Source organism: Netta rufina (genome assembly GCF_964035555.1).
Source record: "Netta rufina genome assembly, chromosome: 18".
In the NCBI taxonomy this organism is placed as follows: domain Eukaryota; kingdom Metazoa; phylum Chordata; class Aves; order Anseriformes; family Anatidae; genus Netta; species Netta rufina.
In genome coordinates, this window is record NC_140142.1 from 5,083,554 (window position 1) to 5,226,120 (window position 142,567).

Sequence of the window (142,567 nt, forward strand, 5' to 3'; positions counted from 1 at the left end):
ACATCACTAGGGCAGCTGACCTAAACCAATCAAAGGGATATTCCATACCATGTGGTGTCACACTCAGCAATAAAAGGTGGAAACAGGAAGAAGAGGGGAGGGGTGGGCTCTCGTTGAGAAGATGTTGGTCCTCCTCTCGAACACCGGCTGCGTGCGTTGAGGCCTTGCTTCAAGGACGTGGTCAATCATCGCTCATTTGTGGGAAGTAGAGAGTAATTTCTTTCCTCTGCACTTCCATATAGCTTTCATTTATTTTGTTTGTTTGTTTTCCTCCCTTTTTCCCCTTTCCCTTTTATTTCCCCTTAGTTAAATTGTTTAGTTCATGGTAGTCTTTATTTAATTATTATAATTATTTCCCTTTAATTAAATTATCCTTATCTCAACCCGTGAGTTGTTCTTTGCTTTACTTCTCCCCCTCCTTATCTAAAGGAGGGGGAGTGAGAGAGCGGTTGTGGGGTTTAGCTGCCCAGCACGGTAAAACCACCACAGCTGGGCCCCGTCTTCCCCACCCAAATATGTCCCTCGGCTGTCAGTGCCCTCTCCTCTGCCATAGTGGGACATGCTTTCCAGTGGGCTGTCTACCAGACACCATAATGAATACTGTGAGCAGGACTTGAGGGGTCTTGCTTCCAGCCAGGTGGAAGCAGGGAGGAAAAGGACAGTCGGGTTTACTGGACTGGGTATATTAGATGGCCTGGCACATCAGTCCCACCAATGTATCAGGCTCTACTGGACACCGGTACACTGGGTGCCCTAATGCCATCAAGCTAGAAAGAGGTAGAACCCACCTATATTTCTCAAGTGACAGGGGGATCCCAGCAGTTAACTGTACTGGAGGTTGAACTGAGTCTAACTGGGCAGGAATGGCACAAGCACCCCAATGGGACTGGCCCAGAGACATCCTCCTGTGCATCCTCGGCATAGACTGCTTCGGGAGAGGGTACTGCAAAGTTCCAAGAGGGCACCACCAGTGGGGTTTTGGGATATCTGCCTTATGAAAAGAGTTGCCCAGTCAATAGCTATTCTATTGACTGGGCAGCTCTTTTCACATTACTTAGTTTAGTTTTCCGTGGCTGGAAGGGGACCATTTCCCCAAGCTCATATGTACAACTACAGCCACTTGAAGAAATATTTTCTTTAGTTTTCATTCTGGGTTGTCCACAGAAAACCCAAGAGAGACCATGGATGTCCAGTTTTCTAGTAAGATTCAGGCTGAATTTCTCAGGTTCCAATGGTTGTTTTGAATTTATTTTATTTCAAATTTATTTTATTTTAATTTATTTTATTTCTATTTTATTTTATTTTATTTTATTTTATTTTATTTTATTTTATTTTATTTTATTTTATTTTATTTTATATTAATTTTTTCTCAAGGAACCCATGACTTGTGTTAGAAAGTGTTTCACGTGCTGGGCTGGGCTGCACTTACAGGGACAAAGACCACTGCTGGCAGTGGAGGTGTCAGACCTCCAGACTCTGCTTTTCCTCCTGATAAAGGTCTCCAAAGAAGTCACCCTGGATGAATAGCAATAGGAGAATGATGATCAAAACTGAAATGCAACAAAATTCAGCCTTTAAAAACAAAAGATATTTTCACTAGGTGCTTTTTGAAATCTTCTTCCTTAACTACATCTTGCAAGCTCTGCAATTAGCTGTACAAGGTTGTAGAATGCAATGAGGTCTCCCCTGAGCCTCCTCTTCGCCAAAGTAAATAATCTCAGTTCTCTCAGCTGCTCCTCATATGTCCTGTGTTCTAGAACCCTCAACAGCTTGGTTGCCCTTCTCTGGACATGTTCCAGGACCTCGATGTCCTTCTTGTAATGAAGGGCCCAAACCTGAACAAAGTGCTCGAGGTGTGGCCTCACCAAAGCAGAGTACAGGCGGATGATCACCTCCCTGCTCCTGCTGGCTGCACTATTTCTAATACAGGCCAGGATGCCCTTGGCCTTCTTGGCCACCTGGGCACACGGCTGGATCGTGTTCAGCTGAGCATCCATCAACACTCCCAGGTCCTTTTCCTCTTCACAGTCTTCTAGCCATTCTGCCCCAAGCCTATAGCGTTGCATGGAGTTATTGTGGCCAAAGTGCAGGACCCTGCACTTGGCCTTGTTGAACCTCATCCCATTCACCTCAACCCAGCAATCCAGCCTATTCAGATCCCTCCGAAGGGCCACCTACAGATCCTCAGGCAGACCAACACTACCTCCCAACTGGGTGTCATTGCAAACTTAGTGAGGGTACAGTCAATCCCCTCATCTAGGTCATCAATAAAGACCTTAAACAAGATAGGTCCCAGTACCAACCCCTGGGGGACACCACTTGTAAGGATGCCAGCTGGACTAACCAAAAATCTTGGTTAAAAGCTCTGAGGAGAGCCTTTATGTATGGAAACAACGTCCAAGCAAAGTTACTGTACTGGGTCTGGCTGGGATGTTAACTTTCTCTGCAGCAGCCCATACAGTGCTGTGCTCTGCGTGTGGAGCTAGAACAGCAGTGGGATCACACCAGCGTTGTGTCTGCTGCTGAGCAGTGCTCACACAGCATCAGGACTCTCTTTAACCCTCCTAGCAGGTGGGAAAAAAAAAGTGAGAAAAGCAACCTCACAGCTGACCTAAATCAACCAAAGGGATATTCCATACCATATGATGTCACACTCAGTAATAAAAGGTGGAAACAGGAAAAAGAGGACAGGTGTGGGCTCTCGTTGGGAAAATGTCGGTCCGCCTTCTGAATACCGACTATGTGTGTTGAGGCCCTGCTTCAAGGACATGGTCAAGCATGGCACATTTGTGGGAAGTATTCTCCTCAAGAAACTGGCTGCTCTTGGCTTGGACTGGCGCACGCTTCGTTGGGTTAGAAACTGGCTGGATAGCCGGGCCCAAAGAGTCGTGGTGAATGGAGCCAAGTCCAGTTGGAGGCCAGTCACTAGTGGCGTCCCCCAGGGCTCGGTGCTGGGGCCAGTCCTCTTTAATATCTTCATCGATGATCTGGACGAGGGCATCGAGTGCACCCTCAGTAAGTTTGCAGATGACACCAAGTTAGGTGCGTGTGTCGATCTGCTTGAGGGTAGGAAAGCTCTGCAGGAGGATCTGGATAGGCTGCACCGATGGGCTGAGGTCAACTGCATGAAGTTCAACAAGGCCAAGTGCCGGGTCCTGCACCTGGGGCGCAATAACCCCAAGCAGAGCTACAGGCTGGGAGAGGAATGGTTGGAGAGCTGCCAGGCAGAGAAGGACCTGGGAGTGATGGTGGATAGTCGGCTGAATATGAGCCAGCAGTGTGCTCAGGTGGCCAAGAAGGCCAATGGCATCCTGGCTTGTATCAGAAACAGTGTGACCAGCAGGGCTAGGGAGGTGATCGTCCCCCTGTTCTCAGCTCTGGTGAGGCCGTACCTCGAGTACTGTGTTCAGTTTTGGGCCCCTCGCTACAAGAAGGACATCGAGGTGCTCGAGCGAGTCCAGAGAAGGGCGATGAAGCTGGTGAGGGGCCTGGAGAACAAGCCCTACTAGGAGCGGCTGAGGGAGCTGGGCTTGTTCAGCCTGGAGAAGAGGAGGCTCAGGGGTGACCTTATCGCTCTCTATAGGTACCTCAAGGGAGGCTGTAGCGAGGTGGGGGTTGGCCTGTTCTCCCACGTGCCTGGTGACAGGACGAGGGGGGATGGGCTTAAGTTGAGCCAGGGGAGTTTTAGGTTAGATGTTAGGAAGAACTTCTTTACTGAAAGGGTTGTGAGGCATTGGAACAGGCTGCCCAGGGAAGTGGTGGAGTCACCATCCCTGGAAGTCTTCAAAAGACATTTAGATGTAGAGCTTAGGGATATGGTTTAGTGGGGACTGTTAGTGTTAGGTCAGAGGTTGGACTCGATGATCTTGAGGTCTCTTCCAACCTAGAAATAGAAATAGAAATTCTGTAATTAAACTAGACTTCCTCTGTAAGTATAGACAATAAAGAAGACAGCATAAATCCATTGGACTCAGTATCCCTCTCTTCCCATCTCCTCTGATTCTGAGGGAGCAGCCCCAGCACGCAGGAGAGGCTCAGGGCCAAGAGACTCACTGCCCGCTGGACTCTGCCTCTCTGCTGCCTTTGGGTTGGGGCTGCTGCTTCCCTGGAGCCATGGCCATGGCCAGTAGCAGGACTTGGCCTTGTCACTGCTGCTCCCTTTGGCTACCTCATTGTTCTCTTGTGCTTTCACATTCAACTAAGTCTTGAGATCTCATGTATCTTGCTGACAATCTTGTTGTCTGTTCAGTGGTATCTCTTTCATTGCACAGCTCTTCCAAAGCTGGTGGAAGGAATATACCCAAGGAACTGCTGCATGAACGGGCCTCTTGCTTTTCGGGGCTTCACTGTGGATCAGAATCTCAGAGTGCTCAGTGTAGTGCTGGACTGGGAGCTCCCTTCTTGGCTGCACATGGCTCAGCAAACAATAACTGGCCTTGACTGGCCTGGGACTGTGTTTAGTCTGATGGCAAATGGCATGCTGGATCAGTATCTGGAGCTGCTCTGTGGCTGGGCCAGGCCTCTTGTGCTAGCCGGGGGAGTGGGGCTGGCCCTGCGGGGCACAGGCACTGTGTGCTGGGGATCTCCCAGGCAAGAGAGCAGGGCTCCTGCAGCTTCACGGACCTCCATCTCCTGAGCCGTGCCTGGCCCCAGTGCGGGGGCTGCTGGGGAGGCCCAGAGCCGCCTTTGTGCCAGAAGCTGCGGTGCCTTTGAGGGGCTGCGGCTGTGGTGGCCATGCCCAGAGCCCTGCAGCAGCCTGCAGTGGGCGCTGCCCTGGGGCCAGCTCAGCCTGGGCTGCTGTGCTGGTGTGGGGTTTAGCTGCTCAGCACGGTAAAACCACCACAGCTGGGGAGAGGGCAGGGAGCTGGGGAGAGGTGGGCAGGGGCTGGGCTGGGCTGGGCAGTGCCCGGCAGAGGGCAACAGCAGCGTCAGGGAGCAGTGGCAGCATGCAGTAGAGGGCTCCCAGCAGGGCTTGGTGCTGCAGAGCCAGGGCTGCATAAAGGGAGCCCAGAGCTGCAGGGGCAGGGGCGAGGAGGCCGCTCTGGGCCCTTGCTGGCCTGGGCAGAGCAGGAAGGGGGCCCAGGGCATTCGTCCCTTCCACGCAGCCTGCCAGGACCTACAAGGTGCTCATGGAGAATCCAGGGACAGGATCTGCACCGTGGTGAGCAGGGAGAGGGCAAAGCTTCTCTGAAAAAGAGGCTGAAACTGAAAATTGTCCCTCCCCTGTCCCATGGTGTGACAGAGCCAGTGTGGAACAGGTTTCCTTTATTTGATATAGTTCTTGTATAACTTGCATTGATGGTGGCACAGAAAGAGCGTTCCTTCATCAGTGATGCACATCCTTCCTCATGTTAGGACAAAACTCAACATCCTTCACTCTGCTTATTCTTGTGAGGAATGTTTTAACAATTCGTGTCCATAAAGAACAATTCTGTTTGAATCCTGTCTGCCTCTGGGCCCTGCACTGGCAATTTAATTCTTGAACCACAGATGCAGTGTGTCCCAATCTCCCCCTCATTCTAGTCAATTTATCAAGTCTTCAGAAAATACTCCTTAAATTTATGAACCTGTTTGCTTTTGTTATTCCAGACTTCTATTTCTAACAGTTACAGCCTTTTTTCCTGTCTTCTTCGAGATTAACTTAACACTGCTATAGATGTGTCTGTGAATGGCTGGGGAAGAATGTTTTAATTACTCGTGAAGTGTCAATAAGAAAGCTGTTTGTGTTTGATGTCTGGGGGTTTCAGAACAACTGATAACAACTAGTGACTGTTATGGGATACTATGCATACCTTTGGTATCTGGTTAGGGGGGCCGAGAGATTAAGAGGAAGGAAAAAGAAGCTGAAGGACGGCTGGGAGACAAGACCTGAAGGGAGTGTTCTATAAACTTGGTATGGTGCCAAGTGAGTACAAAGGGGAGAGGAAGACTACGAGCCTTCAGCATGAAAGACCCCTAGAGACCCCCAGAGGAGACCCCCAGAGGAGACTGCGCATGCTCCAGTAGGAGGGACTGCACCCCGGAAGCTAATTATAATAATCTATTTTTTTAAAGTAGTAATGAATATGTATTAGTCTAGGAGCATAAAAATCAGCTGCTTGATGTAACTGGTGTGCGTCCTGGTGGAGCGGAGACTCCCGGTGCACCCAGCGCTGTTTGCTTACCTCTATTCCTTTATATTCTTTCAATAAATCCTATTTTTTTAATCCTAATTTGAATCCTGAGCCATTTATAACAGTTTCATGATTATCTATTTGCTTGTCCAGTGAATCCGTCAATCTGTCTACAAACTGCATATAAGGTTCATTGACTCCTTGTCGTATGCTAGTAAAAGAAGGCTGGCTCCTTCCTGTTTCTGGCAGTTTCAGCAGGGCTTGTAATGCTAGTTGGGCTGACTGTCGCAAGATGGCATTGTTGAGCCAAGTTGTAATCGTGGGTCCATTAACGGCTCAGTTCCCATAAGCTGAGGAAGCCCCGCACCCATAAGAGGGTCGCCTAATGTTCTTTCTAAATTCTGCAGTGCCACTATCTCACACAGTTCTCTCCATTTCTGTTCCCATAACAATTTTTGAGTCGGGGTGAGGATCATAGCAGCTATTTGGCGACAATCATACGGAACCAGCAACTGACCTGTCATCACATTTTCTAATAATGATTGTGTAAAAGGTGCATGCAATCCGTAGGTCATGACTGTTTTTCTCAGTTCCTTTATTAAGTCCCACTGAAAAACATTATACTCATTTGGCCCATTATTCCGTACTGTTACTGGAAAAGCCATGCCTATCGGGTCTCCATCTTTCAATGCCTCTCGGAGTATACCGTCCCAACGCTTGCAAGGGTCAAAATCTTTACTTGATCGAGGGGCCTTGCTTTGGGAAGAGATGGGGGCCATAGAAACATCCCTTGTCAGGGGCACCGATGGTGACAAAGGTGGAGGAAATGGGCTAGGGCTTGTTTCAGCCTCCTTTTCAAAATCAATCAGGTTGATCTTTTCTGTCAGTGCACAAGCACCTTCTTGTGCTTCGCTTGCCTGTGCCACAGCAGTTTGTACCTTTTTTTTCTGCCCACTAAGCTCTTAACATTTCAGTTACTAAACGCCAAGTTGTCATTACCTCCACTACTGTGGTATTTCCCCGAGATGCAGTGTCCCAAATAGTCCCTGCATGTTCCCAAGTAGCTAAATCAAACATCGCTGATACAGTTGGCGGGGCGCCATTTTTTTGCAAAAACTTTTAACAGTAGTTTCAGTTTATATGGATCAACATTATCCCTCTTTTCTCTAAGAGTTTGCTCAACAATTTCACTATTGTCTCCTCCTTGGCCAATAGGTTCTCCCCCATACTTCTGCCTGCTGCTCACCTGGGGTTAGGTGCGGTCCCAGGGTGGAAGCTGCAGTCCTGCTGTCAGCTCAATTCATTCAGCGGGGTTCCCTTTGGTCACTATGCCTACGTTGCTCGTCCCAAATCTCCCATCACATCGAGGTCACCATTTGAAAGGAACTGATCACACAACTCAAGGCTGGTGTGCAACTGAAGCGTTTATTGACTATACATTCTTGCATTTATACCCTTAGCATCTTTGCATGTGCCGGGTATGCTACCAGGCAAGCTCGCTCATTGGTGGCTATACTACTGTTCATGCAACTATCACGCTCTTATTCTGCTCGTTGATTTGTTGTCATGCAGATCGTTCGTGCTGGTTGTTTTCTCAACTCCTCAATTGTTACTTCTTCTTTGACCTTGTGCAACTTGTCTTGTACCTTATCTTGCATTTTTCTACTAGCTACTTTATTTCTGTGTCTAGCAGATTCCACAGGCTTCCAAACTGAGCTCCCATAGGGGGTATCCAGTACCTGAGGGAATTAGTCACGTTGGAGGTGATTAGTTGCCTAAAAAACTAAGAAACTTAGGCAACTAACAGCTTTCTGAAGATCCAGGTGAAGTCAAGTGCACGTGACCCATGGGGCAGAGCTTTGTAGGGAGTGCACCGTCATTATATGCCAACTCATTGACAGTAATGACCAGGAAAGACTAAGAGGAATCCATGGTGGATGAATTTGCTAGCCAGCTATGGCATTACAAAGAAAGTCTCTCTTCTTCCCTATGAGCCTGTGTCTCGTCTATGGAGAAACTGTCTGAGTAGGTCCAACAGCTACAAGAGAATACATCTTCCTCCCCACCTCCACAACCAGTACCTCAGCTCTCAGGTGTAAGTGTCCCTGTACTCAAGAAAGGTGATATAGTGGGTACATACCACGTGGAAACCTGTGGTTTTAACTGTGTGATGACAGAGAAGCCATGAGAAAATGGGATGGAAAATCTACCTCCATCCTAGAGGCATGGATACATGAAGCACAAGGAAAAACATTCACAAAAAGTGGTTCTTCTGAGAAAATTGCTGCTCCTGTTTCTAGTGGGCAGTCCTCCAAACAGAGTAATGAATACTATGAGTGGGACTAGAGGGGCTCTACCTCCAGCCAGGGGGGAGGAAGGGGGCAACTGGGTGTATTGGACTTTGAGGATTCCATGACCTGGCACATCAGACCCACAGAAGATGCAAGGCTCTAGTGGACACCAGTGCTTAGTGTAGTGCTAAAAGGGCCAAAACCCATTTGCATTTCTTGAATGACGGGAGAATCCCAGTAGCTAACTGTATTGGAGGCTGATGTGAGTCTAATGGGAAAGAGTGGCAAAAGCAACCCCTTGAGACTGGCCCAGAAGCTCTGTGCATCCTTAGAATAGACTCCTTCAGGAAAGGGTACTTCAAAAATGCAAAGGTTTACCTTTAAACAGTTGTCTACCTTGCCCACTCTCTCACAGGGCCCTTCTGCTCTGGAGGTGCTGATGGCCAATGAGCAGCAGGTGCCAATCGCTACCACAACAGTGCACCTGAGGCAGTATTGCACTGACAGAGACTCCCTGACTCTCCTGCATGACCTGGTTCATTGACTGGAGAGCCAAGGAGCGATCAGCAAGGCTCTCTCACCCTTTAATAGTCCCGTATGGACAGTGCAAAATTCTAATGGGGAGTGGAAGATAATGGTGGACGTCTGTGGACTGAATGAAGTCCCACCACCTCTGATTTTGACATAAAACAAAGTAAGGTCAAAGGACCTACACAGGAGATCCTGAGGCAGGCTGGCCAGGTTCAGGGGGACCCCTGCTTGGGGACAGGCTGGGTATCGGTCAGTGTGTGGTGAGCAATTGCACTGTGCAACACTTGATTTACTAACCGTCCTTATCTCAAAATATTAGCATTTCAGGGGTGAGGATGAGCTATGTGGTGCTGGCTGTATGCCAGGATAAAGCACAACATGCTTGACAACCACAATCCAAAGCACAAATCACACTTTAAAAAATTAGTCTCTGGCATCTACAGAGAGAAGAGGTCAGTGATGACTTCAGTCTCCTTCAATCAGCACACCCCAGCAGAGACCCTGCTGCCTTGGGGAGCTGTCAGCCCTGAGGCCTTGGGGACACCTCGAGGGAGCCCAAGGGCACAGAGTAAGCTATGCAATGGTCGGGTGCTGTGCTGCTGAGCTGGGCCGGGCTCTTGGGCCCAAGCAGAGCTCCTGGCAAGAGGACAGTGCTGCAGAGAGACAGCTGTGCCCAGGAGCAGCTCCTCTGCACAGCGCAGCAGGGCTGGGGGCTCTGACCGCAGCTGGCACACAGAGAGGAGAGAAGGAGAGAGGGCTTGGAGGCACTGAGGAGCGCAACAACAGAGGGCAGCGTGTGGCAGGACACATCTGCAGGCTCCTGACACCGTGAGGCTCTGGCAGCAGGGCACTGCAGGTGGGGTTGCCAGAGGGGTCTTCTACAGCTGGCACATCCGATGCCTGATAGCATCTGGCAGGGTGGGTCTCTCTGTTTCTCCAGAAAGGAGTGGAAGATGCTTTAGAGAATGGCATTTATAAGGGGTCATTTTCAGAAGAAGATTGAGGCTTTGTTTATCTGAAGGAGAAGGCTTTTTTTTTTTTTTTTGGTTCAGTGCTTTCCGATTCCTGCACTGCAGAGGAGGCAAGCTTGAGGGTACTTTGTTTTCAGGATTGTACAGGAGACTGAGAATCCCAGAGTATTGCACAGAGAGATCAGAATGGAAACAATGAGATTCTGACAGGCTCTCCTGTAAAGAGAGAAGATCGCCTGGGGGGTGTGCTAAGATAGGGAATACGTTTTCTTCATTTAAGTCTGTTCTAACTTTGATCTGCATTCTCATCTTCAACAGGCAGCTGTGCTTAATGTCAGCAAATGCCCAACAGCAGCTCAGTCAGTGAGTTCCTGCTGCTGGCATTTGCGGACACGCGCGAACTGCAGCTCCTGCACTTCGCGCTCTTCCTGGGCATCTACCTGGCTGCCCTCCTGGGCAACGGCCTCATCCTCAGCGCCGTAGCCTGCCACCACTGCCTCCACACCCCCATGTACTTCTTCCTCCTCAACCTCGCCCTCCTCGAGATGGGCTGCATCTCCACCACTCTGCCCAAAGCCATGGCCAATGCCCTCTGGGACACCAGGGTCATCTCCTATCAAGGCTGTGCTGCTCAGGTCTTCTTTTTTGTCTTCTTGATTGGAGCAGAGTATTCCCTTCTCACAGTCATGGCCTACGACCGCTACGTTGCCATCTGCAAGCCCCTGCACTACGGGAGCCTCCTGAGCAGCAGAGCTTGTGCCCAGATGGCAGCAGCTGCCTGGGGCAGTGGCTTTCTCAATGCTGTCCTGCACACGGTCAACACATTTTCGCTGCCCCTCTGCTATGGCACTGTTGTGGACCAGTTCTTCTGTGAAATCCCCCACATCCTCAAGCTCTCTTGCTCAAATACCTACCTCAGGGAAGTTAGAGCACTTGTTTTTAGTGTTTTTTTGGCCTTTGGTTGTTTTATTTTCATTTTGGTGTCCTATGTGCAGATCTTCAGGGCAGTGCTGAGCATTCCCTCTGAGCAGGGCAAGCACAAAGCCTTTTCCACGTGCCTCCCTCACCTGGCCGTGGTCTCTCTGTTCGTCAGTACTGCCATATTTGCCTACCTGAAGCCTCCCTCCATTTCCTCTTCATCCCTGGACCTAGTGGTGGCATTTCTGTACTCAATGGTGCCTCCAGTAGTGAACCCCCTCATCTACAGCATGAGGAATCAGGAGCTCAAGAATGCAGTGAGGAAATTGTTTCCATACTTGCTTCTTTAGCATCTGTGATGTATTCAGAGAATGTATTCTTAATAATATGCAAATATTTTGATTCATACTATATCGTATCATTTTTATCATTATTAGTGTTATCATAACATTTTCATTAATAATAATCCTAACAGAAATAAAAGGGTATTCGGGAAAATGACACAACATTTTAAAAATTATTTTTCTCTGTTAATATTTTATTTTATTTATTTTTTTTTTTTGTAGTGTAGTTCTCAGCATTCTGAATGTTACATTTTGTCTTAGTTTTTACCATATCATTTAATGTACACAGAGATCATGTTTCCTTTGTTGTTAAAGACAATAAAGATACCAGAGGAAATTCATTAGTCTCAGTATCCTTCTCTTTCCATCTCCTCTGGAGCTGGGGGAGCATCCTCAGCATCCTGAAGGGGGTCAGGGCCAAGAGCCCAGCTGCCACGCATAGGAACAGTGTACTTGGATTCGACCTTGTGGATCTAGGTGACAGTCCTGTCGTCTCTATAGCAGGGCCAGCACAAAGCCTTTTCCACGTGCCTCCCTCACCTGGCCATGGTGTCCGTCTTCCTCAGGCCTGTCATGGTTGCCTGCCTGAAGCCCCCCCCCATCTCCTCCCCATCCCTGTACCTGGTGGTGGCAGTTCTGTACTCAGTGGTGTCTGTAGTGTAGCACGTCCTCATCTGTAGCATGAGGAGCCAGGAGCTCAAGCATGCCTTGTGGAAATAGATGGCTAGATGTGTCTTGGATGCAAATTTCTGATCTGCTTCTGCACATGACTTGTAATGTCAATAATTATATGAATAGCCAATATACCTGTGGCGTTTTGTTTTGTTTTGTTTTTCGTGGTTGTGTTTCTGTATATTCTTATTACATCAATTCAGCTAATAACACCCATTAAAATGATATGGATGTACCTGTTGAATATAGTTTATAGACTCTGTGCATGTGAAACCATGATCTCTATGAATTTAAACTTCAGGAAGTTAAAGTTCAATAGGCTTTTTTGTCTGACATCCTTCCTCTGAGACCTGTTCTGGCTCTGCAGGGGCAGTGCCCATGTGCAGGGGTGCAGAGGAAAAGAGTCCCATCCCAGCAGCACGGCCAGGGAGCACCAGCGCTTGGGACATGCAGAGCTGCTCTCTTGCCACTGCCGCCCTGTCCTGCTGAGCCCTGCTGGTAGGGTCAGGCCCGGCTGCTCCTTGGTGCCAGTGCTGTTGTGGGGCTGAGCTGGGACTGCAGGCAGGGACAGGCAGTGGGCACGGCAGTGGCACAGCTGGCCTCCACTGCAGCACTTCCCTCCTAAGGGGGGATCTCCTCCGAGGTGGACTGAGCAGAGCTCAAGTGCTCAATCTGGCGTGAGCAGGCAGAGGAGAGCTCTGCAGCCCCAGGGCACACAAAAGCCCCATCAAAGGAGCCTGGCGAGTGATTCCTTGCAGCCCTGGGGCAATGGCAGTGACCCCCTGAGCTGGGTCTGCCTCCCAGCCTGCCCAGCACAGCCCTGCAGAGTGCCCCGATGCCCCGGGCACCACAGCCCCCTCGCTCTGCAGAGCAGCACTGCCAGCTGGGGCTGGGGCTGGGGCTGGGGCACTGGGGCTTGGAGGCCACTTCTCCTGAGTGTCTTCTAAGCCAGTTACAGGCTCATGGCTTCTGGATACAAACATGATCTTCACTGTGCACAAGGAGCTGACAGACCGCCAACATGGAATGGTGCTAGAACATAGCCTGCAAGGTTCCTCCTTCCCTAGCATCTCCCGGGACTGGCACAGAACTGGCTCCTGTGTGTCAGAGAGGCTGGGAGCCCAGAAGGTGTGCCATGAGCTTGGAGGATCACAACCAGATCACTTCTACCTGGGCAGGTCCTGGCTCAAAAATGGGGTGTTTTGTAGGTCTGGTATTATTTGCTCAGTGGTGCGTCAGAAACACTAAGTCCAGCAGGAAGCAAATGGCTGTTAAATGGCCTGTGAGGTGAGCTCTTTCTGAAGTAGCTGACAGGTCACCCTTGACTCCTGGCTGGGATCTGTGCCTTTAGGCTCACATCTGCCAGTGTCCATGGTAGGGCAGCAGAAGGCACTTGCTGTGCATGTAGTTTCTGAGATCGGCTCTTTCTAAGTACCTGCTAGGCCCCATAGTGGAATAGGTCTTGGGTAGGGGTTGTCATATCAGAGGTGTCAGCTTTTGCCTGAAGTCATCCTTTAGGACTGCTTTCAGTTTTCTACACAGAGGGGGCCACTGCCTCCAAGACGCTTGGGGCAAACTGAACCATGCATGAGAGTTTGGAAAAAGATACCCTGGGTGCAAAGAATTTCCTAGTTTATTAAAGAATTTATTAGGATTTTTTTTTGTTAATTTGTTTTTACAATTAAGTTTCTTGGGTTTGATTTAAATAAATGTATTTTTAACATCTTGTAATTTTTTTTAATTTCTTTTATCCAGTCGTCTAATATAGCTAAAGAAGCAAGCTTAATGAATATGTAAAGACAATAACAAGTCCCTCAGAATATCATTCATCTCAGTTTCTCTGTCTTCCCATCTCTTCTGGAGCTGGGGGAGAAGCCCCAGCACGCAGGAGGGGCTCAGGATCAAGAGCCCAGCTACCACATGCAGGAGATGCTCCGGTGGCCCTCGGAGCTGCCCCTCACTGCCTGCTGGGCTCTGCCTCTCTGCTGCCTTCGGGTTGGGGCTGCTGCTTCCCTGGAGCCATGGCCATGGCCTGCAGCATGACGTGGCCTTTTCACTGCTGCTGTCTTTTGGCTTCCACATTGACCACTGCTGGCAGTGGAGGTGCCCTGAGAACTCCACCTGGCTCCACCTGATTTTCCCAAAGGGCTCTGGCCTTCTGCAGGTCTTTTCTGACATCTGCTGGTCCGGGGAAGTGCCTCAAACACAACAGGGCCACTGGAGGTTTTCCCTGGTTGCTTATGGTCAGACAGCAAAGCTCTGCCAGAATACCCAGTATTTTTTTCAGTACTTGAATGATAAAGCAACAACTCATCAGCTCAAAAGATTCAATCCCTTCCGTAAAATGTCTCATGTGAAGTGTAATTTCTATCATGAAGAAATGTGATTTTTCAGGATGCATATTCATCCCAGGAGAAGAAATACTGGTGTTCACCTGTAGTTGCATTGTCATCGCTTTTCTATCATGGTGTGCTCCCTCCCTCATCTTCCAGGCACAAAACTCATCCTGATTACATAGACCCTGCTGAATGTCCCCTTTCCAGCTGCCTGTCTGGACCTATGCACTTCCCATCATTCTCCTGGTTTGCCCTCCTCTTACCGTTTAATCATTCAGACCACTCTCAGTGACCCAGTTGCTGCTTGGAGTTTCAGTGAGTTCAAGGTCGCCCATCTCTCAGCAGTCTTTCTAACGGTTTCCTTAGTAAGACCCTCATCATTTATCATTGAATTAGTATGATATGGATTAATATTAACACAGATATTTAAATCACTGTAAAATACATCATATACAGTCATCCTTTTGGGAAGGTAAACATCACTGGAGGCAACAAAATAAGGAACTTGAACTTTTTTTTTTTTTTTTAAATTGCAGCATGATTTCCTGTTGTTTGTTTTGAAATAGGAAAACTCCTGTTCTTCCCACCTAAGCAGGGCTTCAAAGGAGAAACCCTAGACCAATATAACCAGGAGAATGATGCTCTAAACTGAAACACAACAAAATTCAGCCTTTAAAATGAAGAAAGATTTTTATTAGATGCTCCTTGAAATCTTCCCCCTTAACTACAACATGAAAGCTCTCCAATTAGCTGATCAAGTCTTGAAGACTTGAAGAAAATGTTGGGAGAGACATGGCTCCTTAGGAGTTTCTGTGTTTTAATGAGTTCCATGGTGTATTTTGGTGCTGAGTCAAAGAAACTTGGGTACTGAGAGGAGAATGATGCAACTGAGCGAAAAAGCAAACTCAAAAGGAAAAGCTGAAGTGACTTGGAGTATTAATGGGCCCCACTGAGGGCTGTTACTAACAAAGCCTCCCCAGGGACTGCTTAGGGCAGATAATTGGAGGCCATGATTACAGACAGGCAAAGCACTGTGATGAGAAAAGTCTTGGTTGGTTTTGGTGAAGCAAAAGGTCTAAAGCCTGACCCCAGTCACTGTGAGGTGAGATCCTGCACCCCCCTGTCTGGCTCAGGACTTTTCCTGGAGGTCTGAGGAATGTGGTGGGCAGTGTGATGCCATGAGAAGGACACTGGTATGACACTACCCTGCCTCTGCACAGGATTGCAAGGAAGCAAAGAGGCTGCACTGCAATGACTATATGTCGTCTTTTCATAAGCTCTAGCCAAAGTGACAGGGCTGTTGGGTCCTTCCTTTCTTGCCAGCACTCTGCCTTCTCCTCTGCACATTTTAATATGCTGTCCCACACTTTATCCTATTTCCTGGAAGTCTGTAGACACCCACCTCTGTTCACCACCTTGCTGTCATCCCAGCATTTCCATCATTTCACTGTCTCACTAACCCTCACCAGCTGTTCCTTGAAAAACAAAGCTAAGGTCACGTCATAGATACTCACCAGCATCTTCCAAGCCAGGGGCCTGCTGCTGGCCTTGCAGCTTCTTGTGGAGACACAGCCAAGCCTTGTGCCTCCTGCTGCCCACTCATGGACTCAAGCAGAAGGGACAGGACAACCCATGTTGGGGCCTTCTTTCTGCCTGGGTCCTCCTGGCTCTGGAGGCAGAGGGGATCCCCCAGTCAGCATGCCAAGCAGGTGCCTTCTGCTGGCCTAGCAGGGCCACTGGCAGCTGTCAGCCCAAAAGTCCAGATCCCAGGTCTATGTCAAGACACAGGACTGTCACCTGCCACGTCCAGACACAAGTGACCTCACAGTCCCTTTCCGTGACACGTTCCTGCTGCTGCCCTATCAAGTGCAGAGACAGAAGTGACCTCACAGTCACTGTCATGGTCACATTGCTCCTGCTGGGGCAGAAGATCCTGAGACAGAGCTGAGCTTTCTCTAGCCCCCTCGGTATCTCTTTTTACTTTCTGGGTTAGAGATTAAGCAAAGTTTTAGTGGGAGTGTTTGGTGTTCTGCTTGTGGTGTCACGTCTGTGGTTGAGGTATGGACAAGCTCTGTGGTTTACGGGTGTTTTACATCTGCCAAGGAGTTTAGGGTTAAATGGAGCATTTTAATGTTAGTGGTAAGTGAAGGGATTACGGTTATCAAGAGAGAAAATTGATTCCTTTCAGAGTGTTGTAGTAGCATTTAGGTTTAGGGATTAAAATCACTGTTTCCAGTAAGGTAAGGGACATACGTTACTGTTTTAAGTCAGTGTTACTGCAGCATTGGCATTGCATGAATGCTCTTACCTCTATGAAATCATTAATTTCTGCTGGCCATGTGTGGTGGTTTTACTCAGGTGTGCAGCCGAGCTCCACCACAACCGCTCTCTCACTCCCCCTCTCCTCAAAGAGGAAGGGGGAGAAAATACAACACAGAGAACTCGAGGTTAGAGATGAGAAAGGTTTAATTAAAGGGAAAAGGAATGGGGAGGAAAAACAGAGACAAAAGAAACAATCAGTCTGCACGGAAGCACAGAGAGAGAAAAAATTATTCTCTACTTCCCATCAGCGAGCGGTGTTCGGCCACGTCCTGGGAAGCAGGGCCTCAAACGCGTAGTGGTTGTTCAGGAGGAACAGCCCCCTCCCCCACGAGAGCCCCCCTTTTATTGCTGAGTGTGACATCAGGTGTTATGGAATATCCCTTTGGTTGGTTTAGGTCAGCTGCCCCGGCAATGTCCCCTCCCCATCACTTGCCCACCCCCACTGCTGGCTCTTGGGGGCTCAGAAGGAGTCCTGATGCTGTGCCAGCACTATGCAGCAAGAGACACAACACTGGAGTGATATCAGTGCTGTTCCAGCTACGAGTGCAGAGCACAGCACTGTGCGGGCTGCTGCAGGGAAAAGGTGACTCCAGCTCAGACAGACCCAACACACAGATTCTCCACTGAAATCAACAGTTGGACATAAATGTCCATTGCACCAGTTCCCACCTTAGGCTGCACGGAGGCACATAATTTTTTATTATTTTTATTATTGTTATTATTATTATTATTATTATTGTTGTTGTTGTTGTTATTTTATTTTATTTTATTTTATTTTATTTTATTTTATTTTATTTTATTTTATTTTATTTTATTTTATTTTTTTGAAACAAACAACTGTAAACCATGTTACAATTTGCTGAAAAACAGAACAAACTCCTCAGCTGTGTGCCCAGTCCAGGCTGCCTCTAGGCAACTTCACATTCCAAAAGGAAGAAGTAGAAATTAGATGGACAAGAAACTAGATTTATTTTTTGTTTTGTTTTGTTTTATTTTATTTTATTTTATTTTATTTTATTTTATTTTATTTCAAGATAAAATATTTTATACAGCTAGATTGGAAATGCTAAATAGAAAAAGAGTTGAGGAGCTGCCTAAGGACATGATTAGATAAACTTGTTAAACATGGTCAAATTTGAACTCCCTGATGGTCAGAGACTAACTGGGTAGGTTAGAGGGATCAGAATGATCAAAGGCTTGCAGTGGGCAAATCTGGAGACCAATGGGAAGTGCAGACAGAGAGCAAAGGTCCAGACAGAGAGCTGGAAAGGGAACTTCCAACACTGTCAGTTTAATCAGGACCAGTGGAAGATTATGGCCTTAAATGCACATCAGAATCAACAGAGTAGTGCAAGTGCAGGGGAAGAACGGTATTTCTTTTTCTGCAGTGAATATACATCCTGGAAATTCTCATTTTGTGACAACAGAAATTCAACTTAATGTGGGACGCTTTGTGAAAAGGATTCACCCAAATCCCTTCAAGTGATGACAATTAGGTGCTCTGTTTCTTAAATACTGAAGGAATGCACAGGATTTTGGGCAAAGCTTTGCTGTCTGACCATAAGCAACCAGTTCCACCTCTAGATACTCGGCTGCATCTGAGGAACTTCCCTGGACTGGCCGCTGTCAGAGAGGACCTGCAGGAGACCAGAGCCCCTTGGGGCTACAGATTGAGCCAGGTGGACTTGCCAGGGCACCTCTACTGCCAGTAGTAGTCTCTGTCCCTGTAACAGCAGCCCAGCCCAGCACAACAAACCCCATCAAAGACAAGTCGGGGGCTCTTGAGAAATGGTCATCCATCTGAAATGGTCATTTTGAGCATTGGTCATACATGTACAGCATTGGTATCACACCAGTGTTTTGTCCATTGCTGAGCAATACTGGCACAGCATCAGGACTCCGTAAGGCTTGGATTGCTTTGGTTTCCACCAGTCACTGCACAGGAGATGGAGGTCCATGAAGCTTCAGGACCTCATCTAATTCCTGGGAGATCCCCAGCACACAGTGCCTGTGCCCCACAGGGCCAGCCCCACTCCCCAGGCCAGCACAAGAAGCCCGGCCCAGCCACAGAGCAGCTCCAGATTCCTCTCCAGGATGCCATTTGCCATCAGACCCAGCACCAGTGGGACAGTCCCAGGACAGTCAAAGGCCAGTTACTGTTTGCTGGGCAATGTGGAATCAGGAAGGGAGCTCCCAGTGCAGTCCTCGGTCTTTCACTGGTCACTTTGGGACTCTGATCTGCGGTGAAGCCGAGAAAAGCAAGAGGCCTTCCCCGGGAGCAGCTCCTTGGGTGTATACCTCACACCACGTTTGGAAGACAGACATGGAAGGGAACAAGTGGAGAGTGTGGAAGTGAAATGAGTAGCATGAAAAAGCCACATCCTGCTGCTGGCCATGGCCATGGCTCCAGGGAAGCAGCAGCCCCGACCCGAAGGCAGCAGAGAGGCAGAGCCCAGCGGGCAGTGAGGGGCAGCTCCAAGGGCCACTGGGGCTGCTCCTGCATGTGTCAGCTGGGCTCTTGGCCCTGAGCCCCTCCTGCGTGCTGGGGCTGCTCTCCCAGCTCCAGAGGTGGGAAGAGACGGCAGCTGAAAGTAGTTAATTTATGCTGGATTCTTTATTTTTTTTAGTTACATGGCAAAGCCAAGTTCTATAGTTACATGACAAAGCATTTGGACAAAAATAAAAAGAAATAATTAACAGATAGGAAACATAGAATATCATTAATATATGATAATCACAAATTTCAGAGAATGGTATAAAAGGAAAATAATAAGAAAAGACTGTTCTAACATATTGTCAGAAAAACTTTGAGTCCGGTTAGGACTTTGGGTTCGTTATTTAAATGAAAAAGCATGTATCCAAAGAGTTTCTGCAAGGCATTCTTGAGCTCCTGGTTCCTCATGCTATAGATGAGGGGGTTCATGCCTGCAGGAACCACAGAGTATAGGACTGCAACCACGAGGTCCAGGGATTGGGAGGAGATGGAGGGGGGTTTCAGGTAGGCAAACATGGCAGTACTGACAAACAGAGAGACCACGGTCAGGTGAGGGAGGCACTTGGAAAAGGCTTTGTGCTGGCCCTGCTCAGAGGGCATCCTCAGCACTACCCTGAAGATCTGCACATAGGAGAAAACAATGAAAAGGAAACAACCGAATGCTAGACAGACACTAAGTAAAATAAGCCCAAACTCCCTGAGGAACAACTTTGAACAGGACAGCTGGAGGATTTGAGGAAGTTCACAGAAAAACTGATTAAGCTCATTGCTTTGGCAGAGGGGCAGGGAAAATGTAGTGGCTGTGTGCAGGACAGCATTGAGAAAGCCACTTCCCCAGGCAGCTGCTGCCATCTGGGCACAAGCTCTGCTGCCCAGGAGGCTCCCGTAGTGCAGGGGCTTGCAGATGGCAACGTAGCGGTCGTAGGCCATGATAGTAAGGCTATAATATTCTGCTGATATGAAGAAGAGAAAGAAAAAGACCTGAGCAGCACAGCCTTGATAGGAGATGGCCCTGGTGTTCCAGAGGGCATTGGCCATGGCTTTGGGCAGAGTGGTGGAGATGCAGCCCAGGTCAAGGAGGGCCAGGTTGAGGAGGAAGAAGTACATGGGGGTGTGGAGGCGGTGGTGGCAGGCTACGGCGCTGAGGATGAGGCCGTTGCCCAGGAGGGCAGCCAGGTAGATGCCCAGGAAGAGCGCGAAGTGCAGGAGCTGCAGCTCGCGCGTGTCTGCGAATGGCAGCAGCAGGAGGAACTCGCTCACAGAGCTGATGTTGGGCATTTCCTTCCTTTGGACACTGTCGTCTATTGAAGAGAAGGAAGAAAAATGTTGGAACAGACTTCTCTGAGCACTCTGAGCACACAGATTTCTCTCAGGGAAACCTATTGCATCTCATAGAATTCCCCCCAGCCCGAGTCTCTCTCTGTGCAGGAGAACCTTTCTGCATATCTCCTGCTTGAGCTGTGGCTGGTGCTGGCTGAGAGCGGCACTGGGAGCAGGGGCACCTGTGAGCTCCAGAGGAGTTGTTCAGGGAGTGCAGCAAGAGGGAAGCACGAACATGAGGGAAAGTCAAGTTCAGTCGACGTGTGGTATCACTGAGCTTTGCAGTCATTTTGCAAAATCTCATCCACCACAGTGTAGAGCAAGGTAGGATTTGCTTTCTTTTCCTTTCTAATCCTTAGGACAACAAACAAGCTTAGGGGTTTCTCTGAGAAGAAAGTAGAGACAGTTGAGAGCACAGAAGCCGCAGTCCAAGTGAAGCTGGTCAGAATCCTCACCTTTTATCCTGGTGTCTGATCAGGATCTCAGCCCTTCCCTCTTTTCCCATGGGTGCAGAGACCTCAATCCAGCAGCCCACTGACAGTCACCCAGCAGCACGGACATGGCCTTAGCATGGAAGTGTCCTCTCCTTGAGGTAACTGGATAAAAGAAGGATTCCACAAGAGAGCTGCATCCTGCTGGAGAACAGTCTAGAGCACAGGAGGATGCCCCATAGACTTCAGATGTTTATCTGAAAGTTGGGGTGCATCCCCTGCAGTGTCTGGGGAAGGCTTGATCACTCTGCTCTTGGTTTACCAGGAGCAGCCATGCTATGGAAATCCAAGGGGATTCTGCCAGGCTTCCTCAACTCACACTGCAACCCAGCAAGACTCTCAAAGCCTACTGCTTTTGAGAGCCCACTACCCTCCCAGAAACAACACCCAGCAGGAGACCCTTCCAGGAGCTGCAGCTGCATGGCCCTGCAGCCAGACCCTTACCTTGTCAGGGGCTGTGCAGGTTTCTCCTGCAGGCAGCTCTCAGCATCCTCCCACTGCCAAGTGCCTCCGAGCCCTCTCTCCTTTTCTTCTCCCTGTGTCTGCCTCTGTGTCTCTTTCCTACTGCGCTGTGCAGAGGAGCTGCTCCTGGGCACAGCTGTCTCTCTGCTTCATGGGACTTTCTGAAATGTGTTTTCTCTGTCCCACGAGCCTGCCCCAGCTCAACAGCACAGCACCAGACCAAGGCACTGCAATCACCCCTCTGGGGGCTTTGCTTATGAGCCCACAAACCTCAGGCACTCAGAGACAATTGAAGACAGCTCTCCAGAAGTCCAAGTCAGAGGCAAGTTTCCTGCAGTGTCCTCCTGAGGGCCAGCACTGACACAGCCTCCCTTGGAGCTCGTTAGAGCAGAACCCTGGAGGCAGTGAGGACAAGGAGACAAAAGCAGTGTGAAGGTGACACTGATGTGTAGACAAAATGGATGTGTGTTTCCAAGCACAAGGTCTAGGCCTTGACACCCATACTGTGGGAAGGGAGATCCTTTCCCTTGACAGGTTGCTCAGGGCTCTTTGTAGTGCAGTAGGAGAGGGGGATGTGCATGGCCAAGTGCAGGAGAATGGTACGACCCCTGCCTGGTTCTTAGGTGAGGGCAAGGAGGCAATGAGGCCCTGGTGCTTTAACGATCAGCTGTCTCCTCCTAGGTCTCAGTGACAGAGACAACAGCCATAGCCATGGACACAAAGTCCTGGTCCTCTTGGGACTTTCAGCCTTGTCAGAGCCCTCTACCCTGCCTCTACATGGCTCTCCTAGGGACTCCGAGACCTCCACATCTTTCCTTTTTGGCTGCAGACCCTTATCTCTTACTGTCACAGCAGATTTGAGCCGAGTGTGATAACTCAGATCTTCTTGGTGGCCATGCTCCTCATAAAGCAGCTCTGTAGGAAGCTGGCCTGGTCCCTCGTGAGGAGCCACCACTGCTCCTATGGCATCCCTCATGGTGCCCAGGGCCTCCTCCTCATGGCCACTACTCACTCAGCAGGGTCCCAGTCTGCCCTGATGTGTGGGGTTCCTCTTCCTCTGGTACAGGACTGGGCTCTTCTCCATGTGAAAGTCAAGAGTTTTCTGAAGTCAAAATCCTGCAGTTTCTCAAGGTTCACCCACAATGATGCTCCATTCTATCAGCTGTTAATGTCAGCAGGCAGATGGTTCAACCTTCACGTGACTGTGCTATCTCTGACCAGACATCAGCACAGCAAGAGTTCCTGGGAAACTTGGATAATTCAGGAGAAACCTGTTGAATGGAATTGCAGCACAATCACCGAAGGGTAGGGGACGGAAGGCTGTCAGGTTCCACATTTGCTGCGCTTTCTTCTCATGCATGCTGTCAGTTTTTCTGGAATCGTGTCCTGAATGTTATAGGGCTGTGCAGGTCAAAATTAGAAGGGCCAAAGCCCAGCTGGAGCTCAATCCATCTATTACTGTCAAAGACAATAAAATAAATAAATAAATAAATAAAAATATTTTGAATGAAGAAGGATTAGGGAGAATCATAATGCCTTATTGGAATTTATGGGAAAAACCTGGTGACAAGGGATGAGGCACTTAATGCATTCTTTGCCTCTGTTTCTAGCAGCAAGACCAGTTGTTCCCCTGGACATTTCTTCCTCCTCATGGCCAGTGCCATCCTTCCATTACACACTTTCTGGCATTTTTTTCTCTACTGCTCTTTCCTACAACCAAAGAAAGCTCTACCAGGGTGGAAACCACTCCTGAAGTAGGCATCCCAACCCAGCAGGCTCCTTGTGGCCTCTCAGCCAAGCAGACACAAGTCACCTCAGCAGCAGCTTCCAAGCCAGGGGCCTGCTGCTGGCCTTGCAGCTTCTTGGCTAGACACAGCCAAGCCTTGTGCCTGCTGCTGCCCACTCATGGACTCAAGCAGAAGGGACAGGACAACCCATCTGGGGGCCTTCTTTCTGCCTGGGTCCTCCTGGCTCTGGAGGCAGAGGGGATCCCCCAGTCAGCATGCCAGGCAGGTGCCTTCTGCTGGCCTAGCAGGGCCACTGCCAGATGTCAGCCCAAAAGTGCAGCTCCCAGGGAGAAGCCAAGGGTGACCTGCCACCTCCAGACACAAGTGACCTCCCAGTCCCTTTGCGTGACACATTCCTGCTGCTGCCCTATCAAGTGCAGAGACAGAAGTGACCTCACAGTCCCTGCCACAGTTACATTCCTGCTGCTGGGCCATGAGATCCTGAGGTAGAGATGAGCTTTCTCTAGCCCCTTCGGTATCTCTTTTTCACTTTCTGGTTTAGAGATTATGCAAAGTTTTAGTGGGATTGTTTGGTGTTCTGTTTGTGGTGTCAGGTCTGTGGTTAAGGTATGGACAAGCTCTGTGGTTTACAAGTGTTTTTTGTCTACGAAGGAATCTAGGGTTAAATAAGGCATTTTAATGTATGTGTTAAGTGAAAAGATTATGGTTATCAAGAGAGAAAATTGATTCCTTTCAGTTTGTTGTAGTAGCATTTAGGTTTATTTAGCATTAAAATTACTAGCTCAAGTAAGGTAAGGGCCATATATGACTGTTTTAAGTCAGTTTTACTGCACTACCAGCATTGCATGAATGCTCTTACCTCTATGAAATCATTAATTTCTGCTGTCATGCTCCTCTTACCACCCCAAAATCTCACATCTCTATTGTTCAGGCTGCTCCTGACCTTCCCATATCTTACTGGGATCAGCTTTCTGATGACATTTACCATCTCAGTGTATCTGTCTCACCTCTGTTGGCTCCTCCATTCCTGAGAAGGAAGTGGCATTGTAGTCAGGAGGGAAAAGGACACAAAGGTCTTTAGGAGCATCCTGCACAATGTGCCCATCAGCTCTGCACCTCCACAAAATCACACTTCCTACCTACAAGTTTTGTTTCCCAAATGGCTTCTGTGGATCCAGGGTTACTTTTCCCAGGCCCTCTCACATGTTTCAGTTTTGGATGTGCAGGGATGGGATAAGGAAAGCCAAGGCATGGATGGAACTCAGCTTATCTGGGGATGAAAAGCATAACAGGAAGAGACCCTATAGGTACTTTGCTCATAAAAGAAAGGCCAAGGAGATTGTACCCCCTCTGATGGATGAGAAGGGTGAACTGGTAATGACAGACATGGAGAAGCCTGAGGGACTCAACAACTTCTTTGCCTCAGTCTTCCCTGCCAGTCAGGCTTCCCAAGACTTTCATTCTCTGAACCCATAGGTAGAGGCTGGGGGTGCAAATTCCCACCTGTTGTAAGTGAAGAGAAGATTTGATGCCACCTGAAGAAGCTCAAGAAGTACAAGTCTATGGGGCTTGATGACTTGCCTTCCAGGGAGTGGAATGCTGTGGCTGAGGCTGTGGATATTCCATCCCTGGGGGTGTTCAAGGCCACGTTAGATGAGCCCCTGAGCAACCTGATCTAGGGGGTGGTGTCCCTGCCTGTGGGGGGTTGGAACTAGATGATCATCGAGGTGCTTTCCAACTCAACTGTTGTATGATTCTCCGATTCTGTGCTTCAGAGGCAAAGTAATAATAACAGTAATGATATTAATCATCATCATCATCATCATCATCATCATCATCACAACAACAGTAGCATGGTATTGGGCTTCAGAATACTCAGTGATCCTTTGTGATATGGTTTACTGGAGGACTTGTTAGTGGTAGGTCAGAGGTTGGACTATGTGATCTTGGAGGTCTCTTCCAGCCTAGATGATTCTGGGATTCTGTGATCCAGTTCATCCATGAGACAAAACCCTGTAAGCAGCATGAAGGACACTGAAATGTGGCCTAACATGAAGGAGGCTCCAGAACGTTGGTGTAGAAACAGCATTTTTGTGCCATGACCAATGTGGTATATGCTGCAGGAAAAGGCCTACGTCTGAAGTAAAAGGCCTAGGCCAGCAGCAGTGTGGCACAGGCTTGAGATTTGGGTGTATGTGAAACTTGTGGAACCACAGGATCCAAGCCCTCTCTCCTTCTCTGCTCTCCCCATGCCAGCTGCGGTCATAGCCCCCAGCCTTGCTGCACTGTGCAGAGGAGCTGCTCCTGGCCACAGCTGTCTCTCTGCACCACGGCCCTCTTGCCACGAGCTCTCTCTGTCCCACGAGCCCTGCCCAGCTCAGCAGCACAGCACCAGCCCAAGGCACTGCAATCACCCCTCTGGGGGCTTTGCTGATGAGCCCACGAACCTCAGGCACTCAGAGACAATTGAAGACAGCTCTCCAGAAGTCCAAGTCAGAGGCAAGTTTCCTGCAGTGTCCTCCTGAGGGCCAGCACTGACACAGCCTCCCTTGGAGCTCATTAGAGCAGAACAGTGGAGGCAGTGAGGACAAGGAGACAAAAGCTGTGTGAAGGTGACACTAATGTGTGGACAAACCGGATGTTTGTCACCAATCACAAGGGCCTGGCCTTGACTCCCAACTCAAGGAAGGGAGATCTTTCCATTGACAGGTTGCTCAGGGCTCTTTGTGGGGCCGTAGGAGATGGGGATGTGCATGGCCAAGTGCAGGAGAATGGTACAACCCCTGCCTGCTTCATGGTGTGGGCGAGGAGGCAATGAGGCCCTGGTGCATTAAGAATAAGCTGTCTCCTCATAGGCCTCAGTGACAGTGACAACAGCCATAGCCATGGACACAAAGACCTCAGTCCTGTTGGGACTTTGAGTCTTGCCATTCTCATTGCTCCTCTCCACATGAGGATGTCCTAGTGACTCCCAGACCTGCACCTCTTTACAGGCTAGTTGTTTTCACTGTTTGTGTGGTGTCTCAGGGGATCTGAGCTGAGTCTGGTAATTCAGATCTTCTTGGTGGCCATGCTCCTCGTAAGGCAGCTCTGTAGGAAGCTGGCCTGGTTCCTCGTGAGGAGGCACTACTGCTCGTATGGCATCCCTCGTGGTGCCCAGGCCCTCTCCTCCTGGGCACTGCTCACTCAGCAGGGTCCCAGTCTGCCCTAATGCATGGGGTTACTCTTCCTCTGGTGCAGGACTGGGTCCTTCTCCTTGTAAACATCAAGAAGTTACTTTAGGCAAAATCCTGCAGTTTCTCAACATTCCCCCACACTGATGCTCCTTTCTGTCAGCCGTTCATATCTGCAGGCAGATGCTTCAACCTTTGTGTGACTGTGCTATCTCTGACAAGATAGTAGCACTACGAGCATTATGAACATTTGGATAATACAGGAGTAACCAGTTGAATGGAACTGCAACAGAGAGTCACAGAAAAACAGTGGGTGGAAGGCTGCCAGATTCTACTTTTTCTGTTCTTCATTCTCATGCATGCTGTCAGTTTCTCGGGAGCTGTGTCCTGAATGCTATGGGGCTGTGCAGGTCAAAGTTGAAAGGCCAAAGCCCAGCTGGAGCTCCATCTGTCTATTACTGTCAAAGACAATAAAGACTGCTTATAGAAATACTTTAAATAAAAGAGGATTAAGGAGAATCATCATCCTTCATTGGACATGGGGGAAATCTGGTAATGATCTCGAGATAAGTTAAAGGCTGCGGTACTTAATGCCTTCTTTGCCTCAGACTCTAGCAGCAAGACCACTTCTTCCCCTGGATATTTCTTCTTCCTTGTGGCCAGTGCCAACCATCCATGGTGCACTTTGTGGAAGTTTTTTCTTTCCTGCTCTTTCCTACTACCAAAGTAAACTCCATCAGGGAGGAAACCACTCCTGAAGTAGGCATCCCAACCCAGCAGGCTCCTTGCGGCCTCTCAGCCAACCAGACACAAGTCACCTCAGCAGCATCTCCCAAGCCAGGGGCCTGCTGCTGGCCTTGCAGCTTCTTGTGGAGACACAGCCAAGCCTTGTGCCTGCTGCTGCCCACTCATGGACTCAAGCAGAAGGGACAGGACAACCCATGTTGGGGCCTTCTTTCTGCCTGGGTCCTCCTGGCTCTGGAGGCAGAGGGGATCCCCCAGTCAGCATGCCAAGCAGGTGCCTTCTGCAGGGCCACTGCCAGATGTCAGCCCAAAAGTGCAGATCCCAGGGAGAAGTCAAGGCTGACCTGCCACCTCCAGACACAAGTGACCTCACAGTCCCTTTGCGTGACAAGTTCCTGCTGCTGGCCTATCAAGTGCAGAGACAGAAGTGACCTCACAGTCCCTGCCACAGTCACATTCCTGCTGCTGGGGCATGAGATCCTGAGGTAGGGTTCATAGGATTCCCACCCATCTCCTCCTTGTGGCCCACAAGCTGATCAGACCCATGGCCCCTCACATTCATCTTTGAATGCCAAGTGACTGCACAGCAGCCTCACAGTTCTTCTCCTGCAACAAGGGGCCAAGCACGTGAAGTTAAGGTTGTGGACAGGGGCTGAAGGTGGTGAGGTTAATGCACAGGAACAGGGGCTTTGGCTGTTAGGTGTTCATGTATGGCATTAGGGAACAAGGCTCACCTTTCCGAGTTAGAGTTTAGGCAAAATTTTAGTTGAAGACTTTTGTGTGCTGCCTGGGGTGTCAAGCCTGTGGTTAAATTGTTGGCAAGCTTTGCAATTTACGATTTTGTTCAGGTCTGCCTAGAAGTCCAGGGTTAAAGAGAGCCTTTTAATGCTCATGTTAAGGACAGGGATCAGGGTGAGCAATAGAGGAAAGTGAAGGGAAAGAGGCTATGGGCTGAGTTTTGACTTCAAGGGAATCTTTGAGTTCAGACATTGGAGTAGTGGATTCCTGTCAGGGTGTGGAGCAGCATTTAGATTTGTGACTTAACGTCACTGATTGAAAGTGGGGAAGGGCCGCATGTGATTGTTTTAGGTCACAGTTACAGCAGCATTAGCATAACCTGAACCAATTTACCTCTACAAAATCCTTCATTTCTGCTGTCCAAGCCCCTATTCCCTCCCCCAGATCTCACATCTCTCCCATCCAGCCTTCTCCTGACCTCCCCGTATCAGACATCCCATTGGGATCAGCTTTCTGATGGATTTCATGATCTCAGAGTACCCATGACACCTCTGTTGGCTGCTCTATTTCAGAGAAAAGCACCACTTAATATACGATAGTAAAGGACACAAAAGTCCATCAGAGCACCCTGCACAATGTGCCCAGCAGCTCTGCACCATCACAAAAATGCGGTTCCTGCCATCAAGTTTCCATTCCAGAATGGCTCCTATGGCTCCAGGGTAACTTTTCCCAGGCACTCACTTCCCCAGGCCACACCACTCTTGCCCACAGGCCCCACGTGTCTCTCGAAGCCTCCCCTCTGCCCCTGCAGTAGTGGCACCTCAGCGCAGCAGGTTGGTGCATCTCCAGGCTCAGGGGTGTTTCCTGAGGGCCTGCCCCGTGTGGGGAGTGGTGTGGAGGAAGAGAGCAAGGTCATCTCCTGGGGCATGGCTGAGCACAGCCCAGCCATCCTCCACCATGGGCAGGCCCCTGCTCCCAGGCTGAGGCACACATGCAAGGTGGACACTTCTCCATCAGCCCAGCTTCACGCAGGGACCTTCAGCCCTGTCCCAGTCCCAAGATTTGGCTACTTCTCCACCCACAGACATACCCTGCTTTCCATCTGGGGACTCAGGCAGGACTTTAAGGATCTGCTAAAGCCATGGATTTCCTTGTTTCTCACAGCCTTATCACAAGTCTTTCTCCTGGCCCTCCTCACTGCCCAGCACTGCCTCTCAGGGGGCACTCAGTGACCCTTCAGAAGGGCCTTTGGGCTTCCTCAATTCTCCTGGTGCTTATTAGCACCTTCCTGGCTCCTTCCCGAGCTTAGAGGGAGTCTTCTTGTCCATCAGGGGCCCTGTACTGGCTGTTGGTGGGACGGAGTTACTCTCTGCAAAGCAGCCGCTTGTGGTACTGTGTTTTAGTTGTGTGACCAGTGATGGTCACCCACAGTTGTGGTTGCTGTTTTTGAGCATTTCTTGCACAGCATCAGGGCCTTCTGTGGCTCACAATTTCTGAGTTTTACTTGGTTTTGCTATTCTGTTCCCAGTTCCTCTAGAAGAAGAGAAAGCAGGTGGCTGATAGGTGTTTATCTGCTGGATGCATGGAGCAAGGAGGTGTCCGTGGTGCCAGGAGATGGAGGTCCGTGAAGCTGCAGGAGCCCTGCTCTCTTGCCTGGCAGATCCCCAGCACACAGTGCCTGTGCCCCGCAGGGCCAGCCCCGCTCCCCAGGCCAGCACAAGAGGCCTGGCCCTGCCACAGAGCAGCCTGCCCCGAGCAGGGGCCTGCACAAAGAGCTTTCCCTTTGCCCTTTCCCCATCAGTGCAGGCCCAGCAATGCTGCCCTGCTCTTCCCCAGGGCCATCCCTGCTCCCAGGTGTTATAAATTAGACCACACAATTTACTGGTCTATTGAAATTATTTTATTAATCAAGTAAGCAGACACAAGCAAAACAGCGCTGGGCGGCTGGGGAGTCTCCGCTCCGCAACAGCACGCAACTTCCCTTTCCAGTGTTGCTGTTTTATAGCAGTTGAATTCCGGCTTATCAGGACTTGTTGAACTGGCTGAGGCTGCGCAGTCTATTGTTGAGAGGGGGGTCGTTGTTCCTCTGCTTCGTGTTCAGGTGGGGGAAGTGAAGCGGCAAAAAGGATGTCTTGTGGTAAGGAATTTCACAGAGTCTGGTTTCACTCAAGGATGTTTACCCAACACCCCCTCCTGGTATCTGCTTAATCCTCCCCCTTTATCAAGGCCATTAAATTGTACAACCTTATCTCCTCAGCAGATTCTTTAAATTCTCAAGGACAATGAACAAACCCCTACTAATTTATCACAATCCCTCCTTTTTCTTTTTCTAACATATTTTGTTCATTGAATTTTTGCAATATCTGCTTACTGAGCATCAAAGTTTCTGCGTTGTCCTCCTCCTGCTCAAGAGATTCATACTTAGCACGCACAAGCATAAGATGAGCAGCTTCTAATCGACTTTTCACAATTGCGATTACTTGATTGAATATACATGGTCCAAAAGTCAGTGCTATTATTATTAGTAATAAAGGTCCCGCTATAGTTGACAATAGTGTGGTAAGCCAAGGTGAATAATTAAACCAGGATTCATGCCAATTCTGATGAGCCTCATTTTCCCTTTTGCATTTTTCTAATCCTTCCCGCAATTTAGTCATTGTATCCCTTACCACCCCAGTATGATCTTTACCAGATGGTATTCAGCCACTGTGTGATGGGTATACATATACTCTTCAGTGTGGTATAGAATCCTTGGTATAATGACCGCCTGTACACAAAAATCATGAGATGTGTTAAACAATTTTAAAGATAGGCAAGGAGTGTCTCCCAACAACGAACATACCCACCTAATGTTATTTGCAGGAATTAACCATTTGTGTGTTTGGTACACATTTTTTTTTTTTTTTTTTTTTCCAGTGGCATGGCACAGATCATTTTATCTCTTGGAACTGTGCCGATACATCTACCTTTTCCCGTAACTTGGGTCAAAGTTATCCTGATTTCCTGACCCCAATTGCACTTGGAAGAATTTGAATATGGGGGCTTAACACTTACACATAGCCAGTACCCTTCAGTTATCTCCTCGGGTACAACCCCTTTCTTTTTTTCACAATGCTTGGAAGCAGTGTGGGAAAGGATAACTGTCAACTTATTAGAAAACACTGTAGTAGGTTGGGCAGTCCCAGGTATATTTACAGTCTGAACAACCAAACCTTCCCCTAGTAACTCTTTATTAGGCCCGACTACCTTGGAAGTCTCGGGTTTTCCCTTCTTTATTAGGATGAGTCCTCCCCTATCTGTTCCGTGTTCGTAAAATCTGACATTTTTCCTAGTACCCAGCTAGTATCGTCCGAGTTTGTTATATTTATATATAGAACCTTGCAAATTTCTTTATTTCCGTGGAAGGTTCCTGTATACCCTATACCATGCCCTCACCACCTGTAACGGGGATCCAATTGTCGGTTACAACTTTGCAGCCCATATCCCACTTGTAAGAATTTATCCCGACCAGCCCCGAGTGTCCAGTCTGTAGCAATGGTTTCACACCCCCGGTATGTAAAATAATACACGTTCAGGCATTTACAGTACCCCCTTCCCAGGTTAGAACTTGGGCAGAAATAAAATCCCACATATTCCCAGCATCGGGGCCTCGAGATCAGCTGACATAGTGTAGAAGTAAAGCTTGCCCCCCCCCCCCCGATGTTATCTGGGTTGCAATAACCTGTTGATCTTCGAATCGACTTAAAGTCCATTTAAAAAGGTTGGTGGGGGTGGTGTTGAGTCGCTATGCAGGATGAAATCACTGCGAGAACCCCCAAATACCGATAGGAATGGCTGAGGCCCATGTCTTTCCCCACTTATTCACTCCTCTGCCTCACTCGTCAGTTGGGTTGCAGCCAACTACGAGGTTTTAGTTCTTCTCGGCAGCAGTAGTGTTCTTCAGGGGAGAGCCTCTACCTTAACCCACGGTACCTATCGAGTTCGTCGCAATGTGAGCTTCAGGTCTTTGTTTCCTGGAGCGATCTCCCACATCTTGTCACAGGTGGGTCCTTTAACACGGCTGGCATGTGTCCATCCTTTCTCCGCAGTCCAAACGGCTGTTTCTGTAGTAAGCAAAACAACATAGGGGCCTTCCCCATCGTGGTGTTAAAAAGAGTCTCTTTCAAAGTCTTCATTAGAATTGAGGGTGATCAAGTGGCAATTCCAAGTCATAGGGCATACCATTTCAAAAGGAGAAATTCCTACATCAGTTCTGGGCTGCATCCATATGTTTAACAGTGCAAGGGGTAAGCATTTTACCCAAGAAGCCTTAGTTTCCAGCATAAGTTTTGTTAGTTGTTTCTTAATTTCACCATTCATTCGCTCTACCTTTCCAGAAGAGGAGGGGTGCCAGGGGCTGTGAAAATCCCACTCAATCTCTAAGGCCTGCTTTAACCCTTGCAGTAAAGCTTTACACTCATTCAGTCACATGGTCAATTAGGACAAACAAGTAACTCAGTAAAGTCTACCTGTATACTTTGGAAAGGTCAAAGCCCTGGCTCCCGTCCCCCTCTAGATAGGTTACAGAAGACCTTTTTTATTTACCTTTTGACATATGGTACATCCTCTGCATGTGTGCTTCCCTAAAGTATATATTTCTACACAGACATGCTTTCTTAGAACAACATCACACATTGCTTGCACCTCCCAATGACTCTTCTGATGTAAAACAGTTAATATTTGCCTCATTATCACTTTATTCAGCATTTCTCTCCCATTGGGAAGTATCCATTTTCCTTAAAATGATCCACATATTTGTAACATTAATACCTCCTTGGGAGGTTGTAATTGCTCCAAAACCTTTTTAGAATTTACCCAAATAGATAGGTGGCCCTGTAAACCCCTGAGGTAAAATTGTCCACCTATATTGTTGCTTCCACCCCCATTTCAGAGTCTTTCCAGTCAGAGGTGAATATACGTTTGCTCTCAGGGCCTGAGAGCACTCCATTAATAACACTGTTATTCCAGTCTAACAATTTACTATTTGAATGCCCAATTTAATCATCAAATCCCTTCCCAACAAGTTAGTTTCCGCCTTGGATACATACAATAATTGCCCAGTGATCATTTTATCCCCTGGTCTCAGCTTAGTATTCCCCAAAAGTGGCACTGTTATCCCAGTACCTTCTACCCCCATCACATTTAGGGTTTCATTAGTTAATTTAATCCCTGAAGCTTTACAAGTCAGTAATGACTTAGCTGCCCCAGTGTATTGGGTTTGCTGGCAAGGTTCGGGGGGGGGGGGGGGGGGGGGGGGAGTGGGAAACTGCAGTGGCAGCCCCCGTGAGAAAAACCCAGAAACCTCCCCGTGGTAGGTAAGGGACAATTTCATCTGGCCCCAAAGGGGCCCACTGCTGCCCAGAGCCAAGCCATGAGCAACACAGTCCGTGCCTCTGAGAGCACATCCACGAAAACAAACAGACAAACAAACGAACAAAACCCTGCTGCTCAACAGCAGTTGGGAGAGCGAGAAACCCCCCCGCAGACACCAAAGTCAGTGCAGAAGGAGGGGGAGGAGGCGCTCCAGGCGCTGGAGCTGAAGCCCCCCTGCTGCTGCTGGAGAGGCCCCTGGTGGAGTAGGCTGTTCCCCCCCCTCCAAAATTCACAATATATAGATACACAAATAAAATCAAACCACTGTAAATTAACTGCCTGTTGACAATTACACTGAGGACATTTAAACCTGATGAGCCGATAATATGCCTGGGCAAATTTTGTTCCCTTAGACATACACCTCAATGGCAGTTCTTATATTTACATATTTACATATTAACATATGAATAAAAGAATACTTCAACAAAAATGCCCGGGCTTTTATATATACAATATACAATGTACAGTTATTATTCCAGTTAGAATTATTCCTCAGCAGCTGCAAACACTATGCCAGTTGCCATTAAAGCTTGCTTACCGTCCTCCTGTTCTTTTCTTAAAATCTCGGACATCCCCAGAGTTAATGGGGATGGCCACATATTCCATTCCTGGCTGGGGTCCGCCCAATTGCTATTTCTCGTAGGGGATATAATCCCTCCCTTAAAGCAGATTTCTGATTTCTTGCCCTGCTTCTGGTTACCGGCCCCTGTGTTTCATGATCCGATTCCGATTCTCCTGGATTAGCTAATTCGGGGAGTCCATTAAGGACGGGAGCCGTTGGTGCGGGCGGTGGAATATAGGGCGGGGGTGGTGTCGGGACTTCTAAGTCCTTTCTCTTTTTATCCCGCCCTCCTTTTTCTTTTAGAGGATATAGATGCATCCTCGTATCTGAATTTATCCAGAGGTGCACATACTCACTTTCTTCTAGACTAAAGGGTTCCTTTGAGTTTACATAAATATTTAGGCCTGACAAACCCAATCTTCAAAAGACCCAAATACAGGCCAGTAAAGGTGGTCTCCTCGAATCTGTTTACCACCCCAAACTTCAACACAATAATGTATCATTTTTACTTTATTCCTTCCCCGCCTAAAAGGGGAATCCTGCCAATTTTTAATCATTAATCCCGGGGTAACCTAACATCAGATGTTACCCCATCCATGGGACCAGAAGGCTTACTCTTCTTCTGTCCCATCTTCCAGAGTGCCCTCACACACACACACACGCTCCCCCTTTTCGTGGCTCAGTCCCTCGCGGGATGTGGGAACCGCACTACCGAGGGGTCCGCTCTCGCTTCGTCCGCAATTGGACGTCTCAGTTGTCACACTCTGGGAAACCCAACCCCAACCGAACGGAACACCGGCCTATACTTACCCACCCCGTGGGTCTTCGTTCGGGCTTCGTGCACAAAGGTTGCTTGGGGTTTACCGGTTTTATTTGCTTGTGTCTAATTTTGGGTTCGTCGGTGAAGGGTTTGAATGAAAGTAGTCCTAGCGAAGGCCGCTGAAATCAGCGGGGCGCCCCCTCCGAAGGTCTTTCAATCAGATTTGCCTTCATCCGAGTCACGGCACCAAATTGTTATAAATTAGACCACACAATTTACTGGTCTATTGAAATTATTTTATTAATCAAGTAAGCAGACACAAGCAAAACAGCGCTGGGCGGCTGGGGAGTCTCCGCTCCGCAACAGCACGCAACTTCCCCTTTCCAGTGTCGCTGTTTTATAGCATTGAAGTTCCGGCTTGTCGAGACTTGTCGAGACCTGTCGAGACCTGTCGAGACCTGTTGACTTGTCGACTTGTGGAGACCTGTCCTGAGACTGCGCAGTCTGTTGTTGGGGGTCGTTATTCTTCCTCCAGTGATCATGCGTTGTGCTTGTGTTCAGGTGGGGGCAAAACAGGATGTCTTGCTTTGTCCCCTTGTTACAATGCCGTGAGTTGTGAAACCTTATCTCCTCAGTAGATTCTTTAAATTCTCAAGGACAATGAACAAACCCCTACTAATTTATCACACCGACCTCGGGCTTCTCCTCGACGGCCCCTGCAGCACCCAGGCAGGCACAGAGACCTCTGCAGGCACCTGCTCCAGCTTCAGCCACGCTCCTCAGCCCTTGCCCCTCTCGCTTGCCCTCTCCCCTCTCTCGTGCTGGAGCTAGGGGATGGGCTTGCCACTCACAGGGATGGCAACAGCGCCAATGGCAAATGCGCGCGCGCCTCACCCAGGAAGGTGGCAATGGCAAGCTGGGGAGATGCTGGCAGCAGCTGGGCTGGGAAAGCTTGGCCATGGCAACTGCTGCTTGGGACACCAAAGGGCTGAGAGACAAGACTTGGTTCTTCTTTCGGGGCATTGCTCTTCTTTCCTGCCTTCTGGATTAAATTCCTCTCCTTAGGTGGTCACTCAGCAAGGCCTCTGCCTGCAGCTCTTCTTGCACTGGCATGCCAAGGGGATAAGAACTGGGAGGTCTTTGGGATAGCAAATGATCAGTGGGATGGGAAGTGATGATGGGGATAGCAATTCACTGGAATGGGACAAATGGGTTTTATTTGTATTAAATTTAATTTTTTTAATTTTCATTTAATTTATTGGTTTTCTTATTTATTTAATTAAATCCACTTTATTGACTGTGTTGTACAGTATGGCATTGTTTTATTTTTATAAAATTATAAGTAATAGTATTAAATATTTTTATATATTAATATATTATAAACTATAAGTATCATTATTTATTATTTTGATGGTTTTTATTCTTTTTCTACCCTATTAAACTCTCTTTATCACAACGCACTGGTTTGGACTTTATTTTTCCTTCCGAGTCATTCTGGATTCACTCCGGATGGGGGGACACTAGCGAACGCCTGTGTGCTTCAGATCCAAGGTCACCTTTGCCCTCATTCAAGATACATATTTGCATCTGTTGTTGTGAAACAAAATTAACAACAGGAACAATAAAGTTACCTACTTGCTAGCAGCAGCTCTACATTTGCTGGGGTCTGCTCTATGCATTTTGAAGACCATTCCATGCTCTTCAGCCCCTCCAGGAGGAAATGTATGGTTCTAGGAAAATGCGTCTTGACCTGATGCAAAGCTGTGACGCAGCCTGCAGCCCCTGCAAGCCCTGGCATTTTACCTGCAACCCCTCCAACAACTCTGATGTTCCCTGCATCGACTTCAACCACTGCAGCGGGACCTGAGGCCCCTCAAAGCCTTGTCACACACCCTGCAGCCCCTCGAGCCCCTGGCATGTTCCCTGCAGCCCCTCGAGCCCCTGGCATATTCCCTGCAGCCACTCCAAGCCTTGCACAGGCCCTACAGCTGGCTGCGGGGACGACCCCGTTGCTGTCTCAGGCGCCAATACACACAAGGGGAAGGAATGCATGCAGAAGTCATCTCGTTTCGGAAGGGCAGAATGTCCTCCCAAGAAGGGGAAGGAGCAAGAGGAAGGCGAGGCAGCCTACCCCAAGGTAGGGCCATCCCAGGGCACAGGAGGCTGTTGGAAAGGAGAGCAGAGAGAAAAGCAGCAGGAAGCAGGTGATCCCCATCCCTGGGCGAGCTGCGAGCCATGGGACAAGATTGCAGCTGTCCTCCAGGCGAGCACATTGTCAGCTGGCTGCTGCGCTGCTGGGATAGCAGCTGCGGGAGCCTGGCAGCAGAGGGCAGGGAAGCCAAGCAGCTGGGATCCTTCTCTGGGGAAGGGGGCACTGAGAAAGCGCTTGCAAACGGGGCACAAGCCCTCAGCCTCTGGAGGCGGCGCCTGTCAGGAGTGAAGGAAAGGGATCCCTTCTGGGAAGATGCTGTGGGCTTGCTGAGGCTCGAAGAACAGACGGTGCTGGCTGCTACCAGCGTGCTGCAGCAGCGGCAAGACAGAGCCGTGGTGGTTTTCCTCAGCTGGGCAGCTGAGCTCCAGCACAAGCGCTCTCTCCCTGCCCCTCCTCCAACGCCAAGGGGAGAAAAGAGGCTGGCAAGGGCTCAAGGGCTGCCAGAAGGACAGGGAGATCACTCCACAAGGAGCGTCACGGGCAAAGCAGGCTCAGCACAGCCTGTTCCAGTCCAGCCCGGGGCCTGCTCCTGCGGGGGCTCTCCACAGGCCGCGGCCTCCTCCAGGCCACAGCCACCTGCTCCACCGGGGGCTCCTCCACCCACATGGGGGCTGCAGCGTGGAGATCTGCTCCACGGGGGACCCATGGGCTGCAGGGGGACAGCCTGCTCCACCAGGGGCCTCTCCCTGCACAGGCCGCAGGGGAACTGCTGCTGTGAGCCTGGAGCACCTCCTGCCTCCTGCTGCACGGACCTTGGGGGCTGCACAGAGCTTTCTCACTCCTCCCTGAGCCAGACGCTGCTGGGCAGCAGCTTTTGTTCCCTTTCTTAGATGGGCTCTCCCCCAGGCGCAAACATCATCCTTTTGCTCTGCGTTCTGGGCAGCAGCGGGTGGGTCCCTCCTGGAAGGAGCCTCCTGGCAGCGGCCCTGAGCTCCCATGGGGCAGCTGCTGCATTCTCCTCACAGAGGACACCCCTGCAGCCCCCCGCTCCCACAGCCTGGCCACACAAACCCAAGCCAAGACACCGAGCGAGCCTCCCTGATTGCCAGCCAGCAGCTGGCTCAGCCTGGGACCCCAGGCCAGTGCCCACAAGACTCTCCTGGGCCTTGAAAAGCAAGCCTTGTGGGGACGGAGCACCCGCAAAGAACAGACTCACACAACAGGACTCCTTGCCAACACTGCCTCACAGACACCTGGGCCTTGAGCGGGTAGCTCACCTTGAGCGAGCTCATTTCCTTCCCAGTAGCTGAAATGTGCCCTTTCGGGGGCATTTGGGGGCTACAGCGTGCTGCTGAGAGGGATGTTGGAGCTCCTGCAGGGCAGTGCTTCCACTAAGGCAAGGCCTTTTCTGCATCTTCTACTGCCCTGCAAGCGAGGATGCTTGGGGCACACAAGGAGCTGGCAGGGGACACAGCTGCAGGGATTGCAGGGATTCCTAAAGTCATAGCCAAATACAAGAAAGACAGGAGGACGTGATGCTTTTGATAGAAAGGAGCTGGGTTTTGGGTCAAAATCCATCCCTTTTTCTATCCTGGAGACCCCCAAGGGCGTAGGACAGCAGCACTGCAGGGCAGCAAGAGATGCTGTGCATTTCTCTCATCCCCCTGAGACAGCCACTGGGTGACGATGGTGCCAAGTGTCTGGAAAGAGACCTTGCTTTCTCAGGCCCAGGTGTCCAGCTGCACACCAAGGCCGTCCCTGGCTTCCAGGCGCAGTTGCCAGGCCCAAGGCCGAGCTCCCCTGCGAACCCCCAGCCCAGCAGACCTTGCTCCTGGCATTGTGGAGCAGCCATTTCACGGCAGCCTTTTCTCCTGGCAGTCAGCTTAGCGCCGAAAGCTCTGTCACCGGGACAGCCGAGAGCCGTGGTAGCTCAGCAGAGAGTCACTGTCAGCCTTGGAGCTCACAAAGGTGGGTGGCCACAAGTGCCCTGAGCGTCCAGCTCGCAATGAGGACTGCTGTGGCACTCAAATTGTCACCTGTTTGCTGCGATGCTGGGATACCTGCTCTGGTAGCCTGGCATCAGAGGCCAGGGAAGCCAAGCAGCTGGGATCCTTCTCTGAGGCAGGGGACACTGAGAGTGGAAATGGAAATGGGGCACAAGCCCTCCGCCTCTCAAAGGAACCCCTCAGATGTTTAGGTATAGTAAACTTATGTATATCTGTGTGACTCTAGACCACAACATGTTAGTGTTCTGGTTTGTCCACTGCTTTGTTGTGGGGGCTTTGAGTTGGCCTCTACTCTTTAGGTGAATGCTGACTTCATATCTATGGTGCACTTTATTCTTAAAATGGGAAGTTTCTACCAATTTCCTGTCCAAAGTTCCTCATAAGCCAACTGCAATCATCATTTCAGATGTATCTCCCAACTTACACATTTCCTAATTCTCCTTGATATTTACTCAAGAAATGCATTTTCACAGAGACATCATATTTTTCTCTCAGCTGGCATCTGGCTGAGCAGAATGATGTCCTTTAATTCCCTTCCACACAATAGGCAACTTGTTCCTTCTGTCTTGTGAACACTTCCTCCTAAGTTCAATGTGAATACAAGTGGCAGAATTTTGCCTCATGTCTTAAATGTGTGGCAGGGCTGCCCTGTCAGGTATATTTATACTGGAGAAAAAAAAAAAAAAAAAAAAAGAATAGCCATACATACCATATAACCACTTAACTTTTTCAGTTCTTCTGTTAACAGTGCATGAACATGGGGTTTTGTTGTTTTATTGTTTGTTTTAAACTCCTGACTGCCATATAGCAAACATGACAAAAAAAAAAAAAAAAAAAAAAAAAACAAAAACACCCTTTGTTGAGAATCTCTGAGCCTGGCTCTGCTTTGTATTATCAAATGTCACTTCACCTGAACCATTTCAATCACAAGGGATATCCTTCTGTCAGGCTCAGTAGTACTTCCCAACTTTATGTCACCTGGAAATCTCAAAGCTCATATGTAATTTTTAGTCTTCGGCCACCACGTCCATACTGAACATACCTAAATTTGAAGTCATCTCTGCTCTGAATAGGAGGTTGGGTTTTCAGAGCTCCCTTCCAGCCTACATTTCTCCATGAGTCTTTGCCTCCTTAGCAGCTGCAGTTTCAGAACTGTCTCTGAGAATCACTACAGGGAACCTCTCCTTTGCCGGTAATTCCCTCTTCGAACAATGTGAACAATTGCAAACTCCCTTGATTCACTTGCAGCCCCAAAGCCCAAATCCATAGCTAAGGTATCAGAAGCTCACAGAAAGTGAAATAGATGTAGTTCATCCCCTGTGTAGGGGAGCACTGGTCCTACAAAGGCAAGCTACTAAATTCTCTGGAAACAAATTAGCTTTAATAAATTATCTTGTAAATTCCACATTACCCGCTACTTCCCTAGTCTTATCTCTTCTTGCTACAAAACTTTGCCCAGCGTTGATGTCAAACTAACAGGCCTGTACTTGTCTGGATCACTCTTTACATTCTCCTGGACAGAAGTATATTTGTTACTCTCCCATTCTGGGGACTAGCCCTGATTTGCACAATTGTGATGTATTTTTCCTACTTGAGTTGTTGTTCTGTGTGCCAATGCTGTTAATAGGCTAGGTAGATATCAGCTTGTCATTTTTCACTTGAATCACTGTAGATTTTTATTTCACCTCAGATGATGTTGTGCCTAGTGCCCTACCCTCATTTGCAATGGGAATCCTGTCACTGCCCTTAATATCACATTGTTGTTGCTGTTAGATGCAGGAAATAAGATTTGCAGCATTTGAGACATCATTAACTTTTGATCTATTTTTGCCTCGAGTATGCAACTGTCCTAATTTGTTCTCTTTGTTCCCCCTGGCTTCTGTGGCTTAAGTATCATTTACTATTATTGTTTAATTTCCTATGTGAAGGAGGTTTTGGGTCATTCATACTTTATTTTTGCAGTTTTTAACCTCTGAAATGTACCTTTTCTCATTGCTTTTTTCCCATCTGAATTTTGAATTTTAACTCTGCCTTCTCTGCACTCCAGTCCCAGAGATGCTTAGTCAGACTCAATTATTCATTTCCTTAGATTTCAAAGTTTGCATTTGTAAGCCTCAAAAATTTCATTCTAAGCCTGGTTTTGTTTTATGTTTTGTTTTATCAGTTTTATGGTATGATAAGCTTTTGCTTCCACTGAAGGGTAGAAGTCATTATGAATAGTGCCAACAAAACAGAAACATAACAATGAAAATGATATTTGAATTCAGAATAGGTATTTTAAAAGTTCACCTTCTCCAGCACAAATGGGGAAAGTAAAATAAATAAATAAATAAATAGAGCAGTCCTAAATCATCAAAACTGGCCAAAGAATTAGAAGAAGCACTATTTTTCCAAGGCTGCAATGTTTTCCATTCATCTCACTGGGCCAGCAGAGCACTAGAGAGCTGGATGCACTGAACTCCTGGCTGATACCCTAAATGACCTGCAGGAAGATCTTCTTATCTCTGTCCCCCCGTTTCTCCTTTCAATCTCTGTTCTGTCTGTTTGTATCACTAGCTATCAAAGCGCTACTGAGATATGCACGTGCAGCACCCAGCACAACCTTGTTTCAGGCTCCAGTGGGACCTTTAGGCATTACCATCCTATAAACAAGTCACAGTGATAGTGAGTGTAATTACAGTCGTCAAACTATTCCAGCTCCACATCATTAGCCATGCCCTGAGCTAAATAACATTTTAATCAGTTTGATATGTCATCTGTGGCTTTCTTCACTGTCACTTGCAATCCAGCAAACTCCTTCCTTCATGTTTCTAGATTAGACAGAGGGTTCTTAACTGCAGACATCCACTTCCCTGTTCAGGAAGCAGTGAGACCTTTCATCTTCACCCAGAATTAAGATGATATCCAAGCATCATGAGACACAGCGCGTATGTCTCCCAGGCCCATCCCATAAGAGCAGGACATTTACCTCACATGAGAAGAAGACTTAATGCAGAGGCAAAGCAAGATACTCGGCGTCAAAGCCATGTCTGGATGATCATTAAAGACAGATCAAAATTACCCAGTACAGGAGGAAAATCTATCATTCGAAGAAGATTATGGTCTCTGATTATTAGTTTCAAAATTAGTTTTTTCTTTGGATTTCCTCTGAACTTAAACTTAGTTTGGAATGCCTTTGGTTTTGAATAGTTCTGAAATTGTATTACTTCTCCTAAGTAAGTTGATAGTCTGTTCTATTTACGTGAAATTCAAATAATATAGTGAAGGATCTGCCATCAGTTTTACTGTGTGCCAGGCTGAGAGCCTTCCTGTACTTAAAGGCAACCTATAGGAAAGCTGGGGAGGGGGTCTTTATGAGGGCCTGGAGTGACAGGACATGGACTAATAGCTTTACACTGAAAAGTTAGATTTCTGATATATGTTAGGAAGAAATTCTTTACTGATTTCGGCAGGGCAGAAAGTCCTCCCAAGAAGGGGAAGGACTGCTGTGGGCTTGCTGAGGCTCGAAGAACAGACGGTGCTGGCTGCTACCAGCGTGCTGCAGCAGCGGCAAGACAGAGCCGTGGTGGTTTTCCTCAGCTGGGCAGCTGAGCTCCAGCACAAGCGCTCTCTCCCTGCCCCTCCTCCAACGCCAAGGGGAGAAAAGAGGCTGGCAAGGGCTCAAGGGCTGCCAGAAGGACAGGGAGATCACTCCACAAGGAGCGTCACGGGCAAAGCAGGCTCAGCACAGCCTGTTCCAGTCCAGCCCGGGGCCTGCTCCTGCGGGGGCTCTCCACAGGCCGCGGCCTCCTCCAGGCCACAGCCACCTGCTCCACCGGGGGCTCCTCCAGCCACAGGGGGGCTGCAGCGTGGAGATCTGCTCCACGGGGGACCCATGGGCTGCAGGGGGACAGCCTGCTCCACCAGGGGCCTCTCCCTGCACAGGCCGCAGGGGAACTGCTGCTGTGAGCCTGGAGCACCTCCTGCCTCCTGCTGCACGGACCTTGGGGGCTGCACAGAGCTTTCTCACTCCTCCCTGAGCCAGACGCTGCTGGGCAGCAGCTTTTGTTCCCTTTCTTAGATGCAAGATCTTAAATTCAGTCCAGCTAAGTAGGAAAAGTAAATGTGGACAGCTGTATCTTGGCAAAGAAGATAGTAGGGAGCAAGGAGGTTCAGCAGTCAAGATGGAATGTGATGCCATGAGGCTTACAGGCTAGTAATGTTCTAGTGAAACCCAGCCTGAAGAAGAAGAAACCTGCCTGACTACTTGATGTGAATAACAGACTCTGTTCAGCTCTTTCCTAACATAGAAACGGTGCTGACTGCTTCTTCAGAGTAACAGAAGTTCGTGATACTACTGAAATAGTTGTGGTTCAGATGTAGATCTGATTTCTCCTAAGCACACTGAATTCACAACTGTTGATCCTCCAGAGGAGGCTTTGCAATTGAACACCTGGAGAATAGGTAAATTTCCCGCTGTTGTTCTCCTCTCCTCTTGTTTTGTTTTGTTTTGTTTTGTTCCTAGTAGCATAGGCTTAAGACTCTGAAGAAACAGGCTGCTTTTTTTCATTTCCAGCACTGGCTGTTCCTCCTGAGCCCCGCCTTCTATTTTTGCAGTCATAGGATATGTGACTGTAAATTCGTGGAGAGAGGTAGAAAACTCTTTCAACTGGTGTTTTTTCGGCTATGTGGGGAGAACAAATAGAGTGGCTTTGAATATTCTGGCTCTTATTCAGAGCAGCAGGTGGAGGGAGACAGATGCGTTTGCTTTTTTAGTGCAATGGCTTCAGAAGCAAGAGGGGAAAAAGCACTTTCTCTGGGAGCTGAAGAAGGTGTCCTAATCACAGGAGAGGTTTCTAAATGGCATATCTTTGCGAGGGTTCCTGTAGTCCAGAGGTTTTTGTTTGTTTGACGTTGGAAGGTTTTACTCTTAATATTCACGTCCTTCAGCAGAAGTGAGAAATGTGATTTTATTTTGTGCAGTGTCGTGGACCCTCCGAAATCTCCTGGGAATGATGAATACCTCGCAGAGTACCAATGTGATGACGGTGGAGACAAGGAGAAAGCAAGAAGATCAAAAGAACGTGACCTCATTTCAAAAGAAACCATTTTGTACGGCAAAGAGTCTTGTGAGCCTGGTGAGAAATTGCGGCATACTTCCTCTCTCGAGTCTGACACTGAATGTAGCTCTAAAAACCTTTCCTCCTCAGCTGTTACAGAGAGATGCCAAGATACAAAGGACAAGACTAAAACCACTGACAAAGAGCATTACCAAAGCAAGAGGGAACATGCTCCTAGTGAAGAGAAGGAGACTCAAAAAGCAGGTCCTTCCAGCAAGAGAAGGATAAAGTTGAATACAAAGAATACAAACTTGAGCTCCTGATTGGCTTCATGCTGAACTCTGTGCTGTTCTTGTCCTAATCTTGGTCTCTCCATAGATAATATGGTTTAAATCCAAATAGAATCGTGCGATGAGGAAGATCTCACTGCAACAAATTCAACATCTAAAATCAAAGTTGACATTTTCCGTGATTTTCTTCCTGAGCAGAAGATTGCAGTACTCCTTTTATATTAACGTAGAGATTATTTCAAACAATCTTGAAGTGCTTGATGACTTAACAGTCTGCAGATTTATTATCAAATCAAAAAAACCCCGACTTGGTAGACTATTTTTTTCCCAGTTTTGAATGACCACTAGGAAGAAGGTTATTCCGGCATCAAGAAAGTCATGTGGAATGTAACAAAATTTACTGAACCAGTAAGTAAAACTTATATTTTTCTATTAGTTCCATTGTTTCAACTCTTCAGACACTTATGGATGGCATAGATAACAGAGGGGAGATCGTGGTAATCGGAGCTACCAACAGACTGGATTCTATAGATCCTGCTTTACGAAGACCAGGACGCTTTGGCAGAGAGTTCCTCTTCAACTTGCCAAATAAAGAGGTGAGAACTTAAATTCAACGTTAGTGCTACCATGGCAAAGTCCAACTTTATAGGAAAAAAAAATAATTGACAACTTGAACAAAAGAGTGATACGTGGAGACACTGCGTTGTTCCATGGAGGGCAAATCTGGTACTGGATATATATGGTCAGGATGATACCACCAAGTAGTTAGTTCTATAATCAAACCTTTCATTCCCAAAGTTGTACCTGTTTGCTTAATTATTTAGTCCACTTGGGTGTTTTCATCATGAAGTTGTGTTTTTGGTCTCAATCCTTCACTTATGAATGAATAGGGGACGTGTTTGCATTTGATTGTGCCCCTGCTCAGTGGTAGTAGTTTGAGTCATAATTCTTTTCTTCTTTATAGTAATTGTAGCAATTGGAAGCATTGTGCCAGAAGTGCTTTCTGTGAATTTACTGACTGGAAAGCAAATGTGATGAAGTAATGAGACTGTCCCAATGAAAGCTTGCTAAGCTTTAGAGAAGTTTTTTGGACAGCAAAGAAATGTTTCTGGATAAATTTTTCATTACAGTATTTTCCTCTGGGTCCTTAGGTCTCGTAGTTTGGAAACTTGTTATTGAAGCTATAAATGCCTTTTCTTTTACTGTAGGTTCCTAGAAAAAGTTCAGTATAACAAATAAGAAATATTCAATTTCCTGGTTGACAATGCAGAGTGTATATTAAATAACTGTAAAATACTTGAAAGTTGAGCAAGTAAGAAAAGTGTATTAGTAGATGAGGGGTTTTGAGGGAGGACTGTTTTGGTTTTTTGTTGTTTGTTTGTTTGCCTTTTGGTTTGTTTGTTTCTTGCTGGTATTTTTAAGGAAAACTTGGGACAAGCTAAAATGCAATGATTTTGCCTCCAGGCTAGAAAAGAAATTTTCAAGATTCATACTCGTGACTGGACCCCTCAGCCACCGGACATGTTGCTTGATGAACTAGCTGAGAAATGCATTGGTAAGACTGAAACAGAAACGGATTCTTGCTTGTGACCAAGTTGTAAAGAACCTTAGCTTGTACCAGGCAGTACCCATGCTCTTGTGCCTTGTTGCACAACTAGTCAACGAGGCAGCTGGCACGCCTTCATAGCAATCTGAGTGAGATGCTTTCATCTATTTACTCTTTGTTGTCGTTCCTCTTGTTGTCTGAGAACATTAAATGGTTCTGGGGCATCTTCCTCAAGAGTATAGTTTTTGATGAGGAGTCTGCTTCAGCTGCATAAGCGCAGGATATCAGGCAGTGAGCAACATGAAACTTCCCTGCAGAGCGGTAGCACTTTGAATTCCCTGTTAAGCTGTTTGGTTTTGGCATTACAAATTCCTTAAATGTTGCATGTTGTAAACCTGGGCCTTGACTGATGTAACGTTTGATTTTTGTTTGTTAGGATACTGTGGTGCAGATATCAAATCCCTCTGTACTGAAGCTGCGCTGTGCTCTCTACGCCGATGCTATCCTCAGATTTATGCAAGTAGGGAGAAGTTGCTACTAGACGTTAATTCTATTAAAATAAAAGCAAAGGACTTTTTCATGGCTATGAAGAAGGTTGTTCCAGCTTCAAACCGGATGAAGAAGGTTGTTCCAGCTTCAAACCGGATCAAGGCTTCACCCGTACAAGCACTATCACCCATTTTCAAGCCACTTTTTCAAAGATCAGTAGAGAATATTTTACAAGTTGTGCAGAAGATCTTCCCGCATGCACAGCTTGCACTAAAGGAGGACCGACAGCAAGGTATAACCACAGCATCCACTTCTTTATAATTCTGCTAAAGCAAAAACTTGTGGTTTGTGCAATCAACTTAAACCTTTCAGACGTAATGGTGGTAGAATTTTATTATTTGCATGTGCATGTCTTTCTTTTGGGCAAGTCTGGAATACAACACATAGGTTTTATTGTGGATTCGAAACTGAAATGCCAAATGGAAGTTCTGAATGACTCAATACACAGTAAAGGACGATGCGTTCTCTACTGAAGCATCCTGCTTCTGACGGCAGCTAAGATAATTAGCATTTGTAGAGGTTGACTTGAGGTTTGAAGTATAAGGCACCTATTTTTGTTTAAAAAATCAAAACTCAGATCTTTGGAGGGGAAGCATTTCTAGGTCAATGTTTCTAATTCCTTTCTGAAGAATGTCAGGACCAGGATACAAGTATACCTGGTCTAAGCTAAATATTGTTTTAGCTATCGTCATTTTTAACCAGTCTCCTAATTTAAATGTTTGTGGATCGTACTATACATGTGAGATCAATTAGCATTGATACTTACTAGATGAATGGAATTCTGTGGCCATCACATCCTTTATCCCCGTGCTTTCATTGTGGGAACCTCCTCCAGAAAGAAATGGTCTTGTTTGTTTTTGTTTTTTTTTAGCTATTTAGCAACTGCAGAAATTGTTCGTAATCTCCTTTATTCTAAGGGGGAGAAAAAAATCACCAAGAGTAGCGTACCTTGTACGTACACATCAGTGGGACTTAGTACAGCTTTGTAGGGCCTTGTGCCATCTCCTTAGATCTGTGGTGGGCTGAACTCTAGGAAATAGCTTTCAGTGTGTGCTCTCAAATGAAGAAAGGGTTTTGGCACTGATTTAGAAGCTGTATTAATGGAAGAGAAAGAGACAAAGGCTATTCAGGAAAGTTAACAAACCTCTTTTGCCTTTCAGAGCATTTCAATCCTATTTTACAAGATGATATGTTTGACAGTGATGACGATGCATCCTTGGTTTCTGGAGATGAATTAAAAGATGGAATGCCTAACGGACCAGAGAAAAAATGCCTCTGTTTCAGCAGGTAAAGAAAGATAGATCCCTGTTATGTTTAAATTCTCAGGTCTGCTGAGTCTTTGTAAACAGTTCCAGCTGTTGAAAGTGCGAGGGGTGGTAGACGAAGGGGCAACATCAAGTTTGTGTGTTGAAGGGGTGCTTGGTATTCACAAGAAGAAAGGGTGGAGGGACTAAAGTTGTAATGAAGTTGCTCTGAATGACCAAATTGAAAAGCCCAGGCTTCTCTTCGTAAGCCAAAGTGATCCGTAGACTACCAGAACACGTTGACTTAATCCATGGCATTCTTTGAAAGACTCAAGACCACATAAATGTGCTGTCTGTCCTTTTAGCTAAAAATACCCAACTTCATGGGTTTGTGTTGCCACCTTTTGCCCTTCTGTTTTCCAGGATTGTTAAACCAGTAGTGAATTATGTAGCAGAAAGAAAACTGAGAAAGGGCTTGTTAAAACACCTTGAGAAAAAATTGAATGGTGTCTTTATTTGTTAAGCCACCAAGTTGTGTTAATCTTGTGATATTTTAGTATGGAAGTCATGCAAGCCCACAGTTGGAAAGTTAGATCATGTTGTCACAGCTGGATCAGTTATTTTTCTCAGTTTCTATTGCTGTGCTGTCCAGAAGATTTTCTGTCCTCTAGAGCAAGGCTAAGTCTCTAGCATCTTTGATTTAAGCCAGCAGAGGTACAGCCTGATTGTAGTGGGGAAACAAATGCTCCTCACCAATTTATTTCCTAGTAGTAAAGCAAGATTGCAGGGATATTAATTTGCAGTCTTGGTTTAGTAAAGAATAGGAAACACAAGGGAAGAAGATGAAACAAAGGGAAGACGGTGAAACAGTTGGAATGACTGAATAACTTAACTGGAAATCTTACATGTATTTAATGTACCGCTGCCATTTGGAGTATTTGGGGAGGGAAAAGAAAGTCTATAGGAAAATTACTTGGAACATCTGTGTGTCTATTCAGCACCTCATTTATAAGCTTGTTTTCTTAACTCTTGTTCTAGGAGTGCTTTCTGTGAACCAACATCATGCCAGCCCCATCTGCTAATAGTAGGAAAAGAAGGGTACGGCCAGGTTTCTTACGTGGCACCCGTGGTGTTGCACGCTTTGGAGAAGTTTCCTGTTCACACCCTGGACCTTTCTGTTCTGCTTACAAACGTTGCACCGCCAGAAGAAATCTGCGGACAGGTACCTTTTTTCTTTTTCTTCTCATCGGATTCACTGACTGTATGTAAAGGATCAATCGAGTTGCAAGTAAGGTGAGCAAAATTAATTGGTAATGGAGGTGGCCTTGTTTTAATGTGCCCGGATGTTTGCTTCTGTCTGAAAATCCCCTTTTCTTTTAGACAGCACCACAACAATCTGGATGTTGTACATGTCGACATTTTCCACACCCAGTTTTACAGTGAGGCTGTTGCTAGCAGCTCAGGAAGCTGGGCGGTGTTGCTAATAAACATCTCTTTGTGGAAAGAAATGCTGCTCATGTCACTGGGATCCAGAAAGTAGTTCTCATTGCCTCCTAAGACTGTGTGCTCCCAGTAGATGGCTCTGTATCAGACTGCATGTCGGCTACTTTTTGTAGCCGCCTTCTAAATTATATTAGTAAGGCAACCAAGGTTTGGGGCTTCTGTTTCTTTTGTTTTCACATGGACATACACAACTTGTGCTGTTGCAGTATGTGCAATAAAAGCATTAACATTCAGAAAACACTTCATTTGCACGGTGATGTGGTTTTAACTAGAAAAAATGAACAGATTTGGTGTTTTTACTTTTAGGCAGGAAATCCATTTTCTTGTTTGGCATCACTACCTTAAAATATTTTTACCTTTAGTGGAAACGTTTGAGAGCCATACAAGTAAGGACAGACATGTTACACGACTGAATACTGATGTGTCCCTTAAGAGGGACTTTTCCTTTCTTTGTTATGCGATGATTGTGGCTGTGGCCATATAGCTACGGTGTCTAGCCACTGCCTGAATATATCCTTCCCATCTTCTGACTAGAGTTCTCCGAATACTGATAATCTGAAAGGGTGCACAGAGAAATTCCTTATGTGAAAGGATGCTTGCCACTCTGTTCACGCAGTTTCATTTCATGGGGCAGTCAGATGGCTATGTAGCTATGTATTAAGAGGTTATTGTACGTGTTTTAGTTTTCTTACCCAAGCTTTCCTTTTCACTAGCTGATCCGAAATGCTCAGAAGACAGCACCAAGCACAATTTATGTCCCAGATATCCATTTATGGTGGGACAACGCTGGACCTGCCTTGAAACTTACTTTTCTAACTCTACTACGTAACATTCCAGCATTTTCGCCAGTTTTGCTGCTTGCTCCATCTGATGTACGTCACTCAGATCTCCCAGAAGAGGTATTTGTCAATACTTTCCTTACTATTTCTTCAGTGTCTTGTAATTTATGAATGCTTTCAGCATCAAAATGCTGTGCTTTCTTAAATGCATGCTGTTATTACTCAGGCACCCTAACAAATCACTTAAAATTTGCTTAGAGAAAAAGATACTGTGAAAGCATCTGCTTAAGGTTTTTTCTGAGTCAAGCAGGTGACTTTCACCCCCCTTCTCACACATGCAAATAATAAATTAATACAATAATTCTGGTGGCTACAAAGTGGTTCAGTCAAGAATATGCAGTGCTTGAAATGACAAGAGGATGTTTTTACTGAAGAGATTTCTTCTGACAGTCTGCCATTCCATGCTATGTTGGGTAAACTGCTAATAATGCAATTTAGTAGAGAATTGAAACACTTTGATTAAAAAAAAATAAGTAAATCAGTTTCTTTCTTCATATAGGCCAAAGCTTTCCAAGCTGGAAAGCTGAGTTCCAATTTCTGCTAAAGTAACTTTGGAATCAAATTCTAGTTGTATTCCTAAATAAACTGTAGTAAAAGTAGGTGCAGAACTTCATTGACTTCTGAGAGTTTACATTAAGGGAAGGTGCCCAAAACAGGACCACGCTGTTCTCATTCTGATGATTTGGTCTCAGTCACTGGGGGAAGAGAACGGGTCTTACCTAGACGTGTTTATTATCAACTGCTTTGAAAGTGCTTGAGTTCCCACAGAAGTTTTTGTACAGGCTGTAAATTCCTTCTAAAATAAGTAGTGAAATTCCTCACCTACCTTTTAATACTAGAACTTGAAAATGGAGGAAGACGTAGAGGTACTAGCTACTTCAGACACCTTTTGGTAGAGAAATAAAAACTCAGCAAAAAGCCCTCACTTGTCTGCTGAAGCCTTTCTCTTCCCTCGATAGCCATAAAGGTTCTAAGTAAAGGATGCAGCAAGGCAAGTAAATACAAAGGAGGCGCTGTTGGATGTGGTGAAAGCCATTACTTTACCAGTGTAGCGTACAATCCCTTCAGTGAGCTTTAATTCTACAGGTGATTCTTAAAGGTGATATTTGAATTTGCCGTGCCAGCCTGTGAAAATGTAGCCTTTTAAGGCCAGGAAGATAACTTTTTTCAGTTTGTGTTCTTCAGGTTATTCTTAATTTGAAAAGGTACTCGTCTTTTTGGAATAGAAGATGAGTTTTTTGTGGCCTTATATCTGAAATGTCTCTCCTCCTTCTGCTTTAGATCCAAAAATTATTTAATAAGGAATTTGGAGAAGTGTGCAATATTGAGTTGCCTGGTAGGGCAGAGAGAGCATCTTTTTTTGAGGACCTAATTCTAAATGAAGTGGCTAAGCCTCCTGTAAAGAAAAGAGGTGAGGAGGATAGGAGAAGTACATCTAAAACTTTCCTATCGAAGTTACTAGCTCTTTGGGCTTTGCTTTGGTGGTCATTTTCTGTCAGTAATTTGTCGTATGCTTGTATTTGAGTACTGTAAATTGGCTAATTCTTCCTGATGAATTGAAGTTGATTGGACATTGGAAGTCGTGCCTGTAGCACCACCAGCTGAGCCTCAGAAGCCACAAGAGGAAGAAGTAGGGATGCTGGAGGAGGAAGAGGAGGATACCTTGCGTGACCTTAGAATTTTCTTGAGGGACGTTACTCACAGACTTGCCACTGACAGACGTTTCAGGGAATTTGCAAAGCCCTTTGACCCACAGAAGGTAAAGTAGTGCTGATCTGTGTGTGTCTGTAACTTCTCAGTGTTCGTACTTCTCAGCGTTTTGGGGAAGGTTCAACTTTGTTTTTAGGGCTGCACTGTTAGGATTTTGCAAGAAGCAGAGGCAGTGCTTTTACTTCTGCTGACTCTCAAATGTGTCTTATGGGATTATTCGCTGAAAGCCCTGGTTTCATTCTAAAAAGCCAGTCCAAATGCCAACACAGTTTGCTCGTGAAAAAGCTTTGATATGTAGGCGTGTCACAGCACTGAAAAGCACAGAGATCTTTCCTTATAATTACAAACAGTATTTACAGGACTACTTGAGTGAAGTCTGAAGCCCTTTCTTGGACTGTCAGTTCCTGTGGGAACAGGAATGGGAGCAGCAGTTTGTAAAAATAAGTTTTGAGATCCTGTTCTCTGTTTCATCTGGAACTCCTCAATAGGAATCAACCATAAGTGCAGTGTGTTTTCTTTTTCCTCCAATTGGCTGCTTAGATGCCTTTTTCTTCTTAATTGATGAGATAAGCCTAAACTAGGGGCGTATATTTCAAAGACAGATGTAACTTGAATATACCTGCGGATCAGCAAAGTCGTCTTCATGTGGGCCTCCACTGGCTTTTCTTCCCCTTTTTTCCTAGGTTCTTGAGCTGTGAAAAATCTAGACAGATACATATGTCCTCATCTGAACTGGTCATTAGTCTCCTCTTCTGGTCTGAGGGAAGAAATGAGCACCTCAGGGCCCAGTTATCTCATTCTAAAGTAGATGCCTGCAATAGGTACTTCACAGGTGCAATTCATGCACCTTTTCCTCAATGTCGACAACAAAGAGAATGCCGGATGGCTTGCTCAGCTTGCACTGTTGTGATTTTCTGAAGCAAAGTGAAATGAATCTCCCACCCTCAGTGTTTCTTCTCTACCATGCACGTGCTTCTGACCTCCCTACTTCTTGTTGTCCTCTCGTGGCCGCGCTAATGAAAAATGAAAGAGCCCTTCCATTTCTGAGAAGCAAACTGGTAAATTTCAGCATCTTCTGATGCATCGCAAATGTTCAGAGTTTTTAGGAAGTCGTTTATTTAAAGTCTTCAGAATAATTTTGGTAGACAGTGTGCAAGGTTAAGAAAACCTCTGAATGCTTGTATTTGATCTGCAGGTACCTGACTATGCCACAAGGATTAAAGAGCCGATGGATCTTTCAACAGTTCTGACTCAAATTGACTCGCGCCAGTACCTCGCTGCCGGAGACTAGCTGAAGGACATCGATCTAATCTGTAACAATGCCTTAGAGTACTACCCGGATCAAAGATCTACAGGTGAGGATGTGCTTTTTAGCCCTAGTTTAAAAAATCTGTCGAACGTATAGATGGATAAATGCTGTGTGCGGACAATAGACTTCGGATGGATTAGATGATTTTGGACGTCCACAGAGTACATCTCTTACCACATTGTAAATATTTTATCATTTTGCTACTTGGGCATGGAATTGTGATATAAGTGTTCCCCAGGAACTTGTGTTTTTGTTTTAATTAACTTCGATGTTGTTATGCTGAAAATATTCACTGAGAGAACCTTTCGGAACCAAGCTATGAAGAAAGCAATTTTCTTCTGTGATCAAAACAGTTTCATTGGTTGGTAGACAACATTCAGTTAAAGTGTGTAAAATTTCAGATCGTCACAGCGCCTATGTTTTGCAAGACACTGCATATTCAATGGTGAGGAACGAAATGGATACAGAGTTTAGACGACTTTGTGAACAAATTAAAGAATCTCGTGAGAAAAGAGGTACGTGCTTTAACGCTAAGGATTTGAAGACTTGTCTCTGCATTTGTAACTGAAAATGCACGACGAAGATCTTTGGTATCTATTCTTTCTTGCAAGGTCGCACCTCTGCAGCGCGTGCTCCATGCGACAACTCCAAGTCACCACAGCAGAACCCTGCTACTGAAGACGAGAAACCAGATGAAGAGAGTAATGAAAATGAGGAGATGCCAGCGGCACCTGTAGATGCCAGTACACCCATTTCTAATGGCAAGTTGCATTTTATTCAGCTGCTCTTGTCATTCATACCTTCTCCGTTCTTGAGGCGCAACAGGTGTCTCTGATGCCTGGCTCTTTATGGCAGAGGTAGTTTGTTTTCAAATCGACTTCCAAATGGGAGAGAGAAATCCAGAGGTCATTCATTCAATATAGTGATGAATTAAAGTTCAAAGAAAGTTGGTTCATTTGATGTACTCTTACTGGAACTTCATTTTGTAAACAGAACGACCCCCCACTCAAGGATATCACAGCTTCCCTCCCGTACTAAAAATGATAGTACTCACCCTTGTAGGAGCAGCAATGTGAAGAAGGTCAAGGGCAGTAAGAAGGGTTCGAAGCTTTGATATAACAAGCCTTACACTTTTTTTGACAGAGCTCCTAATAAGCATCTTTAGCAAGGTCTGGAGATGGGAGAAAAACTCAAACTAGATTTTAATTCTAGGATGTATAATGTCAAGCTTGACTGTTCCTCTGAACAGTCAATTGAATTTAATTTTTTTTAATTTAAATTAATTAGTTTAGTTTTTTTAATTTAAATTCAACTGAATTTAAAGTTTTGAATTTAAATTCCAATTGAATTTATTGAAAAAATTCCAATTGAATTTAATGTTTTGTTGTTGTAGTTTTTCACGAAACACTAAGTTTATGTGAAAGGTTTTGCTGCAATATCTTTTTGCCAAGGATATTAAGCTTAAGTTATCCACAAGAAAACGGTGGGGAGAGGGAAGCTTTAGTTTTGAAAGCTTTTTTTTTTTTTTTTTTTTTTTTTTTTTCTCTCCAGGTTTTTCTTGAGCACAGCAGCGTTTCAGTGTCTGCCTGCCATTAGTTGCCCCACTACCAAGTCAGGAGGGTCAATTAAACTTGCGTGAGGCAGAATTTCTTTATCTGAATCTACGTGGTTCACATAAATATATTCTTGTTTCCTTCTTTCCCTAGGATTATTCTTCTCCCAGTATTGAATGTTTCAACGGACACTGTTTAAGATCAATGAGCAAAAGCATCCTGCGGTGTTCAGTCTCCAGCTTTGAAGAAAGTATGGCGATACTGAGGGGAAATGTCAAGAGAAGACGCTTTTCAAGGTACTGTATTTCTATATGTTCAATCTCTGTTCGATTTGTAGATTGAAAAGCAAGAGAGAAAGCATGTGCAGTGAGTTGTGGCCTGATAAACCTCCGGCTAAAATCAGCAGAGGCCTAAGAGCATGCTGATGGTGTACCAGTACCTTAAAACTAGAATCCCTCTTCTCAGTGAAAGTCTTCCGCTTTTCTAAAAAAAACATGTTTTTTTCCCCAACCCCTTTGAGGTGTTGTTGTGGTTTAACCCGGCCGGCAGCTAAACACCACACAGCCCTTCTGCAACCCTCCCACCTCCCTCTCTGGGATGGGGGAGAGAAACGGGAAAGTGAAGCCTGCGAGTTGAGATAAAGGCAGTTTATTAAGACAGGAAAATAATAATGGTGATGATGATGATGATAGTACTGCTACTAGTAATGTGTACAAAACAAGTGATGTACAATGCAGTTGCTCACTACCCGCTGACCAGTGCCCAGCGTAACCCCTAGCAGCCCGGCTGCCCCGCCCTATCCATGGTGCAGCGTGTTGCCATAAGGCATAGAATTCTTTGGCCAGTTGGGGTCGGCCATCCTGAGTCTGTCCCCTCGCAGCTGTTGCTGTGCGCCAATTCTGATCGCTAGTAGGACAGTGAGACACCGAAAGGTCCTTGGCTTGTTGTAAGTACTGCTCTGCAGCAATCGAAACATCAGGGTGGTATCAGCACTCTTCTAAACATCCTTTCACACATTCTAAGCCAAAACATAGCAACCTACCCGCTACTAGGAGGAGAACTAACTCTGTCCTAACTGAAACCAGGACATGTATCTTTTCCACTTGGGTGCTATTGCTCATAATTTTGAGAATTCAACATGAGCAAGCTAGGAAATGTGGGTACATACAGAACCGCGTGTATATGGTACGCAACAGACTTGGGATGTGGATTCTGCGTGAGGCCTACAGGCTTCTCTTTGTATACCATGGAGCATTGGCTTGTAAACATGGTGAAATTTCCCATCCTTGATGGGTCTAATACAACAAGTCTTTTCTCCCTTCTCTGCCCGGTCCTCTTTCTTAATGTAGGCAGTTGAGAAAGCCAAAATTGGAACGAAAAAAAGAATATAACACAGGTAAGTGGCTGTAAGTCCCCGGGATACCTATTTGCGCTGGTTACTGAAGAGGATGGCACTTGGTCACTCCATGGCTTTCATTTGGCCCCAAAGCCTTCTGTAGTCAGCTGAATTCACTCCTCAGTGACTTTTCTGTGAAGAGAGGTAGGTGCAAATAGGAGATTTTATGAATTCCTTGGGGAGGGAGCAGTGTGAATTGCAGCTTGGTAGGCACAAAGCAAACTGTTCTAATTGTGCAAAGGAAATCGATACTTGATAAGTTCAAACTTAGTTTTATAGCTGGCAAGCACAAAAGTAAACCTTAGCTGTGATCCTAGCAGCACAGTGGTGTAGCTCTTCCCTTCCCCTTGTCCTCTTGGCTCTTTTAATGACAGTGCAAGCAACAAACCTGTGCCAAAGGGTGCTGTATGGCAAACAATGGGCAGGCTTTTTTCTAAAAAGCACGAGTTTGAGTTATCTGGTGTTTGGGTGTTTCTCTTGAAACGATTCTTCCCTCCTTGAGCTGTTAGATCCTAATGCAGGAAATGGAAGTGCTGCATGCATAAACAGAGTAATCAAACATACACCTCTTAGGAAGAGGCTTGCAATGTCATAGTGTTTGTTTTGAGCACTGTTAGATACAGTTTGACATGACTGGAGTGAAAACACCTTAGAGAAAGGTGTTGATTGTTCTCACTTTTCCAAGACAGAAATAACTGGAGTAGATTTCCCTCCTGCATGGAACAAAAGTTGCACGTTTGTTTTTGTCTGGCTAGCTTTCAGTCTCTTTAAAAATTTCCCTACAGGTCCCAGTTTTAAGTAGACAGTTTAAACGTGCAGAGCGATGAAGAAGTGGAATGCAGTGGTTGTGACACCAACTTCTGATCTGAAATGTAAAGAAAACTCAATCCACTTCAGGGTGCCTTTTTTGTTTGTCTGTTTCCATTTTACAAGAGCAACGGTGAAATAAGGAGAATCCCATCTTCACTGTTTCAAAATCCTTTGTTTCTGCGTTTCAGTCACCAGAACATTGAGGAGTAGAGCTGGTGCAAAAACTGTGAGACGAGTCCACGGAGAAAACAGGGACGTGGAGCTGCGCCGCAGCTGTAGAGTCGGACACAGTCGGTACTCGACTACTAACTCGTCCATTCTATTTGACAAACTTATGACAAAGTAAGTCATCTTTTCTTGCAGACCTCTTAGAATGATCTTTCTTAGCAAGTCTTTGCACTATGGCATGATGTTGGCCTCGACTTGCTCTTTATTTTGACAGCAAAGAGGTATGGCTGCTCCTGGCATTTCCTTCATGTTTACAGGGAGACACCGTTACCTGGCTAGATAAACAGATTTTCTTGAAGGTGCTATTTCAGCATATAAGAATTGATTTAAAAAACAACAACAAAAGTGCTTCATGGCTTGCTAGTTTTGTAATCTCACATTTCTCCAGGAATACTTGATTTGCTGCATTTCACCATTACACTCGTCAGCGCCGCTGATTCTGGTTTATCACTATTTGCATTGCAAATCTCCTTGTCCAAAGCTTAAACTGATGTATGCACTGCTTGAAAACAAAACCTGAAGTGGCAGAGCAGTAGACTCAAGTCATTATGTTAGCCGCTGTGTAACCATACTGCTTTCCAAACATAAGATGTCCAGCTTATTTTGTTTCTATGAAGAGTTTAAACGGCTCCCGTTAAGCAAAGATGTCCCCACACTGATACTATTAAGCAAGGATTCCACCTCCTTTGGCTGAGGTCTGCTCCCTTACTCACATTCGAACATTCATCCAAGTAGCCTGCAATTCCACACTCTCGGGGGAAAGTCCATAGAATAGAAAAGGTTCCTCCAGTCTCTTCCTCAGCCTTTTTTTGAAGCATGCAATAAAGCAAAACATTCACAGGCTGCCCTTCCATGCAAAACAAGGCAAATTAGTAAGACAGGAGCCACAAAACTGATTGTCCTTTAAAGTTAAAATGAGATTTGAAATAGATCGAGTTAGCAAGTGTTGTAAGTCTGTAGCTAAGTCTGGTTTTGCCAATGCAGCACAATTCCCTATCACGTCGCCAGAGCTGCTTCTGTAGCTCCAAGAAGCAAAACTGCTTTGAAAAAATACAGTGTCATCAAAGCATTCGTTGGCTCAGTAGGCACGGCTCAGGTTCAACAAGTTTGTGAAAAAATGAGTACTAACAGAAGCAGCAGGGTCCAAAGAAACACTTTATGTCCCCACTGCGAAATGAGGGGCTTTACCTTGAGTGTTATGCACACTGTCAATAGAAAAGCACTGTAACAGAATCTGCCACGGCAGTTTGCATGTTACTGAAAGACCATCAGAGTGGGACTGCAGCAAGATCATTGCGAAGTTGCAAAAAAAACATGTGGGGGTGGGAGTTTAGTTGCGTTAGATAACACAATCTTAGATAAAGATTTTGGTCTTAACGTAAAAGTAAGGATGTCTACTGATCTCTTCAACTCCAACAACTGAAGCCCAAGTCTGAAAAATCGCCTTTAAGAATGCAAAGAAAATATTTAACTCTTCTGTATGTTCATACTTTGCTATCAAGCAAAGGAATGAATGCTGATGCCTTAACTATGTAGGGCTGTAGCTTACAGAGAGACTACACCTTCCTGTTTTTTTCCCTTTAAAAACGTTAAATGCATGTGAAATTATTTGGGGGTGTTTTCACATGCAAAGCCGAATGCAGTGCATGCAAGCCCTGTCATCTTCTTCCTCTAGTAGTGTCGCGTTAAGGGGTGTAGCCGATTGACCGTCATGGGTCCCGTCGGATTCAGGGTGCTGAACTATCACGGTCACGGATTCACCAACAACGCAGTACGGCCTCGCTCTAGTCGCATTCAAGGAGAACTCTCACAGCTAGGAAGAATGCAATTAAGTGCAATTTCTTACGGCGACAGGTACACAGGTTCTTTGGATTGTCAGTGATAAATTCACCGTCTGCAAAAGCAAGCTAGCATGCATGAAATGCACAGGTACACAGCCTAGGTATTAAGACATTAAAAAGCATCAAAACTCTAGAGATTTCTAAGATTCCACAGAGACGCCTGGTATAAGCAAGCGTTCAGATCTTACCCCACGGCGTCCCAATGGAGTGGGGGTGGGGGAGTGAGAGGCTCAGCCTGTCGAGTGATGTCAGAAGGAATCCTTCCTGATAGTATCTTCCCTAACATCCCCTTTCTCTTAAAGCAAGTGATATTATTTTCTATCTTTAAGGTGGAGCTTGAGTGACTCTAGTCATGCATATCTTGGTTGTGCTTGGTAGAAATGATCTCACTTGCGTTTAAAGGTACAGGCTCTGAGAAATTCCGAGGGCGTGCTCAGTGAGGGGTGGTTGCACCTTGGAGGCGGGTAGCTTTTGGGATGGAGGTGTGCTTATGATGCCTAGTCGCTTAAGGCAATTACTCCACAAGTAGTAACTTAGTGTTGATTTAACTACAGCATATCTAAAACACAAGAAGGATGTTAGTATGGAAGAAGCCGATGAAACCAGTCCTTAAATCTTACTACTTATTGTGCGTGAGCAGACTGGCGTGAGTTTTAGCTATACTGGCAAATATCAAACCACACCTGTGTCGTCCCAAAGCTGGGAAAAAAAACAAAAACAAAAACAAAAACAAAAACAAGGAAATGTTGAAGCAAATAGGGAGGCCTGTAGCTTGTGCAGTCTTTTAGCTGAGAAAATAAAGAAGGAGAGAGACAGGTAGCCTTGAGCTAGCAGAAGCAAGGAAGAGAAGGGCTAAAAGGGAAAAAACAGGAAGCAGAACACCAGCTCCAGACTGACCTATAGTAACCTTTTTCTCATTAAGGGTCATTAGCACATTAAAAATCACACCTGTCAAAATGCTAATCTATGCTAATGTGGGATTCGGTGTGTGTCCCCCCTCTCCTGTTCCCCCTCCCCCCCGGTATTCCTCTGTAATGCACAAGCTCAGTGGAGATAAGTTAGGTGAGCTGTAATAACCAATCCAAAGGAGCCAAAGAGAGAGTTTTCACAAGTTTCCTGTGTATAAATGACGGTGATTCGAGTCAGAGGTGTGCTTGCTTTGCGAAAGATGGCCAAGTGCCTGACTCTGCAGCGTTCTATAAGTAATTATATAATTAAAAGACCTTCGTGTGCATTCCGACTCTGGGTGCTTATTGGCACGGTGCACTCTGCACGAACCTGTGGACAACATCTGTACTCAGTGTCATGCCTACAGACAACCATTTACTGTTGGGACCTGCATATTTTTCTGTGCATTCAACACAACCCCTTTGGCACAACTAGTTAACCACGTAGCTGCCAGTCCACCACTCAGTTGCACTTGTGAAGAGGAAAAGCTATTTCCGTCTACTGTAGGAGCACATCCTCTAAATGCAAGCTTCACTCAGCTGGTCATTTACTGCAGGACAAGATTTGAAAACTGTTGAGTTCTGGGTTTCCTGCTTACAGGAAAAATTAAGTGCTAGATCGCCCTCTACTCCGCTTTGTCTGCTGCATTTAATGGAGATTAAACTGATTTCGTTTGCTCCTCCGTTTATGGACAATGAGCTGAAGGAACAGGTACAGCACATTAGCCTGGAATGCCTTCCCTCCCAGCCAAAGTAAACTGGAGCTGTAACTAAAACAAGCAGAAGCAAGGCTTCCGTGTTTTCAGCTGAATAAAGTTCCAACAAAATCATCCTCTGGGATTTGAAGCTTACTTCACATGACATGCCAACGACTCTTTTCCCTCCATTGTAAAGCGGATCCCTGCTGTTAGTTGCTCTAGAAGCAAAGGAATCGTCGGTTTGGTTAACAAATAGCCGCTTCTGCAAACGAGAAGTGTTGTGCTCTCTCTTCCCTTTGAATGACTCCACACTTCTCATCAGCTACTGGATTGCTGACCTAGAATCAGAGAACATCCCAAGGTGGAAAGGACTCCCAATAATCACCAAGTCCAACTCGTGGCTCCACACAGGACCACCCCAAACTGAGACCCGATGTCTGAGAGCATTGTTCAACACTTGTTGACCTCCGTCAGGCTCGGTGCCATGAGCAGTGCCCTGGGCAGCTGTCTCAGTAGCCAGCCACCCCCTCAGCGCAGCACCTGAGGCGCACGGGGCTCGGCGGGGCGGCCCGGGAGGGGAGGACGGCGGGGCGAAGTGGCAGCTCCCTCAGAGCCGTCTCCCCGCCGCCTCGGCCGCATGTCGGGGCTTTTTCGTGTCGGGGCTTTTTCGTGTTGCGCCCTCGGGCTCTCGCCGTGGGTGAGATGCTGCTCCCCAGCGCGGACCCCTTGCGCACGGGGCCTGCCCGCGGCGGCGGCGGGAGGGAAACCCCAACCCCAAAGCCCTCCCGGCAGGGAGAGCTCGGGGTGAGGGCCGATCCGGCACCGACAGTAAACACACGCCGGAGGAAACGCTCTGGTTTTAGCCGTGAGCAGCGCGGCCAGAAAAGGCGTCACGCTGGAGCTCCGAGTTCGGCGGCGTTCCGAGGCCGTTGTGGCGGTTGTGGAGACGGCCCCGGCTGAGGTGGCTGCTGCTGTCGCTGCTGTCCCCTCTGTCCCTGCTGTTGCTGCTGTTCCCGGACCTTGGAGACCCCCGGCGGCTCCCTGTGCCAGGCCCTGTGGCCCCGGGGAGCTGCCCGCCGCCTCGTCGGCCAGCCCGGCAGCAATCCTGCCAGCACAGAATAGCCCACTGCGTTTCAGGGTAAAGTGACGATTAATTTCTATTTCCTGGCCTGGGTGCTGCTTTCTTCTTTAAGGAAGCTTCAAGGTTAAAGGTTCAACTCAGTTATGTCAGGGTTCAACTCCGTTTCGTGAAGGGGCTCTTGTACGAAAGCTTAAGCTGGGATTGACTCTCTGCTAAGCGGAGGCCAAACGTGGACCTACTGAGAAGCAGGTCCTAAGTGATAACATTTTCTAAAGAGACTGCTAAACACATCTGAACAGTGCTGCTGCAGAACTCTGAATGGGGGGATAGCAACTGTCTTAACTGATCTGGAATCTTGAATTTACTTTTCAATGGACAAGAGGTGTGTCTCTCAAGGCAAACAAAGAGAGGAGTAACACCCTCTCTTGTCACTCATGTCAACATAAATTTATGCTCAGAGCGTAGGTGTAGGAACAGCATCGGTATGTATATGGAACATCGGGAGAGGAAGCTCTATCGGTATTTACAGTTTTTCTACTATCTTGCCAGAGAGACGTCATCTCCAAATGAGAAATGGATGTATTTTGAAACAGTGGTGGTGGATCGGATTTCTTCTTTCTAGTGTTAATATTTGCTCTTGAATCGTACTTAATACCTGGTAACACCTCAATCAGTTGTCAAAAATAAACTTAAAAATGTGTAAGGCTTATCTCATTGGTCAGTATAAAGATCAAGGTCTTCCCTTCCCTTCCCTTCCCTTCCCTTCCCTTCCCTTCCCTTCCCTTCCCTTCCCTTCCCTTCCCTTCCCTTCCCTTCCCTTCCCTTCCCTTCCCTTCCCTTTTTTCTTTTTTTCTTCTTTTCTCCTTTCCTTTCCTTTCCTTTCCTTTCCTTTCCTTTCCTTTCCTTTCCTTTCCTTTCCTTTCCTTTCCTTTCCTTTCCTTTCCTTTCCTTTCCTTTCCTTTCCTTTCCTTTCCTTTCCTTTCCTTTCCTTTCCTTTCCTTTCCTTTCCTTTCCTTTCCTTTCCTTTCCTTTCCTTTCCTTTCCTTTCCTTTCCCCCCAGTATTGTTTTTCTGTTCTCCTTCTCACTGCAGTCTTGATTTTGTTTCTTGTCCCTTAAGTATGTTTCCAATGTGTTGCTGAAACATTTTCCCTTTCAATCCTAAAAAAGGAGCTGTCACTGGTGAAGATCGGAGCTTATCCCTGAGCCCAGGAGCTGTCACCTTAGTCTTCCAATCGGACAAGGACGACTTCATTTCTCATGTAAATGCATTTGTCAGGTTTGCGTATTGTTTTTTCAGGAATGGAAAGTGTGTATAGAATGGATTTAAAATCAATTTTAAATGTAAAACGTCAGGGCAAAAAAGTTCTAATTACAACCTCTGCACACAATTTGCCAGCTGTGGGACTAGGAGTTTTCTTATTTACTGTGTTTTGTTTAACGTGTCTGAAGTTTAATGGACAGCAATCAAGGCGTGCTAGAAATCTGAAAGCACTTTATGCTTTGTTCTCTCCGTCATTTTGGTATAACAAACTAGCTTATGTTTTAAACCCTCCATGAGGTTAGTGGTTTCCCTGAAGGTAACAAGTCCCTGTGTGCTACAGTAAGACAGTAACAAAACATGAAGTATAGAAGTTCATCCTGTCATTATTCAGCTTCTGCCTATGGACAGACAACTACGCTTATTTAAAGCGGTATCACCTTGAAACCTAATCAGCATTTTAAAAAGGACTTTGTAGCAGTTATTGGCTTTTGTCCTGGAGGGCTGAGGTTTGTTTTGTTTTGTTTTACATTCAGCATTTCCATTTCTAGCTTACATTCCCCTGTTGTTTTGCATGAGGAAAACGTGCAACTTTAGAAAGGAGAACGGAAAGAGCTGCTTTTTAGTCTAACTTTTCAGTTTTTCGTAGGAGTTTTAAATGTGGTAGGAGTAAAACACCAGAAGTACTGCTGCCAAAGTTATATTCAAACTCGTCTTTCTTGGAGAAGCAGAAGAAGCCCAGGGAGAAATAAATTTGCAAACATGCTCTTCATGCTCTCCTTTCCCAAGATTTCTCTGAGATATAGCCCATCCTCTGTGGGTTTTGAGGTATATGGTTCCCAGGAGTGAAAAGGAGGGCCAAACATCTCTCCTCTTGGATCTCAACATGCCAGGGCTTTAGTGTACTGCCACTTACGGCTCCGCTTTTTCACCTGGAAAAAGCAACCGCATGATGTAGACTGAGGAGCCCTCACAAATTAACTTGCCATCACCAAGTGACGCCCAGAAAAGGTGTATTTAAAAGCTAGGCTCATTATAGAATCACAACAAACCCCTCATGACTGGTGCAGTAGACAGTGAGGTAGAGGGCGAGCCCTGGAAAGACAGAAGAAAAGTAGCAGTGAGTTCTGGGTACCTTTGTGCAGACGAAACAGAAAAACGCAGGCAGTGAAGTAATAGTGTTCCGTTACTAATGCCAGCAATAGATAATTGCAACAATTATCTATTAGATCATAGGTACTAATTAACAGATAGTTGCGCAACTCCGGAAATCAATAAATAACTGATTCCCCTCAGAGAATGTCTTCTACATTTTTACATTAAAAAGACTCCAGAGTTGTAATGGATTAAAATCCTACGGAAGTGAAAGAAATGGCATCGGCCACTAGTTCTGCAGAAGCGAAAAGTAATACTGATAGAGTTTAGATGGAAATTTTCACTTTGTGTGTTTAGTTTGGGGATTCTTTTTAAATCATTCATACCAGCGATTTAGTTCTTAAGGCTGTTTCTTTGAGATTAAGTGACAGGACTTCTGTTACTCTTTTCTTCTTGGAATGCTTCCTGATATTCTTACGTCAACCAGAACTTCTGTCTCTGTTGCAGATGTGAACAATGACCGTAGCTAAGAAGCCCAAATCTTCAAAGCCTAAAAAGCCCTCTTCAAGGCGGTCTGGCAAATCCAAGAAACCAAGTACTAAAATACTGATGTCACGCACCGCCAACTGGGGCCGGATAGTGCCTGCAGAAGATTCAAGCCAAGTCTCTGTGGCCCAAGGACGTGGAGGTGCTATTTACTGTAGATCATCTGAAAAATCTAAGGCTTTTGCCCCAAGAGATCTAAGTAAGTGTGCGTTTTATCCTGCCTCCATTGTCTTCAAAGCAAAAGTAGAAAATGCAGTTCTTACTTGTTGCACTGATAGAGAAGGGGACTACTGTGAACAAAGACTTCAAAAGCGAATCCCCTAAGGCAACTGAAGTGACTGATGTTACAGAAATTAATTTTGATATATTTACAGTCAACAGAGAAATATGGGGAGCTTTTTGTAATGCACAGATTCCTCCATGTCTTTTCTGTTTTGCAAAGAAAAGTGTTTGATTGTTGCTATTCACAGCTTCCATTTTTCACAGGTTTTTTGAAGGATAACATTGCTCAGGAAAAGATCTGGTATCTGTAGGGGTACCGTCATTCCTAGTTCCTAGTTTTTACGTTTTTACCGTATAATTTCAAGTCTAAGTTTGTGGTTTAAGTTATAATAAGGAAAAAAACAGTAGTTGAGTTAATCAGGTTAAAGATTATAGATGGAGAGGAACTTGGCATTAGGTGCTACAAACAGAATGGCAGTTAGCCTTGCCTTAGAAAAATTAAAATGGTTGACTAAAGTTGTTTGTTTTTTTTTTTTTTTTTCCCAAAACATTGTGTTGACCAGCCAATTTGAATTTGGTGGTATTAAAGCTGTCTGCAATAAGTTTTTCTGGTTTGGATTGTAGCTAGCCCCTCTAGGTGCTCCTGCAGAATAGTATTTTTTTAAATACCTTTCTTAGAAACAAACAAACAAGATCTCTTTTTAAATTTAACTTTCTTGCAGTCGTTAATGATGGAATTGCTCCGCCACAGAGCCTTCTTTTTCCACCTGAGAAGATTTGTATGGATTGGCGAGAAACACAAAGTGTTGGAGTTGGCCTGTACAATCTTGGCAACACATGTTTTCTTAATGCTACTCTACAGTGTTTGACCTACACACCCCCACTTGCCAATTACATGCTTTCTCTTGAGCACAGCCAGTCATGTGAGTACTTTCTAACAGTATTTTGAATCTGTTGGATAGCTCTGAAGGTGAAAGAACAGCAGTGATTCTGTGAGATAAGCTTATTTGCCTGATTTTACCTGTAGAAGCTGGCTTTGAGCACTGTATTAGCAGTGGGCTCCGAATAGCATATGGAGTGCAATTAATGCACCATGGTTTATTTATTTAGTTATTTGTTTGTTTGTTTGTTTATTAAAGGATCATTTATTGCTTCATGGGAATAATGAAGTGCATTGGACAGTAATGCATTTAGTAGTAATTTTAGAGAGTAATACATTTTGCAGCCTGTGGAGTTCACATTCCTGTCAGCCTTTACAACTGCGACTTTGCAGTAGTCTTTTAGATTTCTCATCACAAAATGCATTTGAATACAGGCTTAGTGGATATTTTTATTCTGTAAAGTTGTGTGAAATGAAATGTTACAAGACTGTTGGGACATTGGCATCTTGGGAGAATAGAATGTAGCAAGGAGAGTGGATATTGTATCTATAGTTTAAATTGTACTTAGATGTTTGTAGTTGTGGATATTTCGCTGGACTGGGATGCTTTGTTCTTTCACTCTTCAGGTCGTGAACAAGATTTTTGCATGATGTGCACGATGGAGACTCACATTAACCAGGCCCTGCGTTGCACTGTTGATGCCATCGAGCCTACGCATGTTATCAGTAATCTCAGTCGTAAGTGGCTTCAGATGTGTTTCTTTTCGATAGCTTGTAATCTTCAAATAATTATTTGATGTGTCTAAGTGGTTTTAACACTCAAATGAAGAGAGATTTTAGAAATACAAGAATGATTTCATTTTTAAATGAGGTCAATACTATCATCTTCTTATTTAGGAATAGGACAACATTTCCGTTTTGGCAGTCAAGAAGACGCACACGAGTTCTTGCGCTATACTGTTGATGCTATGCAGGAAGCGTGCTTGAACGGAAGCACCGAGTAAGCATAAACAAGTTCACTTTCATACATTCTCTAGCACCTTCTAGTCCTTTATTTACTCTCAAAAATGATCTCTAGCACCTTTTAGTGCCTTATTTACTATCAGCAACGAAAGTCTACATCATCCTTGGTTTTCATCAAACTCTTTGAAGAGTTAACTCTGTGCCTTAAATCTTCTGAGGTCTGATTATAATTTATTTCCAGATTGGACAGATCTTCTCAAGCTACCACCATCATTCATCAAATATTTGGAGGATTTCTAAGATCGAGAGGTACTTGAAAAAATATTCCTGTCCTTAGAACTGATCTGTGTCTTTTGTCGGTAGTAAAGCAGTCTGTAGTTTGTCTAAAGTAGTATCTGTCAACAACTTGAATTTGGACAGTTAGTCTCCTTCACATAATGTTAAGCATTTATATTTTGCTTCCAGTGAAGTGCTTGAATTGCAAAGCAGTTTCAGATACGTATGAGGCATTTCTTGATATCACTTTGGATATAAAGGTAAGATGTTTTCTAAATATAATTCATGATGTTTAAGTACATGCATAACTTTCTAAATTAAACTTGTTTAACTTAAAAAACCAAACCACATATAATGTTAAAACGTAAGAGCTTGGTGGTGCTAAGGAAGTGGATTGGACTTTGTCCTTCCGTGGAACCCATGTAAATAGTCTCCACATTTGCATTGGGTTTAAGGGGAAAGAATTCTCTTTCTGCAAAAATTATAATGCTGTCATACTTCTTTGTTGTTCTACCTCAATATACATCTAATTGTTAGACTGATGAATTTGTCCCCAGTATTGATGACAAAGCACACTATAGATGCTGTCTAGGCAACTGGAAAAGTATTTGTTCCAAAGTCAAATGCCTTCCAGGTGAGGTCAATGCTGAGCATGCTCTTTCTGCCTCCTTCTTCACAGTGCTCCTAGTAGATCGCTTGAGTATGTGTCCTGGTTTCAGTTAGAACAGAATTAATTTTCTTCCTAGTAGCTGGTGGAATGCTGTGTTTTGGCTTAGGATGAGAAGAGTGCTGATAACACCCCGATGTTTTAATTGTTGCAGAGCAGTGCTTATACCAAGCCAAGGACACCTCAGACTTTTGCTCTGTCCTGCCAACAGGCAGGCTGGGGGTGCAGTAAGAGCTGGGAGGGGACAGACCCAGGACAGGTGACCCGAACTAGCCAAAGGGGTATTCCATACCATCTGACGTCATGCTAAACAATAGATAGGGGTGGCTAGCCGGGGGGAGGGGGCCGGACTGCTCGGGGTTAAGCTGGGCATCGGTCAGCGGGTGGTGAGCAATTGCATTGTGCATCACTTGTTTGCACATATTATTATTAGTAGTACTATTATCATCATTGTATTATTATTATTATTATTATTATTATTATTATTATTATTATTATTATTATTATTATTATTATTATTATTATTTTCCTGTCTTATTAAACTGTCTTTATCTCAACTCACGGGCTTCACTTTCCATTTCTCTCCCCCGTCCCAGAGAGGGAGGGGGGAGGGTGAGCGAACGGCTGCGTGGTGTTTAGCTGCCAGCCGGGTTAAACCACGACAGTCTTTTTGGCGCCCAACGTGGGGCCCGAAAGGTTGAGATAACGGCAGATCTGACCAGAGTGTGTTAAACTAAAATTGGTATAAGTATTAGACCTGCTTAATAGTCACTTGTCATAATGCTGATTGCTTTAATCTCAACTCTGCTGTGCCCGTTTTCCAAATTGAGTATTATAGCACGTTATTTTCCGTATGTGCTCTCTGTCATGTTGTTTATCCTCTCTGGGCCCTGGTTTCAGACCATTATGGTACTGTGTGTTGTATCAGTGGCTTATGAGATGATGAAATATCTGGCCATGACTCTAACCTGGTATTTGTACTCAGTAACATCTTCGATTCTATACTTTGGAAACTGTATTTTGGAAACTATTAGCAATTATATCTGTTGCCTTTTTTCATTAGGGAGTCAATCTGTGGAGGGGAAAGGGGAAGATAATTTTTCTTGCTTGATCACTCTCCCTTTCTCCTTCACCACCCCTGTATCCTCCTTGATCACTCTCCCTTCCTCCTTCACCACCCTCTTATCCTCCAAGCTTATTACAATAGCTCTCCAAGATATTGAATAGCCTTGAGATACTCAGACCAGCATAGTCCTATTGTTCTGCCTCCTGAATGCACTTCAGGTTCTGCTTAAAGTTAAACAACTACTTAGGAAGCTCATCCAGAGATCTGCCCGGAGGCAGTATAGTTGTGGGTGGCAGGGAGTATGGGAGGATATGGGCAGGCATCTAGAGCAGTTGGCACCCCCAGTGTTTTGGAAATTCACCCCTGAACAAGTGCAAAATCCTCAAAAACTGGCAGAATGCTTGAATAAAAGGTGTCGCGATTCGGGAAGTTCCAAAGTAACACAAATCATTGTAACATGCTGGGGCCTGGCTCATGCCTATCGAGCTGCCATGGATACTGCTATCAACTTAGTGACAGACCCTGCGGCCACTCCAAGTCCCGTGACAGATCCAACGGCCACTGTGACCCCTACGGTGGACTCTGCAGCCGCTCCAGTCCCAGCTTCTGCAGATGCTCCAATCCCAGCTCCTGCAGCCACTCCAGTCCCAGTTCCTGCAGCCGCTCCAGTCCCAGCTCCTGAAGCTGCTCCAGTCCCAGCTCCTGCAGCCGCTCTAGTCCCAACTCCTGAAGCCGCTCCAGTCCCAGTTCCTGCAGCCGCTCCAGTCCCAGCTCCTGAAGCCGCCCCAGTCCCAGCTCCTGAAGCTGCCCCAGTCCCAGTTCCTGCAGCCGCTCCAGCTCCAGTTCCTGCAGCCGCTCCAGCTCTGGTTCCTGCAGCTGCTCCAGTCCCAGCTCCTGCAGCTGCTCCAGTCCCAGCTCCTGCAGCTGCTCCAGTTCCAGCTCCTGCAGCCGCTCCAGCTCCGGTTCCTGCAGCCGCTCCAGCTCCAGTTCCTGCAGCCGCTCCAGTTCAAGCTCCTGCAGCCGCACCAGTTCCAGCTCCTGCAGCTGCTCCAGCTCCGGTTCCTGCAGCTGCTTCAGCTCCTGCAGCCGCTCCAGCTCCTGTAGCTGGGTCAGAGAAACGAGCTGTAGCAGTGCAAGTTGACCCTGCAGAGGGTATTCCAACCTCTGTGGCAGACCCTACAACAAGGTCAGAGAAACGAGCAGTAGCAGTGCAAGCTGCCCCTGTAGAGAAGGTGAAAAAATGGTATAGAGATTCAGGTCGTTTAGAACGCAGAGAATCTTCTGCCAAATCTAGGTATAGAGACGACGGAGACGACGACGACGCTGGGCCATCAAGGGTTCAGGAGGAGGAAGACGAGGATGCCGAAAAATCAACAGTAACTACCCGAAGCCTAAACGAGCGTGAGTTACGAGATGTGCGAAAAGATTTTGGTCGCTGTATAGGTGAGCAGCTTGTCACCTGGCTGCTCCGATGCTGGGACACTGGAGCCAATTGTGTGGAATTAGATGGCAGGGAAGCCAAGCGACTGGGATCCCTTGCTAGAGACGCAGGCATTGACAAAGCAATTGCAGATGGAGCACAATCTCACAGCCTCTGGAGGCGTCTCCTCTCAGCTGTGAGGGAAAGGTATCCCTTCAAGGAAGAACTTTTATGTCTACCAGGCAAGTGGACCACTATGGAGAAGGGAATCCAGTACCTGAGGGAATTAGCCGTACGGGAAGTGATTTATGAGGATCCAGACCTCAGACAAACATCCACAGATCCAGATGAAGTCAGGCGTACACGACCCATGTGGCGGAAGTTTGTACGGAGTGCACCATCATCATATGCCAGCTCCTTGGCAATAATGGCCTGGAAAGAGGATGAGGAACCCACAGTGGATGAAGTGGCTAAACAACTCCGGCAGTACGAAGAAAGTCTCTCCTCTTCCTTACAGGCCTGCGTCTCAGCTGTGGAGAAACTTTCTGAAGAGTTCCACCAACTTAAAGAGAATCTATCTTCCTCCCCAACCTGAACCAACCAGTGTCCACCGACCAAAAGAGAACACTGTGGAGAAACTTTCTGAAAAGGTTCACCAACTTGAAGAGAGATTATTCTCCTCCGTACCTGTACAGAGCAGTGTCTCAGCTATCAGGGGTAGGCGTTCATCCACACAAGGAAGACGATATGGTGGGTACTCACCCCGTGCCACCCTGTGGTTTTACCTACGAGACCATGGAGAGGACATGAGAAAATGGGATGGAAAATTTACCGCGATCCTAGAGGCACGGGTACGTGAGTTGCAAAAGAAAACAATCATGAAAAAGGTATTCCTTGAAAAGTTTGCTGCTCCAACTTCCAGCAGGCAGTCCTTCAAACACAGAAACGAAGAAGATTCTGACCAGGATTAGGGGAGCCCTGCTTCCAGCCCTTCCCTGGACCTGGCGCTGGCAGTTCTGTACTCGGTGGTGCCTCCAGCAGCAAACCCCCTCATCTACAGCTTGAGGAACCAGGACCTCAAGGATGTAATGTGGAAACTGATGACTGAGTGTATTTCATAAGCCATAAGCTGACTGCATTTTTCTGAAAATCGCTCATAATGTTACTCATGATAGGCGAAGCCTGCTTTATATTCTTCTTTTGTGGTATTTTTTCCCCAGTTTTATTAGAATTGTGCTTCACCATTAAACCTCATTATTCATTGTGCCTGTGTATTTAAACCAATTTAACCCAATTATAATGACTCTAACTTGCTGAGGTGATCGGCTCCGGGGCAGACACCTTCTGCATAGGAGCGGGGGCCTGCAGGGTGCAGGGGTTTCCCTTCAGGAGCGCCCCCTCTGTAGTACGAAGGCAGCCCCTAGGGAGCCAATCAGGAGACCCTAGGGAGCTCGAGCAACCATGAATGCTGTGCACAGAGCAGGCAAACAAGGCATTAGGTGCCAGTCAGGGCATGTTGTGGCAGTCTGTGTGGCAGTTCATGCAAGCAGGGTGCTGCAGCGAGCTCCTGTGACAGACCGCTCATGGCAAACAGCAGAAGGCCACCTTCACACTTCCAGAAAGGAGGTGGAGACCCAAACTGAGCTTCCAAAAAAGTACTCAGCTGTCCAGGTGTCAGGCTGCAGGGAGTGCCAAAGCTTCACACTGCCATTGGGCCGCTGCAGGGACAGCAATTGAGTGAGATACGAGCAGGTGGAAGACCTGCTCTGCATGGTAGCTGAGCTATGAAAAGAGGTTGTAAAACTTATGAACATCTAGGATTCAGAGAGGGAGATAGACTGTTGATGCCCACCTCTGGCCTCTGTGGAACAAGAACAGGCACCAGGAATTCCCCAACACAAAGGGAATGCAGTATCCATCCCTCAACAGACACAAGGCAGAAGGATATGAATGAATGGAAACAAGTCCAGGCTCGAGGTGGCGGGCAAAACCCGCCTTCACCCATATGACACTATCAGGTAGACCTGAGCAACAGGTATAAGGCCTTGGAGGCTGAAAGGCAGTCGATGGATGGAAAAGGCTACAATCCCTCTCCACCAGAGATATTGCCAGCATTGGAAAAGCCAACCCCCTGTATAGTGACCACAGGCAGCAGGAAGAAAAGGTGAGTTTTAGTTGAGGGTGATTTATCAATCAGCGGAACAGAGGGTCCAATATGTAGAAGGGACCCTCCTCTAAGGGAAGTCTGCTGCCTTCCTGGGGCCTGGTTTAAGGACATCACAAGGAGGCTTCCCAGCTTGGTTCAACCCTCAGACAGTTACCAATTGCTCGTCCTACATCTGGGAGGAGAAGGAGTGGCAACGCATAGCCTGTGAGCAATCAAAAGGGACTTCAAGGATTTGGGATCAGGAACTCGGGTGTGCACGTCATCTTATCCTCAACTCTCCCTGATACTTTCTTGCCCTTTTTGTACCAATATTCCAAAAGGGCAATAAAAAAGACCCTAGCAACTACAGGCCTGTCAGTCTCAGGTCAGTGACTGGTAAAATTATGGAGAAGATTATCCTTGAAGTTATTGAAGTGCACCTGGAGGGCAGTGCAGTCATTGATCCCAGCCAACATGGGTTCATGAAGGGTCGGTCCTGTTTGATAAATTTGATTTCCTTTTATGATAAGATCACCCATTTAGTCAATCAAGGGAAACCAGCCGATGTGATCTTTTTGGACTTCAGCAAGTTTTTTGACATGGATTCCCATAGGATCCTACTGGACAAAATGTCCAGCATAAAACTAAACAAAACCATCATACAATGGGTGAGCAATTGGCTGATGGGCAGGGCACAAAGGGGTGTGGTAAATGCCGGTAATGGCAGACGGTCACCAGTGCAGTCCCCCAAGGCTCTATTTTAGGGCCAGTCCTCTTCAATGTTTTCATAAACGATTTGGATATAGGACTAGGTGTTTTGAGCAAATTTGCTGATGACACTAAACTTGGAGGAGTTGTGGACTGTTGAGGGTGGAAAGGTCTTATAGAGAGATCTGGACAGATTGGAGAGCTGGGCGATCACCAGCCACAAGAAGTTTAAAAAGAGCAACTGCCCGGTCCTGCACCTGAGACGGGGCAACCCTGGCTATACGTAAAGACTGGGCGACAAGACACTGGAGAGCAGCCCCACAGAGAGGGATCTGGGGGTTGTGGTTGACAGCAAGTTGAATATGAGCCAGCAGTGTGCCCTGGCAGCCAGGAGGACCAACCGTATCCTGGGGTGCATCAAGCACGGCATCGCTAGTCAGTCAAGGGAAATGCTTGTCCCGCTCTACTCTGCACTAGTGCAGTCTCGCCTCCAGTACTGTGTGCAGTTCTGGGCACCACAGTACAAGACGGACATTAAACTGTTGGAGAGTGCCCAGAGGAGGGTGACGAAGATGGTTAGAATTAAATTTGGCAAGAGACATCAAGGACAAAAAGAAGGGCTTTTTCAAATACATCAGCAGCAATAGGAAGACAGAAAAATGTGTGTGTACTGCTGCTAAATGAGGCAGGTGCCTTGGTGATGGTGGACACAGAGAAGGCGGAATTACTGAATGTCTTCTTTGCCTCAGTCTTCACTGTTAAGGCTAACCCCCATGCACTACCGAGCCTGGAAGCAAGAGAGAAAACCTGGAGGGAGGAAGAGTTTTGAAGAGGAATGGGTTAGAAGTTTTTTAGGCAATCTATGGGCCCTGATGGGATGCACCTTAAGGTGCTGAGAGAGCTGGCAGATGTGATTGCTGGGTTGCTTTCCATCATCTAACAGTGGTCATGGTCATCTGGAGAGGTCCTGGATGACTGAAGACTTGTTAATGTGATGTCCATTTATAGGAAGTGTTGTAAGGAGGAACTGTGGAATTACAGCCTCGGTGCCATTAAAGGTGATGGAACAGGTCATCTTGAATGCAATCGTAGCATCTGCAGGACAACATGGGGATCAAGCCCAGTCAGCATGGGTTCATGAAAGTCAAGTCCTGCCTGACCAACCTCATCTCCTTCTATGACTGGGTGACCCTCCTGGTGGCTGAGGGAAAGGCTATTAACATAGTCTACCTAGACTTCAGCAAGGCCTTTGACATGGTCTCCCACAGGATTCTCCTAGAGAAGCTGGAGGCCCATGGCTTGGACAGGTACATGTTTTTCTGGGTTAAAACCTGGCTGGATGGCCAGGCCCAGAGAGCAGTAGTGAACGGACTGAAGTCCAGCTGGCGACCAGTCATCAGTGGTGTTCCCCAGAGATCGGTGTTGGGGCGCATCCACTTTAATATCTTTATTGATGACTTGGACTAGGGAATTGAGTGCACCCTCAGTAAGTTTGCAGATGACACCAAGCTGGGGGAAAATGTTGATCCGACAGAGGGGAGGAAGGTCCTGAAGAATGACCTGGACAGGTTGGATCGATGGGCAGAGGAACAAGGGGTTGAGGTTCAACATGGCTAATTGCTGGGTCCTGCAATTCGACTACAACAAACCCATAGAATCACAGAATATCCTGAGTTGGAAGGGACCCTTAAGGATCATCAAGTCCAACTCTTGACACCGCACAGGTCTACCCAAAAGTTCAGACCACGTGACTAAGAGCACAGTCCAATCTCTTCTTAAATTCAGACAGGCTCGGTGCAGTGACCACTTCCCTGGGGAGCCTGTTCCAGTGTGCAACCACCCTCTCTGTGAAGAACCCCCTCCTGACGTCAAGCCTAAATTTCCCCTGCCTCAGCTTAACCTCGTTCCCGCGGGTCCTGTCACTGGTGTTAACGGAGAAAAGGTCTCCTGCCTCTTGACATCCCCTTACGAGGATGTTGTAGACTGCGATGAGGTCTCCCCTCAGCCTCCTCTTCTCCAGGCTGAACAGGCCCAGTGACCTCAGCCGTTCTTCGTACGTCTTCCCCTCCAGGCCTTTCACCATCTTCGTAGCCCTCCTCTGGACACTCTCCAACAGTTTCATGTCCTTTTTATACTGTGGTGCCCAGAACTGCACACAGTACTCGAGGTGAGGCCGCACCGGCACAGAGTAGAGCGGGACAATCACCTCCCTTGGCCTACTAGCAATGCCGTGCTTGATGTACCCCAGGACACGGTTGGCCCTCCTGGCTGCCAGGGCACACTGCTGGCTCATATTCAACTTGCTGTCTACCACGACCCCCAGATCCCTCTCTTCTAGGCTGCTCTCCAGCGTCTCATCGCCCAGTCTGTACGTGCAGCCAGGGTTTCCGCGTCCCAGGTGCAGGACCTGGCACTTGCTCTTATTGAACTTCATGCGGTTGGTGATCACCCAGCTCTCCAACCTATCCAGATCCCTCTGCAAGGCCTTTCCACCCTCATTCGAGTCCACAACTCCTCCAAGTTTGGTGTCATCAGCAAACTTGCTCAAAATACCTTCTATTCCTACATCCAGATCGTTGATAAAAATATTGAAAAGTTCCGGCCCTAAAACCCATGCAGCACTACAGTCTGCACAGAGGGAAAGGATCTAGGAATGTTGGTCAACACTTACCTGAACATGAGCCAGAAGTGTGCCCAGGTGGCCAAGAAGGCCAATGGCATTCTGGCTATTTTCAGCAGCAGTGTAACCAGAAGGACCAGGTGAAGGCTTCTCTCCCTGTACTCTGCTCTGGTGAGGCCACCCCTCAAGTACTGAGTACCTCTTGCTCTGGCCTGGGCAGAGGGACTGGCCCAGAGGGGCACAGGCGCTCTGTGCTAGGGCTCTGTTGGACCTGGCAGCAGGGGTGCCGGCATCTCACAGACCTCCATTTCCTGGTGCCGTGGCTGACCCTGGACCTGGGGCTGCTGGGGAGGCTGAGGAGCTTTTGTCCCAGCAGCTGCGGTGCCTTGTGAGGGGCTGGGGCTGCGGTGGCCATGCCCCGAGCTCTGCAACAGCCTGTGGCAAGGCAACCGTGAGTGTGGTTGCCACAAGCCCTGCCTGCCCTCCTCCTGTCACGCTCCGTCAGGCGGCTGCAGCAGAGGGGACCTCCAGCCAGCTCCTGGCTGGGCTCTGCCACCCGCCTCTCCAGTGCCATCCCTGCTGCCTTGGGGTGCTCTGTGAGGCGCAAAGTGACCTCACAAGGCCTTCTGGCCAGCACATCTCCTGTGTGACAGCCAGGCCACGCAACGGCAGGGACCTCACCACCACCCTTCCAGCCCCCTCCCCTCCCCTCAGCTGTGGCCTTGTCTCTGCTGGCAGGAGCGGCCTGAGGAGGCGCTTCCTGGCCTCCCCTTGCCTCCTGCCAGCTGCTGCCCACTTAGGCTCCTGGCACAAACATGGCCGTGCACCAAAACCACTGCTCGTGCTGCCTTTGCTGCCTTGCCCTGTCCTCTCCCTTGACTCCTTGTGTCTTCCACAGCCAAAGGAATCCCTTTGCTGTCACCACCCTGTCCCCTGCCCTGCAGGACAGCAGAGACAGGGCAGAACATGGTACACAGGAGCCTCGGAGCTTCAAGGAAGCAAATCCCAGAGCCGCATTTAGGTCTTGCACTTTGAACTAGACAGTGTCTGAAGGTGCCTTCCAACTGGACTGTTCCGTGCTGTTCAGGCAGATGCCCCGTGGTTGTTTCTCTCAGCATGAAGGGACCTCGGGACACTCTCTGCCCCATTGGCTTTCATGACACCCCTAGGGATAGCTGATGGCCTTTGTGCTCAGTCGTGTTCCCTTGCATACCATGTGCCCGCTGGCAGCAGCAGCAGCAGATGTTTCCTGTTCCCGTGTCTCCCCTGTACATGGACAGGCCCTGCTCTTCTCCTGAGCCACCCCATCTCCCAGGGAGCCTCTCCCAGGTAAGCCCGTATGTGCTGGCCTGGCCAGCCACTGCTGCAGCCCCTGGCCATGCTCCCCATAGCCCCAACTGGCGGTGCTGCTCTGCAGAGCCAGGGGGCTGTGGTGCCTGGGGCACGGGGGCACTATGCAGGGCCGTGCTGGGCAGGCTGGGGGGCAAAGCCAGTTGTTGGGGGCCCTGCCACTGACCGCCTCCCACATCTGTGGCCATGGGGTGCTCAGAGATGCCCAGCCTGGCTGAGTGAGGAGCCACTTTGGACTCTCTTCCTTGGGCACGTTCGGATCTGAAAGCAGCCCTGAACGCAGAAGTGAGCCTTCAGGCACAGCCCTTTTAGGAGAGAGATGATTCTCTGTAGGCCAGGTGTGTCACTGCCATGCCCACTGCCTGTCCCTGCCTGCAGTCCCAGCACAGCCCCACAGTAGCACTGGAACCAAGCCACGGGAGCAGCAAAAAAAAAAAAACTTTAATTGGATAAAAGGCACAATAAAATGCAGAATTATATTTCTTTCTGGACAACTTTTGTAATAAAAATGGGGGGAAAATAATCAGCACAAGAACATAAGACAGGCTTTGTTTATTATGCATACCTTTAAGAGTGATTTGCAGAACAGGGCAGGCAGCTTATTGCTTATGAAATACAGTTGGTCTTGAGTTTCCACACAGCATTCTTAAGTTCCTGATTCCTCATGCTGTAGATGAGGGGGTTCACTGCTGGAGGCACCAGCAAGTACAGAACTGTCACTACAAGGTCCAGGGTATGGAATGAGATGTAGGGGGACTTCAGGTGGGAAAACATGGCTGTGCTGAAATTCAGAGAGACCACAGTCAAGTGAGGGATGCATGTGGAGAAGGCTTTGTGTCGTCCCTGCTGTGAGGGCATCCTCAGCACAACCCTGAAGATCTGCACATAGGACAGAATAATCAAAACAAAACACCAACTCAGTAGCAAAAAAACAGCCATAGTAATTTGAATTTCCCATAGGTAAGATTCTGAGCAGGAGAGCCTGATGATCTGGGGGATCTGACAGAAAAATTGGTCCAGGGCATTGCCATGGCTGAGAGGTAAAGAAAATACATCGGCAGTGTGCAGTACAGCATTGAGAAAGCCACTGCCCCAAGCAGCTGCTGCCATGGTGGCACAGGCTCTGCTGCCCAGGAGGCTCCCATAGTGCAGGGGCTTGCAGATGGCAATGTAGCGGTCGTAGGCCGTAAGAGTGAGAAGGGAAAATTCTGCTGAAAACAAAAAGACTAACAGAAAGACCTGTGCAGCACATCCTGCATAGGAAATGGTCCTCATGTTCCAGAGGAAATTTGCCATGGCTTTGGGCAGAGTGGTGGAGATGAGGCCAAGGTCGAGGAGGGCGAGGTTGAAGAGGAAGAAGTACATGGGGGTGTGGAGGCGGTGGTCGCAGGCTATGGCTGTGATGATGAGGCTGTTGCCCAGGAGGGCAGCCAGGTAGATGCCCAGGAAGAGCCCGAAAGTCAGGAGCTGCAGCTCGCGCGTGTCTGTGAATGCCAGCAGGAGGAACTCAGTGATGGAGCTGCCATTACACATTTATCGCCTCTGAGCAAGGGAGCCTGTCCAAAAGAAAAAAAATGACAGTGTAAAATTTAATTACTTCTCTGACCAAAACCCACTGCAAGTCTCATAGAACACCTTACCACACAATAGTCTGTGCCGCTTTCTTTTCAGGAAGAGCTTTCTGCAGCTCCTTAGCTTATGTCTGGTTGTTGCTCTGAGGGTGCCACAACAAGTGTGGGGCTCTTCTGTGCGCTCTTAGGCAGTCAGTCCTGGTCTGCAGCAACACTTAGAAGGGAACCTGGAGTGATCTGAGAAGTCTGCTGGCAAGGGACATCTCCCTGTTTGCAGGTCATGAGAAGGTCAAATAATTCCCTAAGAAAAAACAAAGGTAATGTTGGTTCTGTCTGTACACTGAGGTGTGTGAGGTGCCTTATATCTACAGCAATGATCAAGAAGCCTTAGTCTTTAGTACTACTACTCCATTACTATCCCTCTGAAGCACCACACAGGTGGGAAAATGAAAGCAGAGAAAAGTGCACTGCCTTCAGGTAGGTCTTGCCTTGCAGTTTTGCTGTGCAGTGCCCTGGGGAGGTGTGGGGCTGTGAGCAGCCTGCCCCAGGCAGCAGGCTCTGGGCAGCAGCAGGACCCTGGCCTGCCGTGCCCTGCCATGCCGGGGGGGCTCCTTCCACCCGCAGCTTCTCAAGCATGTGTCAGGGACCTGGGAAAGTATCTGCCTGTTAGTTTGACTCCAGTGCCAGGGAAGCTCATGGAGCAGATTATCGTGACTGTCATCAGGCAGCACTTGCAGGGCAAGCAGGTGATCAGGCCCAGTCAGCATGGGTTTATGAAAGGCAGGTCCTGCTTGACGAACCTGATCTCCTTCTATGACTAAGTGACGCGCTGGGTGGACGAGGGAAAGGCTGTGGATGTGGTCTACCTTGACTTCAGCAAGGCTTTTGACACCGTCTCCCACAGCATTCTCCTTGAGAAACTGCCTGCTTGTGGCTTGGACTGGTGTACGCTTCGTTGGGTTAGAAACTGCCTGGATAGCCGGGCCCAAAGAGTCGTGGTGAATGGAGCCAAGTCCAGTTGGAGGCCAGTCACTAGTGGCGTCCCCCAGGGCTCGGTGCTGGGGCCGGTCCTCTTTAATATCTTCATCGATGATCTGGACGAGGGCATTGAGTGCACCCTCAGTAAGTTTGCAGATGACACCAAGCTAGGTGCGTGTGTCGATCTGCTTGAGGGTAGGAAGGCTCTGCAGGAGGATCTGGATAGGCTGCACCGATGGGCTGAGGTCAACTGCATGAAGTTCAACAAGGCCAAGTGCCGGGTCCTACACCTGGGGCGCAATAACCCCAAGCAGAGCTACAGGCTGGGAGATGAGTGGTTGGAGAGCTGCCAGGCAGAGAAGGACCTGGGAGTGATGGTGGATAGTCGGCTGAATATGAGCCAGCAGTGTGCTCAGGTGGCCAAGAAGGCCAACGGCATCCTGGCTTGTATCAGGAACAGCGTGACCAGCAGGGCGAGGGAGGTGATCGTCCCCCTGTACTCAGCTCTGGTGAGGCCGCACCTCGAGTACTGTGTTCAGTTTTGGGCCCCTCGCTACAAGAAGGACATCGAGGTGCTTGAGCGGGTGCAGAGAAGGGCGACGAAGCTGGTGAGGGGCCTGGAGAACAAGTCCTACGAGGAGCGGCTGAGGGAGCTGGGCTTGTTCAGCCTGGAGAAGAGGAGGCTCAGGGGCGACCTTATCGCTCTCTATAGGTACCTCAAGGGAGGCTGTAGAGAGGTGGGGGTTGGTCTGTTCTCCCACGTGCCTGGTGACAGGACGAGGGGGAATGGGCTTAAGTTGAGCCAGGGGAGTTTTAGGTTAGATATTAGGAAGAACTTCTTCACTGAAAGGGTTGTGAGGCATTGGAACAGGCTGCCCAGGGAAGTGGTGGAGTCACCATCCCTGGAAGTCTTCAAACGACGTTTAGATGTAGAGCTTAGGGATATGGTTTAGTGGGGACTGCTAGCGTTAGGTCAGAGGTTGGACTCGATGATCCTGAGGTCTCTTCCAATCTAGAAATTCTGTGTGATTCTGTGTGTGGGTGAACCTTGAGAATCTGCAGGATTTTGCCTAGAGAAAACTTTTGACTTTAACATGGAGAAGAGCCCAGTCCTGTACCAGAGGGAGAGAAACCCCACACATCAGGGCAGACTGGGACCCTGCTGAGTGAGCAGTGCCCAGGAGGAGGAGGGTCTGGGCACCACGAGGGATGCCATACGAGCTGTGGTGCCTGCTCACGAGGAACCAGGCCAGCTTCCTACAGAGCTGACTTACGAGGAGCATGGCCACCAAGTAGATCTGAGTTACCACGCTCAGCTCAGATCTGCTGTGACACCACAGAGATAAGGGTCTGCAGCCAAAAAGGAATGATGTGGAGGTCTCGGAGTCCCTAGCAAAGCCATGTATAGACAGGGTAGAGGGCTGTGACAAGGCTGAAAGTCCCAGCAGGACCAGGTCTTTGTGTCCATGGCTATGAATGTTGTCTCTGCCACTGACGCCCATGAGGAGACAGCTTATCATTAAAGCATCAGGGCCTCATTGTCTCCTCGCTGCCACTCATGAACCAAGCAGGGGTCGTACCATTCTCCTGCACTTGGCAATGCACATCCCCATCTCCTAATGCCCCACAAAGAGCCCTGAGCCAGGTGTGACTGCTAAGGATCTCCCTTCCCAGGGGACATGGGTCAAGGCCTGGCCCTTGTGCTTGCTGACACACATCCAGTTTTCCTACACATCAGTGTCACCTTCACATTGCCTTTGTCTCCTTGTCCTCACTGCCACCAGGGTTCTGCTCTAACAAGCTCCAAGGGAGGCTGTGTCAGTGCTGGCCCTCAGGGGGACACTGCAGGAAACTTGCCTCTGACTTGGACTTCAGCAGAGCTGTCTTCAATTGTCTCTGAGTGCCTGAGGTTCGTGAGCTCATCAGGAAAGCCCCCAGAGGGTTGACTGCATTGCCTTGGGCTGGTGCTGTGCTGCTGAGCTGGGCCGGGCTCGTGGGACAGAGAGGGCTCGTGGCAAGAGGGCCGTGGTGCAGAGAGACAGCTGTGCCCAGGAGCAGCTCCTCTGCACAGCGCAGCAGGGCTGGGGGCTCTGACCGCAGCTGGCACACAGAGAGGAGAGAAGGAGAGAGGGCTTGGAGGCACTGAGGAGCGCAACAACAGAGGGCAGCGTGTGGCAGGACACATCTGCAGGCTCTTGGCATCATGAGGCTCTGGCAGCAGGGCGATGCAGGTGGGGTTGCCAGAGGGGTCTTCTACAGCTGGCACATCTGATGGCTGATAGCATCTGTTGGAATGGGTCTCACTCTTCTTGTAATTTGGACTAGGAGAAACTTAAGAGAATGGCATTTATGAATGGGCATTTCAGGAGGAATACTGAGGCTTGGTTAGTCTGAAGAGAAAGGCTTTTTTGGATTCTTTGCTTTAAGATTCTTGCAGTGGAGGGGAATCTGAGTGAGTGTGAGCACACAGCTTGTGCAATGGGGTCTGTTAGCATGAACAGGGAAGAGATATGGGGACAGAGAACCAGTTCCCAGCAAGGACATGGGCAGGCAGTGAGAGGGAGCTCCTGCCAGAAATGCTGTGTGAGGGAGGGCTCAGGCACTTCCCTGGGACAATCGCTGCTCTTCTCTCCCACCAGCACAGGGCAGCTGAGACCAGAACGGATGGACAGACTGGCTGTGCTCTCTGAAGTACACTCTGCACTAGAGGAATAGTATCTGTGACTCTGAGGATCCACAAGGCTTTGCTTGTAGTGCAGCAGGAATGACAGTATAGAAAAAAGAAATTGCCACAGCCCTTCTCTGCCATTCGGTGATTTGGGAGTAAAAATTTCTTCATATGATGAGTTAAATTGATCTGACAATACCCCATGTTCCTCTTAATTTTTTATTTTTTTTTATAGGTAGGGACTGTTAACTACACTGCCTGCAGAAGAGTCCCCTGTTCCCATGGACTACCTTAGGCAGCATCCGTCAGGGCTCATGAAATGAACATGCCGAATGTCTGCTTAAAAGGCCAATATTGAATCAGATATCAACAGATAATTGTGTTGTATTTTCTTATTGCCTTTTCCCTCCTTGGGAGAACCGCATGGCCAGAACCAGCAAATGCCCAACATCAGCTCAGTGAGTGAGTTCCTGCTGCTGGCATTTGCAGACACGCGCGAGCTGCAGCTCCTGCACTTCGCGCTCTTCCTGGGCATCTACCTGGCTGCCCTCCTGGGCAACAGCCTCATCCTCAGCGCTGTAGCCTGCGACCACCGCCTCCACACCCCCATGTACTTCTTCCTCCTCAACCTCGCCCTCCTCGACCTGGGCTGCATCTCCACCACTCTGCCCAAAGCCATGGCCATATCCCTCTGGGACACGAGAGCCATCTCCTATCAAGGATGTGCTGCTCAGGTCTTTCTGTTTGTCTTCTTGATTGCATCAGAATTTTGTCTTCTCACTGTCATGGCCTACGACCGCTACATTGCCATCTGCATGCCCCTGCACTATGGGAGCCTCCTGGGCAGCAGAGCTTGTGCCCAGATGGCAGCAGCTGCCTGGGGCAGTGGCTTTCTCAATGCTGTCCTGCACACGGCCACTACATTTTCCCTGCCCCTCTGCCACGGCAATGCTTTGGACCAGTTCTTCTGTGAAATCCATCAGATCCTCAAGCTCTCCTGCTCAGATGCCTACCTTAGGGAAGTCGGGGCACTTGTGTTTAGTTTTTCTTCAGCCTTTGGTTGTTTTGTTTTCATTGTTTTCTCCTATGTGCAGATCTTCAGGGCAGTGCTGAGGATTCCCTTTGAGCAGGGCAGGCACAAAGCCTTTTCCACGTGCCTCCCTCACCTGGCAGTTGTCTTTCTGACTATCAGCACTTCCATATTTGCCTACCTGAAGCCTAAATCAATCTCTTCCCCATACCTGGACTTGGTGGTGACATTTTTATACTCGGTGGTGCCTCCAGTATTGAATCCTCTCATCTACAGTATGAGGAACCAGGAGCTCAAGAAAGCCCTGTGGAGATTGATGATTTAATGTGTTTCAGGAGAATAAGTGCTCAGTCTGCTTCTGCAGATGAGTCTTAATGTCACTCATTATAGGAACAGCCTATATTCTGTTTCTTTTTGTTTCTGTGTGTGCATTTTATTAACCGATTTCCTTAGTTTTAGTTCAGTTAATGTTACCCACTAAAATGATATTGGTCATCCCAATTCCACTTTGGTATATATTTTTCAAGTCTAGCTCAGCAACTGTACACAAAGATCATGTCTGTCTGTGTACTTCAGGAATGAGCTTGCACTGCCTGGTCTGTGTGCAGGGGTGCAGAGGAAAAGAGTCCCATCCCAGCAGCACGGCCAGGGAGCACCAGCGCCTGGGGCATGCAGAGCTGCTCTCTTGCCACTGCCGCCCTGTCCTGCTGAGCCCTGCTGGTGGGGTCAGGCCTGGCTGCTCCTCTCACTTGGTGCCAGTGCTGCTGTGGGGCTGTGCTGGGACTGCAGGCAGGGACAGGCAGTGGGCACGGCAGTGGCACAGCTGGCCTCCACTGCAGCACTTCCCTCCTAAGGGGGGATCTCCTCCGAGGTGGACTGAGCAGAGCTCAAGTGCTCAATCTGGTGTGAGCAGGCAGAGGAGAGCTCTGCAGCCACAGGGCATGCAGCAGACTCAGCAAAGGAGCCTGGGGAGTGATTCCTTGCAGCCCTGGGGCAATGGCAGTAACCTCATGAGCTGGGTCTGCCTCCCAGCCTGCCCAGCACGGCCCTGCAGAGTGCCCCCGTGCCCGGGCACCACAGCCCCCTCACTCTGCAGAGCACCACCGCCAGCTGGGGCTGGGGCTGGGGCTGGGGCTGGGGCTGGGGCTGGGGCTGGGGCTGAGAGGGTGCTTCCCCTGAGTGTCTGCTAGGCCAGCTTCAGGCTTCCGGACATGAGTGTGATCTTCACTGTGCACAAGGAGCTGACAGACCGCCAACAGGCATGGGGCTGGAACATTGTCTACAAGGTCCCTCTTGCCATATCACCTCCCAGGACTGGCACGGAACTGGCTCCTGTGCATCAGAGAGGCTGGGAGCCCAGCAGGTGTGCCATGAGCTTGGAGGATCACAGCCAGATTATTTCCACCTGGGCAGCTCCTGGGCAAAAAAGGCGGTGTTTTGTAGGTGTGGTATTCTTTGCTCACTGGTGCATCAGAAACACTAAGTCCAGCAGGAAGCAAATGGCTGTTAAATGGCATGTGAGGTGAGCTCTTTCTGAAGCAGCTGACAGGTCACCCTTGACTCCTGGCTGGGATCTGTGCCTTTAGGCTCACATCTGCCAGTGTCCATGGTAGGGCAGCAGAAGGCACTTGCTGTGCATGTAGTTTCTGAGATCGGCTCTTTCTAAGTACCTGGTAGGCCCCATAGTGGAAGAGGTCTGTCCTGGTTTCAGTTAGAACAGAATTAATTTCCTTCCTAGTAGCTGGTGGAATGCTGTGTTTTGGCTTAGGATGAGAAGAGTGCTGATAACACCCCGATGTTTTAATTGTTGCAGAGCAGTGCTTATACCAAGCCAAGGACATCTCAGCCTTTTGCTCTGTCCTGCCAACAGGCAGGCTGGGGGTGCAGTAAGAGCTGGGAGGGGACAGACCCAGGACAGCTGACCCAAACTAGCCAAAGGGGTATTCCATACCATCTGACGTCATGCTAAACAATATATAGGGGTGGCTAGCCGGGGGGAGGGGGCCGGACTGCTCGGGGTTAGGCTGGGCATCGGTCAGCGGGTGGTGAGCAATTGCATTGTGCATCACTTGTTTGTACATATTATTATTAGTAGTACTATTATCACCATTGTATTATTATTATTATTATTATTATTATTATTATTATTATTATTATTATTATTTTATTGTTATTATTATTTTCCTGTCTTATTAAACTGTCTTTATCTCAACTCACGGGCTTCACTTTCCATTTCTCTCCCCCGTCCCAGAGAGGGAGGGGGAGGGGGAGCGAACGGCTGTGTGGTGTTTAGCTGCCAGCCGGGTTAAACCACGACAAGGTCTTGGATAGGGGTTGTCATGTCAGAGGTGTCAGCTTTTGCCTGAAGTCATCCTTTAGGACTGCTTTCAGTTTTCTACACAGAGGGGGCCACTGCCTCCAAGATGCTTGGGGCAAACTGAACCATGCATGAGGGTTTGGAAAAAGATAGCCTGGGTGCACAGAAGCCATTCCGTATCCAAACGTTGGAGGCAGGAAACAAAATTTTGGGGTGGTACAAGAACTGCTGGGCACATTGTTCAGGGTTCATATACAGCCTTTGAGTTATTTTCCATCCTGACTTAGGTGCCATGTCAGTCTCAAGAAAGGAGTACCCAACAGATATGAGACAGATACTCTGAGATCATGAAAGCCATCAGAAAGCTGCCCCTAAGAAAATGACTGATATGGGGAAGTCAGGAGAAGCCTGGCCAGGAGAGATGTGAGATTTGAGGGAGGGGAGAGATCAGCAGAAATTAATGATTTCTGTGAGGTTCGAACATTCAGGCAATGTCGATTCTGCTGTAACGCTGGCTTAAAACAGTCATGTAAAGCCCTTCCCCTACTTTAATCAGTGACATTAATCCCCAAACCTAAATGCTACTCCACACCCTGACAGGAATCCACTACTCTTATGCCTGACCTCAAAGTATCCCTTCAAGCCAAAACACAGCCTATAGCCGCTTTCCTTTATCTTTACTCTCTCACTCACCCTGATCTGATCAGCTTGTGGGCCACAAGGAGGAGATGGGTGGGGATGCTCTGAGGAGCTCAGCTCTGCCTCAGCATCTCCTGCCCCAGCAGCAGGAATGTGACTGTGGCAGGGACTGTGAGGTCACTTCTGTCTCTGCACTTGATAGGGCAGCAGCGGGAACGTGTCACAGAAAGGGACTGTGAGGTCACTTGTGCCTGGAGGTGGCAGGTCAGCCTTGACTTCTCCCTGGGATCTGCACTTTTGGGCTGACATCTGGCAGTGGCCCTGCTAGGCCAGCAGAAGGCATCTGCTTGGCATGCTGACTGGGGGATCCCCTCTGCCTCCAGAGCCAGGAGGATTCAGGCAGAAAGAAGGCCCCAACATGGGTTGTCCTGTCCCTTCTGCTTGAGTCCATGACTGGGCAGCAGCAGGCACAAGGCTTGGCTGTGTCTAGCCAAGAAGCTGCAAGGCCAGCAGCAGGCCCATGGCTTGGAAACTGCTGCTGAGGTGACTTGTGTCTGGTAGGCTGAGAGGCCGCAAGGAGCCTGATGGGTTGGGATGCCTACTTCAGGAGTGGTTTCCACCCTGATGGAGCTTTCTGCGGTAGTAGAAAAGATCAGGAGAGAAAAAAGTGCCACAAAGTGTTCCAGGAAGGCTGGCACTGGTCACAAGGAGGAAGATATATCCCTCAAAGGGTCATTCTGTGGTGCCAGAGGTCACCCTCTGATCAGACCCTGGCTTTGTGTTTCAAGGAACAGCTGGGGAGGGCTGACGAGACATTGGTGAAAGTAAGGCATGAGAGCAAGATGGTGAACAGAGATGTGTGTCTCCAGACTTCAAGAAAATAGGACAATATCTGGGACAGTATTGGAAAGGCTGCAGAGAAGGCAGAGGGTGCTGGTAAAAAGGGAAGGCCCAACAGCCTTGAAGGTTTTTCCCCTTGGCAGTAGCTTATGAGGAGAGATGTTATACTCATTGCAATGGGGCCTCATTGATTCCTTGCAAACCTATGCAGCAGCTCAGAGGTGTCATACCAGTGTTCTTCTCATGGCATCACACTGCCCACCACATCTCACAGACCCCAGGAAAAGCCTTGAGCCAGACATGGTGGTGAAAGATCTCCCCTTCCAGTGGCTGGGGTCAGGCCTTGGCTCTTCTGCTTCACTAAAACCAACAAAGACTTTTCTCAGCACAGTGCTTTGCTTGTCTGCAACAATTATCTACCTTAACTAATCCCTGGGGAGGCTTCGTTAGTAACAGCCCTCAGTGGGGCCCATTAATACTCCAAGTCACTTCAGCTTTTCCTTCTGACTTTACTTTCTCTAGCAGTTGCATCATTGTCCTCTCAGTACCTGAGCTTCATAGACTAAGCGCTACAATACACCATGGAACTCATTAAAATGCAGAAATTCCTAACATCTCTTCCATAGTTTTCTTTAAGGTTTCACGCCTTGTGCAGCTAATTGCAGAGCTTGCACAACATAGTTAAGGGAAAAGATTTCACAAAGCACATAATAAAAATATTTTCTTGTTTCAAAGGCTGAATTTTGTTGCATTTCAGTTTTGAGCATCATTCTCCTATTGCTATTCATCCAGGGTGACTTCTTTGGAGACCTCCATAGGGAGGAAGAGCAGAGTCTGGAGGTCTGACACCTTCACTGCCAGCAGTGGTCTTTGTCCCTGTAAGTGCAGCCCAGCCCAGCACATGAAACCCTTTCTAAAACAAGTCACGTTTTTTTGGGGGGGGGGATAAAATAAAATAAATAGAATAAAACTGAAAAGAAAAGAAAAGAAAAGAAAATTGAAATGACCATTGGAACCAGAGAAATTCAGATTAAATATTAGTAGGTACCTGGTCATCCATTGTCTCTCTTGGGTCTTCTGTAAAAAACTCAGGATGAAAAGTAAAGACATTTACTTTTTTTACCCTACTCTATTGTCCAGTCAATAGAGTAGGGCAGTCCTACTTCCTGTGCTGTAGATGCAGAAGGCAAAAAGAATTGCATTGTGCCTTACACTACCCAAGTATGTGTAACCCAGAACAAGTCTTACAAGGAGCAGCTGACGGAGCTGGGCTTGTTCAGCCTGGAGAAAAGGAGGCTCAGGGGTGACCTTTTTGCTCTCTACAGCTACCTCAAAGGAGGCTGTAGCGAGGTGGGGCTTGGTCTGTTCTCCCACGTGCCCAGTGACCGGATGAGGGGGAATGGGCTAAAGTCGTGCCAGGGGAGGTTTAGGTTGGATATTAGGAAAAACTTCTTTTCTGAGAGGGTTGTTAGGCATTGGAATGGGCTGCCCAGGGAAGTGGTGGAGTCACCATCCCTGGAAGTCTTTAAAAGGTGTTTAGATGTAGTGCTTAGGGATATGGTTTAGCAGAGGACTGCTTAGTGTTAGGTCAGAGGTTGGACTAGATGATCTTGGAGGTCTCTCCCAACCTAGATGATTCTGTGATTCTGTGATCGTCTAGGCAAACCTTCTTCTATGAACAGGGACAATTTCCATTAGATTATGTTGCCCAAAGTCACCTGCCAACTGGCCTTGAACTAGGGCTCACCTATCTGTGTTAGAGTTTAAGCAACGGTTTGTTGGGAGGATTTGGTGTTCTGCATCGGTTTTCAGGTCTGTGGCTGGGGTATGGACAAGCTTCGTGGTTTATGGTTTTCTTTAGGTCTGCCAAGAAGTCATCTAGGGTTAAAGAAAGTGTTTTAATGCTAGTGTTAAGGGAAGGGATTAGGATGAGCAAGAGAGTAAAGGTAAGGAAAGGGGCTATGGGCTGAGTTCTGCTTGAAGGGATACTCTGAGGTCAGGTATTACTGCAGTGGATTTCTGTCAAGGTGTTGGAGCAACATTCAGGTTTTGGGATTAGGGTTACTGGTCCAAACAGGGTAAGGGTTTTACATGACTGTTTTAAGCCAGTTTTAAAGCACCATCAATATTGCATGAAACCTCTTACCTCTACAAAATCGTTAATTTCTGCTTCCCAAGCTCCTCTTCCCTCCCCTAAATCTCACTTCCCTCTTGGCCAGGCTTCTCCTGTCATCCTCATATTGGTTTTCTTATTGGGATCAGCTTTCTGATGGCTTTCATGATCTCAGAGTATCTGTCTCACTCTGTTGGCTACTCTGTTCCTGAGACAGAAGTGGTGTTGTAGTCAGTAGGGAAAAGGGCACAAAGTTCTGTAGGAGCATCCTGCACGTTCCCATCCACTCCACACCTCCACAAAAGTGTACATCTTATGAAGAAGCATTGGTTCCAGAATGACTCCTATGGATCCAGGGTAACATTTTGCAGGCCTTCGTGCAGGATTTACCTCCTCTCAGGCATCTTGGAGGCAGTAGCCACCCCTAAGGAGAAAACTAAAAACAGTTATGAGATATGAGTTTAGTCAAAATTTGAGATCTCTGACATGACAACCAGAGGTGCTGCTCTGCAGAGCGAGGGAGCTGTGGTGCCCAGGGCACGGGAGCACTCTGCAGGGCCATGCTGGGCAGGCTGGGAGGCAGACCCAGCTCATGGAGTCACTGCCATTGCCCCAGGGCTGCAAGGAGTCACTCGCCAGGCTCCTTTGCTGGGGCTGCTGCGTGCCCTGGGGCTGCAGAGCTCTCCTCTGCCTGCTCACAGCAGATTGAGCACTTGAGCTCTGGTCAGCCCACCTCAGACAGGCTTTTGGTCCGTGGGCTCCATTCACTGCTGTCTCCTGGGCTCACGCTGGCCTGACAGAGGAGGCCAGAGAGTGATTTTTTGCAGGCCTGGGGCAATGGCAGTGATATTTCCTTGTTTCTCACGGCCTTCTCACATGTCTTTCTCATAACCCTTCCCACTGCCCAGCACTGCCTCCCAGGTGGGAATAAGTCAACCTTCAGAAGGGCCTTTGGGCTTCCTTCATCATCCTGGTGCTTATTAGGATCTTCCTGACTCCCCACAGAGCTCAGAAGGAGCCTTCTTGTCCAGTGTGTGGACCTGCATTGGCTCTGACTGTGACGAAGTAATTCTCTGCAGAGCAGCCCCTGTGGTGCTGTGTTTTCAATATGTGACCGTTATGGGTCTGGCTGGGACGGAGTTAACTTTTCCTGTAGAAGCCCACACAGTGCTGTGCTCTGCTTGAGTAGCTAGAACAGCACTGGTATCACGGTTGTGTTTTGTCTACTGCTGAGCAGTACTGTCATAGCATCAGGAATCCCTCTAATCGTCCCTCCCCAAAGAGCCAGCAGGCTGCGGGTGCACAAGAGACAGAGAGGGGACATCACCAGGGCAGCTAACCTAAACCAGCCACAGAGATATTCCATACCATATGATGTCACACTCAGCAATAGAAGGTGGAAAATGGAAGGAGAGGGGAGAGGTGAGCTCCCGTTATGAAAACGACTGTCCTCCTGAAAATAAGCTCTATCTATTGAGGCCCTGTTTCAAGGAAGTGGTCAAGCATCACTGTCACAAATAGTTTTGCTATTTTTTTTTTTTAAATAACGTCTCTCAAAGGAGATGGGAATGCACTGCAGCTGAGACCTATGAATTTCTGCTTGCTTCTTTATTGTCTATAGCTACACAGAAAGCCTGGCTTTAGATATACATGAGATAATTATGAAAAGTAAAGAGATAAATGAACAGGTAGGAGGCTAACATGACATTAATTAAATCGACACCACAACTTGGAGAACATATTTATCAAGAAAAATAAAACCAAATTGCTTTCCTAACTGTTTCTGAGATAAACTCAGAACGTAAAGGCACATTATTTTTTTTTTAAAGAAATATGTATTCAAACAATTTCCTCAGTGCATCCTTGAGCTCCTGGTTCCTCATGCTGTAGATGAGGGGGTTCACTGCTGGAGGTAACATGGAGTACAGAAAAGATACTGCAAGGTCCAGGGATGGGGAGGAGAATGAGGGGGGCTTCAGGCAGGTAAACATGATAGTGCTGACAAACAGGGAGACCACGGCCAGGTGAGGAAGGCACATGGAAAAGGTTTTGTGCCGGCCCTGCTCAGAGGGCATCCTCAGCACTGCCCTGAAGATCTGCACATAGGACACCACAATAAAAACAAAACAACCAAAGCCTAAACAAAAGCTAAATGCAATAAGTACAACTTCCCTGAGGTAGGCATCTGAGCAGGAGAGCTTGAGGATCTGGGGGACCTCACAGAAGAACTGTTCAAGGACATTGCCTTGGCAGAAGGGCAGGGAAAATGTGCTGGCCGTGTGCAGGACAGCATTGAGAAAGCCACTGCCCCAGGCAGCTGCTGCCATCTGGGCACAAGCTCTGCTGCCCACGAGGCTCCCGTAGTGCAGGGGCTTGCAGATGGCAACGTAGCGGTCGTAGGCCATGACGGTGAGGAGGAAATACTCTGCTGTGATAAAGAAGACAAACAGAAAGACGTGTGCAGCACATCCTTTATAGGAGATGACCCTGGTGTCCCAGAGGGCATTGGCCATGGATTTGGGCAGAGTGGTGGAGATGGATCCGAGGTCGAGGAGGGCAAGGTTGAGGAGGAAGAGGTACATGGGGGTGTGGAGGCGGTGGTGGCAGGCTACGGCGCTGAGGATGAGGCCGTTGCCCAGGGGGGCAGCCAGGTAGATGCCCAGGAAGAGCGCGAAGTGCAGGAGCTGCAGCTCGTGCATGTCTGCGAATGCCAGCAGGAGGAACTCACTCACAGAGCTGATGTTGGGCGTTTGCTGGTTGTGGCCATGGGTTTCTTCCAAGGAGGGAAAAGGCAGTAAGAAAATACAACAAAATTATCTGTTGATATCTGATTCAATTTCAACCTATTAAGCAGACTTTAGTCAGGTCCATTTCATGAGCTCTGACTGATGTTGCCTGAGGGTGTCCCTGGGATCAGGAGACTCTGTTGTGGGCAGTGTAGTTAACAGTCCTTACCTATAAAAAAAAGTAAAGAGGAACACGGGGTATTCTCAGATTATTTTAACTCTTGATATGAACAAATTGCTGCTCCCAAGTCCCCTAGCAGCAAAGAAGCTCTGTGGCAATTTCTTTTTTCCATACTGTCATTCCTGGTGCAGTACAAGTGAAACCTTGTGGACCCTCAGAGTCGCAGATACTATTCCTCTAGTGCAGAGTGTACTACAGAGAGCACAGCCAGTCTGTCCATCCGTTCTGGTCTCAGCTGCCCTGTGCTGGTGGGAGAGAAGAGCAGCGATTTTCCCAGGGAGGTGCCTGAGCCCTCCCTCACACAGCATTTGTGGCAGGAGCTGCCTCTCACCGCCTGCCCATGTCCTTGCTGGGAACTGGTTCTCTGTCCCCACATCTCTTCCCTGTCCATGCTAACAGACCCCATCGCACAAGCTGTGTGCTCAGACTCACTCAGATTCCACTCCACTGCAAGAATCTTAAAGCAGAGAATCCAAAAAAGCCTTCCTCTTCAGACTAACCAAGCCACAGTCTTCCTCCTGAAACGCCCATTCATAAATGCCATTCTCTAAAGTATCTCCTAGTCCAAATTACAAGTAGAGTGAGGCCCACCCTGACAGATACTATCAGCCATTGGATGTGCCAGCTGTAGAAGACCCCTCTGGCAACCCCACCTGCATTGCCCTGCTGCCAGAGCCTCACGGTGTCAAGAGCCTGCAGATGTGTCCTGCCACACGCTGCCCTCTGTTGTTGCGCTCCTCAGTGCCTCCAAGCCCTCTCTCCTTCTCTCCTCAATGTGTGCCAGCTGCGGTCAGAGCCCCCAGCCCTGCTGCGCTGTGCAGAGGAGCTGCTCCTGAGCATGTCTCTCTGCAGCGCTTGCCAGGAGCTCCCCTTGTGCCCAGGAGCCCAGCCCAGCTCAGCAGCACAGCACCCGACCATGGCATTTCTTGCTCTGTGCCCTTGGGCTCCTTCGAGGTGTCCCCAAGGCCTCAGGTCTGACAGCTCCCGAAGGCAGCAGGGTCTCTGCTGAGGTGTGGTGTTTGAAGCACACTGAACACATCACCAACTGCCCTTCTCTGAACACAGGGGAAATGACTTTTGAAAGGGTGATTAGTGCTTTTAAACTGTGGTTGTCAAACATGATGTGCTTTAACCTGGCAGGCAGCTCGGCACCACATGGCTGTTATCTCACAACCACCCCTAAAAAGACAATGGGTTGAAATGCAATACAAGCTTTCAGAAGGATTCGGAACATTTGCTTCCCTTTCTCAAATACTTCTTCTGCTGTGGTGCCCCATGTGATTATGACACCAGCATGCTGGAGTTGTTCAGGAGCTTCCCTGTGTTCTTGAGCACTCTGGGTCAGCCCATGGCAAATGGTAGGGCTGTGTTTCCAGCCCTGGCGCAGTTGATTACAGGTGGACAGGACACCCCTCCATGTGAAAGCAAAGTGTGGCTTGTGTACTGCTGTGAAAGGGATGGACAAAAATGCATTAGGAATATTAATTGTGGCATAGCACTTGACTGCCTTTGACTCCAGTTCATACTGAATGAAGTTCTAGCATACCCGGCACAGCAGCAGCCAGTGGTGGTGGGACTTGATTCAGGCCACAGAAGTCCATCGTTATCTTTGACTCACCATTAGAATTTTGCACTGTCCATATGGGACTATTAAAGGGTGAGAGAGTCTTATTGATCAGTCCTTGGCTCTCCAGTTGATGAACTAGCTCATGCAGGGGAATCAGGGAGTCTCTGTTACTGTAATACTGCCTCAGGTGCACGGCTGGTAGTGATTGGCACCTGCTGCTCATTGGCCATCAGCACCTCCAGAGCAGAAGGGTCCTGTGAAAGAGTGGTCAAGGTAGACACAACTGGTTAATGTCCTCCATCTCCCAGGCAGCTATGCCAAAAACCCACCAGTGAAATTTGGATCTTGCAAGTACCCTCTTTGAAGCAGTCTATGCCAAGGATGCACAAAGGCTCCAGGATAGTCTCAGTGGGATGCTTTTGCCACTCTTTCCCTGTGAGACTCACTTCAGCCTCCAGCACTGTTAACTGCTGGGATCCCCCTGTCACTCCAGAAATACAAATGGCTTCTGGCCCTTGATGACATCACAGTACACTGTGCACCGCTGTCCACTAGAGCCTGATTCTGCTGTGGGCCTGATGTGCCAGCCATTAAATCCTTAAAGTCGAATAGCACACAATTGTCTGTTTTCTCCCCCTGGCTTGAGGCAGGATCTCTCTAGTCCTGCTCATAGTATTCATTAGTGTGTCTGGAGGACTATCTGCTGGAAACTGGAGAAACAATATTCTCAGAACACCTTTTTGCCAATATTTTTCCTTTCACTTCTTGTAGCTGTGCCTCTAGAATGGCGGTAGATTTTTCCATCCCTTTTTCTTAGGGCTTATAGGGTTATCATCATGGGGGACTCCCTTCTGAAAGGGACAGAGGGCCCAATATGACAACTGGGCCCAACCCACAGACTTCTCACGGAGAAGAGACATTGCTAAGAAAGTTAAGTGCATGGTACAGCCCACCGGCTACTACCTGTTACTGGTCTTTCAGGCTGGAAATGAAAAGGTAGCAAAGAGAAGCCTGAGAGCAATCAAAAGGGACTTTGGGGCTTTGGGGAGACTACTTAAAGGATCAAGGGCACAGGTTGTGTTTGCCTCTGTCCTTCCGATAAGGGGGGATCAATGCTGACAAACAGACTCATCACATTAATACATGGCTTCGGGACTGGTGCATTCAACAGAACTTTTTTTTCGATCACAGGAAAGTCTATGTGACACCGGTTCCACTGGCACCAGATGGGATGCACCTCTCTCAGAGAGGGGTAAGGATTTTGGCTCAGGAGTTGCCAGGGCTGATAGATAGGGCTTTAAACTAGAGTCGAAGGGGGAAAGGGATAAAACCAGGCATGCTGGTGATGAGCTGGTGATGGTGCACTAGAATCAGAGGGACTGTGTGCCAGTGAGGCCTTTCGGTCAGCTCCACAAGGTGCTGCATGCAATGAAGTGCATTTGAAGTGCTTCTACACAGATGCATGCAGTATGAGGAATAAAATGGATGAGTTAGAAGTCTTGGCCCAGTCCCACAGCTACGACATCATTGGCATAAGCAAAACCTGGGGGGATGAGTCCTATGGCTGGTGTGCTGCAATAGATGGCTCCAGGCTCTTCAGGAGGGACAGGCAGGGCAGGTGAGGAGGTGGGGGTGGTGGTGATGTATGTGAAGGAGGGGCTAGACTGTAGGGAGCTTCAAGTTGGGGATGGCAAAGTTGAGAGCCTCTGAGTAAGGATTAAGGGATGAACAAATGAAGGGGATGTCATCGTGGGAGTCTATTACAGACCACCCAACCAGGATGATGACACCGATGAATTATTCTTTGAGGAACTAAGACATACCTTGAGATCAACTACCCTTGTCCTTATGGGGGAATTCAACTTGTCAGAAGTTAATTGGGTATATCACACAGCCAACACGAGCAGGTCCAGAAGGTTCTTAAAGCACCTAGATGATAACTTCTTGGTGCAGGTGCTAAGAAAGCCAACCAGGAAAGGTGCCTTCCTTGATCTGTTGCTGGAAAACAGAGAGGGTCCTGTGGGAGACATGGCAATTGGCGGCCGTCTTAGTCATAGAGACCATGAAGCAGTTGAGTTTAAACTTTTTTGGTGACAGAAGGAAAACTGCCACCAAAACTTCAGCCCTGGATGTGGGGAAAGCAGACTTCAGGCTGCTCAGGGAACTAGTCAGCAAGGCCCCTGGGAAGCTGCTTTTGAAGGTTTTGGCATCCATCAGTGTTGGACAGCCTTTAAGCACTGCCTCCTAAAAGCACATGATCAGGGAATTCCAAAATATTGGAGGTCAAGCAGGCAGTGCAGAAGGCCGGCCTGGCTGACCAGGGATCTTCTTCTGGAGCTTAGGCATAACAAGAAATTGTATGGCTGCTGGAAGCAGGGTCAGGCAATGTGGAAGGAATCCAGGGACACTGTTCGCGTTCGTAGGGAAAAAAATTGTGTGGCCAAAGCTCAACTAGAGTTGAAGCTGGCCACATCTGTGGGAGACAATTCAAGATGTTTTTTTAGATATGTGAACAAAAAAAAGGAGAACCAAAGAAAACATAGGTCCTTTACTTGACGGGCAAGGTCTCCTCACAGACGAGGACATAGGCAAAGCAGAGACGTTTAATGCTTTCTTCACCTCTGCCTTCAATGCTGATGATGGGCTTTGGGACCCTGGGTGCCCTGAACTGGAGAACCATGCCAATGTGAATGACAAACTCCCAACAGACCTTGAGCGTGTGCAGAATTTCCTGCTCCACCCGGATCCATACAAGTCCATGGGTCCAGATGGGATCCATCCCAGGGTGCTTAAAGAGCTGGCTGATGTCATCGCATGACCTCTCTCAATAATTTTTCAATGGTCTTGGGAATCTGGAGAGGTCCCAGTAGATTGGAAGCTGGCAAACGTTGTCCCAGTTTTCAAGAAGGGCAAGAAAGAAGACCCTGTCAACTACAGGCCTGTCAGTCTCACATCAGTTCCTTGTAAAATTATGGAGATTATCCTAGGAGTTATTGAAGCGCACCTGGGAGACAAAGCAGTCACTGGTCCCAGCCAACATGGGTTCATGAGGGGTAGGTCCTGTTTGACAAATTTGATTTCCTTTTATGAGAATATCACCCATCTAGTCGATCAAGGGAAACCAGCTGATGTGATCTTTTTGGATTTCAGTAAGGCTTTTGACACAGTTTCTCAAAGGACCCTACTGGACAAAACGTCCAGCATACAACTTAACAAAAACATCATGCAACGGGTGAGCAATTGGCTGAAGGGTAGGGCACAAAGAGTTGTGGTAAATAGGGCCACATCAGGCTGGTGGATCGTCACCAGTGGGGTCCCCCAAGACTCCATTTTAGTGCTAGTCCTCTTCAATGTCTTTATAAATGATTTGGAGGTAGGACTAGAAGGTGTTCTGAGCAAATTTGCTGACGACACCAGACTTGGAGAAATTGCAGATTCTGCTGAGGGTAGAAAGGCCTTGCAGAGAGACCTGGACTGATTGGAGAGCTGGGCAATCACCAACCGCATGAAGTTTAACAAAGACAAGTGCTGGGTCCTGCACCTGGGATGGGGCAACCCTGGCTATACATACAGACTGGGTGATGAGATGCTGGAGAACATCCCCACAGAGAGGGATCTATGGGTTGTGGTTGAAAGGAGGTTGAATATGAGCCAGCAGTGTGCCCTGGCATCCAGGAGGACCAATCGTATCCTGGGGTGCATCAAGCACGGCATTGCTAGTCGGTCGAGGGAGGAGATTGTATTGCTCTACTTTGCCCTGGTGTGACCTCACCTTGAGTACTGTGTGTAGTTCTGGGCACCACAGTACAAGAAGGACATTAAACTGTTGGAGAGTGTCCAGGGGAGGGCGATGAAGATGGTGAAGGGCCTAGAGGGGAAGACGTATGAGGAGCGGCTGAGGGCACTGGGCCTGTTCAGCCTGGAGAAGAGGAGGCTGAGGGGGGACCTCATTGCAGTCTACAACTTCCTCATGAGGAGGAGCAGAGGGGCAGGAGCCGATCTATTCTCCGTAATCAACAGTGATGGAACCCAAGGGAATGGCATCAAGCTGAGGCAGGGGAAGTTTAGGGTGGACATCAGGAAGAAGTTCTTCACTTATAGGGTGGTCGCACACTGGAACAGGCTCCCCAGGGACGTAGTCACTGCACCAAGCCTGTCAGAGTTTAATAAGCATTTGGACTGTGCCCTTAGTCATATGGTCTGAATTTTTGGGTAGACCTGTGTGGTGCCAGGAGCTGGACTTGATGATCCTTATGAGTCCCTTCCAACTCAGGACATTCTATGATTCTATGGCATTATTATTTTTTTTTTTTTTGTGACTTTTTCCCATTGTAACAGAAGAGCTGTAGCTAACTGCTTCTGGAAGACAACTGGAATAGCTTCTTCAGTGCATGCTTGAGTTCCTGGTTCCTCATGCTGTAGATGAGTGGGTTCACTGCTGGAGGTATCACCGAGTAAAGAACTGTCACCACCACGTCCACGTGTGTGGAGTAGATGGAGGGGGGCTTCAGGTGGGCAAATGTGGCAGTGCTGATAGACAGGGAGACCACGGCCAGGTGAGGGAGGCACGTGGAAAAGGCCTTGTGCTTGCCCTGCTCAGAGGGCATCATCAACACAGTCCTGAAGATCTGAATATAGGACACCACAATGAAAATAAAACAACCAACACCTAAACAGAAGCTAAAGGCAATGAGCCCAACTTCCCTGAAATAGTGTGAGTCTGAGCAAGAGAGCTTGAGGATGTGGGGGATTTCACAGAAGAACTGGTCCACAGCATTGCCTTGGCAGAGGGTCAAGGAAAATGTAGTGGCCGTGTGCAGGACAGCAGTGAGAAAGCCACTGCCCCAGGCAGCTGCTGCCATCTGGGCACAAGCTCTGCTGCTCAGGAGGCTCCCGTAGTGCAAGGGCTTGCAGATGGCAACGTAACGATCATAGGCCATGATGGTGAGAATATAAAATTCTGACCCAATCAAGAAAACAAACAGAAAAACCTGTGCAGCACAACCTTGATAGGAGATGGCCCTGGTGTTCCAGAGGGCATTGGCCATGGCTTTGGGCAGAGTTGTGGAGATGCAACCCAGGTCGAGGAAGGTGAGGTTGAGGAGGAAGAAGTACATGGGGGTGTGGAGGCGGTGGTGGCAGACTACAGCGCTGAGGATGAGGCCGTTGCCCAGGAGGGCAGACAGGTAGATGCCAGGAAGAGCACGTGTTTTGTTACTTACAAAACACTGCACTGTATCATCTAATAGGAAGGAAATTAAGTCTATCCCAGCCGACACATGGACAATATCCACCCCATATTCCATACCATCTGCATCATGCTCAGCTCCAGTACTTTCCGATTAATCACCAGCACCTTTTCTCTGTTGATATACACACAGATATATCATGCCCTTAGTCTGTGGGTGTCCAGGAGCTGGCTAGGATTGATGTAATTTTCCTCCTAGGAGCTGGTATGATGTTGTGTTTTGGATTCAGCATGAGAAGAATGCTGATTACACACTGATGGCTTAGTTGTTGCCCAGCAGTGGAGGGCTGGGGGTGCCTGCGAAGCCAGTGGGGACAGAAGCAGGACAGCTGACCCAAGTGGCCAAAGGGATGTTCCAGACCACACAACATCATGCTGAACAATCAATATGGGGTGGCTGGCCAGGGTAGGGGGTACCACTACTGTGGGACACGCAATCACCATCATGATCATCATCATCATTGCTCGTGTTATTTGTCTTCCCTTTCTGTCCTATTAAACTAACTTTATCTCAATCCATTATTTATTTATTTATTTATCTTTTTTTCCCCTCCTCATTCTCTCCTGCATCTGCTCGGGGTGTAGCGGAGTGTGTGTGTGAGGGAATGGCTGTGTGGTGCTGAGCTGCCTGCTGGGTTTAACCAGACTTTTGGTGCCCAACATGGAGCACAATTTTTGAGCCAATGACAGATCTGGCCACAGCACGTTAAAAGAAAGCTATTATAAGCATTAGTTAATTTTAATAGTTGCTGATCATAATGCTGATCTTTCCTTCCTTCCTTCCTTCCTTCCTTCCTTCCTTCCTTCCTTCCTTCCTTCCTTCCTTCCTTCCTTCCTTCCTTCCTTCCTTCCTTCCTTCCTTCCTTCCTTCCTCCCTTCCTTCCTCCCTTCCTTCCTCCCTTCCTTCCTCCCTTCCTCCCTTCCTCCCTTCCTCCCTTCCTTCTTTCCTTCTTTTAAGCTCAGATATGTTGTGCTCGATTTCAGAATTGTGTTGCATAGCACATTACTTACTGTATGTCTCCCCTGTCATGCTGTTTACCTTTTCTGATGGCTGCGTCAAGTTTATTCTTTTGATGTGTTGTGTAACACTGGCTTATGATATGATAAAAATCCTGGTCATGAGACTAATCTGGTACTTGTACTCAGCATTGCCATTGCCAATATACCTTGGGAGCCATCTCTCAGAAACTATTAAGAACTACACTCTAGACCTTTTCTCCTCAGGAAACCAAGCCATGGGGAGACAAGGGGAGGACACTTTTCCCCACTTGTTCACTCTCCCTTTCTCTTTCACCTCACTCTTCTCCTCCAGGCTATTTACACTGACTCTTCAAAGTTCGGAATATCCTTGGGATGGTCAAACCAGCACGCTCCTATTGTTATGTCTCCTGAATGTGTTTCAGGACTACTTAAGAATACCATTCAGATTTCTGTCTGGTGGCAGGAGAGTTTGGAGTGGCAGGGAGTGAGGGAGGATCTGGGCAGGCACCTACAGCAGTCGGCACCTCCAGAACTTTGGAACTTCACCCCGAGCAAATGCAGAATCCTAAAAAAATGGTTAAATGCTTGAAAAGGAGGTGTTATCACCCTGGCATTTCCAAAGAGACACATGCCACTGCAGTGTGCTGGGTCTTGGCCTGTGCTTACAGAGCCACAATCAATGCAACTCCAGCCTCTGTGAAAAGCCCTGCAGTCACTCCAACCCCTCTGACATACCCTGCAGCCACTACATCATCTGCAAAATGCCCTGCAGCAACTCCAGCTCTTTTTCTGGGCCCTGTGTCTGAGCCAGAAAACCAAGCTCTGTCTGTATCACTTGCTCCTCTATGCAAGAAAAAACAATGGATGTGAAAGTCAGTTAGTCAGAAGACGAGGCAGGCTTCAGAAAAGCTGGGCCATCATATGAGTAGGAGGACGAAGAGAAAGAAGTCATAAGAGCATCAGTAATCACGCGATCCCTATTCCTATGCTGCTCTGGTGCTGGGAGAAACAGCACCCCTCCCTGGAATTAGAGGGCAGGAAAGGAGATATGGTGGGTACACACCATGTGCCACCCTGTGGTTTTACCTGTGTGACCATGGAGAGCACATGAGAAAGTGGGATGGAAAATCTACCTCCAGCCTAGAGGCATGGGTATGTGAGTGGCAAGGAAAAACAATCACTAAAAGGGGTTCTTAGAGAACTGCTGCTCCAATTTCCAGCGGGCTGTCCTCCAGACACAGTACTGAATACTATGAGCAGGACTAGAGGGGCTGTGCCTCCAGCCAGGGGGAGGAAGGGGACAGTCGGGTTTATTGGACTGTGGGGATTTGATGGCCTTGCACATCAGACCCACAGAAGTACAGGAGCTAGTGGGCACCACTGCACAGTGAACCCTAATGCCATCAAGCTACAGAGGGTCGAACCCATTTGTATGTCTGCAGTGACAGGGGGATCCCAACACTGAACTGTACTGGAGGCTGAAGTGTGTCTAAGTGGGAAGGAGTGGCAAAAGCACCCCATTAGCACTGGCCAAGAGACACTGTGCATCCTTGGAAGAGACTGCTTCAGGAGAGGATAGGTATCTCAGGGACCCAAAAGGGTATCAGTGGGCTTTAGGCATAGCTGCCTTGGAGACAGAGGACATTATACTGTTGTCTGCCTTGCCTTGGTCTCTCACAGGACCCTTCTGTTGTGGGGTTGATGAGGGCTGAAGGACAGCTGGTGCCAATCCCTACCACAGCTGTGCACCTGAGTCAGTATAGCAGCAACCGAGTGCACTAAGAGAGGCCTAGCCTGAATGAAGTCCCGCAATGCTGAGTGCTGCCATGCCAGCAGCATGATTCAGACTGCCCTGGAAGAGGAGGAAGCTCCTGAGCACCTGCACTACGTCGATGGCATCACTGGGTGGGGTGACACAGCAGAGGGAGTATTTGAGAAAGGGAAGAAAATACTCCAAATTCCTCTGAGAGCTGATTTTGCACGAAAAGAAATTAAGGTCAAGGGACCTGCACAAGAGATCCTGATGCCGGCTGGCCAGGGTCAGTGGGACCAATGCTCAGGGATAGGTTGAGCATCGGTGAGGGGCTTCTCAGCAATTGCATGGTGCAACACTTGCCTTGTACGTATTATTATTGTTATTGTTATTGCTATTGCCATTGTTATTGTTAACGTTAATTACTATTTTATCTTCCTTTTCTGTATTTTCAAATTTTAAATCATTCATTATTGTCTGTACCCTGGTATTAGTGAAACAAATCCCGTTTATGTACACTTCAGTGTCACCTTCACATTGCCTTTGTCTCCTTGTCCTCACTGCCTCCAGGGTTTGGCTCTAACGAGCTCCAAGGGAGGCTGTGTCAGTGCTGGCCCTCAGGGGGACACTGCAGGAAACTTGCCTCTGACTTGCACTTCTGCAGAGCTGTCTTCAATTGTCTCTGAGTGCCTGAGGTTCGTGGGCTCATCAGCAAAGCCCCCAGAGGGGTGATTGCAGTGCCTTGGGCTGGTGCTGTGCTGCTGAGCTGGGCCAGGCTCGTGGGACAGAGAGAGCTCGTGGCAAGAGGGCCCTGGTGCAGAGAGACAGCTGTGGCCAGGAGCAGCTCCTCTGCACAGCGCAGCAGGGCTGGGGGCACTGCCTGCAGAGACACAGTGCTTAAAGGCAGGCAGAAGTGGCAGGATGCACAGAGCTCACTGGGGGAGAACATTTCCCAGCCCTGAACACAGTAAGTCTCTGGCTGGAGGGCAATGCAGCTGCAGGTCCTGGAGGAAGGAGAAGCCGGGGGTGCAGGCAGGGGTGTGCAGGGCTGCGGTGCAGAGCAGGGTCCCTGCTGTGCCCCAGGGGCTGTGTGCCAGGGCAGCGCCTCTGCTGCTTGCCAGGCTCAGCACTCAGCCTGCCTGGCGAGCTGCCCAGGGGCTTGGGCAGAAGAAGGGCAGGGCAGAAGCTGCCTGCAAAGAGAAGGCACTTTCTGCACTCTCTGCCTGCCTCTTCCTGCTCTGATTGTGGGGTAGGCTCTATATTAACAGGGTAGTGGGGCAGCCTCTATGCTATCGGCGTAGTTGGATTTGCACTGGTGACTGAGCTTCCTATTCCATTGAATTGAGACACAAACAAGTTAGTGATACACCTGAGAATATCCCTTCTCTTCTCTCTGCTTACAGACTGCACTAGGGCTTTTCTGAGCTGTTCTTTAGGACTTGCAGACAAGGGGATGTGGTTTTTCAGCACAACCTCTGTGTGCATCCATCCCGCAGGTGAGTGCTGCAAGCAGCCAGCAGCTGGGCACCAGGGAATGGACAGAGCAGCCCTCCTGGATGTGCCCTCTGGTTTAGGTGTGCCTCCACAGCAATGACATTAACCATTTCACTAGATTAGAGATGTCCCACTGGGGACTGATGAGCAGAAGTGGTTGCTGTGTACAGGACGCTCAGCAAGCAGAAAGCAGGACTCCAGACAAGGAGATAGACAAAGGTCCTCTTGGAAACGGGTAATGTAAGGCTTTTACTGGGAATTTTAGTCAGAGACTTTACTCATAAGAGTTTATACTTTATATTTTCTTTCATTTCACAGGCTCTATGTCCAAAGTCAGCAAATGCCCAACATCAGCTCTGTGAGCGAGTTCCTCCTGCTGGCATTCGCAGACACGTGCGAGCTGCAGCTCCTGCACTTCACGCTCTTCCTGGGCATCTACCTGGCTGCCCTCCTGGGCAACGGCCTCATCCTCAGTGCCGTAGCCTGTGACCACCGCCTCCACACCCCCATGTACTTCTTCCTCCTCAACCTCGCCCTCCTCGACGTGGGCTGCATCTCCACCACTCTGCCCAAAGCCATGGCCAATGCCCTCTGGGACAACAGGGCCATCTCCTATCAAGGCTGTGCTGCCCAACTCTTTCTCTTTGCTTTCTTGGTTGGAGCAGAGTATTCCCTTCTCACTGTCATGGCCTATGACCGCTACGTTGCCATCTGCAAGCCCCTGCACTACGGGAGCCTCGTGGGCAGCAGAGCTTGTGCCCAGATGGCAGCAGCTGCCTGGGGCAGTGGCTTTCTCAGTGCTGTCCTGCACACGGCCAACACATTTTCCCTGCCCCTCTGCCAAGGCAATGCTGTGGACCAGTTCTTCTGTGAAATCCCCCAGATCCTCAAGCTCTCCTGTTCAGATGCCTACCTCAGGGAAGCTGGGGCACTTGTTCTTACTGTTTCTTTATGCTTTGGTTGTTTTGTTTTCATTGTTTTCTCCTATGTGCAGATCTTCAGGGCTGTGCTGAGGATGCCCTCTTCTCAGGGCCGGCACAAAGCCTTTTCCATGTGCCTCCCTCACCTGGCTGTGGTCTCCCTCTTTATTAGCACTGCCATGTTTGCCTATCTGAAGCCCCCCTCCCTCTCTTCCCCATCCATGGATCTTATTGTGTCAGTTCTCTACTCAGTTGTTCCTTCATCAGTGAACCCCCTCATCTACAGCATGAGGAACCAGGAGTTCAAGGATGCAGTAAGGAAACTGTTTGGATACATGCTTCTTTGCAATCAATAATGTTTGTGAGTTCCATGATTATTTCAGGAACTGTGAGGAAAATTTTTGTTACTATATTTCTCTATAAATATTTTCTACAATTTTTTTCTTTTGATTTAAATTATGTTATCCTTAACCTGCTACCTGATTTTCCTATTTCTATTTTTTCATTTATAGTGACCCAGTCATCTAATTATTGAAAGAAGCAGGTTATGTAGAGAAACATAATAAATTAAAAACAAAAACAAAACAAAAAAAACCATCAGAACTACATTTTATCAGCTGCCATCTCTTTCCATCCCCTCTGGAGCTGGGGTAGCAGCCCCAGCACACAGGAGGGGCTCAGGGCCAAGAGCCCAGCTGCTACATGGAGTTTGGGTGGGGGCTGCTGCTTCTCTGGAGCCATGGCCATGGCCAGCAGCAGGACGTGGCCTTGTCACTGCTGCTCTCTTTTGGCTTTCAGTGTGTTCTCCTGTGCTCTTTTATTCGGATAAGCTGTCAGATCTCATAGGCCTTGGTGTCAGTCCTGTTCTCTCTGCAGTGGCACCCCTGTGACTGCAGGCAGCAACAGGCACTGTGCAGCCCTGGGTTACAGCTGGCCTCCCTACTAGCACCACAGTAACAGGAGGGTCTTGCTCTGGGCAAACCCAGAAGCCTGGACGCCTCTCCAAAGCTGCTGCCAGGAACATAGCCAAGAGGTTGTTCCCTGCTCTTCTGTTTTCTGGGGTTCTAGTTCCGGGTTCTTCACCTGGGGCTCAACAACCCCAAACAGAGCTACAGGCTGGGAGATGAGTGGTTGGAGAGCTGCCTGGCAGAGAAGGACATGGGAGTACTGGTTGATAGTCGGCTGAATATGGGCCAGTAGTGTGCTCAGGTGGCCAAGAAGGCCAACAGCATCCTGGCTTGCATAAGAAGCAGTGTGGCCAGCAGGTCCAGGGAAGTGATCGTCCCCCTGTACTTGGCTCAGGTAGTGAGAGGAGAGTGATGTAACCACTTGAGAAGCTAAAGTCAGAAGGAAAAGCTGAAGTGACTTGGAGTATTAATGGGTCCCATTGAGAGCTGTTACTAACAAAGCCTCCCCAGGGACTTGTTAGGGCAGAAAATTGGAGGCCATGGTTACAGACAGGCAAAGCACTGTGCTGAGAAAAATCTTGGTTGGTTTTAATGAAGCTGAAGGGCCAAGGCCTGACAACGGCCACTGGGAGAGGAGACCCTGCACACCCATGTCTGGCTCAGGGCTAGTCTTGGGGTCTGTGGGATGTGGTGGGTAGTGTGATGCTACTAGAAGAACTTCATTTTGACACCTCCGCAGCCCTGCACAGTGTTGCAAGGAAGCAATGCCAACAGTCAGCATGCCAAGCAGGTGCCTTCTGCTGGCCTAGCAGGGCCACTGCCAGATGTCAGCCCAAAAGTGCAGCTCCCAGGGAGAAGTCAATGGTGACCTGCCACCTCCAGACACAAGTGACCTCACAGTCCCTTTCTGTGACACGTTCCTGCTGCTGCCCTATCAAGTACAGAGACAGAAGTGACCTCACAGTCCCTGCCACAGTTATGATCCACCTCCTGGGGCAGGAGATGCTGAGGCAGAGCTGAGCTCCTCAGAGCATTCCCACCAATCTCCTCCTTGTGGCCGACAAGCTGATCAGATCAGGGTGAGCAAGAGAGTAAAGATAAGGAAAAGGGGCTATGGGCTGAGTTTTGGCTTCAAGGGATACTTTGATGTCAGGCATAAGAGTAGTGGATTCCTGTCAGGGTGTGGAGTAGCATTTAGAATTGACAATTAATGTCAGTGATTAAAGTAGTGCAAGGGCTTTACATGACTATTTTAAGTCAGCGTTACAGCAAAATTAACATTGCCTGAATGTTCGAACCTCACAGAAATCATTAATTTCTGCTGGCCAAACTCCTTTTCCCTCCCTCAAATCTCACATCTCTCCTGGCCAGGCTTCTCCTGACTTCCCCATATCAGTCATTTTCTTAGGGGCAGCTTTCTGATGGCTTTCATGATCTCAGAGTATCTGTCTCATATCTGTTGGCTACTCCTTTCTTGAGACTGACGTGGCACCTAAGTCAGGATGGAAAATAACACAAAGGCTGTAGGTGAACCCTGCACATTGTGCCCAGCAGCTCTTGTACCACCCCAAAATTTTGTTTCCTGCCTCCAACTTTTGGATATGGAATGGTTTCTGTGCACCCAGGCTATCTTTTTCCAAACCCTCATGCATGGCTCAGTTTGCCCCAAGCGTCTTGGAGGCAGTGGCCCCCTCTGTGTAGAAAACTGAAAGCAGTCCTAAAGGATGACTTCAGGCAAAAGCTGACACCTCTGACATGACAACCCCTACCCAAGACCTCTTCCTCTACGGGGCCTACCAGGTACTTAGAAAGAGCCGATCTCAGAAACTACATGCACAGCAAGTGCCTTCTGCTGCCCTACCATGGACACTGGCAGATGTGAGCCTAAAGGAACAGATCCCAGCCAGGAGTCAAGGGTGACCTGTCAGCTACTTCAGAAAGAGCTCACCTCACAGGCCATTTAACAGCCATTTGCTTCCTGCTGGACTTAGTGTTTCTGAGGCACCACTGAGCTTATAATACCACACCTACAAAACACCCCCTTTTTGGGCCAGGACCTGCCCAGGTGGAAATGATCTGGTTGTGATCCTCCAAGCTCATGGCACACCTGCTGGGCTCCCAGCCTCTCTGACACACAGGAGCCAGTTCCGTGCCAGTCCTGTGAGGTGCTAGGGCAGGAGGGATCTTGCAGGCAATGTTCCAGCCCCATGCCTGTTGGCGGTCTCTCAGCTCCTTGTGCACAGTGAAGATCACACTCAAGTCCAGAAGCCTGAAGCAGACCTAGAAGACACTCAGGGGAAGCACTCTTCCATCCCCAGCCCCAGCTGGCCGAGCTTCTCTGCAGAGCGAGGGGGCTGTGGTGCCTGGGGCACGGGGGCACTCTACAGGGCTGTGCTGAGCAGGCTGGGAGGCAGACCCAGCTCATGGGGTCACTGCCATTGCCCAAGGGCTGCAAGGAATCACTCCCCAGGCTCCTTTGCTGGGGCTTTTGTGTACCCTCGGGCTGCAGAGCTCTCCTCTGCCTGCTCACACCAGACTGAGCACTTGAGCTCTGGTCAGTCCACCTTGGAGGAGATCCCCCCTTAGGAAGGAAGTGCTGCAGTGGAGCCCAGCTGTGCCACTGCCGTGCCCACTTCCTGTCCCTGCCTGCAGTCCCAGCACAGCCCCACAGCAGCACTGGCACCAAGTGAGAGGAGCAGCTGAGCCTGACCCCACCAGCAGGGCTCAGCAGGACAGGGCGGCAGTGGCAAGAGAGCAGCTCTGCATGCCCCAAGTGCTGGTGCTCCCTGGCCGTGCTGCTGGGATGGGACTCTTTTCCTCTGCACCCCTGAGCACAGGCACTGCCCCTTCAGAGCCAGGCCTGGTCTCAGAGGAAGGCTTCTCTCTGTAGATGTCAGAGACTGATTTTTGAAAGTGTGATTTGTGCTGTTGGACTCTGGTTGTCAAGCATGTTGTGCTTTATCCTGGCAGACAACTCAGCACCACATTGCTCATCCTCACCCCCGAAATGCTCATGTGTTGAGATAAGGATGGTTTGATAGCAAAAGAAAGGAAGAGATGTTGCTGCTGCTGCTGCTGATGATGATGATAATGTAGTTTAATAAATCGAGCGATGCACAGTGCAATTGCTCACCACACACTGACCGATACCCAGCCTGTCTTCAAGCAGGGGTCCCCCTGAACCTGGGCAGCTTGCCTCAGGATCTCCTGTGTAGGTCCTTTGACCTTACTTTGTTTTACATCAAAATCAGTGGTGGTGGGACTTCATTCAGGCCACAGACGTCCACCATTATCTTCCACTCCCCATTAGAATTTTGTACTGTCCATATGGGACTATTAAAGGGTGAGAGAGCCTTGCTGATCACTCCTTGGTCCTCCAGTCAATGAACCAGGTCATACATGGGAATCAGGGAGTCTCTGTTAGTGCAATACTGCCTCATATGCGCTGTTGTGGTAGCGATTGGCACCTGCTGCTCATTGGCCATCAGCACCTCCACAGCAGAAGGGCCCTGTGAGAGAGTGGGCAAGGTAGACAACTGTTTAAAGATAAGCCTTTGGATCTTTGAAGTACCCTTTCCTGAAGGAGTCTATACTAAGGATGCACAGAGCTTCTGGGCCAGTCTCAATGGGTTGCTTTTGCCACTCTTTCCCATTAGACTCACATCAGCCTCCAATACAGTTAACTACTGGGATTCTCCCATCATTCCAGAAATACAATTGGGTTCTGGCCCTTTTACCTTGATGACATTACACTACACTGTGCATTGGTGTCCTTTAAAACCTAACACCTCCTGCGGGTCTGATGTGCCGAGCGAGTAATCCTCAAAGTCCAATACACCCAGTTGCCTCCTTCCTCCCCCGGGTTGGAGGTAGAACCCCTCTAGTCCCGCTCATAGTATTCATTACTCTGTTTGGAGGACTGCCCACTAGAAACAGGAGCAGCAATTTTCTCAGACAAACCACTTTTTGTGAATGTTTTTCCTTGTGCTTCATGTATCCATGCCTCTAGGATGGAGGTAGATTTTCTACCCCATTTTCTCATGGCTTCTCCGTGATCACACAGTTAAAACCACAGAGCTGCACGTGGTATGTACCCACTATATCACCTTTCTTGAGTAGAGGGACACTTACACCTGAGAGCTGAGGTATTGGTTCGTACAGGTGGGGAGGAAGATGTATTCTCTTGTAGTTCTTGGACCTACTCAGACGGTTTCTCCATTGTCGAGACACAGGTTCGTAGGGAAGAAGAGAGACTTTCTTTGTAATGCCATAGCTGGCTAGCCGATTCATCCACCATGGGTTCCTCTTGGTCTTTCCTGGTCATTACTGCCAATGAATTGGCATATGATTATGGTGCGCTCTCTACAAACTTCTGTCACATGGGTCATGTGTACTTGACTTCATCGGGATCTTTGGACAGCTGTTAGTTTTCTAGGTTTCTACAAATCGCCTTCAGCATGGGTAATTCCCTCAGGTACAGGATACCCCTCTGCATGGTGGTCCACTTGCCTGGTTGACATAGAAGATCTTCCTTCACGGGTTACCTTTCTTTCAGGCCTGAGAGTTCCTTGTGCCCTTTTCCACTGGCTTTCTCAATCACCCCTCACCTACAGGAGGATCCCAGCTGCTTGGCTTCCCTGCCCTCTAAATCCAGACTGTTAGCCCCCTTCTCTCAGCACTGGAGCAGCCAGCTGACAATGTGCTCACCGAGATGATGGCTAAAATATTTTCCCATGTCTCGTAGCTTACACTGGGATAGGGATCACATGGTTTCTGATGCTTATATGACCTCTTCTTCTTGGTCATCCTGCCTCCATGATGGACCAACTTAGGAGAAACCTGCCTCTTCTACTTCCTCCTCCTTTCTTGTCTGGGTGCCTGAGTTTCTTTCCTTTCTAAAGAAAAACTGACTTTTACACCCATTGTTTTCTCTTGCATAAAGAGGCAACCGATACTGGCACAGGCTGGTTCTCTGGCCCAGCCATGGGGCCCATTGCAGGTGCTGGAGTGGCTGCAGGGCCCATCACTGGAGTTGTTCTGGCTGCAGGGCCTTTTGGATGAGTTGGAGTGGCTGCAGTGCCTATCGCAGGTTTGGGAGTAGCTATAGGGCCTGTCACGAGTGTCAATTTAACTTTGGGCCCACCTCAGGAGCTGGAGTGCCTGCAGGGCCTGTTGCAGGATTTGGAGTGGCTTTGGACAGGCTATATGCCTTTCATGGAGGAGAAGGGGGAGGTGCAGGAGAAAGAGAGAGGGAAGAAGTGGTGAAAAGCATCCCCCACTGTCCATCCCAGTTCCACCCACCCTGCATAGGTTTACTCCCCAAGGAGAAAAGGCAAAGAGTTTAAAAGAGTGTAATTCTAAATAATTTCTAAGAGATGAAGAGATGGTTCCTGAGGTATGGAGGCAGCAATTATTTTATCCTGTCATAAGTCAGCGTTATCCAATACAGCAAAACAGTAACCTTAAACCAGCCCCCAGAACTGATAAAGAGCACGCCATGGATGACAATTAGTAATGTGCTGTACAACACAATTCTGAAAACAAGCACCACAGACCCCAGATCAAAAATATCAATACTGTGATCAGCAACTGTTAAACTGATCTAATGCTTATAAGAATTTACTTTTAAAACGCTGTGGTCAGATCTGTCATCTCAACCTTTGTGCTCCATGCTAGGCACCAAAAAGCCTTGCTGTGGTTTGACCCAGCAGGCAGCTCAGAACTGTACAGATATTCATCCAATGGGCTGCAGGAGAGAAGAGGGAGAAAAAAAAAAAGTAAAAGTTTATGAGTTGATATAAGAGCAGATTAATAGGACACAAAGGAAATAATAATAACAACAATAGCAATAAATTGTTGTTATTATATATTTCACTATTATTATTATTATTATTATTATTATTATTATTATTATTATTATTATTATTATAGACACAGATATAATTATTATTATGGCCTGGCACATCAGACCCACAAAATATACCAGGCTCTAGTAGACACCAGTGCACAGAGTACCCTAATGCCATCAAGCTAGAAAGAGGTAGAACCCACTTGTATTTCTGGAGTGACAGCAGGATCCCAAGCGTTAACTGTACTGGAGGCTGAAGTGAGTCTAACTGGGAAGGAATGACAAAAGCATCCCATTGGGACTCGCTCGGAGGCTATGTGCATCCTCAGCATAGACTGCTTCAGGAGAGGGAACTTCAAAGTTCCAAGGTAGGGCTTTGACATAGCTGCCTTGGAGACAAAGGACATGAAACAGTTGTCTACCTTGCTTGGCCTTCCACAGATTCCTTCTGTTGGGGGTTTGCTGAGGGTTGAAGAACAGCAGGTGCCAATGGCTACCATGGTGGCGCACCTGAGGCAGCGTCGCGCTAACCGAGACTCCCTGATTGCCATCCATGAGCTGGGTCATCGACTGGAGAGCCAAGGTGTAGATGTAGAGCTTGGGAGTGTGCTTTAGTGATGGACTTGTCAGCACTAAGGTAAAGTTGCTTGACCTGGGTGACACGTCCCAGAGTAGTGTCAGGCACAATGCAATTCTTTTTGCCTTCTGCATCTATAGCACAGGAAGTAGGACTTTGCCCTACTCTATTGACTAGGCAGGTCTTTTCACTTTACTCAGTTTAGGTTTCTGTGTCTAGAAGGTGAAATTCCCCAAATGAGGCCAAGCTCATGGGTGCAGCTACAGCCACAGGAAGATTTTTTTTTTTCACTTTTTACCTTGAGTTTTCCACAGAAGACCCAAGAGACACCCTGGATGTACAGTTGTCTACTAAGATTCATTTAGAATTTCTCAGTATCCAACGGTCATTTCAATTTTATTTTATTTTATTTTATTTTATTTTATTTTATTTTATTTTATTTTATTTTATTTTATTTTATTTTATTTTATTATTTTATTTTATTTTATTTTATTTTTTTTATTTTTTATTTTTTCCCTCATTATCTTAAAAGGTTTCCATGTGCTGAACTGTGCTACAGTTACAGGGACAAAGACCACTGCTGGCAGTGGAGGTGTCAGACCTCCAGACTCTGTTTTTCTTCCCAGTGAAGGTCTCCAAAGAAGTCCCCCTGGATCAATAGCAATAGGAGAATGATGCTCAAAACTGAAATGCAGCAAAATTCAGTCTTTAAAACAAAAAAAATATTGGTATTAGCTGTTTTTTTGAAATCTTCTTCCATAACTACTTCTTGCAAGCTCTGCAAGTAGCTGCACAAGGAGTGAAGGCTTGAAGACAACTATCAAAGAGATGTTAGGAGTTTCTGCATTTTAATGAGTACCATGGTGTATTTTGGTCTGATGCTATGACGCTCAGGTACTGAGAGGAGAATAATGCAAGTGCTAGAGAAAGTGAAGTCAGGAGGAAAAGTTGAAGTGACTTGGAGTATTAATGGACCCCACTGAGGGCTGTTACTAATGAAGCCTCCCCAGAGCCTTGTTAGGGCAGATAATTGGAGGCCATGGTTACAGACAGGCAAAGCACTGTGCTGAAAAAAATCTTGTATTCTTCTGACGAAGCAGAAGAGCCAAGGCCTCATCCCTGGAAGTGTGAGGGGAGATCCTGCACCCCCACGTCTGTGTCAGGGCTCTTCCTGGGGTCTGTGGGATGTGGTGGGCAGTGTATTGCCATGAGAAGAACAGTGGTATGACACCTCTGAGGTGCTGTACAACGTTGAAATGAATCAATGAGGCCCCATCACAATGATTATAACATATCTCCTCCTAAGCTCTAGCCAAAGGGGCAGCTATGGCTGTTGTCTCTGTTACTCAGGCCTATGAGGACACAGCTTCTCATTAAAGCACCAGGGCCTCATTGCCTCCTTGCCGCCACCCATGAACCAGGCAGGGCTCGTACCATTCTCCTCACTTGGCAATGCACATCCCCATCTCCTACTGACCAGGAAGCGTCCTGACTGAAGGTAAAGGATCTCCATACCCAGAGGACACTGGTCAAGGCCTGGCCCTTGTGCTTGCTGACACACATCCAGTTTGTCTATACCTCAGTGTCATCTTCACACAGCCTTTGTCTCCTTGTCCTCATTGCCTCCAGTGTTCTGGGACTTTAAAGATCCTGTGGTTCCATAATGTTCACAAACACACAGATCTCAAGCCTGTGCCACATTGCTGCTGGCCCAGTCCTTTTACTTCAGATGGAGGCCTTTTCCTGAAGCATATATCACGTTGGTCATGGCACAAAAATGCTGTTTCTACACCAGCGGTATGGAGCCTCCTTCATGTTAGGCCACATTTCGGTGTCCTTCATGCTGCTTGCAGGGTTTTGTCTCGTGGATGAACTGGATCACAGAATCCCAGAATCATCTAGGCTGGAAGAGACCTCCAAGATCACGTAGTCCAATATCTGACCTACCACTAACAAGTCCTCCACTAAACCATATCACAAAGGATCACTGAGTATTCTGAAAGTCAATACCATGTTTTTATTATTGTTATTATTATTACTATCACTGTTATTATTACTTTGCCTCTGAAGCACAATCACAGAATCAGAGAATCATACAACGGTTGAGTTGGAAAGCACCTCGACGATCATCTAGTTCCAACCCCCCTGCCATAGGCAGGGACACCACCCCCTAGATCAGGTTGATCAGGGCCTCATCTAACGGGGCCTTGAACACCCCCAAGGATGGAACATCCACAGCCTCAGCCACAGCATTCCACTCCCTGGAATGCAAGTCATCAAGTCCCATAGACTTGTACTTCTTGAGCTTCTTCAGGTGGCCTCAAACCTTCTCTTGACTTACAACAGGTGGGAATTTGCACCCCCCAGCCTCTATCTATGGGTTCAGAGAATGAAAGACTTGGGAAGCCTGACTGGCAGGGAAGACTGAAGAAAAGAAGTTGTTGAGTCCCTCAGCCTTTTCCATGTCTGTCATTACCAGTTCACCCTTCTCATTCATCACAGGGGTACAATCTCCTTGGCCTTCCTTTTCTGAGCAAGGTACCTACAGAATCTCTTCCTGTTATTCTTTTCATCCCCTGCTAAGCTCAGTTCCATCCATGCCTTGGTTTTCCTTATCCCATCCCTGCACATCCAAAACTGAAACATGTGAGAGGGCCTGGGAAAAGTAACCCTGGATCCACAGAAGCCACTTGGGAAACAAAACTTGTAGGTAGGAAGCGTGATTTTGTGGAGGTGCAGAGCTGATGGGCACATTGCTCAGGATGCTCCTAAAGACCTTTGTGTCCTTTTCCCTCCTGACTACAATGCCACTTCCTTCTCAGGAATGGAAGAGCCAACAGAGGTGAGACAGATACACTGAGATGTTAAATGTCATCAGAAAGCTGATCCCAACAAGATATGGGGAGGTCAGGAGCAGCAGTGAGATTATGGGGTGGGAAGAGGAGCATGGCCAGCAGAAATTAATGATTTCATAGAGGTAAGAGCATTCATGCAATGCCAGTAGTGCAGTAACACTGACTTAAAACAGTCACATATGGCCCTTAACTTACTTGAAACAGTAATTTTATTCCCCAACCTAAATTCTAATATAATACTCTGAAATGAAGCAGTTTTCTCTCTTGATTACCCTAATCCCTTCCTTTAACACTAACATTAAAATGCTCTATTTAACCCTAGACTTCTTAGCAGACCTAAAACATCCCTAAACCACAGAGCTTGTCCATACCTTAACCACAGACCTGACACCACAAGCAGAACACCAAACACTCCCACTAAAACTTTGCTTAATCTCTAACACAGAAAGAGAAAAAGAGGTACTGAGGAGACTAGAGTGAGCTCAGCTCTATCTCAGGATCTCATGGCCCAGCAGGAGGAATGTGACCATGGCAGTGACTGTGAGGTCACTTCTGTCTCTGCACGTGATAGGGCAGCAGCAGGAACGTGTCACGGAAAGGGACTGGGAGGTCACTCCTCTCCAATATAGCTGACAGGTCAGCCTTGACTTCTCCCTGGGAGCTGCACTTTTGGGCTGACATCTGGCAGAGGCCCTGCTAGGCCAGCAGAAGGCACCTGCTTGGCATGCTGACTGGGGGATCCCCTCTGCCTCCAGAGCCAGGAGGACCCAGACAGAAAGAAGTGAGAGGTTGGACTCAATGATCTAGAGGTCTCTTCCAACCTAGAAATTGTCCGTGTGTGTGTGTGTGTGTGTGTGTGTCTCTGTGTGAAGGCCCCCATATGGGTTGTCCTGTCCCTTCTGCTTGAGTCCATGAGTGGGCAGCAGGAGGCACAAGGCTTGGCTGTGTCTAGCCAAGAAGCTGCAAGGCCAGCAGCAGGCCCCTGGCTTGGAAGATGCTGCTGAGATGATTTGTGTCTGCTTGGCTGAGAGGCCGCAAGGAGCCTGCTGGGTTGGGATGCCTACTTCAGGAGTGGTTTCCACCCTCATGGAGCTTTCTGTGGTAGTAGGAAAGAACAGGAGAGAAAAAACTGCCACAAAGTGTGCAATGGAAGGATGGCACTGGCTATGAGGAGGAAGAAATGTCCAGGGGAAAAACTGGTCTTGCTGCTAGAAACAGAGGCAAAGAATGCATTAAGTGTCTCAGCCTTTACCTAATCCCTTGTCACTGGGTTTTCCCCTCAAAATCCAATAAGGCGTTATGATTCTCCCTAATCCTCCTTCATTTAAACTAATTATATATTTTTATTTATATATATATTTTTTAATTTTCTTTGACAGTAATAGATGGATTGAGCTCCAGCTGGGCTTTGGTCCTTCTAATTTTCACCTGCACAGCCCCATAACATTCAGGACACAGCTCCAGAGAAACTGACAGCATGTATGAGAAGGAAGCACAGGAGCGGTTGAACCTGGCAGCCTTCCATCACCTACTCTCCCATGATTCTATGCTGCAATTCCATTCAGCTGGTTACTCCTGAATTATCCAAATATCCCTGCAACTCTTGCTGCTGCTGCTGTCTGGTCAGAGATAACACAATCACAGGAAGGTTGAACTGTCAACCTGCTGACATTAACAGCTGATAGAATGGAGCATCACTGCGGGTGAACCTTGAGAATCTGCAGGATTTTGACTTCAGAAAACTTTTGACTTTAACATGGAGAAGAGCCCAGTCCTGTACCAGAGGGAGAGAAACCCCACACATCAGGGCAGACTGGGACCCTGCTGAGTGAGCAGTATCCAGCAGGAGGAGGGCCTGGGCACCATGAGGGATGCCATACAAGCAGTGGTGCCTGCTCAGCAGGAACCAGGCCAACTTCACACAGAGCTGCCTTACGAGGAGCATGGCCACCAAAAAGATCTGAGTTATCAGACTCAGCTCAGATCTGGTATGACACCACAAGGACAAGTGTCTACAACTAAGCAGTAAAGAGGTACAGGTCTGGGATTCTCTAGGCCATCCTGGTTAGGAGAGGAGCAAGGGCTATGACAAGGTTCCAAGTCCCAGCAGGACCCAGGTCTTTGTGCCCATGGCTATGGCTGTTGTCTCTGCCACTGAGGCCTATGAGGAGACGGCTGATCGTTAAAGCACCAGGGCCTCATTGCCTCCTCGCCCTCAACCATGAAGCAGGCAGGGGTCGTACCATTCTCCTGCACTTGGACATGCACATCCCCAACTCCTACTGCCCCACAAAGAGCCCTGAGCAACCTGTCAAGGGAAAGGATCTCCCTTCCTATGGGCCACGGAACAAGGCCTGACCCTTGTGCTTGGTGACACACTTCCAGTTTTTCTACACATCACTATCACCTTCACATTGCCTTTGTTTCCTTGTCCTCACTGCCTCCAGGGTTCTGCTCTAACAAGCTCCAAGGGAGTCTGTGTCAGTGCTGGCCCTCAGGGGGACACTGCAGGAAACTTGCCTCTGACTTGCACTTCTGGAGAGCTGTCTTCAATTGTCTCTGAGTGCCTGAGGTTTGTGGGCTCATCGGCAAAGCCCCCAGAGGGGTGATTGCAGTGCCTTGGGCTGGTGCTGTGCTGCTGAGCTGGGCCGGGCTCGTGGGATAGAGAGAGCTCGTGGCAAGAGGGCCCTGGTACAGAGAGAGCTGTGCCCAGGAGCAGCTCCTCTGCACAGCGCAGCAGAGACAGAGTGCTTAAAGGCAGGCAGAAGTGGCAGGATGCACAGAGATCACTGGGGGAGAACATTTCCCAGCCCTGAACCCGGTAAGTCTCTGGCTGGAGGGCAATGCAGCTTTTGGTCCTGGAGGAAGGAGAAGCTGGGGGTGCAGGAAGGGCTTCCCACGGCTGTGGTGCGGAGCAGGGTCCCTGCACTCAGCCTGCCCGGGGAGCCCAGGGGCTTGGGCACGGGAAGGGCAAGGCAGAAGCTGCCTGCAAAGAGAAGGCACTTTCGGCACTCTCTGCCTGCCTCTTCCTGCTCTGATTTTGGGGCAGGCTCGATGTTAATGCGGTAGTTGGATTTGCATTGGTGACTGAGCTTCCTATTGCATTGAACTGAGACATAAACAGTTTAGTGACGAACCTGCGAATATCCCTTCTCTCTGCTTACAGACTGCACCAGGGCTTTTCTGAGCTGTTCTTTAGGACCTGCAGACAAGGGGATGTGTTTTTTCAGCACAACCTCTGTCTGCACCCATCCCCCAGCTGAGTGCTGTAAGCAGCCAGCAGCTGGGCAGCAGGGGATGGACAGAGCAGCCCTCCTGGAAGTGACTTCTGGCTGAGGTTTTTGCCCGTATCAACGACATTTACCACTGCTGTGGAGCTGTGTGGCTGTGTGCTGTGTACAGGACATTCAGCAAGCACAAAGCAGGGCTACAACCAGGGAGACACACAAAGGTCACCTTGAAAGAAAGATAATATGAAGGCTCTAATGAGAAAAGAAATGAGTATTGTTCGGGGAAATTTCCCCTAACAGTCTGTATATTTCCTTTTTTTCAGTGTCCTTGATGAAGGGCAGGAAATGCCCAATGTCAGCTCTGTCAGCGAGTTCCTCCTGCTGGCATTCGCAGACACACGCGAGCTGCAGCTCCTGCTCTTCGTGCTCTTCCTGGGCATCTACCTGGCTGCCCTCCTGGGCAACGGCCTCATCCTCAGCACCGTAGCCTGCCACCACCGCCTCCACACCCCCATGTACTTCTTCCTCCTCAACCTCGCCCTCCTCGACGTGGGCTGCATCTCCACCACTCTGCCCAAAGCCATGGCCAATGCCCTCTGGGACACCAGGGCCATCTCCTATCAAGGCTGTGCTGCACAAGTCTTCTTTTTAGTCTTCCTTATTGGTGCAGAGTTTTTTCTTCTCACTGTCATGGCCTACGACCGCTACGTTGCCATCTGCAAGCCCCTGCACTATGGGAGCCTCGTGGGCAGCAGAGCTTGTGCCCAGATGGCAGCAGCTGCCTGGGGCAGTGGCTTTCTCAATGCTGTCCTGCACACGGCCAACACATTTTCCCTACCCCTCTGCCAAGGCAATGCTGTGGACCAGTTCTTCTGTGAAATCCCCCAGATCCTCAAGCTCTCCTGCTCAGGTACCTACCTCACAGAAGTCAAGTTTCTTCTGGTTAGTGCCTGTTTAGGTGTTGGTTGTTTTGTTTTCATTGTGCTGTCCTACGTGCAGATCTTCATTGTGGTGTTGAGGATGCCCTCTGAGCAGGGCCGGCACAAAGCCTTTTCCACGTGCCTCCCTCACCTGGCCGTGGTCTCCCTGTATCTCAGTACTGCCGTGTTTGCCTACCTGAAGCCCCCCTCCATCTCCTTTCCATTCCTGGATCTGGTGGTGGCCTTTTTGTATTCAGCGTTGCCTCCTGTAGTGAACCCCCTCATCTACAGCATGAGGAATAAAGAGCTCAAGGAGGCACTGAGGATGTTGTTGCTATATTCAGTATTTCGACAAAGAAGCCATCTTCTGCATGTGATTCCCTGAAGTATAGCTGGACAAGGCAGAAACATCTTTGTTCCTATATTTCAAAATTAGTTCATCCTTTTCAATATTATTCCAATATGCTAAATATTATTTTTATCATTTTATTTTATAAATTTAAGTTATTTTTGTTCTTCTATCTCCTTCTACCTTTTCTTCTAACCCAAAGTCTTCATGTAGAGGTGCTGCTAAGCTCTTTGTGACTAATAAAGGAACCAGCAGGTAGTCAGTTTCTCTGGATCTCATTTCTCATACACTCTTCTCAGGCACAGCAGTGGTTGTGGGATGAAGATCCCTGCTGCAACGTGGTGGAAAACCCTGGTGTTGTTTGGGGCTGCCCTTTTCTGCCCTGGCAGGCACTCCTTGCCTGCAGCCTTTGAGTCAGGGTTGCCACTTTCTTTGACCCACGAACACTCACAGCAGCAGGACATGGGCGTTTTGGTGCTGGTCTCCCTTCTCTTCCACACTGCTGTCTTGTAGCACCACTGAATCAGAACTGGCCTTCCAGCCAGTGCCCCTATGAGTATGGCTTTTAAAAGCGAGGTGGAAGAAGCATTGAGGAAGCAGCCTGATCCGATGTGAAAGTTCTCCCTGCTCAGAGCAGATCTTAGCACTGGAAACCTCCAGAGCTCCCTTCTGACTCTAATCCTGAAGGAAAGAAGTAGCAAGAGAGTGGAGGTAGGGGGAGGGAACACTGCTGTGGGCAGCGGTATTACTGACATTTGTAATCCCTGCCAGGCATCACAAAGTGACAGATTCACTGAGATTGGAGGGGACCTCCAAAGCCCATCTAGCCACCCCCACTAGCCATGCATGGACACCTCCACCAGGCAGCCCAGGCCCATTTCCAGTTGGAATTTGGTATCTCCAGTGATTGGGATTCGCCCACTTTTGGAGAAACATGATCCAGTGCTTGGTATTGCTCAGAGCAAAAGTGTTTTCCTGTGTGGAATGTCATGTATTCCCATGTCTTGTCCTGTCACCGCGCACTGCTGAGATTGTCAGAGGAAAATACCTGATAGCAAGTCCATGTCTCATAGGCACTTCACAGCAGCAGGCAGAGACGGGGTTGAAGGACTCAACGCTTTTTCTGTCTTAGTCTGTACCAAAAAGTTAAACACGTGGCTCCGGGACTGGTGCCAACGCAGAAATCTTGGGTTTTTTGATCATGGGGCACTTTACTCAGCACCTGGCCTGATGGCCGCAGACGGGTCCCTATCTTTTAGGGGAAAAAGGATCCTGGGCCAGGAACTGGCAGGGCTCATTGAGAGGGCTTTAAACTAGGTAGGAAGGGGGATGGGGCTGAGGCTAGGATTGTTGGGGCTGAGCCAGGGGGAACAATGGTAAGGCCGGAGGATAAGGCAATGGCCCAGCTGAAGTGCATCTACACCAATGCACGCAGCATGGGTAACAAACAGGAGGAGCTGGAAGCCATCGTGCAGCAGGCAGGCTACGACTTGGTTGCCATCACGGAGACGTGGTGGGACCAGTCTCATGACTGGAGTGCTGCAATGCCTGGCTATAAGCTCTTCAGAAGGGACAGGCAGCACAGAAGGGGTGGTGGTGTGGCTCTCTATATTAGAGAGTCTTTCGAGGTTGTAGAACTCGAGGCTGGGAATGACAAGGTCGAGTCCCTTTGGGTTAGGATCAGCAGGGACAACAAGGCTAGCGTCCTGGTTGGGGTCTGTTATAGACCGCCGAACCAGGATGAGGAGACGTATGAGGAGTTCTACAGGCAGCTGACAGAAGTTGCGAAATCTTCAGTGCCTGTTCTCGTGGGGGACTTCAACTTCCCTGACATGTCCTGGAAGCACAACACAGCCCTGAGAAAGCAGTCTAGGAGGTTTCTGGAGAGCGTGGAAGATAGCTTCCTGACACAGCTGGTTAGTGAACATACCAGGGGTGGCGCCCCGCTAGACCTTCTCTTCACAAACAGAGAAGGACTGGTGGAGTATGTGATTGTCGGGAGCTGTCTTGGGCAGAGTGACCACGCAATGGTGGAGTTCTCTATTCTTGGCAAGGCCAGGAAGACGACCAGTAAAACTGCTGTATTGGACTTCCGGAGGGCTGACTTTGAGCTGCTCAGGACACTGGTTGGTAGAGTCTCTTGGGAGGCGGTTCTGAAGGGCAGAGGGGTCCAGGAAGGCTGGGCACTCTTCAAGAGGGAAATCTTAATGGCGCAGGAATTGTCTGCACCCACGTGCCCAAAGACGAGCTGGCGGGGAAGAAGACCAGCCTGGCTCAACAGAGAATTGTGGCTTGATCTTAGGAGAAAAAAGAGGGTTTATCATCTTTGGAAAAGTGGGCAGGCCACTAGGGAGGACTATAAGGATGTAGCGAGGCTGTGGAGGGACAAAATTAGGAAAGCCAAAGCTCATCTGGAGCTCAATCGGCTACTGCCATTAAAGATAACAAAAAACGTTTCTATAAACACATCAACACAAAAAGGAGGACTAAGGAGAATCTCCATCCTTTACTGGATGCGGGGGGAAACTTAGTTACAAGAGATGAGGGAAAGGCGGAGCTGCTTAATGCCTTCTTTGCCTCAGTCTTTAGCGGCAATACCGGTTGTTCTCTGGATACCCAGTACCCTGAGCTGGTGGAAGGGGATGGGGAGCAGGATGTGGCCCTCACTATCCACGAAGAACTGGTTGGTGACCTGGTACGGCACTTGGATGTGCACAAGTCAATGGGGCCGGATGGGATCCACCCAAGGGCACTGAGAGAACTGGCAGAGGAGCTGGCCAAGCCGCTTACCTTCATTTATCAACAGTCCTGGCTATCGGGGGAGGTCCCAGTTGACTGGTGGCTAGCAAACGTGACGCCCATCTACAAGAAGGGCCGGAGGACTGACCCGGGAAACTACAGGCCTGTCAGTTTGACCTCAGTGCCAGGAAAGCTCATGGAGCAGATCCTCCTGAGAGTCATCACGCAGCACTTGCAGGGCAAGCAGGCGATCAGGCCCAGTCAGCATGGGTTTATGAAAGGCAGATCCTGCTTGACGAACCTGATCTCCTTCTATGACAAAGTGACGCGCTGGGTGGACGAGGGAAAGGCTGTGGATGTGGTCTACCTTGACTTCAGCAAGACTTTTGACACCGTCTCCCACAGCATTCTCCTCAAGAAACTGGCTGCTCTTGGCTTGGACTGGCGCACGCTTCATTGGGTTAGAAACTGCCTGGATAGCCGGGCCCAAAGAGTCGTGGTAAATGGAGCCAAGTCCAGTTGGAGGCCAGTCACTAGTGGCGCTCCCCAGGGCTTGGTGCTGGGGCCGGTCCTCTTTAATATCTTCATCGATGATCTGGATGAGGGCATTGAGTACGCCCTCAGTAAGTTTGCAGATGACACCAAGCTAGGTGCGTGTGTCGATCTGCTTGAGGGTAGGAAGGCTCTGCAGGAGGATCTGGATAGGCTGCACCGATGGGCTGAGGTCAACTGCATGAAGTTTAACAAGGCCAAGTGCCGGGTCCTCCACCTGGGGTGCAATAACGCCAAGCAGAGCTACAGGCTGGGAGATGAGTGGTTGGAGAGCTGCCAGGCAGAGAAGGACCTGGGAGTGATGGTGGATAGTCGGCTGAACAAGAGGCAGCAGTGTGCTCAGGTGGCCAAGAAGGCCAACGGCATCCTGGCTTGTATCAGGAACAGCGTGACCAGCAGGGCTAGGGAAGTGACTGTCCCCCTGTACTCGGCTCTGGTGAGGCCGTACCTCGAGTACTGTGTTCAGTTTTGGGCCCCTTGCTACAAGAAGGACATCGAGGTGCTTGAGCGGGTCCAGAGAAGGGCGACGAAGCTGGTGAGGGGCCTGGAGAACAAGTCCTACGAGGAGCAGCTGAGGGAGGTGGGCTTGTTCAGCCTGGAGAAGAGGAGGCTCAGGGGCGACCTTATCGCTCTCTACAGCAACCTCAAAGGAGGCTGTAGAGAGGTGGGGGTTGGTCTGTTCTCCCATGTGCCTGGTGACAGGACGAGGGGGAATGGGCTTAAGTTGAGCCAGGGGAGTTTTAGGTTAGATGTTAGGAAGAACTTCTTTACTGAAAGGGTTGTGAGGCATTGGAACAGGCTGCCCAGGGAAGTGGTGGAGTCACCATCCCTGGAAGCCTTTAAAAGACGTTTAGATGTAGAGCTTAGGGATATGGCTTAGTGGGGACTATTAGCGTTAGGTCAGAGGTTGGACTCGATGATCTTGAGGTCTCTTCCAACCTAGAAATTCTGTGATTCTGTGATCTCCTGCCCCAGCACGAGGAATGTGACTGTGGCAGGGACTGTGAGGTCACTTCTGTCTCTGCACTTGATAGGGCAGCAGCAGGAATGTGTCACAGAAAGTGACTGTGAGGTCACTAGTGTCTGGAGGTGGCAGGTCACCATTGACTTCTCCCTGGGAGCTGCACTTTTGGGCTGACATCTGGCAGTGGCCCTGCTAGGCCAGCAGAAGGCACCTGCTTGGCATGCTGACTGTTGGCATTTGTCCTTGCAACAATGTGCAGGGCTGAGGAGGTGTCAAAATGAAGTTCTTCTAATAGCATCACACTACCCACCACATCCCACAGACCCCAAGACTAGCCCTGAGCCAGACATGGGTGTGCAGGGTCTCCTCTCCCAGTGGCCGTTGTCAGGCCTTGGCCCTTCAGCTTCACTAAAACCAACCAAGATTTTTCTCAGCACAGTGCTTTGCCTGTCTGTAACCACGGCCTACAATTATCTCCCCTAAGAAGGCCCTGGGGAGGCTTCATTAGTAACAGCCCTCAGTGGGGCCCATTAATACTCCAAGTCACTTCAACTTTTCCTTCTGACTTTAGCTTCTCAAGTGGTTACATCACTCTCCTCTCACTACCTGAGCCAAGTACAGGGGGACGATCACTTCCCTGGACCTGCTGGCCACACTGCTTCTTATGCAAGCCAGGATGCTGTTGGCCTTCTTGGCCACCTGAGCACACTGCTGGCCCATATTCAGTCGACTATTAACCATCACTCCCAGGTCCTTCTCTGCCAGGCAGATTTCCAACCACTCATCTCCCAGCCTGTAGCTCTGTTTGGGGTTGTTGTGCCCCAGGTGAGGAACCCCGCACAAAGAACCCCAGAAAACAGAAGAGCAGGGAGAAACCCCTTGGCTGTGTTCCTGATAGCACATTTGGAAGAGGTGTCCAGGCTTCTGGGTTTGCCCTGAGCAAGACCCTCCTGTTACTGTGGTGCTAGTAGGGAGGCCAGCTGTGACCCAGGGCTGCACAGTGCCTGCTGCTGCCTGCAGTCACAGGGATGCCACTGCAGAGAAAACAGGTCTGTCACCAAGGTACATGAGATCTGACAGCTTGTCCAAATAAAAGAGCACAGGAGAAAACACTGGAAGCCAGAAGAGAGCAGCAGCGAAAAGGCCACGTCCTGCTGCTGGCCATGGCCATGGCTCCAGAGAAGCAGCAGCCCCCACCCAAACTCCATGTAGCAGCTGGGCTCTTGGCCCTGAGCCCCTCCTGTGTGCTGGGGCTGCTCCCCCAGCTCCAGAGGGTATGGGAAGAGATGGCATCTGATAACAGTGTAGTTCTGATGTGTTGTTTTATTATTTTTTTTAATTGAGTTTTTCTACATAACCAGCTTCTTTCAGTAATTAGATGACTGGGTATGATGACTGAGTAGATGACTGTAAATGAAAAAGTAAAAATAGGAAAGTCAGGTAGCAGGTTAACGATAACAGAATTTAAATCAAAACAAATAATTTGTAGAAAATATTTATAGAGAAAGATAGTAACAAAAATTTTCCTCACAGTTCCTGAAATAATCAGGGAACTCACAGACATTCATTGCAAAGAAACACGTATCCAAAGAGTTTCCTTACTGCATCCTTGAACTCCTGGTTCCTCATGCTGTAGATGAGGGGGTTCAGTGCTGGAGGCGCCACGGAGTACAGAAATGACACCACCAGGTCCAGGGATGGACAGGAAATAGAGGGGGGCTTCAGGTAGGCAAATATGGCAGTACTGACAAACAGGGAGACCACGGCCAGGTGAGGGAGGCAAGTGGAAAAGGCTTTGTGCCGGCCCTGCTCAGAGGGCATCCTCAGCACTGCCCTGAGGATCTGCACATAGAATAACATGATGAAAACAAAGCAACAAGGCTAAAGAAACACTAAAAACTAGTGCCTCAACTTCCCTGAGGTAGGCATCTGAGCAGGAGAGCTTGAGGATCTGGGGGATTTCACAGAAGAACTGCTCCACAGCATTGCCTTGGCAGAGGGGCAGGGAAAAAGTAGTGGCCCTGTGCAGGACAGCACTGAGAAAGCCACTGCCCCAGGCAGCTGCTGCCATCTGGGCACAAGCTCTGCTGCCCACGAGGCTCCCGTAGTGCAGGGGCTTGCAGATGGCAACGTAGCGGTCATAGGCCATGACGGTGAGAAGGGAATACTCTGCTCCAACCAGGAAAACTAAAAGGAAGACCTGTGCAGCACAGCCTTGATAGGAGATGGCCCTGGTGTCCCACAGAGAATTGGCCATGGCTTTGGGCAGAGTGGTGGAGATGCAGCCCAGGTCCAGGAGGGCGAGGTTGAGGAGGAAGAAGTACATGGGGGTGTGGAGGCGGTGGTGGCAGGCTACGGCGCTGAGGATGAGGCCGTTGCCCAGGAGGGCAGCCAGGTAGATGCCCAGGAAGAGCGCGAAGTGCAGGAGCTGCAGCTCGTGCGTGTCTGCGAATGCCAGCAGGAGGAACTCAGTCACAGAGCTGATGTTGGGCATTTCCTGCTTCTGGTCATGAGGTCCTGCACAAGGAACAGAAAAACACTGAGAGTTTATCAGAGTTATCTTAACAGAGTTGTCTTACAAAAAAAATAAAAAAATAATAATTCTTTTATGACTTAATTTCACATTTCAGAGGAAAACTCATTCCATTTTTCATTTAATCCATCCCAAATGATTCTCCATTTCCATTCAGACTTTTGACAGGTCCTTTTCATGAGTTCTGGCTGGTGCTGCTAGAGGGTGTCACTGAGAGCATGGGACTTGCTGTGGGCAATTCGGGAGTCAGTCCTGCCCTAAGTTAGTGGTAAAGATCATATAGTGACTTTTATTTTGTCTCTTTTGTGCTAGCAGCCCCACTGTACTCAAAGTAAAACCTTGTATGTCATCAACGTGGTGATGGCTTCAGTGCAGTGTCCTTGGGAGAGCACATCAAGTCTGTGTGTTAGTCCTAGTGTCAACTGCCCTGTGCTGGTGTCTCTTTGACCTACTGGACAACTGCACTCCTATGTTTGCCTGAAACAAACCAGGATACTGCTGAGAGCAGAGACATCCAGGCTCAAAGTGCCCATCTCCACACCCCTCACCCTGTCCCTGTACTCCCCTTCCCCCAAGCACACCGAGGGCTCACGCCATGGGCATGTGAAACCCCCATCCCCAGCCAGCCTGGGAACAAGACCAGCAGCAGCATGGCCAGCTGGAGAAGCCAGGAGGAATGCCAGCGTGCTGCTGCCAGGGGAGGCAAGGCCAGGGAGGGACAGACGGACACTCAGCAGACCCTCCTGTGCTGCAGCTCTGCCTGAGAATAGGCAGCTCCTGCTCATTGCAAATGCTGTTTGCTCTGCTTTGGCCTGCAAACACCTCTCAAAGACAGGGGATATCAGGGGGGTTCTAGCTCCAAAAAATCAGCGAGGATAAAACCTGGGAGGACCACAATATGATGTTGGTGCAGTCCGTGAGATGAGGTTTGGGAAGGTACTTTACAAATTTCATCACTGACATATCAATTTCTCAGTGCTATGCTCCAGGAGTCTCAGTCTCCTGTACAACCCTGAAAATTCATTACCATGAAACCTTCGTCCACTCCACTGCAGAAATATGAATACACTGACTGAAAAAAAGGTCTTGCTTTTCAGGTAGTCCCTGCCCTGGTCTTTCTCTTGAAAAAAACAATTTTAAATGCCATTCTCTAATGCATTTTCTACTCCTCACTGGAGAAACAGACAGACCCACCCTGCCAGATGCTATCAGCCATTGGATGTGCCAGCTGTAGGAGACCCCTCTGGCAACCCCACCTGCAGTGCCCTGCTGCCAGAGCCTCACGGTGCCAAGAGCCTGCAGATGTGTCCTGCCACATGCTGCCCTCTGTTGTTGTGCTCCTCAGTGCCTCCAAGCCCTCTCTCCTTCTCTCCTGTCTGCCTGCCAGCTGCGGTCAGAGCCCCCAGCCCTGCTGCGCTGTGCAGAGGAGCTGCTGCTGGCCACAGCTGTCTCTCTTCAGCACTTGCCAGGAGCTGCCCTTGGGCCCAGGAGCCCAGCCCAGCTCAGCAGCACAGCACCCGACCATGGCATCGCTTGCTCTGTGCCCTTGGACTCCCTCGAGGTGTCCCCAAGGCCTCAGGGCTGACAGCTCCCGAAGGCAGCAGGGTCTCTGCTGGGGTGTGGTGGTTGAAGCAGACTGAAGGCATCACTGACTGCTTCTCTCTGTAGATGTCAGAGTGATTTTTTAAAGTGTGATTTGTGCTGTTGGACTGTGGTTGTCAAATACGAGTACAAATGTTTCCCTCCCTTAACCCCTATTCTGTTCCCACTGCATGGCAGGACACCTCAGCCACAACTGCCAGGGATCATTTCACCCCTCTGAATGTGTCCTAACAAGAGAGGGGGGAACTGAATGCTCTAAAAGGTTTTCCAAGAAGGGAATTGGACACTAAGACAGCATTTGTTGAGTTTTCCCAGCAATCCACATGGAAGATCCTCTACCCATACACAAATCTCTTCTTCCTCTCTCACATGACCAGCATGGAGACTGGGACATGGAACAGCCTCAACACTGTTCTGGTGCCTGCCACCAAACACCTGCAGATGCCGTGCTTCCTTCTGGGGGCCATGTCCTACAGTCAGCCCTGGGCTGTATGCCATCCCCGTTCTCTGCAAGGCTCGAGAAGTGGAAGGCCTGACTCCAGAAGGCAGCTGTACCTGAACCAGGGGAATTTCTCTCATGTACACTAATTCCTTCTCCTCCTTCCAGCTACAGTCCTGTGGCCCCAGTGTCATAGAAACCTCTTGTATGGTTTTGCCCCATTGCTGGAGCTGTCCTGAAGTGCCACGGTGATACTCATGGTCTTTGATTTCATAATCTACATTTTGGATCCAGTCTTCCCTCTCATGCAGTTTTCATGTGTGTGTGTGTCCTGTGTTGGCAGGCCCAAGGCCTTATCCACCTGCTCTTCTGTCTACACAAGTGTCACTGTTTTCTATGATACTGCCATCACAGTCTGTGTGAAGCCCATGACAGCCCTCATCAGAGATTTTAATGAAACCCTTTGCCAAGCAAACATCATCCTCCCGGTCACTCCTCAGGTTGCCTTAGAGGTGGTGTGGTAAGGATGAGAGAGGTGCTGGTGGAGCTGCAGATGTTGTTACAAGACCTCTCTCAAAGACCATGGAAAAGCCAGATATAGGAGAGACGTTGCTTAGGATTTGGAAAAGGCAGAGGTAAAAGGCATCTTCTACAAGAAGGGTAAAGAGAAGGATGATTAAGACTAAGTAAGGATTGATGAAAATGCCAGCCTTAAAGCTAGCTCTCTAACCAAACCTAAATTAAAAACCTCAAAACTTGTCCTTATCCCAGACCTTGAGAAGGCACCTTGAACAGAACATTAGTCCCCCACTTGAAGCCTTTGCCATTCCCTTAACCCTGGAGGGTGACCTCTACTTCCTAAACATTAACCTGATCATCTAACCCTCAAAGCCCTCCACCATGCACACAGCACATCTCATCCTCAACCCCACTCCTACACCTAACTGCAGCTGCTTGTCCCCTTGGGCAGGGCAGGGACTGTGAGGTCCTGCAGCAGTCCCATGGCATTGAAAGAGGCATGTGAGGTGACAGGTATGTGATCAGATCAGAGGTCACAAGGAGGAGCTGGCTGGGAATACTGGGATGAGGTCAGGTGTGCCTCAGGATGTACTGGGCCTGCAGGAGGCCCATGGCTGTGAAGGAGGCTGGGAGGTCACTTCTGTCCGTGGAGCTGACGGATCTGCAGGAGGAATGGGGTACAGATAGGGACCGTAAAGGGCAGAAGCATGCACAAGGCATTGAAGATGATGGTGAGGCACCTTCTGTTCTGGTCAGGTGAGAGACCACAGGAAGGCTGATGGCATGGGAGTCATGCTTGAGGTATAGCTCGTGAGACCATAGAATCAGAGAATGGCTCCTGTTGGAAGGGACCTTAGAAGCATCTAGTTCCAAGCCCCAGTCCATGGACGCCATAAGCAGGGACACCCCCCATGAGATCAGGTAGCCCAGGGCCTCATCTAACCTGCCCTTGATCAGCTCCAAGGATGGTGCACTTCTAAGGTCTCTCAGCAAACAGTTCCAGTTCCTCACCTCCCTCTGAGTGAAGAGTTTCCTCCTAACCTCTCGTCTAAATCTCCAGTCTTCTACTTTAAAAGCATTTCCCTCTTGTCCTGTCATACGACTGAGCAAAGAGTCACTCTCCATCTTTTCTAGAAGTCTCCTTTGAGTGCTGAAAGGCCACAAAGAGGTCACCCTGGAGCCTTCTCTTCTGTAGAATGATCAGCCACCAGGTATGATGGAGAGAGGCTTGGCAACTACATCAGCCAGTTCCCTCAGGACCCTGGGATGCATGTTATCAGGCCCCATAGACATGTACCTGTTTAGTGTCATCAGGTGGTCTTGGACCTGCTCTTCACTCCCACCAGGTTGGACTTTGCACTCCCAGCCTCCATCTACAGGTTCAGGGAAATGAAAGACTTGGGAAACCTGAGTGGCATGGAAGATTGAAGAAAAGACGTTGTTGAGTCCCTCAGCCTTCTCCATGTCTGTCATTACCAGTGCACCCTTCTCATCCATCAGAGGGCGTACACTCTCCTTGGCCATTCTTTTCTGAGCAGTGTATCTGTAGAATCCCTTCCTATTATTCCTTGCATCCCTTGAGAAGATCAGTTCCATCTGTTCCTTAACTTTCCTTATTCCATCTCTGCATATCCAAAACAGAAACATGCATGAGAGAAAAAAAATAACGCTGATTCCATAGAAGCCATTCTGGAAACAAAACTCATAGGTAGGAAGCGCAGTTTTGTGGCAGTGCAGAACTGATGGGCACATTGTGCAGGATGCTTCTAAAGATCTTTGTATCCTTTTCCCTTCTAACTACCATGCCACTGCTGTCTCAGGAATGGAGGAGCCAACAGAGGTGAGACAGATACTCTGCGATCATGAATGTCATCAGAAGGCTGATCCCAATAAGATATTTAGATGTCAAGAGCAGCCTGGACAAAAGAGATGTGATATTTCAGGGTGGGAAGAAGAGCTTGGCCAGCAGAAACTTATGATTTCATAGAAGTAAGAGTGTTTATGTAATGTGGATGCTGTGGTAGCACTGACTTAAACTAGTCACATATGGCCCTTACCTTACTTGAGCAAGTAATTTTAATGCCTACACTTAAATGCTACTACAATACTCAGAAAGGAATCATTTTTTTTTAATTTTTTTTTCTCTTTCTAACGCTAATGCCTTCCCTTAACACCAGCATGAAAATGCTTTATTTAACCCTAGACTCCTTGGCAGACCTAAAAAACCCTAACCCGTACAGCTTGTCCATATCTTAACCACAGACCTGACACCACAAGCAGAACAACACACACTCACACTAAAACTTTGCTTAGTCTCTAACCCAGAAAGAGAAAAACAGGTACCTAGGGGGCTAGAGAAAGTTCAGCTCTGCCTCAGGATCTCCTGCCCCAGCAGCAGGAATGTGACTGTGGCAGGGACTGTGAGGTCACTTCTGTCTCTGCACTTGATAGGGCAGCAGCAGGAACGTGTCATGCAAAGGGACTGTGAGGTCACCTGTGTCTGTAGGTGGCAGGTCACCTTTGACTTCTCAGCACTCCTACTACTCTGTTTTCTATTCTGTACTCTAGCACTCCTAGACATCTGTATTTAGTAAAAGAGTTCAAGGATGAGAAGAGCATGTATTGAGAGGAAGGCCATGAAAAGCCAACAGGAGAAGGGCCATTTTCTCCCCTGCAGGGGACTGACCCTGGGCAAGGCCCAGCTTGGGAAGCAGCCATGTGGGACATTCATCCCCAAAAGATCCTATGCCCCATGAGCACCCAGTGTCCACCAGGTTTGAAGATACTGCAGAGAAGTTCTCAGAAACACTGCCAGGCACTGCAGAGTGATAGGTTCACTGAGAGTGGAGGGGACCTCCAAAGCCCATGTAGCCATCCACACTAGCCAAGCATGGACACCTAAACCAGGCAGCCCAGGCCCATTTCCAGATGGGCTTTTGTATCTCCAGTGATGGAAACTCCCGTACTTTTGGGGAAACATGATTCAGTGTATTTTGCACTTTCATTCCCATAGTTGGAAGGGGATGGATTCCCAAAATGCGACAAGCTGATGGGTTGTATCCTAGTTATTTGAAGTTTCCTGTTCTTGAGTCTTGCAACATGAATTTGCTGCAGATGTCCCAGGATGGTAAATGGATGCTCAGCTGTCTACTAGGAAGAAAGGAGAGTATCTTGGGTTCCCAATGGCCATTTCAGCTTTAGGTCAATCTCCGAAATTCACTGAAAAAGGGGTGTTGTCTTTGAAGAGGTTTCTTGTGCTGGACTGGACTGTAGTTGCAGGGATAAAGACTGATGCCGGTAGCAGAGGTACCCTGGGGACTCCACCTGGCTCCAGCTGAATCCCCCAAAGGGCTCTGGTCTCTCCTGCAGGCCCTTTCTGACAGCTGCAAATCTAGGGAACTACTTCAAATACAATGGCGTCTCTGGTGGTTTTCCCTGATTGCTTATGGTCAGACAGCAAAGCTCTGCCTCAACACCCAGTAATTTCGTTAGTACTTAACTAATAGAGCAATTACTCATCACTTCAAATGATTTAATCCCTTCCATGGAATGTCACACAGTGTAGTTTCTACCATGAAGAAATGTGAATTTTCAGGATGTATTTTCATCGCAGGAGAAGAAATACTGGTGTTCATCTGTAGTTGCATTGTCCTCTCATAGTCTGTCACGATGTGCTCTCTCATCTTCCAGGCACATCCATAAGTTTTGATTAAACAGACAATGCTGAATGTAGCTTTTCCAGCTGCCTGTCTGCACCTATGCACTTCCCATGGTTCTGGTTTGCCCTCCTCTTAATCTGATCATTCAGACTGCTCTCACCAACACAGTTGTTGCTTTGAGCGTGAGGTAGAAACAGCCCAGCTTGCCCATCTATCATCAGCCTGTAATTTTTTTCCTTAGCAAGAACCTCATACTTCATCATTGAAGTCATATGGTATAGATCAATGCTAATACTATTGTTCATAATTTCATATCGATCACTATAAAATACTTCTTGTACATTCAATCTTTTGGGAAGGTAAACCTCAGAGAAGGAATAGAAGATGAGAAGGTTGTTTTATTATTTTATTTTATTTTATTTTATTTTATTTTATTTTATTTTATTTTATTTTATTTTATTTTATTTTAATTTTTATTTTAAATTGCTGCATGTTTTCATTTTCTTTGCTTGGAAATTTAAAAGACCCTTCTGCACCTGTGTACAGCCACATCTCTTAGGAAAGCAGGTAGAAGCTGCTGCAAAGGGACCGTAGCATCCAGCTGCAGCCTTGAGTGAAGTCTGGTGTAAGGAAATGAGAAGCAAGCACCAGGTGGCCATTGAGAGAAATGGCAGGGCTGGGGTGGTGAGGAGCAAGGTTGTCCATGCAGTGTCAGACCTCCAGAGTCTGCTTTTCCTCCCCAAGCATATCTCCGAAGGAGACACCCTGGATCAATACCAATTAGAGAGTAGTACCTCAAACTGAAATTCAACTAAAAGCATCCTTTAAGATGAGAAGAGATTTTTATTAGGTGCTTTATGCAATCTTCATCCTTAAATATACCATGAAAACTCTCCAAATAGTTGTACAAGTCTTGAAGTCCTGGACAAAAATACAGAGGAGATGCTAGGAGTTTCTTCATTCTAATGAGGTCCATGCTGTATTTTGGTGCTGAGCCTGTGACGCTCAGGTACTGAGAGGACAATGATGTAACCGCTTGAGCAAGTAAAGTCAGAAGGAAAAGTTGAAGTGACTTGGAGTATTAATGGGCCCCACTGAGGGTTATTACTAAGACAACCTCCCCAGAGACTTGTTAGGGCAGATAATTGGAGGCCATGATTACAGACAGGCAAAGGCACTGTGCTGAGAAAGGTCTTTGTTTGCTTTGATAAAGCAGAAGGTCCGAAGCCTGCCAGCTACTGGGAGAGAAGATCCTGCTCCCCCACGTCTGGCTCAGAGCTTTTCCTAGGGATCTGTGGGATGTGGTGGGCAGTGTGATGCCATGAGAAGAACAGCGGTATGACAATTCCGAGCTGATGCACAGGGCTGAAAGAAATCAATGAGGCCCCATCACAATGAATATAGCATATCTCCTCATAAGCTCTAGCCAAGGTGATAAAAACCTTAGGGCTGTTGGGGCCTTCCACTTTTACCAGCAATCTGCCTTCTCCTCTGAAGGCTTTCCTATTTTGTCCCACACTTTCCCCTTTTTCCTTGACGTCTGCAGACACCCATCTCAGTTCACCATCTTGCTCTCATCCCTTGCTTTCACCCATGTCTCCTCATCCCTCACCAGCTGTTCCTTGAAACACAAAGCCAGGGTCTGATCAGAGGGTGACCTCTGGCACCACAGCATGACCCTTTGAGAGAAATTTCTTCCTCCTCGTGGCCAATGTGTAACTTCCAATGTATACTCCATGGTCATTTTTCTCTCCTGCTCTTTCCTATTACCAAAGCAGGCTCCATCAGGGTGGAAACCCCTCCTGAAGTAGGCATCCCAACTCAGCAGGCTCCTTGAGGCTTGTCAGCCAACCAGACACAAGTCACCTCAGCAGCATCTTCCAAGCCAGGGGCCTGATGCTGGCCTTGCAGCTTCTTGGCTAGACACAGCCAAGCCTTGTGCCTGCTGCTGCCCAGTCATGCACTCAAGCAGAAGGGACAGGACAACCCATGTTGGGGCCTTCTTTCTGTCTGGGTCCTCCTGGGTGTGTAGGCAGAGGGGATCCCCCAGTCAGCATGCCAAGCAGGTGCCTTGTGCTGGCCTAGCAGGGCCACTGCCAGATGTCAGCCCAAAAGTGCAGATCCCAGGGAGAAGTCAAGGGTGACCTGCCACCTCCAGACACAAGTGACATCCCAGTCCCTTTCTGTGACACATTCCTGCTGCTGCCCTATCAAGTGCAGAGACAGAAGTGACCTCACAGTCCCTGCCACAGTCACATTTCTCCTGCTGGGGCAGGAGATGCTGAGGCATAGCTGAGCTCCTCAGAGCATTCCCACCCATCTCCTCCTTGTGGCCCACAAGCTGATCAGATCCATGGCCCCTCAAATTCATTTGGAGTTAGGGTTTTGTTTAGATCTCTTAAGCAGTTTTCTAGTGTTAAATAGACCATTTTAATGCTACAGTTAAGGGCAGAGATCAGAGTGATTAAGAGAGTAAGAGCTAGGTGAAGCGGCTCTGGGCTGAGTTTTGTCTTCTTTGGATACGTTGAGGTCACTCATTAGAGTAGTGGATTCCTGTCAGGGGGCTGAGTAGCATTTAGTTTTAGGAATTAACTTTACAGGTTGAAGCTGGGGAATAGCCTTGACTATTTTAAGTCACAGTTACTGCTGCATCAGCATAACTTGAACCCTCTTACCTCTACAACATCCTTAATTTCAGCTGGCCAAGTCCCTGTTCCCTCCTCTCAGTCTCACATTTCTCCTGGCCAGGCTTCTCCTGATTTCCCCATATCAGTTATCTTTTTAGGGGCATGCTTATGATGCCTTTCATGATCTTAGACTATCTGTCAGTGCTCTGTTGGCTACTCTATTCCTGAGAAAAGCACCACTTAAGACACAATGGAAAAGGACACAAATGTCCATCAGAGCACCCTGCACAATGTGCCCAGCAGCTCGGCAGTGCCACAAAAGTGTGGTTCCTCCCTACAAGTTTCCTTTCCAGAATGGCTCCTATGGCTCCAGGGTAACTTTTCCCAGGCACTCACTTCCCCAGGCCACACCACTCTTGCCCGCAGGCCCCATGTGTCTCTCCAACCCTCCCTTCTGCCCCTGCAGTAGTGGCACCTCAGCGCAGCAGGTTGGTGCATCTCCAGGCTCAGGGGTGTTTCCTGAGGGCCTGCCCTGTGTGGGGAGTGGTGGGGAGGAAGAGAGCAAGGTCATCTCCTGGGGCATGGCTGAGCACAGCCCAGCTATCCCGCACCATGGGCAGGCCCCTGCTCCCAGGCTGAGGCACACATGCAAGGTGGATACTTCTCCATCAGACCAGATTCATGCAGGGACCTTCAGTCCTGCCCCAGTCCCAGGAGTGACCTCATCCTCCTACTCCATCCACAGATAGCTGCTAAAGCCCTGAGTGTCTCTGTTTCTCACAGCCTTCACCCAAGTCTTTCTCCTGGCCCTCCCCACTGCCCAGCACTGCCTCTCAGGTGACTCAGTGACACTTCAGAAGGGCCTCTGGGCATCCTCAATTATTCTGGTACTTATTAGCACCTTTCTGCCTCTTTCCAGAGCTCAGAGGGAGCCTTCTTGTTCATCAGGGGCCCTATACTGGCTGTGGCTGGGACACAGTTATTCTCTGCAGAGCAGCCCCTGAGGTGCTGTGTTTTGGATATGTGACCAGAGCAGTGCTGGTAACCCACAGCGCTGGTTGCTGTTTTTGAGCAGTGTTTGCAGAGCATCAGGGCCTTCTGTGGCTCACAATTTGTGAGTTTTACTTGGATTTGCTATTCTGTCCCCAGTTCCTCTAGAAGAAGAGAAAGCAGGTGGCTGATAGGTGTTTATCTGCTGGATGCATGGAGCAAGGAGGTGTCCGTGGTGCCAGGAGATGGAAGTCCGTGAAGCTGCAGGAGCCCTGCTCTCTTGCCTGGCAGATCCCCAGCACACAGTGCCTGTGCCCCGCAGGGCCAGCCCCGCTCCTCAGGCCAGCACAAGAGGCCTGGCCCAGCCACAGAGCAGCCTGCCCTGAGCAGGGGCCTGCACAAAGAGCTTTCCCTTTGCCCTTTCCCCATCAGTGCAGGCCCAGCAATGCTGCCCTGCTCTTCCCCAGGGCCATCCCTGCTCCCAGGGAGCCTTGCCCAGGGCAGTGTGTCTGTGCTGACCTCGCCAGCCATTGCTGCTTCCCTCCCCGTGCTCCCCACAAGGCCCTAAGCTGTCGGTGCTGCTGTGAGAGCCAGGGGCTCTGGTGACCTGGGACCCCATGCATCTTCGCCCTGCCCGTGCTGCTCAGGGTGGGCAGCAGACCTATGTCCATGGGGATCTCTGTTTCTGAGCCCCTTTCCATCTGCCCTGATGGCTCAGCAGCACAGGGCAGTGCTGGGCAGGACCATGGGGTGTCTCTGAGGGCACAAAGGGCAGGCGAGTGCTGCACCAGACCTGGTCCATGAGGCCTCAAAAAAGTTATCCTCAATTACTCTACACTCTTAAGGGTCTTTGTCCGCTGGCTCTTCATGCACCACTCCCGGTATGGCAGAGCTGTCCTTACCCCATGGACTCCTCAGATTCCCCTTTTTCTTTACAAAACTCTTCTTTGGAAGGCCATTAATTTTATGAGGTTCTAATCCCTACCAACTCAGCATTGCATGTTCTCCCTGCAGATCCCCTGACATCTCCTGGCAGCTCCAGATTCCTCTCCAGGCTGACAGTGGCCATGAGCCCCACTGCAGGGGGGCAGTGCCATGCAGATGAGTCCAAGACCAGTTGCTGTCAGGAGGTGCCATAAAGCTCTTGGTCAGGCCCTTGGTCCCTCACAGACTGTCCTTGCACTTCAAGTCTATGTCCTTCACTCCAGGAAGTCCCAAATAAAACCCCATTTTTTTGCTGTGGTGCTAGCAGGGAGGCAGCTGTGACCCAGGGCTGCACAGTGCCTGCTGCTGCCTGTAGCCACAGGAAAGCCACAGCAGAGACAACAGGACTGTCACCAAGGTACAGGAGACATCAGGACTTACCCAGAAAAAAGGAAGCACAATGTGGAAGCCAAAAGAGAGCAGCAGGGAAAAGGCCACGTCCTGCTGCTGGCCATGGCCATGGCCAGGGAAGCAGCAGCCCCGACCCGAAGGCAGCAGAGAGGCAGAGCCCAGCGGGCAGTGAGGGGCAGCCCCTAGGGCCACCGGGGCTGCTCCTGCATGTGTCAGCTGGGCTCTTGGTCCTGAGCCCCTACTGCGTGCTGGGGCTGCTCGCCCAGCTCCAGAGGAGATCGGAAGAGAGGGATACTAAGACCAATCAGGTTCTGACAGCTTCTCAATTGTCATTATCTACAAGGCAGGCGTGGTTGTATAAGTACATGAGATATTTGTGAGAAAAAGAAAAAAAAATGAGAGATATGAAAATAAAGATACCATTATTAAATTAAAATCTTAAGATGCAGTATAATATATTACTAAATAAGTATAACAAAAGAATATTCTAACAATTTTATAGAAAAACAGTGAGTTCTGACTGGATTGGGGGCTTCAGTATTACTGATGAAGGAGCATGTATCCAAAGAGTTTCTACAAGGCATCCTTGAGCTGCTGGTTCCCCATGCTGTAGATGAGGGAGTTCAGAGTTGCAGGAAAGACTGAGTACACAACAGCCACAGCTTGACCTAGGGACAAGGAGGAGATGAAGGGGGGCTTCAGGTAGGCAAACATGGCAGTACTGACAAACAGGGAGACCACAGCCAGGTGAGGGAGGCATGTGGAAAAGGCTTTGTGCTGGCCCTGCTCAGAGGGCATCCTCAGCACTGCCCTGAAGATCTGCACATAGGACAGCACAATGAAAACAAGAGTAAAGAAACACTCACTACAATAAGCCCAGCCTCCCTGAGGAATGACTTTGAGCAGGAGAGCTTGTGGATCTGGGGGATTTCACAGAAGAACTGGTCTAAAACATTGCCTTGGCAGAGGGGAAGGGAAAATGCAGTGGCCGTGTGCAGGACAGCATTGAGAAAGCCACTGCCCCAGGCAGCTGCTGCCATCTGGGCACAAGCTCTGCTGCCCACGAGGCTCCCGTAGTGCAGGGGCTTGCAGATGGCAACGTAGCGGTTGTAGGCAATGATGGTGAGCAGCCCCTGTTCCCAGTGCCACTCTCAGTCAACACCAGCCAGAGCTCAAGCAGGACATTCAATAATAGAACATCTGCTTTTAAAACTCCAAACTGAGTTTTAGAAGGTTACTTTGGTTGGCTTTTACAGTATCACCCTTGCCTCCTGTCAGCCCCTGCCCACTCAGGCTCCTGGTACAAACGTGGCCCTGCACCAACACCACTGCTCGTGCTGCCTTTTCTGCCTCACCCTGTCCTCGCCCTTGACTCCTTGTCTCTGCTGGGCCCCACATTCCACACTCTTTGCTGTCACTACCCTGTCCCCCGCCCAGCGGGATGGCAGAGCCAGAGCAGGACATGGTAGGGTTAGTCCCTGTAGTGCCCATGCAGAGTGCTTGTGGCAAAATGGGAGCTGAGAGATCAGGTTCTGTGGTGCAAAGGAGGCCCCATGCAGAAAAGATGAGGTTAAACAGCAACTTTGCGGGGACGGGGACGGGGGGTCTTTTTCTTGGTCTAGCAAGGGAGGCTTCTGGCCATGAAGGGCCAAGGGATGGGTCAACCACAACTTCTCCGGGCAACCTGTTCCAGTGATAACCAGCCCTAAAGGAACCAGCTGGCTCAGGAAACCCCCCTGTAGGCCATGATCCCCCACTGTGCAGCAGAACGTGCCCACCTGCAGCTGATTGCCTCAGTGGGTCCTGGCCCAGTCCCAGGGCAGCTGTCACCAAGCATGTCCCTGGAGAAGAGCAAGGGAGCATTGCTGTGCCTGCAGGGAGGCAGAGGGGAGAAAGAGCAAGATGTCTGTGTAGCCACCTGCCCGGGGCAGGGTGCACTGGGGCTGGGCCAGGACTCTTGCTCTGGCCTGGGCAGAAAGACTGGCCTGGAGGGACACAGGCTGAGCGACACCAGAGAGTGTCTGAGAGACACTGAAGTGCGAGTGGGATGAATTATTACAAGAAATTTCCACTCAAAAAGAGTGGATAGGCATTGGAACAGGTTTCCCAGGGAGATGGAGGAGTCACCGTTCCTGGGGGTTTTGAAGGAAAGGTTGGGAGTGTTATCTGGGAACATGGTTTGTGGGTAATATTGGTGGTTGGGGAACGGTAGGACTAGATGGTGTTGGAGGGCAACACCATAATGATTCTTTTCCAGCCATCATGATTCTATTATTTTTGTGGGCAACATTAGGAGAATTAAAGCTACTTTAAAAGCAAACAAAGAAAAGAATACTAACCAAAAGTAAACAAAACAGAAGCAAGAATAAGCACAACCAGAAAAGCAAGAGAAGACAGAAGTAATGTGATGTCACATAACGAGTCACATGCAAAAATTTAGCAGATTGTTGCTTTTGAAACATATCTAGTCATTAATTTCCTGAGTGCAACTTTGAGCTCCTGGTTCCTCATGCTGTAGATTAGTGGATTCAGTGTGGGAAGTATCACTGTGTACAGAAATGAAACCACCAGGTCCAGGACTGGGAGGGACACAGAGGGGGGCTTCAGGTAGACAAACATGAGTGTGCTGAGGAACAGGGAGATGGAAGCGAGGTGAGGGAGGCACGTGGAAAAGGCTTTGTGCCGGCCCTGCTCAGAGGGCATCCTCAACACAGCTCTGAAGATGTGTATGTAGGATAAAGCAATAAAAGAAAAGCATCCAATACCAAAAAAGGCACTAACCACAAGAAGCCCTACTTCCCTTGGGTAGGAGTTCAAGCAGGAAAGTTTAAGGATGTAGGGGATTTCACAGAAGAACTGGTCCACAGCATTGCCATGGCAGAGGGGCAGGGAAAATGTATTGGCAGTTTCCATGAGAGCATTGAGAAAGCCACTGCCCCAGGCAGCTGCTGCCATCTGGGCACAAGCTCTGCTGCCCACGAGGCTCCCGTAGTGCAGGGGCTTGCAGATGGCAACGTAGCGATCGTAGGCCATGACTGTGAGAAGATAAAATTCTGCTGATATGAAGAAGAGAAACAGAAAGACCTGTGCAGCACATCCTTGATAGGAGATGGCCCTGGTGTCCCAGAGGGCATTGGCCATGGCTTTGGGCAGAGTGGTGGAGATGCAGCTCAGGTCGAGGAGGGCGAGGTTGAGGAGGAAGAAGTACATGGGGGTGTGGAGGCGGTGGTTGTGGGCTATGGCACTGAGGATGAGGCCGTTGCCCAGGAGGGCAGCCAGGTAGATGCCCAGCAAGAGCGCGAAGTTCAGGAGCTGCAGCTCGCGCGTGTCTGCGAATGCCAGCAGGAGGAACTCGGTGATGGAGCTGCTGTTACACATTTATTGCCCCTGGGCAAAGTAGTCTGTCCAAAAGAATAAATGACATTGTAAAATTGAAGGACTTCTCTGACCAAAATACATTACATGTCTCATAGAACAGTTACACACAACACAATCTTTCACATTTCTTTCACTGGAAGAGCTTTCTGTAGCTGCCTGGCTTACCTCTGCTTGGTGCTCTGAGGGTGCCACAAGAGGCAGGGAGCTGTGCTGTGGGCTCTGCAGCAGTTAGTCCTGGGATACAGCAACAGGTAAAAGGGAACCTGGAGTGATCTGTGAAGTCCACGGGTCACAGACATGAGGAGAAGGTCAAATAATTCCCTAAGAAACAACAAAGGTGATGTCAGTACTGTCTCTGTGCTGAGGTATGTAAGGTGCCTCAGAGCAACAGCAATGCTCAAGGAGCCTTAGTCTCTGCTACAGATGTTCCAACTCCATGACCATCCTTCTGCCTCAGCACGTGGGCAGGAAAATGAAGCAGATTCTAAAAAGTGCACTGCCTTCAGGTAGCTCTCGCCGGACAGTTCTGCAATGCAGTGCCCTGGGGAGGTGTGGGGCTGTGAGCAGCCTGCCCCAGGCAGCAGGCTGTGGGCAGCAGCAGGATCCTGCCCTGCCCTGCCCTGCTGGGGGGGCTCCTTCCACCCACAGCTTCTCCCCGCAGCCCCTGGGCAGCTCCCCGGGAAGGCTGAGTGCTGAGCCTGGCAGGCGGCAGAGGCCCTGCCCCAGCACACAGCCCCTGGGGCACAGCAGGGACCCTGCTCTGCACCACAGCCCTGGGCACCCCTGCAGCTGCCCTGCAGCACCTTCTCCACACGCAGAAGCCACGAGAGGAATCCTGGCAGCTCCTGGACATGCAGAGACATCCCGAATCCAGGAGCCGCTTCCAGGAACCTGCCCTGCACCATTCTGCAGCCAGAGACTTACTGTGGACAGAGCTGTGAAGGATTCTCCTGCACTGAGCTCTCCTCTGCCCACAGCCTCCATGCTGCCTGGAATCTCTTTCTGCCTGGGTGCCTGCGGTCAGAGCCCCCAGCCCTGCTGCGCTGTGCAGAGGAGCTGCTCCTGGCCACAGCTGTCTCTCTGCACCACGGCCCTCTTGCCACGAGCTCTCTCTGTCCCACGAGCCCGGCCCAGCTCAGCAGCACAGCACCAGCCCAAGGCACTGCAATCACCCCTCTGGGGGCTTTGCTGATGAGCCCACGAACCTCAGGCACTCAGAGACAATTGAAGATATCTCTCCAGAAGTCCAAGTTTCCTGTTGTGTCCCCCTGAGGGCCAGCACTGACACAGCCTCCCTTGGAGCTCGTTAGAGCAGAACCCTGGAGGCAGTGAGGACAAGGAGACAAAGGCAATGTGAAGATGACGCTGATGTGTGGACAAATTGGATGTATTTCACCAGGCACAAGGGCCAGACCTTGACCCCTGTCCCCTGGGAAGGGAGATCCTTGCCCTTCACACCTTGCTCAGGGCTCTTCATGGGGCAGTAGGAGATGGGGATGTGCATGGCCAAGTGCAGGAGAATGGCACGACCTCTGCCTGCTTCATGGGTGCATGCACAGAGATAATGAGGACCTTGTGCTCATTATCAAGATGTCTCTTCACAGGCCTCGGTGGCAGTGAGTTTCAGTCAGGCCTCAGTTTTGGGACTTTCAGCCTTGGTAGAATCCTTGCTCCTCTCCACCCCAGGCTGTCCTAGGGACTCCCAGACTTTCACCTCTTTACCAGCTAGTTGTAGGCACTTGTCCATTTGGTGTCACACCGGGTCTGAGCTGAGTATGGTAACTCAGATCTTCTTGGTGGCCATGCTCCTCATAAGGCAGCACTGTAGGAAGCTGGCCTGGTTCCTGGTGAGCAGGCACCACTGCTTGTATGCACAGCACTGATGTTTCATTCTCTCAGCTGTTAATGTCTGTACACAGATGGTTCAACCTTTCTGTGATTGTGCTGTCTCTGACAAGACAACAGCAGCAGGAGTTGCAGGAAAGTTTGGATAACACAGGAGTAACCAGTTGAATGCAATTGCAGCACAGAGTCACAGAAGGGTAGGGGATGGAAGGCTGCCAGGTTCCACCTCTTCTGTACTTCCTCATCATGCAAGCTGTCAGTTTGTCTGGAGCTGTGTCCTGAACGTTACGGGGCTGTGCAGGTGAAAAGTAGAAGGGCCAAAGCCCAGCTGGAGCTCCATCTGTATATTTATGTCAAAGAAACAAAAACTGTTTATATATAAACTCCAAATAAAGGAGGATTAAGGAGAATCATCATCCTTTATTGGATGTGGGGGGAAAGCTGGTGACAAGAAAGGAGGTAAAGGCTGAGGTACTTAATTCCTTCTTTGCCTCAGTCTCCATCAGAAAGACCAGCTTTTTCCCCTGGAGATTTCTTCCTCCTCATGGCCAGTGCCAACCTTCCAGGGCACGATTCATGGTAGTTTTTTTCTGCTTCTCTTTCCTACTACCAAAGAACACTCCATCAGGGAGGAAACCACTCCTGAAGTAGGCAGCCCAACCCAGCAGGCTCCTTGTGGCCTCTCAGCCAACCAGACACAAGTCACCTCAGGAGCAGCTTCCAAGCCAGGGGCCTGCTGCTGGCCTTGCAGCTTCTTGGCTAGACACAGCCAAGCCTTGTGCCTGCTGCTGCCCAGTCATGGACTCAAGCAGAACGGACAGGACAACCCATCTGGGGGTCTCCTTTCTGTCTGGGTCCTCCAGGCTCTGGGGGCAGAGGGGATCCCCCAGTCAGCATGCCAAGCAGGTGCCTTCTGCTGGCCTAGCAGGGCCACTGCCATATGTCAGCCCAAAAGTGCAGCTCCCAGGGAGAAGACAAGGCTGACCTGCCACCTCCAGAAACAAGTGACCTCCCAGTCCCTTTCCGTGACAGGTTCCTGCTGCTGCCCTATCAAGTGCAGAGACAGAAGTGACCTCAGAGTCCCTGCCACAGTCACATTCCTGCTGCTGGGGCAGGAGATCCTGAGGCAGAGCTCACCTCTCTCTTGTCCTCTATGGACTGGGGCTCACCTTTCTGGTTTAGAGAGTAAACAAAGTTTTAGTTGGAAGGTTTGCTGTTCTGTTTGTGGTGTCAGGTCTCTGGTTAGGGTAT

General features: G+C 48.5%; 5 protein-coding genes across 5 annotated transcripts; 4 read left to right on the forward strand and 1 right to left on the reverse strand.

The window, feature by feature from the left end:
- Window positions 1–10,247: 10,247 nt before the first annotated feature.
- LOC311216333 (olfactory receptor 14C36-like) lies at window positions 10,248–70,658 on the forward strand (the record flags this gene model as incomplete). Its single annotated transcript, XM_084297877.1, has 2 exons — window positions 10,248–11,071; window positions 70,526–70,658. The coding sequence occupies 2 exons, from the start codon at window positions 10,248–10,250 to the stop codon at window positions 70,656–70,658; spliced, it is 957 nt and encodes a 318-aa protein (XP_084154003.1).
- LOC311216613 (ATPase family AAA domain-containing protein 2-like) lies at window positions 12,822–48,310 on the forward strand (the record flags this gene model as incomplete). The annotated part of the gene is made up of 5 exons (XM_084298145.1): window positions 12,822–13,018; window positions 44,326–44,485; window positions 45,354–45,444; window positions 45,872–46,216; window positions 48,267–48,310. The coding sequence occupies 5 exons, from the start codon at window positions 12,822–12,824 to the stop codon at window positions 48,308–48,310; spliced, it is 837 nt and encodes a 278-aa protein (XP_084154271.1).
- An 11,360-nt stretch (window positions 70,659–82,018) lies between the features above and the next one.
- LOC311216334 (olfactory receptor 14C36-like) lies at window positions 82,019–82,933 on the forward strand (the record flags this gene model as incomplete). The annotated part of the gene is made up of 1 exon (XM_084297878.1): window positions 82,019–82,933. The coding sequence occupies one exon, from the start codon at window positions 82,019–82,021 to the stop codon at window positions 82,931–82,933; it is 915 nt and encodes a 304-aa protein (XP_084154004.1).
- Window positions 82,934–102,867: 19,934 nt separating this feature from the next.
- Window positions 102,868–103,803, forward strand: LOC311216335 (olfactory receptor 14C36-like; the record flags this gene model as incomplete). The annotated part of the gene is made up of 1 exon (XM_084297879.1): window positions 102,868–103,803. One exon carries the CDS (start codon window positions 102,868–102,870, stop codon window positions 103,801–103,803), a length of 936 nt encoding a protein of 311 aa, XP_084154005.1.
- A 34,726-nt stretch (window positions 103,804–138,529) lies between these two features.
- LOC311216336 (olfactory receptor 14C36-like) lies at window positions 138,530–139,471 on the reverse strand (the record flags this gene model as incomplete). The annotated part of the gene is made up of 1 exon (XM_084297880.1): window positions 138,530–139,471. The coding sequence occupies one exon, from the start codon at window positions 139,469–139,471 to the stop codon at window positions 138,530–138,532; it is 942 nt and encodes a 313-aa protein (XP_084154006.1).
- Window positions 139,472–142,567: the final 3,096 nt, after the last annotated feature.